Source organism: Schistocerca piceifrons, chromosome 1 (genome assembly GCF_021461385.2).
Source record: "Schistocerca piceifrons isolate TAMUIC-IGC-003096 chromosome 1, iqSchPice1.1, whole genome shotgun sequence".
Lineage (NCBI taxonomy): Eukaryota > Metazoa > Arthropoda > Insecta > Orthoptera > Acrididae > Schistocerca > Schistocerca piceifrons.
The window spans coordinates 182,898,031-183,042,209 of NC_060138.1; the positions used below are offsets into that span (position 1 = coordinate 182,898,031).

Sequence of the window (144,179 nt, forward strand, 5' to 3'; positions counted from 1 at the left end):
GACGCCGCAGGTCAAATGCAGTGCATGGTCATATCCCATGGTGAGCGTTGTTTCACCATGTATCAGCATTATCCTTAATTTATGAGCTTCAGTGTAGTAATCAGATCAGAGCGATCTATCCTTCCCAGTTAGGCAGCCTTCTAGCCCTCGCTGTTTTACAGCCTCTCGAATCCCAAGGCATTCTAATATGTCTTTGTCAAATCAATACAACCATTGCCTAACCATTTCGAGAAAAAATTGTTTGCTGTTGCACTTTTCCTCATTGTCCTGAGAATAATATTACATCTGTTAGACCTCTGAAATTTTATCTGCTTCATCTACCTACATTATTTCTCTGCCCACCCTGTCTATAGTGTGCTGGTAAACATACACAGTCCAATCACAATAACGTGATAGCCACCTATGTTCGATGTAAAAGTGAAATAACCACTCACAAACTGCAGGTGGCGGCAGTAGCAGTGGACGATAAGCATGTCGGGAGGTCATAAAAAAAAAGCAGTCACTGCCACAATGCAGCAACAAAGTGCGTTATATGATGTCTGAAAGGACAGTATCATCAGCTTTCAGGCCAAGGGTGAAAGCATTTAATAAACGGCTAAGTTTCTAAACTTTTTGGGTACCATCATGGTTAAAGTACACCTTGCATGGGAAAATGCTGGTATCTACACCTGGTGATGAGGTAACTGTGGTGAACCATGGGTCACAGATGACTGGGGTGAATAATAGATCCAGAGATGAGTACTGGCGAATAGAAGTGCAACTGTTGAGCAACTGACTGTCCAGATGAAGCAAGGTGCTACCAGCAGTGTCTCCTCAATGACTGCTAGTAGTAGGACAAAGCTGATTTTGGCACAATTGATATGCAAATTTGGATAGCTGTTTATTTATGACCTTACCCTGTTGTACTGTGAAGTGGTTTAAGACCCCTGAGGGTTAATTTATGACTGCCTGGGGATAAGCTGTCCTTCTCAGAAACCCTTCCCCTTCCCCCTCCCCCTCCACCACCCCTCTGCGGAATCTCCATCCCCACTCTCTGATACAAACTCACTTTTGATATCAAATTACTTGACTAATTAATTAAATCGATCAATTAATTAATTCCTCCCACTTGGGAAATATCTCAGCCATCCCCTCTCCCATCTGGAAATTGGAGGGGGAAAGGCTCAGTCTGTGCTGGAGAGGAAGGATCTCATGACGCAAAATTAAAATCAGTGTCAATTACACAGCAAAGAATTTACTGCTTTTTCATAAAGTTCAGTTTGCATGGGTTGCATCTCCATTTTATTTGCTGGGAAAAACTCATAATTCTCTGCTGTTTATTTAAATTTGTAAGATGGAGGTCTTGAAAAATACATCAAAAACAAATACTTAAATACATAACTTTTTTCCTATTGCACAAAAATACCATTATGAAATCAACATCAACTTGACTCACCCTAAATAATTACACTGTTAAAGATCTTCCAATCATATCTCCACACCAACCACTTGGCAGCTACTCCGCATATTCACACACACGCATGACAAGAGAGAGGCCTGCACCCAGGGTCAGGTCGATAGCTCGTGATCTAATGGCTAGTGTTGCTGCCTCTGGATCACAGGGTCCCGGGATAGATTCCCTCCCAGGTTGGGGATTTTCTCTGCCCGGGGAATGGGTGTTTGTGTTGTCCTCATCATTTCATCATCGTCATCGTCATTCGTAAGAGTGGCTAGATAGGACTGTGAAAAAAATTGGACTGTGTAAAAATTGGGGCTAGGTACGGGCACTGATGACCAGGCAGTTGAGTGACCTACAAACAAAACATCATCATCATCATCATCATCATCAAACACAGGGCATGCAGATAAGAAGCTGCACTAACCCCAAACAAAGCATCAGGTGATGGCAGCCTTTGTGACAAATAAGAAATTGTAGGAAGCACTAGCTTTCTGCTTTCACTAACATCAGATCTGATGTCCTGTTCTGGCTGCAGTGCTACAGACTGCTGGTGGGAGTAACATATAATAAAAAATACATCGCTAATTAAGACCTAAAGATTACAAAAAGATTACAAAAAGATCACAAAAACACCACTTAAGACATATACGATAAATAGATTCTATAAAACTCACACCCACTAACAGCTCTGAGCAAATGCACAGTGCTAGAAAAATAACTTCCTCACTGCACTTTACTGGGACTGTAGCAACAACTCTTCTCCTTCCCATGGTGTCTGGAAACCTTGTGCCCAGGCCCACAGCCATTTAGCACGTGCTCCCAGACCCTGTAAGCGACAATGGTGGGAACTACAGAGTGTGGTCACAAGAGTGATATGGTCCATCCCATATAGACAGATGAAAGCAAATCAAGTAATTAAATTTCAAGAACACTTGTATATACAGACACTTGTATATAGAGATACTTGAGAACACAAGCACACTCCTCCATGCATAGCCCATAACCCATGTGGTAGTGAAGGCAGACAAATGCATACTGAGCAGTAGTTCACTATTCATCCACTCAGATGGGCGTCGTTAGCGTCGCCACTTGCATGGTTCAGCGACCCCAAAGCAGAAGTTGGCGTCCTTTTGATATCTGATACCTGGGAAACCACATCTGCTCCCTCGCAAATGGCTAATTCCTGTTTGTGCAAGAACCAACATGCCCAAATAAGCAGACAGGTTTTCATCCGTCCTAAGAATACAGTGTTCCTATTGGCTAATGTTGAGTCAGTGAAGGTATACAAACCCTACCCCTCCAACCTTATCCTCACTCTGCTATTGTCTGCAGTGGGGTCAGCTTGGCTGTCTTATTCTTGCTCATGTGTGTGCTAATTGTTAACTTGCTTGCAAAGCAGAGTGATTTTCAAGCACTTGCTGCACCAGTGCCAGTGGTGGCAAATGCATAAGACCATTGGAGAAATTGGAATTACCAGGTAAGCACATGTTTAATTTCGCAGCATGCAGTCGCATTTTGTTGTGTATATTTTCGTAAAAAGGTTTCCCAGTATCAAATCACTGAATGCTCAGATTTTGAAGTACATTTTCGTAAGAAGAGTTCCCTGATATCAGGTCCTTGTGTCTTCAAATTTCGACATCAGAAAAGTATTGTAGCATGCATTCAGATTTTGGCGATAATTTATTCTCTTGTTGTTTCAGCACACATCCACTAAGTCGTGGATGTGTTGGAGACAGAAAGATTTCAGCAGCAGCTGCAGCAGGACGAGCATTGTAAGTAGTTTATATATTATTCTTCATATACGTAATATGCTGCAGTTATTTAGTGGTCAGTAAGTCTTTGCTATTGTACATGATTTTGAGGATCAAAACTGATAACTGTAACTTTTTCACTAAGAATTTCGTAGTATTGAATTGTTTCAGTATATCTCCAGCAGACAATTGATGAGTATTTCGAGGAGCAGGAGCAGGGGGGGGGGGGGGGGGGGTGAGGTTGTGATGCTATCTGCATCACAGCTATCATGTAAGTATACATTTGGTCAACAAATTTTTTCTTCATTTAGTGTATGTACAGTTTTTTACATTACATCAAGATACTCTGCTTACAAATAATAAGTGCTCTTTCTTTCCTTGCAGTAACACGTGATGTCTGGAGTAATGTGCTTATTTCTCATTGGAGTAATGTGCTCATTTCTCATAATTCTTTCTCTACAGCAGCACCATCCACACAGTATGCAGTAGTGAGGGTACTGGGGGCAGTGAAGAAACAACCATGTAGATGAGGTCTGGTGCGGCATGCTCTGCTGTGTAACATGGACTTTATCCCACATAGGAAGCTGCCACACTGCACAAGCAGCTGTTCCTGTGGCCACAGCACCTGCCCCTGTGCTACCTCAGCACTGCTCTAGTGACCATGGGCCACCCTCCCTCTGGCAACTGGTTCAAGGATGTGGCAACAACCATTTACACAGCTGCAGCTGCAGCCATGCTGCTCACATTGAGGTAGCAAACCGTCTCCTTCTCCCCCACATTCTTTCCCAAAACATGAGGTATGTGCACCTCCCTGCTCCTCCATGCAACTGTCATCAGCAGGAGCACTGATGTCAACTAGTTGTAGCTACAGTAATAGTAGCAGTAATCCTGAGGCTAGTGGCAATTCCGTCTTGCATCCTTTTAGTACAGGACATCGGTTCAGTAACACCACACTGCAGTTAGAATACTCAGTGATTGCAGATGCCTTTGAGGAACGAATCCCCTACACTAGGATAGAGAATCAGGCAATAGGATATCAAGACCCTTAAGGTTTCGGAAAGTGTGCCTTCTTGTTCTGGAAACGATCTCCTCAGTTTTGTTAATTTCCCTTGGTATCCCATCATTAAATGCAGTGCTGTGCTGTGTATTACACTCCCCCCCCCCTTAAATAGGTCTCTAGCATTGAAGAGACAAGTATTTCCTATCTTTGGGGGGAAAATAACATGATAGCTTGGAGCACATCTATCACTGAGTGGTTTCATGAGTCCACTTTGAGTGATGCAGTGGACCAGTTTTTCAAGAAGGAAGTCAGGGAGTCAGCTAAAGCACTCATCTGAATACTAAACCTTGGCATCCATATGCATGTCTATTAGCCAGTGAATGGAAGGTCCAGCTATATCAAGCTTCATAGAGATATAACCGATAAGAAGGCATGTATTAATGTCGAAAATAAAACCTACCATGCTGGTTTTGCATGGTAAATCATGGCTTGTGAGGGAAACTGCATGAAAAATTTGCAATGCACATCTCAATGTAGCATATGTACTGACGTTCATAAGTGTTATAGCTCTGATGATATTGAGTTCCCCATAAAAATCCGGGACACAACGGAATTTGAGGTGCAAAATACTGGATTAATGGCTCATGTTCATGATCCAGAGTCACCCAACTCAGATGAGCATAACGAGCAAATAGATGCTGTACCCCTCCATTTCCAAAAATTTGGTGGTAATCACAGGATGCATGTAAACATACTGTTATTCCCAGATGAGAAACATAAAGAAAAAGGCATTTATCGTTTTATTTGGATAAAAGACATGTCATGACTCCTTCCCTCCCAACTGAGTAACCACCGGCATAAACAGCTTATTTGCTTAAGGTGCATCAATGGCTTTTCGATAAGCAAGTTTTTAGCAACGCGTCTACAAGAGACCACTTTGAATGACCCGGTAGCTGTTGTTATGCCTACTGAGGAAAGCAAATTCATAAAGTTTAAGAATGCTCACCATCAGGAGCGATGCCCATTTGTGGTGTACGCCAACTTTAAATGCCTCCTCGCTCCTGTGGCCCACTGTGAAGGTGATCCCACAGCCTCACACACTACATTCACAAAAACCATATACTACATGCAGTTGTGTTCCAAATTGTATCATCTTATGATTCAGGTCTTAACTGTTACAGATGTTATGTCTAATGCCTTCTCAGTGAACTTGATAAACTTTCATGGGAGGTTGATAATCTCTACAGCAACAAGGATCCCATGACCAAATCGAAGGAGAATGAAGATTTCTACAATAACATGGTTAACTGTCATATTTGTGCCTGCCATTAGATAGAAAAGTGGAAACTCCTAGTTGAGTTCATTGTCATCTTATGGGAAAGTTCCATGCTACAGCTCACAATATATGTAATTTGAACTTCCAGTTACCATGGCACATTCCCGTTTTCTTTCGTAATTTAAGCGGGTATAACGCTCACTTTCTTCGTGAGCACTTGGCTGATTTCAGCTGGGAGAAAAATCTGGTCAGCATGTAACACTACGCTACTGTGTACGATACTTATTAAAGCCTGTACGATGGTAAGTTGACGGGCTTCACCTTATAAGAAAGGATTTTGGTATATATGTTGACCGCGTGTACCAGAATGGAGGCAAAATCAGACTTTCACCCACTCAGTAACAACAATGATACGTCAAGCAAGTCTGATGTGCAACTACACGTTAGGACGGACAAGAAACGACACAGCAGATGCTACCAAATTGTTAATAATACGGTCGCCAGCCTAATTAGGCATTAACTGAGTTTCTTCCCTGTACAAGTTGCTGTACTTTCATACAAAACAACACGTAATAACACTGCATAATATGGTAACTTTTAGAACCAGAAAATCTACTGAACTAATAATTTCACTTTTTGTACTAATATGGACAAGCCATAAATACACAGCAATACACTATAATGTTTACTACAAACTTCGTACTGTCCATTGATCTGATTAAAATCGGGCATAGGTTACCCTAGAAATAGCACTTTCGAAACACACATACAATGTCAATTTTGAAAAAGGTAAAACACTAATAACTTTTGGTTTTATCTTGACTTTAACTTTGCTGGTCAAATCAGTTCAGTACATTTCAGAATTTACGTGAATAGAAAAGAAAAGGGGGGGGGGGGGGGTATCCTGAAACTGTTATGATCACTGTACTGAAATTTTGGTTATTTAAATCATTAAGCACTCAAGATTTCCAATATATGAGTTACTACTCTTTTTGTCTTATTTCTTGCTCATTTAACTACCATTATTTTTGTCTCAAATTAATTAAACTTCATTACTAAACCACTTTCAAAATTATCTTCCAACTTTGTCAGACCTATATTGTTCGTTTATTATTTCATTAACAACAAAGTTCTTTAAACATCATTCTAACATAGATAGGTCTGCCGGTAATGATTATTAACATAAACTCTAAATCTTCATCTCGGGACACTCGGATTGTAAAACATGTGGAAAGGACCCTGTCTAGGTTAGTGATGAGGATAATTAAATGATAGGACAGTTCTGGTAAAAGTTGTTATTGAACAGTCAGAAACAAAAGTAACACTGGTCCACACGAATACAGTACTAAAAGTTTCAACCTGTTCGTGTCGATGCGGCGGTTGGCGGGTGGCGAGATGGCGAGGCGCAAAGCACATCGGCACTTTACTTCTTCATAGCGTCGCAATATTTTTCCATTTAGTGCCTATGGAATATAGCCATGCTGTATAGTCGTCGGAAATGGCACATCCGAGGCTCAATGAAATCACGTTTTTCAGGAGAGCGTCCTCGATCCAGAGCGTGTTCCTCAGACCGATGCCCAACTCCGACTACGAATGCTGAGCCCGTTATGCGGTGCCGCGCCCGTGTGCATTTTCCCGCGCTCGCCTGCCATCCACCTTTTACCGCTCCCCTACAGACAGGGTATTCACCAAAGGTTTTGCATTCTACATATTCTAATACATTGCCTACGTATGGAGCAGGCGCACAATTACAACTTTAACATCTTACAATAGTTTCAACATTTCTTACATTTCCATTTTGTTATAATATTGCTTGCAATTTGACATAAACATTAATATTCACATCGAAAATTGTTTACAGTTTCTTTAACATAATGACATGAAAAGAAAAAAGAAATGAAATCAGAACATCGCTTACACTAATTTATCGAAAATCAGAAGAAAAAAATTATTATATGTACAGTTGTTGTTGTTACAAACATCCTACCTGAGACTATTGAAAAGTACAGGGCTATTATAAATGATTGAAGCGGTTTCATAAATTCACTGTAGCTCCATTCATTGACATATGGTCACGACACACTACAGATACGTAGAAAAACTCAGTTTTGTTCGGCTGAAGCCGCACTTCAGGTTTCTGCCGCCAGAGCGCTCGAGAGCGCAGTGAGAGAAAATGGCGACAGGAGCCGAGAAAGCGTATGTCGTGCTTGAAATGCACTCACATCAGTCAGTCATAACAGTGCAACGACACTTCAGGACGAAGTTCAACAAAGATACACCAACTGCTAACTCCATTCGGCGATTGTATGCGCAGTTTAAAGCTTCTGGATGCCTCTGTAAGGGGAAATCAACGGGTCGGCCTGCAGTGAGCGAAGAAACGGTTGAACACGTGTATCTGGACATGCTGGAAAATTGGCTCATGCCACAACTGGAGACCGACAGCGCCGACTTCATCTTTGAACAGGATGGTGTTCCACCGCACTTCCATCATGATGTTCCGCATTTCTTAAACAAGAGATTGGAAAACCGATGGATCGGTCGTGGTGGAGATCATGATCAGCAATTCATGTCATGGCCTCCACGCTCTCCAGACTTAACCCCATGCGATTTCTTTCTGTGGGGTTATGTGAAAGATTCAGTGTTTAAACCTCCTCTGCCAAGAAACGTGCCAGAAATGCCAGCTCGCATCAACGATGCTTTCGAACTCATTGATGGGGACATGCTGCGCCGAGTGTGGGAGGAACTTGATTATCGGCTTGATGTCTCCCGAATCACTAAAGGGGCACATATCGAACATTTGTGAATGCCTAAAAAAACTTTTTGAGTTTTTGTATGTGTGTGCAAAGCATTGTGAAAATATGTCAAATAATAAAGTTATTGTAGAGCTGTGAAATCGCTTCAATCATTTGTAATAACCCTGTATATTTCATTCTTCAAACGAATTACGCCGAAAATTACGCTCTACTTCCTTCACTCGCTACGCTTCATGCAGGCACCACTCCAGAAACTTGTTGAAACTCTACCTAGGAAGGATATGCGTATCACTCAAGCTGCATTCACAGATGAGGAAAACTTTCAACTCATGACTAGGAAGGAGGTTTTTCCAGAGGATTATTTGGATAGTACGGCAAAACCCAACGAAACCAGGCTACCTGACATAACTGCATTCTCCAGCAGTCTTACAGTCGATGCCATAATGGAGAATGTCTGGCGGGAATTCAACATCTCTGCTTTAGGAGAGTATGCACAGCTTTACATGGGCATAGGCATGCACTTGCTTGCAGATGTTTTTGAGAAATTCCAGAGACTAAGTACGACCACATATTCTCTGGATTATACCTTTTATTAGACAGCACCTGAGTTGTCTTAGAACGTTGTGCTCAAGAAAATGAAAAGCACCATCGAATTGCTGAAGAATGCTGACATGCTTCTTTTCTTTGGGCGAGTGATTCATGTGGGACTTTGTCAATGTGTCCACCTGCATGCCATCCCCAATAACCCAGGTATGGATGAGAGGTTCAGTGCAGCCCTTGATTCGAATTACATCATGTACATGGATATCAATAACTTATAAAGGCACACCATGCAAATATCACTGGCGAATGGGGACTTTTGATAGGTGCCCAAAGAAGAAAGCAAGGGATTAGGTGGAAAAATTGGGAGCATGGTGGCTGATTCTGTATGTGGTGGAGGCAGAACTCACTCACCTATTAGTTTTGCATGATTTGTACACTGAGTCCTGAGCAACTACTTCCGCAAGGAGACTCCACCTCGAAACTGATGACAACACTGGGAACGCCTGGGATATCTCCTTCAAATAAACCCCCTCGGTTGAAGGAGTATATTGATTTGAATGCGACACTGACTGCTTCTGCGACATGTGACTTTGAGAAAGAATTTTTAAATTAATGAATAATTCAATTTTTGGTGAAACAATTGAGAATGTTGAGGGAATGCCATGAAATTTTTATTAGAACCGTATGAGATGGACTTTATGGCATAACAATGCATGGTCAGGCAGAATTTTAAACGAGTCACAATATTCAATAAGAACATTGTTGCTGTGGAGATGGCAAAGTTTGCACTAGAATTTATGAAATCTGTCTATGTGGTGATATGCATACTAGCTAGACCTATCGAAACTCCACATGTACTACTTTCATTATGAGTTTGTGAAACCTCATTTCACAGATCTTAAATTACTTTATACGGATATAGATAGCTTCATCTGCTGGGTGAAGAACAGTTATCCATATGAAGTAATGAGGTACCACAGTAATGAATTAGACATGTCCTCATACATAGCTGACAACCCTTACAGTATTTTTCCACAGAACAAGAAGTTTATCTGTCTTATGGAAGATGAGGTGACTGGATTGCCTATGGAACCATGATTGTACCCAGGCATGCACTTCTTCATCCAAAGCAAATCGACAGCCATCAAGATTGTAAGAGTTCCAAAAATATGGAAATCGGATGGGGAGAAATTGTGACTGTATGGACATTGTGTAGTATGGGCTACCCAGCCAGACTTCTGTAGCATAGTTGAAACAACCTCTGTAAAATGTAGGCCTGCCCTTATGCATCTTCCATACAGTCCCCAGTTCCTCCCATGTGATTTCCATATTTATGACGCCCTGAACAAAGACATCTTGTAGCTGTCAATTTGCTTTGGGTGAAGAGGTGCACGCCTGTATGCAACTGACAACGTTTTCCCCATGGGCGTATTAATTGTCTTGCCTCACAGTAAGACAAATGTATTAACGGTTGTGGCGATTGCTTTTGAAATAATAAAGTTTACTACTTTTTCTCATCTGTCTCCTTTTCATTTGGCTGCACCTTATACGCTTACTTTCCTTATGCAATCGGCAAAACTTTCTACTGACGCAATCTGTTTCTCTGACAACACACATAATATTCTGCTTCTTACAGCGTCTCAGGTGACCCTTCTTTAGTCGCTCAAATTTAATTGTACTCATCAAACCCTCATCATTATCTAACAAATGCTTTCACTTCCCCTATCAACCGTTAACTTGGCCACTTGCGACTGTTCGTCGTCCACATAAAACCCAAGCCTTGTCACTGCTACCACAGCGACCAGGAGAGAGAACACACCCTCAATTGACTTACCATAACAGGTGGTAACCAAACTAGTGGCAGTTGCATCAAACAATGGAGTGGCTAAACTAAACGACGCCCTATCCTCCCTCATGCCAACTATTTGCCTATGTATCACTACATTATCTGCCGATAATCGCTCTCCCTAATGAGTTACTGCCTGGAAACACTCTACCATTGCGGAACACTTATCCAATAACACACAACACACAAAACAGTACAATTAACAACAATACCAGGACAGCAATAATACCTCAATCATTTGCCAGCATAGAACACCAACTGAAATCTTATGCCTAGTCCTGAGTCAGTTCAGTGGGACTATGGAGCAGTTCCATTCAAAAGTAATCACCACACATTGTAATAAATTTATCCCACTGGGAGACAGTATGATCAATTCCTGTTTTGTGGAACGCGGTCAGCTGCTGACTGATCGACAACCATACACACTCTTCCGCTTCCTCAATCAGCTCAAACCGACGTCCACCCATCTTCATTAAGGTTGCCAAAGATGTGAAAATTGCACAGTGAAAGATCCAGGCTGTATGGAGGATTTTGCAACGTTTCTCAACCAAATGGCTGAAGCGTAACCTCCACCCGTTTGGCACTGTGGTGGCTGGCGTTATTGTGCAACTTTACCAGCTTTGTGGAACAGCTTTGGATTTCTCTGGCACGAGAGCTGTGGGATGTTTCCACTGCTGCCTTTGCTATTTGCCCTCGAGCTCTAAATGATGGCACCACGTAAGGTCACCTCTGATTCCGGGGCCCTCTTCTCGTTGCATTTCCCAAGTGTGGAACTATAATCAATACACAGTGTTATGAAGACACTTGCAGAAACTGTGATGCGCCCAGGAATGCTGTCGGAGCCATCCAGTTACATGATAATCCCCACTGCTGATCAGATTGAAACTATGCTTCAACCATCTGGTTGGAAACACTGCAGCATCCTCTGTACAGCCCAGATCTTTCACTGCGTCATTTTCACATCTTTGGCGACCTGAAGAAAGACAAGCACAGATTCAATCTGACGAGGAAGTGCAAGGGTGAGTCCAGTCAGGGGTCCATCAGACACTGATAGTGTTCTATGAAACAGGAATTAGCCGTTTCGTCTTCCAGTGGGATAAATGAAGAGCTGACATGGAAAAGGGTGTAAGTGCCAAATTGGTCAGTGTTCCAAATTTGCATGGAAAATGTCCTACGTACCATTTTCAATGGCCTGGACAGAGATCTAAGTGAAGAGAGACTGCTTGTAGATCCCACTGACGTTGCCAGATGGCATCTGATGTAACTCCACGGTTGTCTGCGTGGAAAAGGATGCATGTGCCATTCAGTGTTCAGTGAGAGTCGATGCTATGCTTAGTGAAGTCTGCGAGTTGATTTATATTCACTACGCATTTAAGTGTGTTGTGACGTTTTATGAAGAACTGTTTAGAGCTAAGATGTCAAGGAACATTCCAAAACTAAAGGAAGTGTATAAACCTCAAGACGAGGTATGTTTCAATCAGTTCTTTGTTAATTATAACAACATAACGAACTCATTGTTTGCACTAAATCCCTTCATTATTATTGTTGATTCCGCTTTGTTCATCCTATCCATGCGTCCTGCAAATGCCGATATGCATGCCAATCATCGAGCAAAAGTGACATCCAGAAGGTGTCTGAGGATTTCTCACGTTTATCGAAAGATGTTCCAAGGCACGTATTTAATGAGTCATATTCATTTGACGAACATTACAAGAAGACGCCATGGGAGCTATGAAGAACCAGCAGACAGCAGAAGACAAGTGTCAGCTGTGAACACTATTCCAACACGGCAAGGTACCGTACAGGTCTGTAATCGAAAAAGAAAAAACAAACTTCTCTTCCAATATTTAAAGAAGGGAGACATAGTGTTCAGGGATGCCCGAGTCACTTCTGCCGCATCACGCAAGTGAAAATATAATGTCACTGACATACATTACGTAAAAGATCATTCCCAAAAGAAGAAAGCTATTATTCGAGGCAGAAGTCAGCAAAGCAGAACCACAGTCCTGACTTATACATTAATCGGCTTTATCATGCATTCAAGGAAACCTTTCCTGAGGCACATATCGATGGTCGATTTTATCGCAGAGTCTTCAAGAGAGCATTTCCCAATCTGCATTTAAGACGGCCGAGAATAGATACCTACCTTACCTGCGATGAGGTGACTTGCGAAATAAACGCCAGTGGTGGAGCGTCCAGATTCGCTTCAATTGCTGCAAAAGAGCCTCAAGTCAAGAAAGCTGAGAAAGCTCTAAGAATTCTTTCTTATTCCATTGTATCTAGTCAATATCCTTCGAGCACTATAGCGACTGTAGCTATCGATATGCGACAGGCTATGTTCACGCCATCTTTGAAACATAGTAACATGTTTTATATGCGCCAGCTGTCAAATCACAACTTGTGTATTGATACGGGAAATTCTGAAGTCAAATGTATGTAGGGCGAAGGAATTGAAGGCCGTGGAGGTAACGCTATTGCATCATGTCTTTTAAAGGTTGTGTCAAATCGATAGACACCTAAGCGCCAGCTGGAAATATGATGTGTAAACTACGCTGGTCAGAATAAGAACAAGATGGTGCTGCACGTTCTAATGTATCTAGTAGTGAGAAGCTACTATTATTCTATTGAACTGAAGTCTCTGACCTCTGGGCAACCTAACACACCTTGTGATCCAGATGTTTGGTGTTATTGAGAAACTAAAACGCATTTGCAGAGCCTTGGAGCCAGAAGAACTTCACAGAGTAGTGAGATCTTCGCAGTTACATAACCCATTCCAGATGGTGACAACGGCAAAATCTGATTTCTTTTATGTCTCCCGTGCCTGTGATGAGTTTATGAACACATCATTACAGCTTACTAACAAATGGCGAATCAACGTGTGTGTGACAGATTTACCACAAATTAAAACAAAGAAAACCTTCAATGAAATGGAAGCATCATACTATTTTCAAGAAGGGAAAATATGAAGAATTCGACAACATACACGCCCTCAACAATGAGACACATGTAATATATATCAGTGATGCCAAGAAAAAACATTTATTGGCTATGTTTGATTACCTAAGATTCAAAATATCATCAGTTCTACAAGGACATCTGCTCTTCCTAACTTTTTATTGTTGTGTATAACAATGCTTTCAATAACTTTTGTTGATATCTTTAGTCATTATTATTCAAAACACATAACTAAACTGACTGTACCTAAAAATTAGAAGAAATAAAGCATTTCCGAAGTCCCAGTTACAGTTCCTTAACTCCCGAAAAATTTACTTTTTGGCACTTACATCATTTTCCATGTCAGCTCTTCAAATGTCTTACAGTTTGTGGTAATTAGTTTTGAATGGAATGAATCCCATGGTCCCCGCCTGGTGTGTGTTCCACTTTCATTTGACTGCCTCTCTTTCACTGCCCAGCAATATGGCCATTACAATGACATGTAAAATACTTCACTGGTATTGACTTAGTACGTGGTGCATTTTGACCTAATGGGTCGCACTGTGTGCACCTAACTAGCTACACAATAATTCTCTAGTAATGCTGGACAATTTTGACAAATCAGCCGGTTCATCTGACTTCGTTCCCGTGATAGTTCCACCCTGAACCCATCTCCATTGCACATGGAAGTAGGAGAACACAAACAAAAAATTTAGTAAACAAACCCCACTGTAACTCCCAATACTAATAAGTAAGGCTGTGAAACGATACTGGGTCCAGTTGATTCCACTACACCAAAATGTAGAGGTCCAGGGTGCATCACCTCTGCAGTGGCAGAACTGAGTTAAGGCAGTTGGTTGTAGTCTGGATGATGATCGGTAGATGCTCAAGTAAGATCATTAACAGTGACACATGCCATAGACCAGACTCGTCCAAACTGTGCCCCTGGTGCGCTAGCGCCTGCAATCGCCCATCGCCCGAGGCCAGCGCCCCAGGCGTTTTCGTGTATGTTGCTGCAGTGGCCGAGCCGTGTCATTTAGCTGACCGTGCGGTACGCCCGTCGCGACCCGCCATGTCTCTGTATGCGAGCTTCGTACGGAAGACAGACCGCCGCGCCAGCACCGGTCGAAATCATTGATCCGACAGAAAGCCGTTAGTCAACAGACGTAAGGCTACAGCGGATCGAGATGGATGGTCAACAGCAGCAGACAAAAAAGGAGGAGCGGCGCGTCCGCACTAGTTAAACCCGAGAGAAATTAACTTCTTTTGTACTGCTGTCGAAAATCATGCCAAATGTTTAGTACGTCGTCGGAACCTCACGTATTCAAAAAAAAGTACTCGACCGAACGGCACTTTAATACCTGTCACAAACATCAGTTTGAAAATTTGTCTCGAGAGGTACACCAGTCAAAGCATGAACTGAAAGAAAAGTTCAGGCAGCGTTACAGTGAAGTGTTTCCTATCGTTATGACTCTTTATTATTTATAAAGATAAGTAAAACTAATTTATAAGCGGATATGTCACTTAGCAATGTGCCAGTTATAGAATATCAGACTGTCAGCAACAAGGAACATTTCTTTTCGGTTAATGTTTATGTTTGGATTGCATTAAATCGCGTCGCACATACGTAAGGGGAAGTTTCAGGTGCGTTATTTTTTGCCACTTTCTGAAAAGCCGTCATAAACGTTCTCTCTGAGAGTAAAGAGTCATTAAGAGTCATTCTTTTTTTCGTGTATTTGTGTTTTGATGGATGGGAAAACATATACTGTAGTTTGATCTATGTTTTCAATTAATTAAAACGCAAATATTCCAATAGATAAAAATTTATTTTGCTACCACATTTCGCTGTCCTTGCTAGCGTCTATGACCGGTTTTCAGAGGAACTGGGACAAAACGCACTTAAAACCAATCGTTTTTTGTTAGTTCTTTATTCGTGTTTTAATGAATGAAACAATTGTTACAATGATAAAAGTGTTTCAAAACCAGGATTGTGCAAAATTAATTCTTAGGTTTTTTGGTGTGATGGGTGCAGGAAACAGTTGGGCAAAGTTTGCCCGCAAGCTACAAATGCTCGCTGAGAATTGCAAAAAGCAGGAAAACCCCTTGCGTCTGGGAATCTTATCAAGGACTGCCTGATCGACTCGGCGGCTTGTATTTGTCCAACAGACCTCACGGAGGTGAAAAAAAAAAAACTCTTTCGCCTTAAACTGTTGATCACCGAGTCGAAGACATGGCCTCAGATATGAAGCAGCAATTAATGGAGACAGCGGCAAACTTCGTTTCATTTTCTATCGCTCTTGAAGAGTCCACGGACGTTGCGGACATATCTCAGCTACTCACATTCATTCGAGGTGTCGACGACAATCTGCGTGTCACCGAAGAATTTTTCTAGGTATGAAAAACGTGTTCGAGTCAATGGGTTTAAAATGGGAACGCCTGACCAGTGTAACAACGGATGGAGCCCCTGTGCTACGAGGGCTACGCATAGCCTCCTGAGTTACGTCAGGTCAAAAATGGCTGAAGTCAGCTGTTCCCTATTCTCGGCAATCGATTATCTGATACACCAGGAAGCACTTTGTGCAAATTGTCAACATAAAAAATGTTATGGACGCAGTTGTTCGAACGGTTGTCTTCGTTCGCATGCACTCACACATCACCAATTCAAAGAATTTCTGGATGATATCGAAGCAGAATACCCAGACATCCCCTACCACACAGAAATAAGCTGGTTGAACAGAGGGAAGGTGCTTCATCGGTTTTTCTCCTGGAGTGACTAAAAACATTTTTGGAAATGAAAAGACGTCCACAACAATTACTTCGTGATCATAAGTGGACGGTGAATTTGGCTTTTTTTGAATCACCTAACTGGTTATTTAAATACTTTTAACGTTTCACTCCATGGCGAAAATCACTCTGTTGTTGATCCAGTGCAGACGATTGAAGCATTTCAAAAAACAACTTGTTTTGTGGAAAAACAGTTGCGCGAGGAGAATTGCGGCCACTTCCCTGCATTAGACAGCGTTAACGAAGATGTGGATTTTTCAGATTATGTTCAAATCATTTGGGAATTACAAGAAGAGTTTGAAAGCAGATTTTTTGCAGATAAGTGTGCTTCAACCGGTGTTAGATATATTTGTTCGCCGGTTTTCCCTTCGGGCAAAGGACGTCTCACGAGTGTTTTCAGCTAGAACTGATTGATCTGCAGTGCGATATCCGCCTGAAGGACCGCTTTACTATGTGTAAAACTTTGGATGACTTTTACTGCTGTTTTCCACGAGAGACGTATCCTCTTTTGCACAAGAACGTGACCACAGTTGTCTCAATGTTTGGTGTCACTAATATATGTGAGCGCTTTTTCTACCTTTTGAAGCTTGCTAAAACTAAGTACCCTTCACTGCTTAGCGATAAAAATTTGACTTATTCTTCCAGGTTAGCAGTCTCCTAGCATATTGTACCAAACCTAAACAAAATCATTTTCTCGAAAAAGAAAAAAGTGTAAAATGTTAATTGGCTTCTTTAACAATGTCGACTTTAAGGATTAAAGGTCTTTTTAACCTTAATTCTGTTTATTTAAGTTTTCAAACTTGTCCAATTAAAATTTTTGCTTACAAAACAGCAAATTAAGGATCCGATATCTAAACTCTGAAAAGGGATACAAAAAGCTGTAGCACAAAGTACAACAGAAAACATTTACTTGTAACTACTAACAGTAAGAATGAGACTCTATATGCCTTACATAAAATTATTTTTAAAATATATTTATGACACTAGTTCATTTTAGAAATTTATGTATCTTTCAGAAGACGCCTACTGTACATATGACGAGCGTGCGTGTGCATTACTAATCTTTGTCATGCGCTCCGCAGCTATTTCTCTCGCTCCTATGCAGACACTAGCGACATACGGTCGCGGACGGCGCGCTGTGCCGGCCGCCGTGGCCGTGCGGTTCTAGGCGCTTCAGTCCGGAACCGCGCGACCGCTACGGGCGCAGGTTCGAATCCTGCCTCGGGCATGGATGTATGTGATGTCCTTGGGTTAGTTAGGTTTAAGTAGTTCTAAGTTCTAGGCGACTCATGACCTCAGATGTTAAGTCCCATAGTGCTCAGCGCCATTTGAACCATTTTTGAACGGCGCGCTGGACTACACTGCCTTACGCCCGAGGAGCGCGGCCGAGCCCGCTGGGCTCATTTCTTGGATGATCCTGTCATAGACGAACAAACTACAACACTTTCCAAGACGCTCTGCCATGGAAGCATCCTCCTGGGCGTGTGCAAAAGGCTGTGGGTGGTAAAGTGCCGATGCAGCAAGTGGCCTGCAACCTGGTGTGATACTAGCAGCTCAGCAGGAACAGCCATGCAGTTAGTTCTCAGCAACGGAGTCCAACTTTGTGAGTAGAGGCATAGAACAACAATATGTGGTCACGCAGCGGGTTCGCCCTCATAACCAACAACTGCCCTCCAGAGCAGAAGCCTGGCAGCAAGTGGAATCAGACTCCTAGGTGGATAGCTCGCTTGAAGGCACTACATCACGAGCCAGCGGTAGGCCCGCAGTTGGTGAAAGCCAAGTCTTTTGTGGCCGCTTGTAGAATCAAGTGTCCACTTGGACTTGCGTAGAGCTCTCCTTGTAGGTGGTGGCTGCCAGACTGCTATTCCTTTGACTAAAAATGAACGTTATACAGGGTGTTAAAAAAAAGGTACGGCCAGACTTTCAGGAAACATTCCTCACACACAAAGAAACAAAATATGTTATGTGGACATTGTGTCTGGAAACGCTTTCTTTCCATGTTAGAGCTAATTTTTTACTTCTCTTCAAATCACATTAATCGTGGAATGGAAACATACAGCAACAGAACGAACCAGCGTGACTTCAAGCACTTCGTTACAGGAAATGTTCAAAATGTCCTCAGTTAGCGAGGATACATGCACCCACCCTCCGTCGCATGGAATCCCTGATGCGCTGATGCAGCCATGGAGAATGGCGTATTGTATCACAGCCGTCCACAATACGAGCACGAAGAGTCTCTACATTTGGTACTGGAGCTGCGTAGACAAGAGCTTTCAAATGCCCCCATAAATGAAAGTCAAGAGGGTTGAGGTCAGGAGAGCGTGGAGACCATGGAATTGGTCCGCCTCTACCAATCCATCGGTCACCGAATCTGTTGTTGAGAAGCGTACGAACACTTCGACTGATATGTGCAGGAGCTCCATCGTGCATGAACCACATGTTGTGTCGTTCTTCTAAAGGCACATGTTCTAGCAGCACAGGTAGAGTACCCCGTATGAAATCATGATAACGTGCTCCATTGAGCGTAGGTGGAAGAGCATGGGGCCCCATCAAGACATGCCTGCCCAAACGTTCACAGAAAATCTGTGTTGATGACGTGATTGCACAATTGCGTGCGGATTCTCGTCAGCCCACACATGTTGATTGTGAAAATTTACAATTTGATCACGCTGGAATGAAGGCTCATCCGTAAAGAGAACATTTGCACTGAAATGAGGATTGACACATTGTTGGATGAACCATTCGCAGAAGTGTACCCGTGGAGACCAATCAGCTGCTGATAGTGCCTGCACACTCTGTACATGGTACGGAAACAACTGGTTCTCCCGTAGCACTCTCCATACAATGACGTGGTCAACGTTATCTTGTACAGCAGCCACTTCTCTGACGTTGACATTAGGGTTATCGTCAATTGCACGAAGAACTGCCTCGTCCTTTGCAAGTGTCCTCGTCGTTCTAGGTCTTCCCCAGTCGCGAGTCATAGGCTGGAATGTTCCGTGCTCCGTAAGACGCCTATCAATTGCTTCGAACGTCTTCCTGTCGGGACACCTTCGTTCTGGAAATCTGTCTCGATACAAACGTACCGCGCCACGGCTATTGCCCCGTGCTAATCCATACATCAAATGGGGATCTGCCAACTCCGCATTTGTAAACATTGCACTGACTGCAAAACCACGTTCGTGATGAACACTAACCTGTTGATGCTACGTACTGATGTGCTTGATGTAGTACTGTAGAGCAATGAGTCGCATGTCAACACAAGCACCGAAGTCAACATTATCTTCCTTCAATTGGGCCATCTGGCGGTGAATTGAGGAAGTACAGTACATACTGACGAAACTAAAATGAGCTCTAACATGGAAATTAAGCGTTTCCAGACATGTCCACATAGCATCTTTTCTTTATTTGTGTGTGAGAAATGTTTCCTGAAAGTTTGGCCGTACCTTTTTGTAACACCCTGTATAATGGCTCAGTGCACATTGATTTTGCTACTGCACTGGGGTCTGCTCAAATAGGCCGCAAGTCTGCATGTGAAATAATCGAGCTGCCTAGACTGTGTTGTATTTGCATTTTTGCTGTGTCGATATTATTTACACTCCTCACCCCTCTACTTGGTGACAAACATGGCGTTACCATCCTAACACTTTGACAGCCATGCCCCTACATCAGTAGTTATCTCTGGTGTAACTTCTGTCCCTCTGTCTTGAACTGCTTCTTTGGCTTCTTGCATCAGCCAAGGATTATGTTTTAATTTTACACATCTGCACCAATAATTTATTTGCAACACGACATAGCTATGAGTACAATGTAGCAAGCATCTGAAAAAAAAAGTTACCAACTCCCAAAAGAAGCGAAATCAGACATTACGAAATAATCTCATATTAATACAAGCACGAAGTGCCAAACCCAAGATAGAATCCACTGAAAGAATTCATACATAAATCCTTGCAAAGGATATTGTTCACTACTTCCAGAGATGACAGGTACATACAAATCGATAAACATAGATTTGAAAACATGTACATTACTGTAACAGACCAAACAAGAAATATGAAGTGAATGAATGGTTGGAAGTTTACTGTGGCGCTCATTCCAAAGACTGGTTAGATAGAGCTCTCCAAATGTCTGTTTTCCAGCTTACTATATTAGCTTTATTGTTAATGGTTATTGGCACTGAAGCTGTAGTGTTCGGGTAGAGCAGGTAGTCTTTTATTAAGGCAATAATAAGATAATGGTAAACAATTTAATTTATTATCACACAAATATATTTAACATTTACAACAGTAAAAAACGACAGTCTTCAAACCTTTTACTGAAGGCACACATTGAAGCAATAATGTTCCGATCTTGATGGCATCGTCCACCTAATCTGTGCAACAGGGCAGTAGGAAAAAGAGCAAGATTCAACAATACTGGATGAGCAATTGAACAGGAGGTAAAGAGAGGGCCATTAAAAGGTTACCTGACATGTACAACCTGACAACTTAAGTGTTTGTACTAAATACAAACTATTTTATGTTCAAATTCTCAGCAAAACATTACATCATACAGCCAAAAACAGAATCTGATAAACTCTGCAGCTTTTCGATGAGAAAATGATCGACAAGAAGGTCATAACACTTAAAAAATAAGGCCACTGTGCTACTAGTATTTATAGTTGTGGCCTTGGAGGTGGTTTAGGTTTTGGAGGTGGTACAGGCTTCGGCGATTGGGTAGTTCCAGCGTCGACAGAAGCGAGTTTTTCTTGCAAATACCTTAATTCATCCAAGAAAGTGCCGCCACTTCTATTTCCCTGGCGATTTATCTGCTCGGTGGAACCATAGGCCTCACGCCTTTGTAAGTTTCTTGTTCCAGTATTTGGAACCGTATTCTGGGGCACATATCTTTCGTCACTTGGGTGTTTCTGTCTATCTTTGCTGAAAGGATGCTTCATTTTGGCGTCCTCACCTGCTGTGTAAATTATAGTATTTTGAACCATATTCTGGGGCACATGTCCCTCGCCACTTGGGTGTTTTTGTCTATCTTTGCTGACAGCATGCTTCATTTTGGTGTCCTCACCTACTGGGTAAGTGACGTGTTCCTTTCTCCTAGTATCACTGGAGCTACTTTGGTTATTATATTCCCTTTTGGCCTCCCCCTCCTTTGCATGGTGAGGACGATGGCGTTGACGGCGGTGATGTTCCCCCTGCTGTACATACCCAGCATTTTGTGCTCTATCTGAGGACGGCTTATATTCTCGAGTGTGCTCAGGTTTTCCTTCCTGTGACTGTACATGTCCACCACCCCTCGAACCTGATTTGTGACCTCTGAAATTGCCACGCCCTCTTCCACGATATTTTCCTCTCTGGTAACGTCCACGGTTTTGATTACCATACTGCCCAATGTTTGTTTCTACAGAAAGCAAAGGTGGTGGTTTATTATAAGCAGGGAATCCTACTGAAGCAGTTTCTGATGAATAATTTTCCTCCTCGAAGTCACTGCCATTATCAGAGTATATCTGCCCACTTATTTCCGATTCAGATTGGAAACTGTATTCACTGCCCTCCACTTCATCATAATATAACTGGGAATCATCTCCTTGTACATCTTCAGAGTGAGGCACATTAGAACGCAGCTCAGTGTTGGTTTCCTCAGCCGGTGGTGCGGCCAAATTCTGGCCAGTTTCCCTCTGACGTCTGTGTTGCTTAGTTTCTTCCACCTTTTTAGCTGCAGCAGCTTTAACGGATGCAGCAGCCGCAGCCTCCTCCTGCTGCTTCTGAACGTAGTCTGAGGCTCGTTTAGCTGGTGTCCTACCAGCGCTGTCCAAAGCTTCTACATCAGCTCCGTAATTCACCAGATGTGTCACCATATCTGAGTGCCCGCGCTCTGCTGCTAGATGGAGCGGAGTTTCATCCTGATGCGTTCTGACTCCTGGTTGGATACCAGCTTCGAGTAGCATCCTTAGAGAGCGGACGGTTCCTTTGTTGGCAGCCCAGTGCAGCGCTGTCCAGCCTGCATTTGTCGTCATGTGCAAGTCTGCGCCAGCATTCAGTAGCAGCTGGACACAGTGGTGGTTAGAGCTAGAGGCAGCCTCGTGCAGTGGCGAGCAACCGTTGGCGCTCTCAACGTCTGGAGTCAGGCCCTCCGCCAAGAGGATCCGGATACCGGAGGCTGAGCCGCCACTGGCTGCATAGTGAAGAGCGGTTCTGCCGTCAATATCCCTGGCCTGGGCGTTGGCCCCCGCCTTGAGCAGCAGCATCAGCACGTGGGCATCGCAGTGGGCAGCTGCTTCATGCAAGGGGGTCACACCCCGACCATCACTGGCATTCACATCGATCGGGTAGTCTAGGAGGCACCGCACAGCCACTGACGATCCAGACTGTGCTGCCACATGAAGAAGGGTGCGGCTCATCTCCAGCTTTGTGTGAACCAAATCTGGGTTCTCTGATAGCGCGAACCTGAAGCATAAAACAATAGTTCATCAGACCATGTTGAACAACTTGAGAACTGAAATTTAGGAGACACATTTCACACTCCTTTCAAATTAGGAAAGATATGTGACAAGGCGGGTGGGCTTTCATCTGCACTGTGTTTTTGAGAAAGCTATTTGTGAATGGCTTGAAACTGGAGTACTATTAGAAAGCAAAAGCAAGCATTTTTTCCCCTTCGTTCTTCATACACCGAACAAACAGGTAAAAGCAGCAGAGAGGCACCACCAACTCTTGTTTGAGAAAACTTAATCCCCAATGGACAACAAAGCAGTCCTGTCATATCACATACCTCCCCCAGCTACGACAAAGCAGACAGCTTAGTTCCGTCGTTGAAAGTGGCGCCATAGGTTTAGTTTCTTCGATTCGTATGTTTTTTAGTAGATCAGGCGTTCACTTGAGTAAAATAAATCTCTTGCTAAGGATTCATCTGTCATTCAAAAAATAATAAATAAGAAGTCAATATGCTCTCTCTTATTCTGCGGCTGTCTTGTAGAGCGTCCTCGTGTTTACAAATGATAGAAGCAGCAATTATGTGCAAGTTTCTATCACAGTTGTGCAGCCTACATCACTGAGAATCGAAATCATTTGCAATTACGAAGCAGAATCGGAAAGTAAGGCACAACAATTTTTTTCATCCCTGGCATTGCAGCAGGAATGTTGAATTTCACGACGATCTAGGTTGGATTTTGAGCTAAAGAGATTATTTTGTATTCATGTGCAGCTCTAGTGAGAAACGCCTGAACCACGAAACAACCATGAAGCGCATGTTACTGTCGTCAACTTCGAAAGAGCAGTGGGCTAAACGGCATAAACCAAGTGAAATGCATAGAGGCAGATGTGGCGTGTAAAGAGACGAGTGCATGGAGTGTAGCGATGTCTCTAGGTGGCGTGCATACTACCAAGAGTGTCGTGTCAACCTTAGTGATTCGCCGCGAACCGTGAGGCAGGAAACAGCTGTAACTCCAGAGGATGTCAGAGCCAATGAGGCAGAAATTTTGAACGCCCGGTCTGTGCAACTGTGAAAGTTATTGCAGCAGTTCAACATGTCTTATGGTGCGATGCACAATACTGTTCATGGCATGTTGATGTTTCGTTAAGTTAGTGCTCGATGGATGCCTAGGAACCTGACAGGCAAGTACATGGGCCAGCGAATGACGACAACCTTGGATCACTTAAGCGCGTTACGCCGCAGAAGGACATGACTTTCAGAAAGGAATCGTCACTGGTGGTGAGTGTGGAAGTACCACTACATGTCCGAAACCAAGCCGGCCTATATGGAGTAGAAACATGCTGGTTCCCTAGTATGAAAAAAAAAAAAAAAATCAAAGTGACTCAATCTGTTACGAAAATGCTTGCGACGGTGTTCTGGAATAAGCAAGGTGTGTTACTGGTGGACTTCTCTGAACACTGGACCACTATGAATGTTGCAACCTACATTAATACTTTGGTTAAGTTACGTCGTGCCCTTCATGACAAACACCACAACATTAATGCTGACGGCGTCAAAGATCTTCCTGAAAATGCTCCCCCCCTCCCCGTTGCTCCTCCTGTTCGTAGTAAAATCACTAAATTTGGGTGGGAGATGCTCCAACATCCACCACACAGTCCGGACCTTACACCGTCGGACTTTCATCTCTTTGGTCTCATGTAGAAATTCCTGGCTGGCCAATGCTTTGCGACGTCAGTGGTCCACTGATAGCTGTAGTCCAACCAAATGGTCTCCTGCGAACAGGACATATTGAAACTGGTGCCACGATGCGAGAAATGTGTTTACAACGTTGGTGGCTATGTAGAAAAATAGGAAGAAATGTTCATTGCGATTTTTTTTTGTTATGTTACCTATTAATCTTTTTGGTAATAAGATTACTGTGCGTTACTTTCCAATCTTCCTCTATCACAGCGGGACAGTATGGTAACTTGTGGTGTATCACCTTAACAAAGAAGATTATACCAAACTATCAAAACACAGTTCGGGACAGATTCGTGAAACCATTCGCCTGTTCTTTATACTGAAATGCAAAGCTTTACACAGCATAACCGGCAAAGAAACGGACTGACAAATAACATGTGCCCCTACTGTACTGTACAGGAAACGAAAGATGAGATACGAACTGTACTGACTTTTGCTTGACGTATACCAATCTCTGTCTTCCTCTACAGTTTTTGCCCTCTACAGCTCCCTCTAATACCATGGAAGTCATTCCCTCATGCCTTAGCAGATGTCCTATCATCCTGTCCCTTCTCCTTATCAGTGTTTTCCACATGCTCCTTTCCTCTCAGATTCTGCGTAGAACCTCCTCATTCCTTACCTTATCAGTCCACCTAATTTTCAACATTCGTCTATAGCACCACATCTTAAATGCTTCGATTCTCTTCTGTTCCGGTTTTCCCACAGTCCATGTTTCACTACCATACAATGCTGTACTCCAGACGTACATCCTCAGAAATTTCTTCCTCAAATTAAGGCCGGTATTTGATATTAGTAGACTTCTCTTGGCCAGAAACGCCTTTTTTGCATGGCGAGTCTGCTTTTGATGTCCTCCTTGCTCCGTCCGTCATTGGTTATTTTACTGCCTAGGTAGCAGAATTCCTTAACTTCATTGACTTCGTGACCATCAATCCTGATGTTAAGTTTCTCGCTGTTCTCATTTCTACTACTTCTCATTACCTTCGCCTTTCTCCGATTTACTCGGAAACCATACTGTGTACTCATTAGACTGTTCATTCCGTTCAGCAGATCATTTAATTCTTCTTCCCTTTCACTCAGGATAGCAATGTCATCAGCGAATCGTATCATTGATATCCTTTCACCTTGTATTTTAATTCCACTCCTGAACCTTTCTTTTATTTCCATCATTACTTCCTCGATGTACAGATTGAAGAGTAGGGACGAAAGGCTACAGCCTTGTCTTACACCCTTCTTAATACGAGCACTTCGTTCTTGACCGTCCACTCTTGGATTATTCCCTCTTGGTTGTTGTACATATTGTATATGACCCGTCTCTCCCTGCAGCTTACCCCTACTTTTTTCCGAATCTCGAACAGCTTGCACCATTTTATATTGTCGAACGCTTTTTTCAGGTCGACAAATCCTATGAAAGTGTCTTGATTTTTCTTTAGCCTTGCTTCCATTATTAGCCGTAACGTCAGAATTGCCTCTCTCGTCCCTTTACTTTTCGTAAAGCCAAACTGATAGTCATCTAGCGTATTCTCAATTTTCTTTTCCATTCTTCTGTATATTATTCTTGTAAGCAGCTTCGATGCATGAGCTGTTAAGCTGATTGTGCGATAATTCTCGCACTTGTCAGCTCTTGCCGTCTTTGGAATTGTGTGGATGATGCTTTTCCGAAAGTCAGATAGTATGTCGCCAGACTCATATATTCTACACACCAACGTGAATAGTCGTTTTGTTGCCACTTCCCCCAATGATTTTAGAAATTCTGATGGAATGTTATCTATCCCTTCTGTCTTATTTGACCGTAAGTCCTCCAAAGCTCTTTTAAATTCCGAGTCTAATACTGGATCCCTTATCTCTTCTAAATCGACTCCTGTTTCTTCTTCTATCACATCAGACAAATCTTCACCCTCATAGAGGCTTTCAATGTATTCTTTCCACCTATCTGCTCTCTCCTCTGCATTTAACAGTGGAATTCTCGTTGCACTCTTAATGTTACCACCGTTGCTTTTGATGTCACCAAAGGTCGTTCTGACTTTCCTGTATGCTGAGTCTGTCCTTCCGACAATCATATCTTTTTCGATGTCTTCACATTTTTCCTGCAGCCATTTCGTCTTAGCTTCCCTGCACTTCCTATTTATTTCATTCCTCAGCGACTTGTGTTTCTGTATTCCTGATTTTCCCGGAACATGTTTGTACTTCCTTCTTTCATCAATCAACTGAAGTATTTCTTCTGTTACCCATGGTTTCTTCGCAGCTACCTTATTTGTACCTACGTTTTCCTTCCCAACTTCTGTGGTGGCCGTTTTTAGAGATGTCCATTCCTCTTCAACTGTACTGCCTACAGCGCTATTCCTTATTGCTGTATCTATAGCGTTAGAGAACTTCAAACGTATCTCGTCATTCCTTAGTACTTCCGCATCCCACTTCTTTGCGTATTGATTCTTCCTGACTAATGTCTTGAACTTCAGCCTACTCTTCATCACTACTATATTGTGATCTGAGTCTATATCTGCTCCTGGGTACGCCTTACAATCCAGTATCTGATTTCGGAATCTCTGTCTGACCATGATGTAATCTAATTGAAATCTTCCCGTATCTCCCGGCCTTTTCCAAGTATACCTCTTCCTCTTGTGATTCTTATTAGGAGTCAACAAAAGACAAATGTTATACAAAAGCGGTTTAGCAAACACGTCCACTTTCTTCTACCATTGAACGCACTCATCTACGAGCTTCACAGACCATGATAATATGCTTCATGATATGCGCTTTTTTGTGTGACATGTTGTAGAACTTGTAAACAGAGGAGCTAATTAAACTCGGAGACGAGGCACTGGTGGAATTAAAGTTGTGAGGACGGGGCGTGAGTCGTGCTTGGGTAGCTCAGTTGGTAGAGCACTTGCCCGCGAAAGGCAAAGGTCCCGAGTTCGAGTCTCGGTCCGGAACACAGTTTTAATTTTTTTTTTTTTAAATCTTATGGGACTTTACTGCTAAGGTCATCAATCCCTAAGCTTACACACTACTTTACCTAAATTATCCTAAGGACAAACACACACACACACACACACACACACACACACACACACACACACACACACACACACACATGCCCGAGGGAGGACTCTAACCTCCGCCGGGATCAGCCGCACAGTCCATGACTGCAGCGCCATAGACCGCCCAGAGTTTTAATCTGCCAGGAAGTTTCATATCAGCGCACACTCCGCTGTAGAGCGAAAATTTCATTCTACAGGAACTAATTGTTTTGCATTTTCATTTTTCCCCACAGCCTTCTAAGTTCTTCACGACCGACACATGGTTTTCCTGCATTCCTAGCATCGTAGTTTGAGACAGGACACAGCAACAAGGCTAGTAATGCCGGAGTTTGGATATATTAGTCGAACATTCTGGCACATTAGAAATAATAGGTGCTTATATTATATGGAATTCGGTGAATTAGATAATGGGCATCTTCTGTCACTTTGATCACACCAGATCGAGGATGTGGGCTCCAGGTGGGCCGCTATAGGGCCAATAATAACGACGTCAGAGAATTGTTAATCAAAACTTTTAAGCATGTTTCTTTATCGATTTACGCTGATTGTATGGCTATATGTCATTCTTACTTGTACCAAGATCCAAAGCAATTTTTCGTGATTTTCTTGATCGTACATCGTTTAAGTAAAACAAATGCTTCCTCAGTGAACATATGTGGTTATCAGTCACATCACACGTAGCTCATAATCATCTCAAAATTTAACTAAGGTTTTAACTGGTATGTCTGCTGTAAATGAAAGCAACAGCGACATGCTGCGGTTGTTGCTTTCCTAGCACCTCGCGAAGCTCAGGTATAAACTGTCTCACGGCCAGTCCGAAAATGGGGCACTGTGGGCCCTAGCGACATGTAGCAAAGAGTAAAGTAGGCTCCCTCGTGTCAGTCCCGCCAACGAATAAGTGCTGTTAGTATTGATCCACCTGTATTAAAAGCTTTTGTTTTACTTAGATGTTTTAAGATCAACAAAATAATGGAAAATTTCTCTGAAAGGTGGTGTCTACTCAAATTTCTAGACACAGAAGCGTGGGACTAGTAGCGCCACTATGAGGATGCACACCTTGTTTGCTTTAAATACACACCGTAACGGGTGTGAGCGTTAGTTATGTAGGAGATGAACGTGGTGAGTTGGTGTTGGTCAAGAACACCTTTACAGCGTCAAACACGCCATTATCAACACCTCACTGAATTTGAACAAGGTCGTGTAATAGGGCAACGAGAAGCTGGATGATCCTTCTCCGATAGTGCGGAGAGACTTGGCAGGAATGTAACCACTGTACATGACTGCTGGCTGCGGAGTTCACAAGAATGTACGGTCACAAGACGACCGGGCTCCAGACAGCCATGGGGCATGAACTGTTAGAAATGGGTCACTTCCAAGGACAGCTTCGAGCCAGACGCTTTGTAGCGTACAGTACACTAACCGGAAACAACTGCCATTTGCGACTTGAATGCTGCACGCGAGAGCTCATTGCAGTCTATTGCGTTTTCCAATGAAAGCTGATTCTGCCTCAGTGGCAGTGATGGCTGTTAGTTAGGATGTGGCCAGCTGTCTACGTGCTACAGTGTAGTTAGACACTCTTGAGCTAAACCTGGAGTTATGGCCAAAGGTGCTACTTCGTAAGAAAGCACGAGCTTTCATCTACATCTACGTGATTACTCTGCTATTCACAATAAAGTGCCTGGCAGAGGGTTCAATGAACCACCTCCATGCTGTCTCTCTACCGTTCCATTCTCGGACGGCACGCGGTAAAAACGAGCACTCAAATTTTTCCGTACGAGCCCTGATTTCTCTTATTTTAACGTGATGATCATTTTTCCCTATGTAGGTGGGTGCCAACAGAATCGGAGGAGAAAACTGGTGATTGAAATTTCATGAGAAGATCCCGTGGCAACGAAAAACGCCTTTGTTTTAATGATTGCCACTCCAATTCACATGTCATGTCTGTAACACTATCTCCCCTATTTCGCGGCCGACCGGGGTAGCCGTGCGATTCTAGGCGCTACAGTCTGGAACCGCGTGACTGCTGCGGTCGCAGGTTCGAATCCTGCCTCGGGCATGGATGTGTGTGATGTCCTTAGGTTAGTTAGGTTTAAGTAGTTCGAAGTTCTAGGGGACTGATGACCTTAGAAGTTAAGTCCCATAGTGCTCAGAGCCATTTGAACCAGCCTATTTCGCGATAATACAAAACGAGCTGCCCTTCTTTATACTTCTTCGATGCCATCCGTCAGGCCCACCTGATGCGGATCCCACACCGTACAGCTGTACTCCAGAATAGAGCGGACAAGCGTAGTGTAAGCAGTCTCTTTGGTAGACCTGTTGCACCTTCAAGTGTCGTGCCAATGAGTCGCAGACTTTGGTTTGCTCTACCCACAATATCTATGTGATCGTTCCAATTTAGGTTATTTGTAATTGTAATCCCTAAACATTTAGTTGAATTTTCAGCCCTCAGATTTGTGACACCGCGTAATCGAAATTTAGCTGATTTCTTTTAGTACTCATGTGAATAACTTCGCACTTTTCTTTATTCAGGGTCAATTGCCACTTTTCGCACCATACAGATATCTTATCTAAATCATTTTGCAAATCGTTTTGATCATCTGATGACTTTACAAGACGGTAAATGACAGCATCATCTGCAAACAATCTAAGACGGCTACTCAGATTGTCTCCTATGTTGTTAATATAGATCAGGAACAATAGAGGGCCTATAGCACTTCCTTGGGGAACGCCGGATATTACTTCTGTTTTACTCGATGACTTTCCGTCTATTACTACGAACTGTGACCTTCCTGACAGGAAATCACGAACCCAGTCGCACAACTGAGGCGATACTCCGTAGGCACACAGTTTGGTTAGAAGACTGCTTGTGAGGAACGGTGTCGAAAGCCTTCTGGAAATCTAAAAATACGGAATCAATTTGACGTCCCCTATCGGTAGCACTTATTACTTCATGAGTATAAAGAGCTAGTTGTGTTTCACAAGAACGATATTTTCTGATTCCATGCTGACTATATGTCAATAAATCGTTTTCTTCGAGGTACTTCATAATGTTCGAATACAGTATATGTTCTAAAACTCTACTGCAAATCGACCTTAGTGATATAGACCTGTAATTCAGCGGATTACTCCTACTTCCCTTTTTGGGTATTGTTGTGATTTGAGCAATTTTCCCGTCTTTAGGTACGTATCTTTCTGTGAGCGAATGGTTGTATATAATTGCTAAATATTGAGCTATTTTATCAGCATACTTTATTAAGTCATTTAAGCTGCTTTCTTACACCGAGGATATCTACTTCTATGTTTCTCATCTTGGCAGTTGGTCTTGATTGGAATTCAGGAATATTTATTTCGCCTTCTTTGGTGAAGGAGTTTCGGAAAACCGTGTTTAATAACTCTGCTTTAGTGGCACTGTCATCAGTGACTTCACCATTGTTATCGCGCAGTGAGGGTATTGTGTCTTGCCACTGGTGTGCTTTAATGTATGACCAGAATCTCTTTGGGTTTTCTGCCAGATTTCGAGACAGAATTTCGTTGTGGAAATTATTACAAGCATCTCGCATTGCAGTACGCGCCATATTTCGAACTTCTGTAAAACTTTGCCAATCTTGGGGATTTTGCGTTCTTTTAAATTTGACATGTTTTTTTTCGTTGCTTCTGCAACAACGATCTGACCTGTTTTGTGTACCATGGGGGATCAGTACCATCACTTAATTTATGTGGTATGTATCTCTCAACTGCTGTTGATACTATCTCTTTGAAAAAATTCCACAACTTTTCTACACTTACATGATCAGATCGGAAGGAGTGAAGACTGTCTCTTAAAAAGGCGTTAAGAGCATTTTTATCAGCTTTTTTAAATAGCTATATTTTGCGTTCTTTTTTATGGTTGTAGGTGTTACGGTATTCAGCCTAGCAGCAACTGCCTTGTGGTCTCTAATCCCTGTACTCGTCACAACACTCACTCACTATTTGTCCAGGATTATTTATTGCTGAAAGGTCAAGTATGCTTTCGCGACCATTTACGCTTCGAGTGGTCTCATGAACTAATTGTTCAAAATAATTTTCTGAGAAAGCATTCAGTACAATTTCGGATGATGATTTATGCCTGCCGCCGGCCTTAAAACATATAATTTTTCCAGCATATCGAGGGTAGATTGAGGTCACCACCGACTATAATCGTATGAGCGGGGTACTTATTTGAAATGAGACTCAAGTTTTCTTTGAACTGTTCAGCAACTATGTCTTCTGAGTCGGGGGGGGGGGGGGGGGGGGGGTCGTAAAACGATCCAATTAATAGTTTAGTCCGATTGTCAGGTATAACCTCCACCCATACTATTTCACATGAACTATCTACTTTAATTTCGCTACAAAGCAAACTACCTCTGACAGCAATAAATACTCCACCACCAACTGTATTTAATCTATCCTTTCTGAACACTGTTAGATCGTTTGAAAAAATTTCGGCTGAACTTATTTCCGGCTTTAGCCAGCTCTCTATTTGAGCTTCAGTGCTTTCTATTAGGGCTTGGAGCTCTGGTTCTTTCCCAACACAGCTACGACAATTTACCACTACAATACCAATCGTTTCTACTACCACCCCACGGTCTTTTACCTGCCCACTTTCTGACGGACGCCCCTTCTGTGGTTCCTTGAGACCCTCTAACCTAAAAAACCGCCCAGTCCCTTCCACACAGCCCCCGCTACCCGTGTAGCAGCCTCCTGTGTGTAGTTGACTCCTGACCTATAAAGCGGAACCCGGAAACCCATCACCCGATGGCGCAAGTCAAGGAATCTGCAGCCTACACGGTCACAGAACCGCCTGAGCCTCTGATTCAGACCCTCCACTCGGCTCTGCACCAAAGGACCACAGTCGGTTCTATCGACAATGCTGCGGATGATGAGCTCCACCTTAATCTCGGAAGCAAGACTGGCAGTCTTTATCATTTCCGCTAGCCGCCCAAAATCAGACAGAATCTGCTCCGATCCAAAGCCACACACGTAATTGGTACCGACATGAGCCACTACCTGCAGTTGGCTGCACCCTGTACTCTTCACGGCATCCGGAAGCACCCTTTCCACATCCAGAATGACTCCCCCCGGAATGCACACAGAGTGCACACTGGCTTCCTTCCCCTCCTTGAGACCCTCTAACCTAAAAAACTGGCAGAAGTAAAGCTGTGAGGACGGGGCGTGAGTCGTGCGTTGGTAGCTCAGTTGGTAGAGCACCTGCCCGCGAAAGGCAAAGGTCCCGAGTTCGAGTCTCGGTCCGGCACACAGTTTTAATCTGCCAGGAAGTTTCATGCTATCGTATGATTGTCATTATTTTCATAAAATAACGATTTTTTATCAGTTAGCTGCGTTTGTAACGACTCATATTCGATTGTCAACATACTTAGTTGTGGGTCTAATCTATGCGAATGGCAGACGAGTAATGATCTAAGATTGCCACTCTCGTTTCAGAACGTGGAAAATTTGTTTCCCTATTACATGCACGGACTAGACGCGCTGTTAATACGTCTAATAAGCACAGTTACAGTGGTGCAAAATTGCAACACTACAAAATAATTAATGTAGATTAATGAAATTTCGGCAATCATTTTTATAGTTAACATATTGAAGTGATTAACATTGCAAAATCACGCGTTAATGTAAGCGTGAGATAACCCATTGCAAATGTGAAATGCTCCTAAGGGGTCCCATTACGCGCCTAACGTTGGAGTTCCCAACTACCAGCAAACCCACCCTCTGTGAATGCCCAGACCTTTCGGGCCAAGAAGCTTCCTCTGGAACGGGGTGGCCGACTGCATCCGGATCAGAGACACCGTCAGCCACAGATAACGCCCGAAACCTGTTCGTCAAACGAACCGGGGAGGCCCTACGATCGGCCCCACGAAAGTTTTTCGCTGCCTGTCAGACTCTGGAATGATCTCCCACTAGACCATGGGTGAGGGGTCAAACTCAGTGCAGGCAATATCCGGGGAGGCACAGCTTTCCTGGTTATCCCACGCATCCTAATTGAAAATCGGTCGTCAGTCTCGTGATTCGACCTGTTCTGCTGCCATTCATGAACAGCATTCCAGGGAATGTTTTCCAACAGGATAACGCTTGCCCACATACTGCTGTCGTAAGCCAAGATTCTCTTATACACGGTCCAAATGTTGCTGCTTTGGTCTGCTCGATCACCAGCTCTGTCTCCAATCAAGTATTTATGGGACATCCTCGGGCAACTACAGCCTCATCCACAAACAGCATTAACAGTCCCTGTGCTTACCGATATTAACAGTCCCTGTGCTTACCGACAATGTGCAACAGGCATGGAACGTCATCCCACAATCTGACATCCAGCACCTGTATAGCAAATTGTATTCACGTTTGTATGCTTGGATTCAACATTTTGTCGGTCTCACCGGTTATTAACATACCAGCATTTCACATTTGCAATGGGTTATCTCACGCTTACATTAACGCGTGATTTTGCAATGTTAATCACTTCAATATGTTAACTATGAAAATGATTGCCGAAATGTCATTAATCTACATTAATTATTTTTTTGTGTTGCAATTTTACACCACTGTAACTGTGCTTATTAGACGTATTAACAGCGCGTCTAGTCCGTGCGTGTAATAGGGAAACAAATTTTCTACGTTCTGAAATGAGAGTGGCAATCTTAGATCATTACTCGTCTGCCATTCGCATAGATTAGACCCACAACTAAGTATGTTGACAATCGAATTTGAGTCGTTACAAACGCAGCTAACTGATAAAAAATCGGCATTTTATGAAAATAATGACAATCATACGATAGCATGAAACTTCCTGGCAGATTAAAACTGTGTTCCGGACCGAGACTCGAACTCGGGACCTTTGCCTTTCGCGGGCAAGTGCTCTACCAACTGAGCTACCAACGCACGACTCACGCCCCGTCCTCACAGCTTTACTTCTGCCAGTAAGCTGTGAGGGTGGGGCGTGAATCGAACTTGGGTAGCTCAGTTGGTAGAGCACTTGCCCGCGAAAGGCAAAGGTCCCGAGTTCGAGTCTCGGTCCGGCACACAGTTTTAATCTGCCAGGAAGTTTCATATCAGCGCACACTCCGCTGCAGACTGAAAATCTCATTCTGGATACGATAGCATATTGGGACCTAATGTTTACTAACACACGCGATTATTTATACTGACATTTCTAAGGGCCGAGTTTTGCTAAAAAGTTATGCTTACTTATTACATCTGACCAGCTAACGTCACTAGTCAACAAATACAAGCTTCGGTGGCTGCTGAACTGCCCTTCGCATGCTTTTCTTGGATTTTTATATAATGCTAATTATGCTTTCGCAATCACAAAACAAAACGCGTGTATGATTCTAACAATGCAGAAGGAGCACCAACCCAACAAAGAAATCATTGTTGGCATTCACTGTCTTGTTTAGTAACCACGAAAAAATTTCGATAGTAAGGAAAAAACCGGGAACTGTGTAGAATGAAACGTAATTCTCGAAGCCGTCTGTTCGCTAACTGTTAATGAGTTCTTTTATTTCTTATTTTTCAACAATGACACCAAAACGCCATTTCGTGCGTATCTAAACTTCCGAGTTTTCATTTGCTGCCACATCCGTCTGGCCAAACTGACTTCACACCAATTCGTAGCGAGACGTAGGGAGACGCACCTGCCCCAGGATGACTGGGTGTTGTTGTGTCGTCTTCATCATCATCATCATCATCCATATCCATCCCCATTACGGTCGGACGGAGGCAACGACAAACCACCTCCATTAGGACCTTGTCTTGTGCGGCGGTGCGGGTCTCCCCTATCCGATGTCAAGAAGCATGGGACATCATCATCATCAATCATCTAAGGTCTTCACACAAATATGTCGACTGTAATGTTGATGCACTTTTGCAACCACGTTATGGAGACATGGAAACTGTACCTACAGAAAGCGATGTACACGTCCTTTAGTTTTAATGTAAAAATGTGAATTACATTGCGAATTAATCGGTTACGTTTGCATGTGCTCAGGAGCACTTTCAACTGGAACAGCGAACGGTCTCGATTGCAGATGTGCGATTGGCAGTGTCCTGAAAACGTTTATTGTCAGAATGTACCATTTCTGTGGCTCAATTTTCTTTCTAAATTCATCCCCATCAAGTCAGAAAGAAGTTGTATCTAACTTTGCACTGTCTTACTGTGAGCAGTGTGCATGAAGTCCACTTAAAATACGAGGCCCGCAATCTATTCCGGATGTTCTAATTTTTGTTAATGCACTCTTTCCTTCATAAATATCGAGTTTTAAAATGATAATCGTTCCAGGCATTCCCCTTGACCTAACCAATGTACTTAGCAGAAATATTTGTCCTCATGCTCTTCATTGAGTTACATTGACAACTGTTGTAAGTGACAGTGGGCTAATATGTGCGACTTCAAAACTTTTACTATACGTACCACCAGTTTCTTTATGGTCTCTTTGCCTGAAAATTTAGCGCAAAGTGCTTCTTGATGTACAGAACAACGAATCCCATCTGTCGATCAGTGTTAATATCGTCAACTGAGTCTTTAAATTCTTTCTGCATGCTAGAGTAATGTCAGTTAACTGCAAATTCATACACCACCCGTCGCTTATGCGACTGCTTAATATATAATGAGAATTCTCATCACGCGCTTCCATCGTTCTCATTCTTTTTAAAAGGCTGTTGATGATAGATCGCTACACGCCCTTTTTTTGTGTGAGCATCCACTGGCCCTGGAATGTCCATACCCGAACAAATAGCAAAGGGTAAACAGTGCTAACACCACGAATCTGTCAAAGAATATAGCCAATCGAAAGATGTCACACTGGAGTACTAAACGAAATGTCATGCTGTAACAGATACTTCTGACAAGGGCCGAAACAGGCAGAGCCTTGGCGAGCAGACTGAGCACACGTGAAGTTTGGCACACCGTGGCCGGCCCTGATTTACACATGCAATATTGAAAACATGAAAATTGCGATTAAACATACGACATATATGGGAAAAAGTGAAAATATGGATGATGAGTGAACAATGAAAGCTGACGATGATAATTACATTATAACTGCTTTCCCTTTAGGTCTCTACTGAACTGTTCCACTACAGTGCAACAATATGGGTTATACAGATGTGAAGAAGTTACAGCTCAGCTGGTAAGTTGGTAGATTACGGAGAAAAACATCGATTCTCTCAATTACAATGCTGCAACTGATGGTAAAACATTCAAATTAAGTAATAAGAAAAATTTAGCATTCCTCTAAAATGGCTAGAGAATAATAACTGCATACATTTTGCCTATGTTCATTTTCACAACTTCAATTGGCAAATAATACTATTTCTTGGTACAGAGAATACAAGTTTGTGTTTCGATATTTTACACAGTTTACAGTGCATCACAGATACTCACATACTGTAACGTCAGTTTCTCAGCAGTAGTCAAGAACATGAATCTTTACAGTGCCTACCTTATCACATTAGGTGTGCTACGAGTCAGGACTGCTGCCAGAGCCGCAGCAATCATGTGTCTCTCACCCATGTCAGCAATATCTAACAGCCAGCGAATCCCTGTCAGCATTAATTCCTGCAGTGAATTATCTACACAAAAACGCACACACTTGTTACAAAGTGGAACTGACCTGCTTTTAAAAGAAAAATCTTCTAATGGATCGATGGCCTGGACTACTGTAACAGCTTCGTTAAGAGGTCTACTGCCTCAGACTGCACAAGTATTCTACAGATCATGTTATTAAAGCCACAGAAAAACATTTTCTCGATCCAGAATGTTGTTCCCCGCAATACTGTCAAAAATATGATTATTATGAAGTCTGGATTGGCTGCTTTTGAGTATAAAACATACATGTAGAACTATCATCATTCTGCCATTTGTCCACTGTGGTTATAAGAAACCACTAAAGCCGGCAGGTAGAAGCACATCTTCAAAATAATCTGCAATAGCTTTAGCTATTTGCATGTAAACTGTGTGGAAATTTGTGTCCCTCATCTGACTTCATTGTTCTTATGGAGTATTGGCAATTATTCGTAAGATGGCAGTGGCAGCACATCCCCAGACTGCAGAAGATCCTTTCCCCTCGGTGTGGTGTCCAACACTCAACTATTCCTACTATACAGCACAATAGCTACAACCATACATTTTAATGTAAGATCCAAAAACAACCTGTTTGAACTGTGGTGTCAAAAAGGCAGTTGTTCAAACTAAGGGGAAAAGCGGGGTTCATGATGTTTGAATTTGAATAACATGTTGCTGTATGACAAGCGTTGGCGACAGCTTGAATAACAGCTGGAGGAAAAACATGTTAAGTTGATCAGCATACAGTTCACTTCTCTTTGTCCTAGCACCCTGGATTCTGACACCACTGAGCTGTATCAGTATTTCAGGTCAGCCATTTTGAATTCTATATTTATCAAAAGTGATCTTTTATCACCAGCATGACAATGCTCCATTTTGGATTTCTAAATTTCCTATTAATTGATGCTTAATACAACACCCCTACTGCCCCTACTGCCACAGCAACATCATAGTAGTGGACGAAAACAACTTTAAAAAAAAAAAAAAAAACTGTCTGCCATTTTACACACAGGGTAATTGCGCTGTCAGAGGCATGGAGAGGAGAGGGGTGGGAAAATCTGTCAATGACATCATTGATGATGTCCTAGGTGACCAACTCAATGCCAGAAAACCCCAGTCTCCCTCCTGCTGAAGTTCCATAGTACTGATGGTGGTGACATCATGTGATTCTTCAGAGAGGACCAAGGTTGTATGGTCTGATAGCTTATGACACAATTATTTTGGCTTGTCGTTTTTGGTCCATAACCTGTATTTTGGGGATATTTTTAAGGCTGTTTTAACAGAAACATTATGCTGATGCTCTTGTCCTGTCTTGGGGATCTGTTATTCTTCCCAAAATTAGGTTCTGCTGCCACCAATATTTTAGCGGTAGGAATGCTTCGTTGCGGGACTAGTGCTGCAGGCTTTCAGTTGCATTTACAGGTGTAGGTTCATGTGCTCTTTTTAGCTATCCGAGTCTGGGTGCCAAAATTAGTCTTCTGTACATGCTTCTTCAATGCTGAGGCGAACTACATAATGGTGGGTGGCTGTTTGAACTCAGATGTCATCTTTACATCGGAGTACAACATGTGTTCGACGATATTAGTCTCCAGAATTTTCCTCTCTTCTGTGAATACAGGACTTTTTTCCTATAAACTGGACTGGAGCAACTGACACTCATGACTGAAGCAGTAAATTGAATAGCAGGTTTGTGGGTAATAGGCTTGCTAACATACTCTTCTATTAGTCTGGCAGTTAATAACTTGCTTAACTTGCTAGTTTACAATTACTATCAAGACTGTACTACTGCACAGCCACTTGATAGATTTACATTGACCTGTAAGTATTCTAAAACTTTATAGATGTAGAAAGGGGTCAATTTCTCGAACGAACCTTCTACACCTTTATCCACAGTAATTCATTATACATCACAGAACAGTGTCCATCACTATTTCAGCTTTATGTGTCATTCACAAATGTCTCAGGTGAACAAATCACACAACGCTGTTTTGGAGCTTGGGTGTTAATAGCTGATTATGGAAAAAATAATGATCGATGGATTTTTGAGGCATCTAGCGTAGGTTAGAGACTTGAAGAAAACTCTATGAATGTTTCAGCTCCTGAAAACATTCCAGGACAGAATACACCTTATCCTCAGGTGCTGACTGATGGCGATGGTTTCACTCTTAAGACACACTTTATGTGCCTTTTCCACAGTGTCAACCTAAAAGTGACCCTCCAAAAGGAAAATTCAATGTAATGCTGGGTATTGCATTCTCGTGACCACTGCTGTCAGCGATCACGTACAGTGGCTACATTCCTGTCAAGTCTTTCTGCAATACTGTAGCAGAAACATCCAGCTTCTCGTAGTTCTACTGCACTAGCTCATTCGAACTCAGTGAAGTGTTGATGAAATCATGTCACCTTAAAGGCATTCTTGACCAACATCAACTCATGTTGTCCATTCTCAAAGGTAACTGGGGTTGTTTTGGGGGAGGAGACCAGACAGCGAGGTCATTGGTCTCATCGTATTAGGGAAGGACGGGGAAGGAAGTCGGCCGTGCCCTTTCAAAGGAACCATCCCGGCATTTACCTGGAGCGATTTAGGGAAATCGCGGAAAACCTAAATCAGGATGGCCGGACGCGGGATTGAACCATCGTCCTCCCACCGTCGTCCTCCCGAATGCGAGTCCCTCAAAGTTAACTAACGCTCACAGCTGTTACGGCACGTATTTAAAGAAAACCTGATTTGCATCCTCATATTGGCGCAAAATCTGAGTAGGCTTCATGTTCAAATGTAGGAACACACCTAGCAACTTCCATTTATGTCTCACAATTCCTCCTTGGTGTTGCGACTTTCTTTCCATCAATGTAGTTACTGTGTGACATATGAGCCAGAACAGGAAAATATCATGAGGCTGTCAGGACAAGCACTTTACCTAGTGTGATATTGAGGTGGTGCGGCAGTAAACGCAGATTGTAGCTAATGGGCGGCATCATCGCAGAGAATGGTGCAGTACAACAGCAAAACCACCTGGCGGACAAACGCGTCAGGCAGGGCAGAAATCTCGGGTATGCCGTGGTTACTGGGGCTCTTTCTCCGTAGTGTCGAAGTGGGGAACACATTATCACGGTGAGAAATGGTTTTACATTAGCTTCAGAACCACCTGCGATTATTTTATTTCAACTTGGAATTTTGTTAGAAAAATTGTAAATAGAACACGAATTAGTGTGAATCTATAGCCTCTAAAGACAGCCATTTACATTACATCATCTAAACTTTCTATTCAATCTCTTAGTCGAAATTTGAATTGATCCTTTGTAAATGTAATCAATAGAAGAAAAAATGACCCTACATATTCTTATCTTGTAACGTTACTTCACCCTTTAAAATAAGAGAGCACACATTCTGAATACTATTAAACTTTAAACTGCTAATAATACTTTGTTGCCAGTAAGCATTACCACACGCTGTTTTGTGAATAAAGCTTTCACATTGCAGACAATAAACTGAAATGCTTGTCATACAGACAAATATGCCACATGATGTGTGTGTCTACACCACGACTACAGTGCAGGGCATCATGCCTCTACTATTTATTTATTTATTTTTGTGGTTTTAGGGCGCACAACTACAATGGTCATTAGCGCCCAAAAATCTACTATTTAAAATGTATTTAGTTTAGACTGGAAATAGTAATGTCACTGATTTCTACTGCAAAAGTTATTTCTGTATGTTAGCTATGTATCCTACGCAACAACATATAACCTGAAGTGCACCAGAATAGGCTTTTTCAGATCAGGTTTGACGAATGGGTTAGTTAAATTTGAATCATTATAATAATTATGACCAATAATGAAAATGGTGCTAGTTGACAGTTGTGTAGTGAATCAGAGTAACATGTGATATTATCAATTTTTTTAATTGAAGTTTCTGCAAAATCGTTTCTAAAATATGTAGTTCTTTCGTGTGCATCAAGAACACAAGCACTGTTGTGAAACTGCAACGGCACTGTGAGGTATTCAGCTGCCTCAATGTGGGCAGCACCAGTATACGTCATATGTATGGATGGGGGGCACGCATGGTGCACCGGCTGCAGCACAATTCCTGATGCCATAAGCCTGTGGACTGCTTTAAAGAGGCCATTTCTCAGATCAGGAAATGCAGGATCGCAAGGGCTGTACAACCAAACAAACCATGAGATCCCTGAAATGCTTGCCATTTAGAACAAAACGGGGGTGGGAGAGAAGGGAGGCATGTGTGACTTTACAGAAAATACCACAGATGCCGGGTGCAGCATTACCCCATACTGACAAAGTTAAAAAACATGTTTTCCGTTGCTTAATATCTCAGACGCAATGTGATACTCAGTTTCGGATGATAGCTGCCCGGATTTTACTAATTAGTGAGGGGGGGGGGGGGGGGGGGGGGGGGGGGGGAGTTTCAGGGAAATCAACAGTTCTCGAAAATTTTGTTCGGGAAAATTTAATTTCTTTCAAAAACATCACCTAAAGCTATCCTCACTCTCAGGAAACTACGTAGTGCCATTTCATGGATCAAAACCAACACTTAACGATTACGCAGTGAACAGAAGTTAATGCTAGTTGTAAATACACCACTGATTTTCCCTTAACATTGATTTTAAATCACAGAGAACACAAACTGAATGAAAACTCTAACAGGCATGATATTTATTACAACAGTATTACACAGATGCAACCTGGAAATTATGAACACTGTACTGTATTCAACACAACTCTTCAACACTCCACCACTGCTGTTGTTCACATCAACACACTTCATTGCATTCATCTGCCATGGCTGCAAACTGCCAACTGAAAATTTACTAGTACAGAAATAATGGCTCTGTTCGGTCCTTTGTCAATTGCTGATCATCTAAAAAGCAATTTGTCCAATGTAAGAGAACCATTAGCAAGAAGTATGGTCCATCAATTTTTAGAGCTACAACGGATGTCAGAGGTTTGAAGCATTTTTACTGTTTTTATAGCTTGATGATAAAGCTACAATACGTGTTCAAAGAGAGCAAGATGAATTTGCTGCAATCAGGAACTTTTGGCAAACCATAAATCATAGTCTTGGGAAATATTACATACCAAACAAAAATTTTATGATACATGAAAAGTTAGTTCCATTCTGTGGATAGTGTGCATTTAGGTAGTATACGAGTTCAAAACTTCGTAAGTACAGAATAAAAATTTTGTATACAGGGTGTTACAAAAAGGTACGGCCAAACTTTCAGGAAACATTCCTCACACACAAAGAAAGAAAATATGTTATGTGGACATGTGTCCGGAAACGCTTACTTTCCATGTTAGAGCTCATTTTATTACTTCTCTTCAAATAACATTAATCATGGAATGGAAACACACAGAAACGGAATGTACCAGCGTGACTTCAAACACTTTGTTACAGGAAATGTTCAAAATGTCCTTCGTTAACGAGGATACATGCATCCACCCTCCGTTGCATGGAATCCCTGATGCTCTGATGCAGCCCTGCAGAATGGCGTACTGTATCACAGCCGTACACAATACGAGCACAAAGAGTCTCTACATTTGGTACTGGAGCTGCGTAGACAAGAGCTTTCAAATGCCCCCATAAATGAAAGTCATGAGGGTTGAGGTCAGGAGAGCGTGGATGCCATGGAATTGGTCCGCCTCAACCAATCCATCGGTCACCGAATCTGTTGTTGAAAAGCGTACGAACACTTAGACTGAAATGTGCAGGAGCTCCATCGTGCATGAACCACATGTTGTGTCGTACTTGTAAAGGCACATGTTCTAGCAGCACAGGTAGAGTATCCCGTATGAAATCATGACAACATGCTCCATTGAGCGTAGGGGGAAGAAACTAAAGTGAGCTCTAACATGGAAATTAAGCATTTCCGGACACATGTCCATATAACATCTTTTCTTTATTTGTGTGTGAGGAATGTTTCCTGAAAGTTTGGTCGTACCTTTTTGTAACACCCTGTATATGTGACTCTAAAAATTTCCACACACTCAAAGGGCATACCTTGGAAAAGAAGGAAATGAATGCGGTGAAAATGTTGGTTTCAATGTTGTCACCTATCTTACAAGAGACTGTTTCACTAGTTGCTGAAATACGACAACAGGTATTTCTTCACATACATGGGTCTCTCAGATTTCCTACTAGAACATGGGCTGACACTTGTAGGGGCTTCTCAACAAAATAAAGCATTTGTACCTAGAAAATGTTTGCCAAAGAAAAGCTGGGAGGAATGAACTACAGAATTTGTTTCTACACATGATCACACTCTACTGTCACACACTAAAAAAGTGGGGGGAAAGTGTAGGGCTACTTTTCACAATACATCACACATTCAATATATCGAGATGCTTCGAAGTATGATGGAAAAAAGTACCGTAGTGAGATGAAAAGTGGGGTGTATTCACTGGATCTGATGGCTCATTGTTCATAAATTCAGCTGTTTGTTAGGTTGCACTGTATGTGGTATTTTTGAATAAAAAATTGACACATGATGTAAAAGAAATTAAATCTAAGCTTCAAATCTTTCTTGATGAAATCACTGAAGATATGGTTCAAACACATATAAAAATAAGGCTAGAACTAGAGCTTCAGAAACCTGTATGGAAAGTGTTGTGCATGAATCTCAAGACACCAGTCAAACTGTAGAAGAAAAAAATTCCAGCAAAGTAGTAGTATTGATGTAAGTGCAATCTTTAAAACAAAGAATGCAGAAAATTGTTTGTATCAACAACAGAAGAAACATATGTGGTGAGTATTTAACCTCTGCAATGAAGTGCAATGATGGCTGTCTGTGAAAACAACACACAAAAACAAAACTTTTTCAAGAATACCATCAACATAATACAAAATACAACAGATATACAGTATTTTCCCAGGATTTATCAATCCGTGAATTTTAGAAAAATAAATAAATAAAAATTTGTTTGCTTATCTGTATTAAATATTTAAATTCATGTTAATAAAATCTTGCTAAAGTAGTGCTAACTCAAATTTTCATTTATATCTTAGTGAAAATATAACATTATGAAGAAAAAAATACAAGTCTACCGTGATAAAATAGGATGGGTGTTCTAGGGTTAATCTGAATCATCGCTGCATGTCAAGCTGCTCACTACAATCCGGATGTAGTACATGAAGTAGAATGAGTAGTTCTATTAATCACTCCTCTCTTCCGTTAATAGTATTGTAGCACAATACTTCACTTCTTGAAGTACTTCCAGCTCAATAATACTTACAACTGATTGGAAAATGTGGTGTGACGCTGGTAACGGAGGAAATGTTCTGGATAATTTCTGAGCTGTTGACAGAACTGGTGAAATTATCAGAGTATAGACAGTCCACATTCAAAGGCTGTATCCATATCTCTTTTTCTTTAACCACATTTGTGGCATGAACGAACTCCTATTACTGTCGATGCAGAGAATATCGTTTTTGCTTCACACAGCTGCAAATAATGCACTTAAATAGCTATCTAACAGCTGCATGGTGAAGGTTTCTGGCACAAAGCAAGATAATCAAGATATATCTGCAGAGTAAATAATATAACAGGCTTCCAACAAGCGGCAAGATGTTATGTGTCATCAGCAAGCAACGAGGTGCTAGCAGTGAGGCTGCAGTGTAAATACACCTTACGCAAAACAAGAAACAAATTTTCCATATGCCTATGAACTGCAGAGCTGTATATTATAGGGAAAAAGTAGGACATTAATTTTTAATTCACATAAATTACTTTCACGATCAGTAGATTAGTAAATTAAGGTTATTCAGGTGCCTCAACTATTCCGCAAGATGAAGCTATTCCAGTTTCAGCTTAAAATATACCACCTCTACCCAAAACAAAGAGAACGGTGCAAAATACCCATTTTTGCCCCATCTCTACAAAATTGGGTAAAATGGGGCACTCATTTAAATGAATGGAAAAAAACCTCAAAAATGAGATAGTAGTTTTATTCTAGTGCAATAGCTATATGAAAGCATTGAGAAATTATTGAGAGTACTACCAATGGATACCATTTTGACAAATCATTTTAAATTTTCAAAATACTACATTAATATACGCAAAGTTCTCAATAAATGGTTGTAACAAAAAACAAAAACATGTTATTAAGAATCGATATTGCAGGTAAAGTATTTGTCTTCTTCCTGAGCACTGGAATGTTCTTCATGCCACAGCCACAACAAGATAGACACTGGGTCTGAATGTAGCCTATTACACAACATGCATGCTTCATCCCCTTTGCCTGATGAAGTCTAAGACTCATGTTTTTCTCCATTTTCTTTAACTTTTTAAATGGGTCTAGATTTCCCAAATGTCATTTTCCCGATCTTTGCATTTTTTGTTTTCCGCATAAAAATTTTTCATTTTAATTCTTTCTTTTCCTCTTTCTATTTCCTGCTTTTTCTTCAGTTCTCAAATATTTTTTATGTGGAGAGGAAACTAGTATCAACGTTTTACCATTCTGGTAATTTTCTTTGCTTTTTCTACCAAGTTAATCTTTGGAGGTGGCATTAGAATCTTTGGTGACACAGAGAATGATGATCACATAACAGAAGTTATAGAAACTGTAAACAACTCATCATCAGCTACTGATATTTACTCTGGTGCTTATCCCAACCATCATATCATTGTTCCAATTTGGTGCACTCTTGAATTTGATAAAACCTTTGTATAAAGTACAGGATTACAGCAATCTATTATTTTGTGAATATGATTGTTTTGCCTGTACTTGATCCACATTCAACCAAATCATTACACAAATCATTCGGTCCATGCCCTGAAAATTAATTAATAGTTTCTATACTTCAATCCTATCCCCTTTCCTAATGTAGAGCTGGCCACAGAATGACGAAGTACACTTTTGCAGGATGTGCGGACCACAGGCAGACCAAAGACTCAGCTTTTAACTTGGCTTTGCTTCGTCCCACTCAGAAGTACTAGTACAAAGTGACATTTCATTGAATACAGCAGTGGGACATTTTCTTCTGTTTGGCAGAATACTTGTGTCAGTGCTTTTTACTCTTCATTATTTGTTCATGGTATGCAGGACATTTGCACAAAAAGAGGCAGTCTAATGATCTATCCTCACGAACACTTAAAAATAAATGGGAATGATAAAACAGAGGGATGAGAACTCTCACGTGAGTGGGAGGTACTGAAAATCTGCAATGAAGACCTTACAATGTAAACCAAAAAACATCTGTGTACTTCGATTGGGGGGGATCCATTGGAGCTTGGCTGGTTGTGTCCTAGTTTTCTCTGAAAATCATTTTGTCACCCTAGTTTACAGCAACACGTAGTGAAGTAACTCCTTCATCCGCCAGGCAAAACCAGGGGTAGTCGTTACCAATAGTAAGTTATCGGCTTCCAGAGGTGATTTTTATATAACCCTGTGTCAAAATAATTTTGATAGTACATTGTAAACGTCACTCTACAATTGTTAATGTCTTAATTCTGTTTACCTTTGCCAAGTTAATTACCACTTAAGTTAGCCAATCAGACCATTCCGAGTGTAAATTCAAGCAGCCCACAACAGACAGTGTCACCAAATGTGCTACTCACGCGGTTTCCTAAAACCAAAAACAGAGTGATACAAAAATTGGCCCTGGGGCAGTAGTCAGAATCAAACCCAAGCTACATGAGCAGTCTCATGTGCTATCATCTCTGCTATGAGAAAAACTGACATTAATTCTGACAGGGCACTTTAATTTGGGTGCACAATGGCCTGATTGACTAACTTCAATACTAATTAACTCTGAAATAGCACAACATGTCAATTTTTTCTTAACAATTATTTCTCAGCACAAGTTACCTTACAATGCCCTTACAAGCTTTTCGACTGTTTCTAACCATCCTGTAGAACTGGATAGGGAAATTGACAAGTGCGTGATTCTACTAGTGAATGTTGGTAACATGAATATCTATGAAAGAACACAGAGAATCCATGATGTGCTTGCAATCTACGAACAGACGAAAGATACACAGAGAAACAGATCATCATATGGATTTATCAGTTATCGTGAGAAGTAAATAAGTGGTTAAAAGATAAAGTCAATGTCTTAGTAAAAAGAAACAACAGACATAATTTAATATAAGAAGAATCACACCAATACTCCATGAAACAACCACTTGAAGATCACAGTAAATTTTGAAAATACAGTGGTGTGTTTGGTACATTAATTCATACAAACAAAATTAATTTATAGTGCACTAGGTTGCTAAACATGTTTTTCTTTTACTATGATTAACATGCCTATACATTTGTGATATCTCTCTTGTGTTAGTCAAACTCAGAAGTAGTAACTACTTGTCAAACAAGGACCAGAATCCAATAGTTTATCTGCAACAAAATAACTAGAAGCATCTTCAGCTTGTCTGTATATGTTACATGGCTACCATTTATGCCTTGAGGCAACTGACGAGATAAAAATAGACCATAATGTGCTTCACCACAAATACAGGTACTGTGACACTCATTTTGAATTACTGTATGAAGAATGTTAAGAGTAAATGAGGACGCAAACCTATCAGTATTCAAACACAAAGCTTCTCGCTAACTTGAACTTTACCGACTGTACTGCTGAATAATAGTTACACTACAAATTTTCGTTTTACAGATTGTAACACAGTTGTTTTGCTACATTAAGTGTGCTACAACATTTACATGTGCCGAGGATTAGGCAGAGTTGTGAACCATATTTTCAGCTTTAATGACTGACTGGAGCTTGTTAACCAGCAAAATGTAGATGACCTATGACAAGCCAGTATAAAAAAATGGGTACTTGCACGTTTGTTGATCATATTAATGCCTTGCAGATATTGTTCTGAAAGAAGCATTCTGTACTTGTTTTGTCAATGTTGACAATTAACACACAATTTCTATAAGTGTGTCAACTGGTCAGTATGCATCTCAGTAATGCAACCAAATCCAATACTTTTGAATATCCATTGGGTTGCATACATTCAATAACTCCACTGTTACTGGTAACGCTTACGTATTTCTAAATTAAGAATAACCTTACTCAAAATGCAAGAATCACAAGAAAGGCCAAAGTTCCAAAAGGAATAACACTCAGGTGATCACTAGGAGACAGTTATTATTTCTTGAACTTAAACTACTACTACGATTAGCCGAGCACTCTTTCCATTTAAAAAGGGGGAGAAATGCATTACAATTTGCACCAGTGAGGATTAGACTTTTAATGCAAAAACAATTTAGAACCTGTGGAGTGTTTTGCAGGCGGAAAGCATCTCTATGGGGCAGGCAGAGCTCAGAGCCTGGGAAAGGCAATCTGCCTAGGAAATGGTAATCCAAAATATTACTCAGCGAGCTTGGAAGCTGTAAGGTGGCAGCCCCATCACCAAGCTTAACTTGCACAGCACTCTCGACACGGCCAGAGGATTCTATACCTACTGGCTCACATCAACGATTTTCCTCGTATAATGGATTCAGAGGAAGTGGACATAGGCTATGGAACAGGAATTCGCAAGGTGGAAACAAGAAACACTGTTTCACATTTGGGACAGTGAACATTTGTAGTCTTAATAAACCAGCTGCGGCAGCAACTTTGATATCTGCATTAAAAACATACAAGACAGACATTGTAGCTCTACAGGAAATTTGGTGGCTTCGAGAAGGGATACACATTGAGGATAACTGTCATTTTTTATGGGGGAGATGAAAAACATCATGAATTTAGTACTGGTTTTGCTGTTACGAACTGGATTGTTAATCCGGTTAAGGAATTCCATCGTGTTAACAAAAAAAATGCCTTACATAACAATCAAACACAAGTGGTGCGATATAACATTCGTAAATGTCCATGCACCCACTGAAAATTCAACTGAGGATGAGAAAGATGAGAATACAAGAGAGTATTGGAAAGTATTCTAACAAGAAATATAAGAATTATCCTAAGAGACTTTAATGGGGAAAAAAAGGTACAATGTTCATCCCCACAATAGGAATTAAACATAGCTAACACTCGACCACAAACGAAAATGGATTAAAAATGATCAACTTTGCACTGTCAAAGAATATGAGAATTTGCTCGAAGATGTTCCCTCACAAAGAAATACACAAAGGTATATGGTACTCTACAGATGGCAAAACAGTGAATCAGATTGACCATGTTATGAGCGATCAACATTGCACTTCATTTAAAAGAGATATCAGAACACACAGACAAGCTGAAATTGGCTCAGATCATTTTCTAGTGGTAGGAAAGACGAAAATCAGGGTGATTTGGAATCAACAACCAAAAGCCACACCAAAACCTAATTTAGACATCGAACGACTGAAGGACCTGTCTGTTAACTAAACCTATGTGATTGAAATAAATAACCGATTGAGAGCATTGCAAGAAGCTGAGGAGAAAAATAGTGTCGAGAAGGCTTGGGAAAGAATAAAGACTGTAGTAACAGATGCAGCAGAAAAAACACTGGGCAGGAAAAAGAAAATGAAGAAACAGAAATTGAGGACAGGAGAGAAGCCTTCAAGGCAGTTAAAAGAGAAACTGCAACAGTTCTATGAACAGAGAAAAGGAAATATCTAACGGTAGTCCTAGAATCTGTAGAAGTGGAAAGCAGGAATGTAAACTCAAAGAAGTTGTTTCAGTATACAAAGAAAAGTAAGGGAAGTTGTCAAAGTGAAAACCTATTCATAAAAGATAAAAATCAAAATATGCTAACACAGCTGGACGATAACCTAGAAAGATGGAAATATTCCACAGAAATGTTAAATTGCCCTGATCCGCACATTATGCAAAGTCTGAGAGTGACAGCATTAATAATGACGAATGCAGAATCACAGAACAAGAACTAATCCACATGATTCAAAAGCTGAAAAACAACAAGTCAGCAGGCAAGGACCAGATAGCAGCAGAGATGTTAAAAGAGGGCGGAAGCAAACTACACAATGATATTTATAATCTTATCACAATGCTATGGAACACAAAAACACTGCCTGAAGATTGGAAAACTGCAATAATTTGTCCCATACACAAGAAAGGAAACAGAATTGAATGTGGAAATTACAGAGGAATCAGTTTGCTGAACATAACATACAAAATTCTGTCAATGATAATTCTGGAAAAACTTAAACCTTACACAGAAAACCTTATTCAAGATTACCAGGCTGGATTTCGAACAAACCGTTCCACAACTGATGATTTGTTACTATACGGCAGATCTTTGAGAAATACCGGGAATTTAACAAAAACATCCACTGTCTCTTCATTGACTTCCAGCGAGCGTATGACAGCATCCACAGAAGTACTCTCCACAACACATTACAATAATTTAGTATACCCAAAAAATCATTAGGATGACACAACCATGTGTGGATGGCTCCCAGGCAGAAGTGAAGTTCAGAGGATCCATACCCGCCACCTTTCCAATTGAAACAGACTTGCGACAAGGAGACACTCATGTGCCCCCTTCAACCTTGCATTAGAGGAAGTGGTTCAGGAGAGTAATGTACATCTATACAATGGTCTCAGATTCGAACACAGTGCAGTAAAAATCCTGGCATATGCAGATGATGTAGTGTTGCTGAGTGAAACTGAAAAACACCTAAAAGACATGTACAGATCTGTCATGCCCAGTGCCAGCAAAATGGGGCTTTTGACTAACCAAGAGAAAGAATATATGGAAACAGGTCAAGTCATAAACCCAAATCCTTATTTTGAAATTGACCAACATTCTAAATTCAAAGAACGTTCTTCAGTTTTAATACCTTGGATCATGTTTCAACAGTAAAAATATCATAACAGTGTATATAAACAAAAGAATAGCCTCTGGGTCAAGATGTCTGTACTCACTAAGCAACCCATTAAAAAATAAAGCTTTGTCAGTACCCACAAGGCTGAAGATATACAACACTATCTACCCTGCAGTACTGTACAGTTCAGAAAGCTGGACACTTACAAAAAAATGAAAGAGAAAAACTGAATGTTTTCGAAAGGAAAGTACGACAAAAATCTGAGGACCTGTGTTGGAGAATGGTGTATGGAGCATTCGAAGGAACAATGAAATTTATCAGTTAATGAAGCAACCCACTATCATCCAGAAATTAAAAAGCAGGAGACTGCAATGGGCTGGACCTGTGGCTAGAATGGAAAACAAAAGAATCACCAAGAAAGCATTTGAAGGAACTCTCCTGGCAACAAGACCACTGGGCCAACCTCATACAAGGTGGAAAGATGACAGAGACAGAAATCAATGCATTAGGAATGTTCGCAGGGTGGAGGGAGACTGCGAGAGATAGAAGGCGATGTAAGCAGACTGTTGATGGAGCGTGTCGTCTACAAGGGTTTGTGAGTGCTGAAAAGAAGAAGAAGAAGAAGAAGAAGAAGAAGAAGAAGAAGAAGAAGAAAAGATAATGTTCTGCATGTAGTTAAACAATACATACCAGGAACTGCCATGAGACATCGAAAACCGAACAAATTAGATGGGGAACAAAACTGGATTGAAGGACGTAGTTATGACTATAGCTAAAATAAAATTCAGATGTCTGGGACATACAAGCAGGAAAATGAATTACAGGGCGATTCCAAGAAACAACAGAGATATCAGAATGGCGACCTACTTGGGAGTGGTTAGATAACACAAATATGCAGCAGCAGTAAATTGGGTGCATGTGGCTGAAAATCATAATGCATGGTGAAGTCTCAAGGCAGCACTCTATGCTAAATGGCTGACAATGATATATACTTTACGTGACTGTCATGTGGCTTAAATCGTGTCAAGTAATTGGCTTACTGTAAGAAATAATTGAATAAAAATTGCACTGACCTGAGCAGTTGCAAACACCCGCGGCGACATATCTCTTTCACAACGGAAGGTGCCCGCAATGGATCTTTGAGCTTCCTTTTCGTTGTGAACAGGTCACGAGTTGAAGATCCCCCATTGAGCAATATCTCTACGCTTTCCCACGACTCTGTTTCCTCGGCAAAGTGTAGAGTCGTCCAGCTTAATATCACTTTTGCTTTATATCCTGCGTCCTTCGATGGTGCCATTTGTAAACGGTGAAACCTGTAACAATATAAATCGGAATTCGAATGAATTGAAGGGCAAGAAATTTGCAAGTCAAGTTCTGCAAATTACCGTCTAGTTTGTTTACACTATTAAAAGGCGAGGAATATTTTCAAGCTAAGTATTTTTATAGGGTTACAACCCTTTACAAGTATATCGAAACTATTTCGTGAGTGATTTATTGTGAACCACCTATAGTCTCCAAGGAGTCCTTAACTCATTAAATTATAAAGTTCGATACCTTCGTGAATACGCTGCACAGGAAATACACGCACACTACAATAAATGTGTCCAATAATCCATCCAGACAGTTACGAGACTGATTTTATTCCTGGCGTACAAGCGACGTCAGCGCATTAATTACGGTGGCAGCAGAAACTATCAATTGCGAACAGCGAAAGTGCTTCCTTAGCTGTGGCTCCGCTGGATACACCTATTTTGAAATTATAATGAAAATAAATGTACGTTTCAATTTTTTTGTTAAAACTTCAACTCTAACACTAACAAGCATTGTAATAAGCAAGACGAAAGACAGAACCTCTTGTTTTTTTTTTTACTTTTATTTGCACTTACTTAAAATGTAAAGCTTCTATATTGCGAGAGACGGCACTTTTGTTTTTAATATTTGGCACAGAAAGTTTATTTCCTGAATGCATGTACAGAAAGCGTGTCATTAGATTCCAAAGTTTATATCGTCTTTGAGTAACTGAAAGCACTGGCGCCCACTTCTTTCTTGAGCGTTGGTAGAATCGCATGCTTTGACTTTGGCCTTGGTGATGAGGAGGCTTGATTTCGGGATGCAGTTGCTGCAGCTTTGAATTTAAGCACTTCATAATTCGCACGAACACAGGGAAGGATCAAATCACTTTTTACCCTTTTCTTTTCAATGTACGGAGCAGGTAAGACGAAGTTACATCTACAGAGCTCATTTCAAGAGCTTTCTGTTCTATATGCGAAATTACAATAATTGTTAGCAACTACGACCAGCAATGTATACGAGGATCGCACAGAAAGCAATGCAACACTTTTTTCCTGGGCCGCGAGCAACGGTATGAGCGTAAAATGTTAGATACGCATTACTTGAATTTTCCCGAGTGTCAGCGCAAATTTTCCGTTTCCTTCGACAGATAGCGTACCTGCAGCAATGTTTCAACATGGCGTCTCTAAGTCACGCATCCTTATAAATCTCTCGAAACGTTTGTGGGCAGTTCATGGAGCATCTGTAGTCGACAGAATTAGTCGCAGGACAAAGTGGGTGAAGCAGTTATGTGGAGGAGGTTCGGGAGATATCTCCAAGATTTTCAGCGTTTTGGGAAGCAATCCACGGCTGTCTCACTTGACGAGATGGAGCTTGCTGGTATGTCATTCGCGGGGACCAATGTATAACGACTCTGGAGTTGGCGCTAAAGCAGTCAGTCAGCAAAGAAGTGTGGATGCAGTCAACCGTGATTCGTGACCAGGAGAACAAACACGCCCTTGCGTATCGTTGGCCATAGAATGGGAATGAGATTACGTGGAAAAATACGTGATGCAGAAGAAAAATCATTCTTTCTTACGTTTACGTTTCATTGTGTTCAATATGTAATTGTTGGCGAAAAAGAATGTGGTGCATATTCCGATAATTAATACAAAACTAAACCACAGTAGTTCCCAAGTTATTCGTTACTAAACCTTCAGATCCCACTTGACCATTCAAAAATTTTGTGAAATACGGTTACCTCCGACAAGTATTGCAGTTCGTTTGATCATGTGATTTCTGGCGCTTGGCTTCCTCGCACAGCATTTAACAAAATTTGTTTAAGTAATTTCAAATGCAACGTGATTTTTTCTAGCTAATCTTTTGCAGATCATTATATGTGCATTGCATAGTAAACCTACGTTTCAACAGGTAAGCCGTTAACATTACTAAGGCCAGGTTCACACATTGCCCTAAGGCATTTAAGGGATTGTCAGTGTGTATTGATTTTGCTCATTTTCTGAATACCTCTAGCTATTGTACTTGTTCATTCTGTAAGCGTATTAATTACTGTTGTTGAGCACTAACGTACTCAGAGCAACGTGTTAAGAAATACTGTGTTGTTCTATATTCATCGCAGTGGATGGTCACACTATTTTCAGTGATTTGTTCAGACATAATGTAAGAATCATAGGGTTACATATGTAAATGTTGGCTTGTTTAAAAACACACACACACACACACACACACACACACACACACACACACACACACACACACACACACACAGAGAGAGAGAGAGAGAGAGAGATATATGATGATGATGAACACTTAAAAGATTGCAGAAATGATTTGCATTAGAAGTCCTGGGAGAAAGAATACACGTAAGTTTACATACTTACACGAGTACAGCAATTCCATCTGAAAGGTCAGAACGGAAGACTTCACAGAGAGTTCATACAGCTTACACAAACACATACAGGGTATACATAAAGTCCGGGAACAATTTCAATTATTTATTGCACAAGAGCCAAATATTGTACAGATAATATACATTTATCATTTAGAAGAGAAACCCTGATTTTTTTTCCCCTCATGTATACCGCCACAGCGTGGTTTGGTAATTTGCCGATAATCAGTGCTAGTTGCAAACATGGCGAGTTCAGCTGCGGAGCGAGCTGTTTCATGAAATGGCCTCCCCGATTACCAGATCTCACGCCATGTGCCTCTTTTCTCTGGGGACACATTAAACATCTGGTGTATGAACCGCCTCTACAACGTGATGTAGCAGAGCTCCGGGAGAGAAAACGGTGACTGCCACAGTCCACGATGCTATGCTGGGTCAGGTATGGCAAGAATTCGATTACTGTATTGACGTCTACCGGATCACTCACGGTTCGCATATCGAATGTTTGGAAAAAAAAAAAAACACCCTTTCAGAGTTTGTCTTCAAAATGCAATATTTATGACATCTGTACAATTTTTAGTTCTTGTGCAATAAATAATTGAAAGTGTTCCCAAGCTTTATGTACACGCTGTACATAGGAACTCTAAATTCGAAAGTCTCAGACCGTTACAATTAATGGTAACAAATTATCACCAAGAAGCATGAAGTTACATCAGATAGGCACACAGCGAGAGAAATATGCGGAACGGCTTTGCTCGGAACTGTTCCTAAGTACTATGTATAGCGCGACTTTTCTAGACCTCTCTCGAAGAGGTTATGTAGTACAATTAGTAATCCAACACTGCTTTTCATGAAGCAGTTTAGTTTTAAATAATTACTATTAAAAACAGTCTTGATCACGATTTATTTAACAAGGTGACCGGTTTCGACCACTACTGTGGTCATCTTCAGACCATTGAGTAGGAACCTCTTTCTGTTGGAGTTTTAGTCAGGATTCTAATGCACCATGTAAGTCCCACTTTTTTGGTAACAAAAACCCTGTTTTTCAACATAATTTTCGTTCAGTGTGACTAACGGTAGATGAAGAACCATCTATTCAGATGAGATTGGTATGGTCAGTAGCCTCGCCAGAGGCCACGGAAAAAGTATTTATCGGGTCCATGGATTCTTGATAAGAAAAGCCATAACAGCGGAAACGAAAAATTACAAGTTTACTACGGAGCACCGAATTCGGGATTCACTGATGATATTGTGTCCGTATCTCCCTGATGCAGAAAAGAAACAGGCACGATTTTTTTTCGATCTGTAGACTGGGCCATACAGTGTAACAACGTGCGTTCTTCCGCTGGACTGAAACAAAGAAATTGCTACTGGCACTTGTAAGTCAGGAACATGAAGGAATCCTTTCCTCCATGATGGAAATGAAGTATAAATTATTTTAGCTTTAAGGGATTTACTCACATACGCCCCTGAAATTTCGTACTGATTGTTTCGTGTAATTTCATTTAGGACTGGATGGTTTACAGAGAATATGAAACATGATGTGGTCAGTGCTCTTGTATTCAGGCAAGAATTGTTTTGGACAGATGAAGGCATGGTCGTGGCACTAACGAACAGCATTCAATTGTTCACATACAACGATAGACGGAGTTTAAAAACAAGACAAGCACTTACTTTGTTGTGTACGTATGTTTCACGAGAGAAAGGGAATGACGAAAAGTTAGATTTGTGTGAACGAATTTCCCTTCTCAACATTTTCTGACAGGTTATGGAACCGTAATGGTGGCATTTATTAATAACTGAAAACGTAACACGTTTGAGTAGACGTGTTTTAGTGTTAGCTCTATATTTCTGACTACTGACACAAACTACGAGAATAAATTAATTGTTATCCGGAAAAGTAGTTATAAAATTTTATTGTAATCAAATAGGAAACATTTTTCGACAGTCTCCTTGCGTTTCAGCGCACTTGGTCCATCGTTGTAAACGCTTACTGATGGCCTCATAAAAGAGGGTTCTCGGTTGAGCTGCGAGCCAGGAATGAATCGCTTCTTTCACTGCTTCGTCCGAGGCAAATCTATGGCTCCTTAATGTCTGTTTGCGTGGACCAAACAAATGATAGTCAGAAAGGAAAGATCGGGCTACCCTCGTATATGGAGGATGATCCAGTACTTCAAATTTGAGTTCCTGGAGCGTTTCAGCATCTTCTGACAGCAATCCTCGGCATTTGCTCCGAGTTGCACGCTTTAGCCTGGCAGTAAGCATCTCACTGTAGCGTACACTGTTTATTGTTGTGCCCCTTTCCCCATAATGTTCCAGTTGAGTCTTGAACCACTACTTGCAACGCGAATTGAGATGTTTCCATTCCATACTCTGCCGTTTACTCTCCGGATCGTAATGATGGATCCACGTTTCGTCGCCAGTAATGATCCTGTCTAAGAAGTTGTCCCCTTCGTTACCAAATGTTCTTTGCAGATGTCCAAGCGTGTTTGTTTATGCAATTGTATGAGTTGTTTTGGGACCCATCTTGCATAAACTTTATGAAACCCAAGTCTGTTGTGGATGATTATGTAGGTAGAACCGTGACTAATTTGCAGACTATGTGCCACTACGTCAATATTTAATCGTCTATCTAAGAGAATCATTTCACGTGAACGCTCAATGGTTTCTACAGTTGTGGCGGTAAACGGTCGTCTGGCTCCTTCACTGTGGGTAACACTTCTGCGACCATTTCGGAATTTTTCAATCCATTCGTAGACACTCTGTTGTGGCAAAACACTGTTCCCGTACTGCAACGAAAGCCTTCGATGAATTTCGGCACGTGATACGCCTTCCGACCACAAAAAACGGATCACTGAATGTCGCTCTTCTTTGGTGCAAATAGACAGCGGGGCAGCCATGATTAACAGGACGACAGCGATAACGAAACTAACCTAGCAGCTTGAAAATTGCAAAGATGTAACAACAAATACACAAAGCATGTGCCATCAACGTAAAACGACAGCAGTACCAAAAATAAACAAAAATATAACTAAATTGAGGATAATAACTGACTTACCCTCGCATGTGCGTTACCTCATACACATGTGTGATATCTTGTATAACCTCCACACCTTGTAAATGAGTACGTACGCTTATATCTGCATTCTTTTTTCCATCTAACCTTTTAGCGTACTAATGATGTATCTTTCGATCCTCCCTGTAGCAGTAAACAGGAATAAATGAATAATATGACATTTACGCGAGTGCACACAATGGATTATGAATCTCGCACCAATATTCCAACTCCAGGTGCAAAGCTGTATATCTGACATATGCACACTGACTAAATGCGATATAAATAAAATTTTTGATTGAGTACCCTCCAAAATTGGACTCGAGTTTACACTGGCCTCCAAAACTTGCTTCCAGTTTATACTATACGTATTGATCATTTGACCACTGATGCATTACTCAAGCGGTAGAAAATGTCCCCTAAAAACAGCTACGTGTGTGTGTGTGGTTTGAGGTTTTCGGGCGCTAAACAGCATGGTCATCAGCGCCCAAACGCATAGAGAAATAGGAAGACATGCGGTGAAGGGACGAAGACGGACAGCGAACAAGGAGAACGGCTAAAAGACACAGACCTGACGCAGTTCCAAATCCTCACATACAGAGGCAAAACAAGAGGAGAAGAAACGCACTAAAAAGGGAAAGGAAACACAAGGAAAAAAGAACAGAAGTCGAAGTGAAACACAAGGAAAAGAGAACAGAAATCGAAGTGAAACAAGTAGGTAATCTTGACTGGCGGACCTCTTACCTAAAACCTGGTTGAGCCAGTCACCCAGCAGCACATTAAAATCCTCTCCCTAAAATCCGAGACAATAAATAGGACAGGACACAAAACCGTAAGACCTTAACCACAGTCGTTGCGTCGTCTTGCAAAATAGAGGGCAAATCCGGTGGCAAGGAAACCACCGCCCTCTGGTCAGAGAATAAAAGACAGTCAAGTAAAATGTGGCGGACAGTAATCTGGACGCCACAAGCACTGCAGATTGGGGGTCCTCCCGCCGGAGTAAAAAACCATGCGTTAAGGGACTGTGCCCGATGCGGAAGCGAGTGAGGAGAACCTCATCCCGCCTGCATGACTGGTAGGACGTACGTCATGGCCGCGTGGTGGCCTTGACCAGACGCAGCTTATTTTCACCGACTGCCAGCCACTCCTCTTCCTATTGACGCATAACACGAAAGCGCAAAAGGGAGGTAACAGCATGGAGGGGGACGGCACATTCAACAACGCGAGGGAGGGAACATACATCTTTGGCAGCCACATCCGCCAGTTGGTTTCCCGTAGTACCCACGTGCCCCGGCACGCAGTAAAAAGGAAGCTCCTTCCCCTGCCGTTGCAGGTGGAGTAGGGCATCATCATGGATTAGATTAGATTAATACAAGTTCCATGGATCATGAATACGATATTTCGTAATGATGTGGAACGAGTCAAATTTTCCAATACATGACATAATTAGGTTAATTTAACAACATACTTAAGTTAATATAACAACTTTTTTATTTTTTTTGTGTTTTTCTTTATTTTTTTATTTCTTACTTTTTTATAATTTTTTTGTTAGTTTGTTTTTTCTTAATTTATATCTATAAATTCCTCTATGGAGTAGAAGGAGTTGTCATTCAGAAATTCTTCTAATTTCTTATTAAATACTTGTTGGTTATCTGTCAGACTTTTGATACTATTTGGTAAGTGACCAAAGACTTTAGTGGCAGTATAATTCACCCCTTTCTGTGCCAAAGTTAGATTTAATCTTGAATAGTGAAGATCATCCTTTTCCTAGTATTGTAGTTATGCACACTGCTATTACTTTTGAATTGGGTTTGGTTGTTAATAACAAATTTCATAAGAGTATACATACTGAGAAGCTACTGTGAATATCCCTAGATCCTTAAATAAATGTCTGCAGGATGATCTTGGGTGGACTATTATTCTGATTACACGCTTTTGTGCAATAAGTACTTTATTCCTCAGTGATGAATTACCCCAAAATATGATGCCATATGAAAGCAATGAGTGAAAATAGGCGTAATAAGCTAATTTACTAAGATGTTTATCACCAAAATTTGCAATGGATGTTCTGGACGACCGTATCCGCTGGGTACAAGTGTTGCATGGTCTGAAGGGCACCCAGGGAGTCAGAACAGATGAGGAACTTACGACTGGGAACACATCTCATCTGCTCCAATGCCCGCAAGATCGCAAACAATTTGGCATCAAAGATGGTAAACGCCGCAGGAAGCCGTAACTTGACGACTCGATCAGGGAAAACAACAGCACAACCAACAGAGTCCCCCTGTTTAGAGCCATCCGTAAATACTGGTACATGGTCGGGATGCTGGTTTAAAATATCGTAAAATAAGGAGGTAAAAACAAACGCAGGAGTGCAGCTCCTCCGGTACTCTCACAAGTCTAAAAGGATGCTGGGCCTCTGAAGCAACCAGGGAGGCAGGCGGGTAAAACCCTGGCGTTGGGGTGCCACACGCTCCACACCAAGGGACTCAAGCAAGTGTTTGGCACGAATCCCAAATGGTCTCGTTGCCCTGGGACGACTGGAAAAGGACGTTCCATAGGCGGTCGGGCAACGGTAGGGTACGCAGGGGAGGTAGGATAGGCAAGGAATTGACACACCCGTCGCACCATGAGGAGTTTCCGCCGGATGGAGAGCGGCAGTTCCCCTGCCTCAGCACACAGGCTGGGGATGGGACTGGTACGGAAGGCATCAGTGGCCAGCCTGATACCCTCATGGTGTACTGCGTCAAGAATCTTCAGATACGAAGGCCTCGCTGACCCATACACGGTGCATCCATAGTCAAGACGCGACCCGACGAAAGCCCTACAAAACAGCAGCAGACGCGCCCGATCTGCTCCCCAGGACCGATGGTTTTTTTTTGTGGTTTTTAGGGCGCAAAACTGCTATGGTCATTAGCGCTCGGTCCGTGACTTAGGAAACAGTAAAAAACGAAAATGGAAACCAGCAGCAATGGGAACGAAACTCAAAAAATTGGAGAAACTAAAAGCAGAAGGAAAGCTTAAAAATCCACTACAGAAATGGGTTGGTTGTCCCAAAAAAAATAGCTTCAAATGACAGACGTCATATCACTGGCACTAATAAACTCGAGAACGCGATCGGCCGAGCGCGTGTCATCTGCTAAAATTGACGATATATCAGGCGACAGCTGTAGATGGGCGCGTAACGGAGTAAAATAGGGGCACTCAATTAAAAGGTGTCTTACCGTCCACAGCTGAGAGCAGTGGGGACAGAGTGGGGGAGGACCGCCGCTTAAAAGATGTCACTGGCTAAAAAGACGGTGCCCTATCCGAAGTCTAGTTAAAATTACCTCCTCCCGACGACGCGTTCGGGAGGAAGAGGTCCAAGCACAGGGAAGAGCTTTCACGTCCCGCAATTTATTATGGGGAAGTGTCGACCAATGTGCGTACCATAAAAGAACAACACGACAACATAAAACGCTCCGTAGATCGGCGAAGGGAATCGATCGAATAGCTGGCCGAAGAAGAGAGAGTGCAGCCTTGGCCGCTATATCGGCCGCCTCATTTCCACAGATACCAACGTGTCCTGGGAGCTAGAGTAACGCCACCGAGACGCCCCCCAGCAAGCGCAGACAGTCCTGAATCCGGTGGACCAGAGGGTGGACAGGGTAGAGAGCTTGGAGACTGAGTAGAGAGCTGATAGAATCTGAACAGATAACATACTGTATCCGCTGATGGCGGCGGATGTATTGGACAGCCTGGCGAACAGCGTAAAGCTCCGCAGTATACACCGAACACTGGTCGGGAAGCCGAAATCGATTTGGGGTGTCGCCAACAATATAGGCACTCCCTACACCTAACGATGTTTTCGAGCCATCAGTGTAAATAAATGTGGCTTCCTACATTTGTGCACATAGAGCAGCAAATGCTCGACGATAAACAAGTGAAGGGGTACCATCCTTGGCAAATTGACAAAGGTCACGGAGCACGCAGATCCGGGGACGGAGCCAAGGCGGTGCTGTACCCCAAGTTTTCAAGAAGGTTTTAGGAAAGCGGAAGGAAAGAGAATGGAGCAGTTGACGGAAGCGGACTCCCGGTGGTAGTAGGGAGGAAGGGCGGCCTGCATACCCTACATCCAAGGAGGCGTCGAAAATAATGTCATGGGCTGGATTAGCAGGCATGGAAGACAGATGGCTAGCATAACGACTCAGAAGGACAGCTCGCCGATTGGACAGCGGAGGTTCAGCAGTCTCAGCATAAAGGCTTTCCACAGGGCTGGTGTAAAAAGCTCCAGACACTAAACGTAATCCACGGTGGTGGATAGAGTCGAGACGCCGAAGAATAGACGGCCGAGCAGAGGAGTAGACTATGCTGCCATATTCCAATTTCGAGCGCACTAAGGCGCGATAGAGGCGGAGAAGGACCACTCGGTCCGCTCCCCAGGAGGTACCATTCAGTACACGGAGGGTGTTGAGGGATCGCAGACAGCGAGCCGAAAGATAGGAAACGTGGGAGGACCAGCACAGTTTTCTGTCAAACATAAGACCCAAGAATTTAGCGACGTCCGAAAACGGAAGGTTGACAGGTCCTAGATGTAAGGAGGGTGGAAGAAACTCCTTACGTCGCCAAAAATTAACACAAACGGTCCTACTGGGAGAAAAACCGAATCCGGTTTCGATGCTCCAAGAGTGGAGGCGATCGAGACATCCTTGAAGACGTCGTTCAAGAAGGCTGGTCCGTTGAGAGCTGTAGTAGACCGCAAAATCGTCCACAAATAGGGAGCCCGAGACATGAGGAAGGAGACAATCCATAATTGGATTTATGGCAATGGCAAACAGTACTACACTTAGCACGGAGCCCTGGGGTACCCCGTTTTCTTGTGAGAAAGTACGGGAGAGAGTAGTGTTCACCCGCACTCTAAATGTGCGCTCTGCCATAAATTCGCGAAGAAAAAGGGGCAGCCGACCTCGAAAGCCCCAAGAGAACAGTGTGCGGAGGATGCCTGTCCTCCAACAGGTATCGTATGCTCTCTCCAGATCAAAAAGTATTGCTACTGTTTGCCGTTTCCAGAGAAAATTGTTCATGATATAAGTGGAGAGAGCAACAAGATGGTCAACTGCAGAACGATGCTTTCGGAAACCGCATTGGGCAGGTGTTAAAAGACTGCGGGACTCCAGCCACCAAGCTAAACGGCAATTCACCATACGCTCCAAAACCTTACAGACACTACTCGTGAGAGAAATGGGGCGATAGCTAGAGGGGAGATGTTTGTCCTTTCCAGGTTTCGGAACAGGAACGACGATAGGTTCCCGCCATCGTCTGGGAAAAGTACTGTCGGTCCAAATTCGATTATAAAGGCGAAGGAGGTAACGCAGACTATGGGTTGATAAATGCAGCAACATTTGGATGTGGATACCATCCGGTCCTGGGGCGGAGGAGCGAGAAGAAGAGAGTGCATGTTGGAGTTCCCGCACGGAGAAAACAGTATTATAGCTTTCACGATTTTGAGAGGAGAAAGCAAGAGGTTGCACTTCCGCTGCACGTTTCTTCGGGAGAAACGCTGGCGGGTAATTTGAAGAGCTCGAAATCTCAGCAAAGTGTTGACACAATGAGTTAGAAATTGCGACGGGGTCCACTAACGTATCATGCGCGACAGTGAGCCCAGAGACCGGGGAGAAACTAGGCGCGCCTGATAACCGTCGAATCCGACTCCAAACTTCCGAGGAGGGAGTGAAGTTGTTAAATGAGCTAGTAAAGAATTTCCAGCTTGCCTTCTTGCTATCGTGGATGACGCGACGGCATCGCGCACGGAACTGCTTATAGCGGATACAGTTGGCCAAAGTAGGATGGTGGCGGAAAACGCGAAGAGCACGTCGACGATCACGTATTGCGTCACGGCATGCCTTGTTCCACCAAGGAACTGGGGGGCGCTGGGGCAATACGGAGGTGCGTGGTATTCAACGTTTCGCAGCTGTAAGAATAACGTCTGTAATATGTGTGACCTCATCGTCGACGCTAGGAAAGTGACGGTCATCGAATGTCGCTAGAGACGAAAACAGTGTCCAATCGGCTTGGGCAAACTTCCAGCGTCGCGGGCGCATATTTGGCGGTTGAGGCTGCAGTCTAAGAACACATGGAAAGTGGTCACTCCAGTGTGTATCATCAAGGGCGAACCATTCGAAGCGCCGAGCTAGAGGAACAGTACCGACCGAAAGGTCCAAATGAGATAAATTTGTCGTGGAGGCAGACAAAAATGTAGGGACCCCGGTGTTGAGGCAAACTAGATTCGCTTGGTGGAAGACGTCTAGCAATAGTCAGCCACGTGGACAAGGATATGGAGATCCCCAAAGCGGGTGGTGGGCATTGAAGTCCCTAACCAGCAAATAGGGGGGTGGAAACTGACCAAGAAGATGAAGGAGATCAGCTCGTGCCATTGGTGTGGACGATGGAATGTATACAGTACAAAGAGAAGTTATATACAGAAAGGGAAAAACGGACAGCGACAGCTTGGAAGGAAGTGTTTACGGGGATTGGGTGATAATGGAGAGTATCATGGAGAAGAATCATGAGTCCTCCATGTGCTGGAGTGCCTTCAACAGAGGGGAGATCAAATCGGACAGACTGAAAATGGGGGAGAACAAAGCGGTCATGGGGACGCAGCTTTGTTTCCTGAAGAAAGAAGATGACCAGCGAGTAGGATCGTAAGAGGATCGACAATTCATCCCGATTGGCTCGAAGGCCGCGGATATTCCAGTGGATAGTGGACATAGGGTGAACAGAAAATGGAGGAATGTGACCAAGGTTGCTGTCAACTCAGCGACTGCTCAGAGCTTGCGACCGACAGCATGGAATGGCAGTCAGCCGAAGGCAGAAGATCCTGATCCATAGATTGTTCAGGAGCAGCTCCTGCCACCAACGATCGGCCGGTTGATCAGCCACCAGCAGTGCGCCTCGGCGACACAGAAGACGGCCGAGGACGATTACCGCCAGGTGGTGCTGTAGATGAGACACGCCTTGGCGGAGAAGGAGATGAACTGGGTTTCTTACTAGCCTTCTTGGAAACATGATGTTTAGATGAAGGAGGAACCGATGGTTGTGAAGTTGGGGTACGTAAAAAATCTTCACGAGTATGCTCTTTTTTCGAAGTCTTGGTGTCTGACTTTTGGGCTCGAGATTTAGCAGAACCCGATGAAGGGTGAGCCATAGAGTGGGCAGGCGAAAGTGGGGAGGTTGAACGGGCGATCTTCGCGCTGGCCCATCTGACGACCGTGGCACTAAAGGTAAGGTCACAAGTCTGCGTGGCCGCCTCCTTTGTTGGCCGAGGAGACGCAAGGACAGTGCTGTTATTTTCCTGTCTTGAGGCACGGTGGGCTGTCGACCGGCGAAAAATTTTTTAGCAGCAAATGTCGACACCTTTTCCTTCTCTCTGATTTCCTGAATGAGCTTTTCGTCTTTAAAAATGGGGCAATCTCGAGAGGAAGCAGCATGGTCATCCGTACAGTTGATGCAACGAGGGGATGGAGGTGGACAAGCACCCTCATGGGCATCCTTGCCACACGTAACACATTTGGCCGGATTAGAACAGGACTGACTGGTGTGATTGAACCGCTGACACCGATAGCAACGCGTAGGGTTTGGGATGTAAGGGCGAACGGAAATTATCTCATAGCCTGCTTTGAATTTCGATGAGAGTTGAACTTTGTCAAATGTCAAGAAGACAGTACGGGTTGGAATGATGTTCGTGTCAACCCTTTTCATGACTATGAACTGCCGTTACGCCCTGGTCAGACAGGTAGTGTTGAATTTCCTCGTCGGACAATCCGTCGAGGGAGCGAGTATAAACGACCCCACGTGATGAATTTAAAGTACGGTGCGGTTTCACCCGGACAGGGAAGGTGTGTAGCAGTTAAGTACGCATCAATTTTTGTGCCTGGAGGGCACTGACTGTTTCTAACAACAAGGTGCCATTTCGTAATCTGGAACAAGACTTTACAGGACCTGCGATTGCGTCGACACCTTTTTGAATAATGAAAGGGTTGACCGTGGAGAATTCGTGACCTTTGTCAGACCGAGAAACAACAAGGAACTGTGGCAACGATGGAAGGACTGTCTGTGGCTGAGACTCGTTGAACTTACGTTTGTGAACTGACATAGTAGAAGATGAGGAAACCATTGCGAAAGTATCCGCCATGATTACCGGCGTCTCCGATGGCGCGCTCCTTCCTTGTGGGGGCCCTCTCTGAGGGCACTCACGCCTTAGGTGATTGTTCACACCTCAGGTCACACCTCCCGACAAACGGACGGAGGGACCAATCGGCACTTTCGGAAGGTGTCGGCTAGGGTAATCACCCCTCCCTGGGCCTGGCCGTTACCAGGGGGTACGTACGTGTCCTACCTGTCTACCCGGGGCGGGGAATTACGCGTTACCCCGTCACCGGCTATGCATGGAAATGCGTGGGTCGGCCTTCAGACACGCACAGGGAGGAAAAAAAAGAAAGGGAAAGGAAAGAAGAGAGGTCTCAAACGCCGCAGCGGAGAAAAGGGCAAAGAGAAGAGGTAAGGAAAAGAGAAGGACAGAGGAAGGATGAAGACTTGCAAGCGGACAAAGCAAAGAATTTGTTACAGTTTCGAGCGTCCGTCTCCGGACGTAGGCACAAACCATACTCCCAGAGGGTGAGAAAGGGAAGGAAAGAGCCAGAGGTGATGGGGGGGGGGGGGGGGCGAAGATTGGGGATGGGGAAGGATGCGGAAAGGGAAGGTATGCAGCCCGGAAAGGAAGGAAGGCCACATTAGCTCGGGGTCCTGTGCTCGCTACGTACGTATCCACAAAAGAGTTGTGGATCCCCTGGGGGGCAGGACCGATGGATCAGACACTTCAAAATATTCAGTGCCTTCAGGGCCCGCACCTTGAGGTCTTTAACGTGCGGCAACCCCGACAACTTGGAATCAAAAGTGAGGCCCAGGAACCTCACAGTGTCGCTAAAAGGAAGAATGGTATTCCTCACACGCAATTCCGGGGAGGTAAAAAGACGTCGAGAACGATTAAAATGAACACACACATATTTGTCTGCAGAAAAGGTAACACCCGTCTTCGCAGTCCATGCCTCTAATCGCTTTATCGTAAGCAGCAACTGCCGACTAGCAGTGAAAAGACCGGAGGAAGAACAGAAAACAGCAAAATCGTCCACAAACAAGGAGCACTGGGCAGGACTCCGTATAGTAGTGGACGTGATACTGTTGATGGCGACGACAAAGAGGGTGACGCTTAAAACGCTTCCCTGAGAAACACCATTCTCCTGCACGTACCAATCAGATAGCACATTACCAACCCGATATCGAAAGAGGCGGTGGGAAAGAAAGGACCGAATGAAGATGGGGAGACGGCCACGAAAGCCCCACCGATGGAGTTGATTGAAGATAAGGCGGCGCCAAGTAGTGTGCTACGCATTATTAATGTCAAAGAATATACCTAGACAATGCTGGTTACATAGGAAGGCCTGCTGGATGGCCGCCTCAAGCAGTTTTCAAGTTGTCTATAGTTGAACGACATCTCCGAAAGCCACACATAGTGGCTAAGGAGCTGCCTGGTCTCGAGCAGCCAAACCAGGTGACGGTTGACCATGCGTTCCAACGTCTTCCCGACACAGCTCGACAAAGCAATACTTCGATAACTACTGGGATGCGTTCGGTCCTTCCCCGGTTTGAGGAGGGGAATCAAAATCGCCTCCCTCCACGAGTCAGGGAACGTGCCGGATAACCATATCATGTTAAAACAATTCAGGAGAACTTCCTTGAATGGCAGCAACAAGTGCTGCAGCATGCTCTACCGGATTTGATCATGACCGGACGCAGTATCATGAGCCACAGACAGCGCCGAATCCAGTTCCCGCATTGTGAAGGGGCAGTTGTAGGGTTCAGAATTTGGAGACCGGAAGTACAAATGACCCCTCTCGATGGCAGTGTAGTAGCGGCAGAAATCTGGATCACAGTTAATAGTGGCGGTAGATTCCGCAAAAATGTCTGGGCAATGTCTCTCGGCGCCGTGAGAAGAAATCCCTGTTGCAGCAATGCCGTGACAGGTATTTGGGTGCGTTTCCCGGAAATCCTCCTGATGGCTTCCCATACTTTCGTAGAACTAGTGAAGCGGGAGATGGAGTTAAAGAACGATTATCATGACCATCGTTTGCTCTCTTTAATCACTCGCCGCGCGATGGCCCTTGCCACCCGAAAGGCCGCAAGATTGTCAGCTGAGGGACAGCACTTGAAGCGGCGTAGAGCTGCACGGCGGGCTCGGATGGCTGAGCGGCACTCAGTGGTCCACCAAGGGACGGGACGCCTCTTCGGATGACCTGAGGACCGTGGGATCGACAATTCAGCAGCATGGGAGATCGCGGCTGTAACATGGTCGACCCATTCGTGGACGCTGGCACGGTGTTCCAAAACAGCCAGATGGCTGAAAAGTGCCCAGTCAGCTCTGCAGAGGTGCCACCTGGGCGGCACTGGTAAGGCCACTGCCTCATCCAGGAGGCGAATCCAAAGGATTGAGCCTACAGAACAGATTGTGAGCCTCCGCCCCACAAGAAGGTCAACTGCAACTGCTTGCAAGTCCGTAACGAGAGGGAGCTCAGATGAGTGGTGCATGTCATGGACAAAAAGCGCTACACCACCCTTTGCCCTTTCCCCCATCAGATCATCTTTCCGATACACGGTATAGCCCTGTAAAGAAGGAGCATCAGTGGCCCGAAAATGTGTCTCTTGGAGACATAAGCACAAGGTCCGCTGTCGTACAAGGAGTTGTAATTCGGCCACATGTGTCCTGAACCCATTCAGGTTCCACTGTAATATGGGAGCCAATGATCAGGGTGGCTGAATTTTCGCCCTGCCTCTGTGCTTTGGAGGAGAGCCGGTACTGGCTGGAGATTTATTCTCGGGGCGAGAAGATCGCCCCTGGTCGACATCAATATCCATCAGCTCCAATGGCGACCCAAGAGAGATGTCAGACAGTACGATGGCCTCGTCATCGGACTGACGCTGACGAGTCTCCTCAGGTGGCAAAACCTTCACCTTCGACATCTTTGTCTTGGCGGGCTTAGAATGCAGAACCTTGTCAACAGTTGGAGCTTTACTCGCCTGGGCAGAAGGCGCCATATGGGGAGGGGCAGGAAGTACCCCAATGTCAGCAACCACGGCCTTGTCCGACGTTGTGGGGAGAGCTGCAGGTTGCAAAACAACCGCAGCAGCACAAGTGCACTGGCAAACGCAGGTATCAGTGCTAACACTAGCAACCTCCGTTTGTGTAGCAACAGTGGCCAACTGTACCAGTTTCTGTAGAGCGGAAGCGAAAGATGTTGTAAACACAGGAGGCTGCATGGTCTTAAAGAGCTTCTTGGCCTCACCATAGGGGATGCGCTTAGGTGTTTTGATCTCCTGTATCTTCCATTCCTTGAGATAGATGTTGCAGACCCAGCTCCAGACAGGGTGACTCCCAGGGCAATTCACGCACTTCACAGGCGATGAACAATCGGCTCCTTCATGGGCAGGCTGACCACATTTACCACAAGTGGCTATCCAATTGCATCCCAACGTAGTATGCCCAAAGCGCTGACATTTGAAACAGCGCATTGGGTTGGGGAAATATGGCCGTACTGGCAAACGTAAGAAACCCGCTTTAACATGCTCTGGGAGTCTCGGGCAACTGAATGTGAGAATAAAAGAGTCGGGTTTGACTACGTCCCCATCGACTCGTTTCATAATATGCTGCACGTCAACAATACCTTAGTCAGCCCACTCAGATTTCAACTCGTCTTTGGGGATATCCACCAAGTCCCTACATGTCACAACACCCTTACAATAGTTCAAAGTGGAGTGGAGCTCGGTCTCGATAGCGTACTCTCCCAGACAGGTTGCTTTCCGAAGAGAAGCGACTTGACGGGAACTAGAAGTCTCAAGTAACAGTCTCATTGCGCAGTCGCTTCACAGATTTCAGTGTTCCTGCAATTCCCTCAAGACCCTTGTGGATGTAAAAGGGAGAAACCCTCTCAAACCTACCCTCCTTCCGTTTGACAATCAAAAACACATTTTGGTTATCAGCATGTGCTCTGTTACGACAGTCTGATAAATCTCTAGTAACACCAGGCGCTGGAGGACTCGCAGCACGTCGTCTCTTTTTCGATGGGGTGTGTTTTCCTACCAGTGGCCCACCCAATCCACTGGTAGGGGGGAAACAGAGGTCGAAGGGTCCATTGCGGTCCCACGGGTAGCTAGGGAACTAAAGGTCCGCTCAGACAGAGGTCCGCGTGCCTGAGTAAGCCTTATACAACTGGGGTGCGGCAGGTGCCCCAGAGGTTGCCCGCTTGCGACTGTTCCACCCCAACAGCCATGCATCTTGTAGGCGCGCAGCACACCGTAAGATTGAGGGGTTTTTATAGAGGTTGACCTTCCTCGCAATCCAGGCGGCCAAGCCAAGATTACCATTCCCCTCAGCACACAACATTCCACCGCCGCGCCATACGGTGGTCGCTGAAGTATGTCCGGGGGTTACGGTGGCAGGAGACTGGCGGCGCTGACCAGTCCCCAACTCAGGACCCCGGGGTCGCCAAGCCCGTACCCAGCAAATGAATGCTGAGCCCCTGGGGGCAAATTGCTACGGCCTATAGTGTCGTCAGATTGTGGAAACTCTGACCTTCAACTATGAGACTTTAGAGAACACTAGCGACCGTATTCCCTCTTACATCTATTCAGTTATAATATATATAACAACATATTATACATGTAACAACATACTCAACTGTGGAGGATGCTACCAGCTCGAGATATCCGCCGGCCATTTTTTTTTTCTGTTACGTGTAACCCGAGAAGTGCGTCATGCTGTTATGTATCGGCATTACTTTAACATCGACATATATACTCCACAAGCAACTGTACAGTGGATGCTGGAGGGTACATCGTACCAAGATCGTCGATTTTCATTATCATTCCATTCACCTATTAAGCGAGGGAAAAATGGTTGTCCAAATGCCACAACTCATGTTTTGGTTTTGTTCATGTTCGTCTTATATCCTCCTATCAAGACAGTGTCCTTTCTGTTCAACTGCTCTTCCGAATCCTTCAATGTCTCTGACAGAGAAACTTATATTTTCTGCAAACCGCGAAGTTCTTATACTTTCTCCCTGAAATGTAATCCTTTTTTCAAATCCCTCGTTGGTTTCCTTTACTGGTCAATGTACAGACTGAATAGCATGGATTGGTAGGCTACAATCATGCCTCATTTCCTTTCACGTCCTTCGACTCTTGCCCTATACCTCCAGAATTCGGACAATGTATTCCAAGTAACTTTACTGAAAGCTTTGTCTGTATTTTCAAATGCTATAAAGCAGTTTTGCTTTTTTTGAATGTTTTTCTAAGTTATGTCGGAGTGTTCCTACATTTCTCTGGAAGCCTAACTGATCTTCCCGTGGTAGGCTTCTATAACACTCTCCATTCTTCTGTAAATAATTTGTGTCTGTATCTTGCCACCATGACTCATTAAACTGATGGTTCAGAAATATTCAGACCTGTCAGCACCTGTTTTCCTTGGAATACGATTTGTATTATCCCTAATGGGTTCTTAAGGGCATTGACTGACATGTATCGAAATTTATAGCGCGCAGTCATTCTTACCACCTTAGTGGAAATCTTGTCCAAATCTTTCGGCATTTCGTCCATCGATATTTTCCTATTCTCCTAGTGCTGCTGATTCTATCCGATAAACCGTTTCAGTATTTTGAGAACATTAGATGTACCATTACATTTCCTTGGCGCACACCCGATGTTAGTAGCATTTATATGGAACACTGTCCAATATACGGCACTGTGAAGTCCTAAAGTCCTTGTTAAGTTTCATGAACATACCTGTTTACCCACCACGAAGCGGATCGAGCCGCTCCTCACAATCCTGGCCACGTAGCTTAAGTGTAGCGCAACTACGGGATGGGCCAGGTGGTTTCCACATCGTTGAGCCACAGGGGTGCTGAGTCATACATGAATACATGCCCAGCATCGGTGTAACGAATCTGTCACTAATCAGTGTAAATACTGGTTGAGTTTAGCAGGATGTATGTGCAGCGTGAGAACGCGCAGCACGACGCGATGCCACGCCACCAGTCACCACCAGGTTAGGGCCCAACAAGCACTGGACGCCAGACGGCGCCGCCATCTCCGCCACTAGATTCGCATTCTGGAGGATGACGGTTCAAACCCGTGTCCGGCCATAATGATTTAGGTTTTTCGTTATTTCTCTAAATCGCTTCAGGCAGATGCCGGGATGGTCCCTTTGAAATGGTCCAACCGATTTCCTTCCCCATCCTTCCCTAACCCGATGTGACCGATGACCTCGCTGCTTGGTTCCTTTCCCCAAACCAACCCCCCTCCCCTTCCCAACTCCGCCAGACCCACTCCGTGTGCTAAGTCCGCCGCCACCTGTGGATTTATTGCAATGCAACGGATGCGCCGCTCCTAGGCTCTCCACAGCAGCAGCCTAACTTATGCCTTGGGGGGACAACGACTCATGTCCAGGGCGGTGCAGCCCTTCAATCTCCGCCATCTGGCCGAGCGTTCAGTACCGCCCATCGTCGCCTCTGCGGGCGATCTCTTCTTCCGCGTTCTGACTTCTCCATGAGAATTCTGGTAGACAGTGTAACTTGCCGCATGCCATACTGTGCAGACTGGGACAGACGTCGCCGAGCGGGCATAACTAGTGTCAGCGCCGCCCGTTGTGATCGAGCGGTTCTAGGCGCTTCAGTCCGGAACCACGCGGCTGCTACGGTCGCAGGTTCCAATCCTGCCTCGGGCATGGATGTGTGTGATGTCATTAGGTTAGTTAGGTTTAAGTAGTTCTAAGTCTAGGGCACTGATGACGTCAGATGTTAAGTCCCATAGTGCTCAGAGCCATTTGAACCATTGAACTAGTGTCAGCAAAAATGGGTGCAGACGTCACAGCCAGAAACGCGGACGGCAGCTGGCTTCCACAGCAGTCAACGGGGCCTCCACGCCGCACGGCCATAGGGGCATAACTGCGGCGTCACCGCACTACGAATGTTGTGGCACAAGTTGAATGGAAGTGTTTACCTTCCAAGCTATGTTTTCCTTGCAACTACCGTCTCCAACCCTAACCGCATCTCGGCCTGTGCATCTAAGTGACCTCTCACCCCGGGGCCGCTACACCATAACACTAGTAAGTCAAATATTAAAATACTATTAAGTCAAATTACTAGTGAAAATATTGAAAAATAATGGGAAAGCCGCGGCAGTCGCATCCACAACGCTACATTTGAAGCACTTGCTAAATAGAGTAAACTAGGAAAATACGGGGCCTTTGGATAAAAGTGTGGTAGCGACGTTACTGTTTACAGTATCTACAAATGATCTAGTAGAAAGCGTCGGAAGCTCCAAAGACTGTTCGCAGACGATTTGGTGTCTATAAGAAAGCACTGACGCAAGAAGACAAAATCGATTTGAAGAACGATCTGCAGAGGACTGATGAATGGTGCAGGGTCTGGTAGTCGACCCTAAACGTAAATGAATTTAATAGATGCCCATACACAGGAAAGGAAATCCACTACTATACAACTACCCTATTAATTACTAATTGCTGGAAACATTATCTACCGTAAAGCATCCCTAGGACTAACTACCCACAGCGCCCGTAAGTCGAATGACAACATAAAACAAACAGGTGACAGACAGATTCATAGGAAATCAAACTCATCCCCGAAGGAAGTGGCTTATAAGGTGCTTGTTCGACCTGTTCTTGAGTACTTCTCATTGATGATAATAATGATGATGATCGTAATCACCACCACCACCACCACCACCACCACCACCACCATGATTTTAGGTGAGAGGCGCTCAACATCATGGTCATCAGGGGCTGTGACGAAAAGTCAGCATGACATTCTATTGAGTGGGGCGAAAGGCTGTACCCCACATGTGAAGCAGTTTATAATGCATTAAAGTCTGCCTCCCTTCCCCATCGATTTAGGGATGAGGCCTGAAAGTTCAAAAAATTTCACCGCTTTTCTAACACTGCAATCAGTATCAGCGAGGATGGAGGGCAGATCTACAACGAGACGGAGAGCTGCCCTGATACCAATATACAAAACACGCGGTGGCAAAATATGCTGAACTGTAAGTGGCACACACAAACCTCACAGAGTGGTGGATCTTCCCACCACAGAAAGAAACCACATGTTTAACGGCTATTCGGATGCGCAACCTGTAAAGCAGAACCTCCTTCAAGCAGTCAGGCCAACATTAAGTCCGCCATGCCTGTGTAGTCAATTTCATTGACTGCAGTCTTTTTTCTCTGTCATTTTCAACCATTCTGTCAGAAAATGAAATGACGGCGTGGGTCACTGACAAAAACCACCATCCCGACATGCTTCCTTGGCCACTTTGTCATGTCGTTTCCCTCTATCCCGACGTGCCCAGGTACCCAGCAAAAGATCACCACCTTGCCATAATGTTGGAGCCGATATTAGGAGTCATGGATGAAATGAATCAATTAGTCTACTGAACACATTTGATAAAGTGTCTGTAGTGCACTAAACGTGTCGGGACAAGTAACCTTAATCCTCTCGAGCGCCATCATATTGACAGATAACACCGCATTATACTTGTAATTTGTAAATTGTTCCACAAGACGCAGAAAAAACCCTATTATATGAAACAGCGGAACAACTGAGGTCTTTCTCTTGCTGGCACCCATCCGTATAAATAGCGATAAAACTGTGGCACGTACTTAAAATGGAAGAAAACAAAGTTGTAAAATCGTAATCTGGAGTACAAGTTTTCTTGTGTGCCAAGCTTTAAAATCACCTCGGACCTCTGAAGACACGAAGGTACTAACGCGTTCCATCCCTGGCTGTGTATTCGAAGCTCTTATAGATCCAGATCCTTGAGACAGTCAGTAGCACGTATCCCGAATGGTTTGGTCACATGGGGCCGGATTCCTCAACAGTTGCTCAAAGTTAGGTTGCAATACTACACTAAATGTCAATGAGTGATGTGACGCTGAGATTTTTAGTGCCTGTCATGCCGAAAGGATGCATTGCAGAATCCAGAGTGATGGTTCGCCTGCTGCTGCAGACAGAGACTGAACTTGACTGGTCCGAACGGCTGCAGTCGATATCTGACCGCCCTCATGGTGGACAGCGTCTTTAAGTAGGAAATCCGGACAGACCCACAGGCCACGCACCTATAATCTAAACGTGATCGAACAAACGCTCTATAAAACAGCAGGAGGCAGGATCTGTCAGCACCCCATGCTTTTCCGCTAAGGGATTTCAAAATATTCAATGACTGGAAGTCCTTTGTTCATAGGTATTTAGGTATGGGATCCAAGTTAATTTCGAGTCAAATAAAGAATGCAAAAAGCGCACAGATTCTTTAAAACGTAAAATATTGTTCCCCACTGCGAGCACTGGTTGGTTAAAACTTCGAAGAGCGCGGTTAAAATGGACACATGTATTCTTCTCTGGTGAGAACCGAAAACCAGTCTTGGCCCAGGTTTCCAGCCTCCTGTTGGTCATAGACAAATGATACGTCTCATTTCCAAACACAAGATTTTATTCTGTCTGTCGTTAATAGAACAGTATGTACACATTAAATAAATACCGTCCCTGAAATCTAGGCATCGACTGTCTCTGTAGAGAACACATGCCAAGAACATATATATTTACAGTTGTAACGCTTCATAATTTTCACTTGTTTGCAAGACAAGAAAATTTACAGTTCTGTTGATCAGCAGTAGGTGCCGGCCGCTGGTGGCCGAGCGGTTCTAGGCGCTTCAGTCTGGAACTGCGCCACCGCTACGGTCGCAGGTTCAAATCCTGCCTCGGGCATGGATGTGTGTGATGTCGTTAGGTTAGTTAGATTTAAGGTGTTCTAAGTTCTAGGGGACTTATGACCTGAGATGTTAAGTCCCATAGTGCTCACAGCCATTTGAACCATTTGAGCATTAGATTACTGACGTGTTCTGGATTTAACTGGCTGCGGAGGTTTGTTAATAATATGCCAGGTTTACTAAAGCATAGTTCAATTTATGTTCTCTTTCTGGGATGCATGAAATGCGTCTTGCGACTGCACTCGTCAACTTCATCTGCTGCGGAGGATTTGTCCGTGCAGTCCTTGAAATAATCTCTGTTTCTAGGTGGCGATAAAAACAACACTTGCAGGCTCTCGGCTCTCTGTTAATGTGTGTGTGTGTGTGTGTGTGTGTGGTGAGAGAGAGAGAGAGAGAGAAGTGATGACTGATGTGGAATTCATGAAGACATACCTGAAAAATTCGTGTTTTACTTTGATGAAATATTATGCGAATTATAATACTTCCGCTTCGCTATAAGATACAGTACATCAACTATGCAAAAACGATTACATTAATCATTGCATGTTCTACCTCCGTAACTTGAACACATTTACCGCACACTGTTAAGAATTTTCTTCTTTTAATTTAGGTCTTTTATATTAAGCATATTCAGATCACATATACATGGCTAAGGGAACGTAGCAATTTTACGCTTGGAAGTAATTACAATATTCTCAAGCAGGAGAGTCAGAGCTCTATCTTTAATCCCTTGTAACTCATTTTAAAAACACACACGTTACTATACATATGTAACACTGTTTCATTACAAATCAATTCTTTGCTCGTATCATAAAGAAACAAAAAACTGCACTAAATGCGCCTCACAATCGTTTTCACTGAAACTACAGATATGTTCACGTTCCTGAAACCAATGAACTAACGAATTGGACTGTACGTTGGTTTTCGTCGTCTAATACACCTGTGGCCGCTTTTAAATGATTTCACGAAATCCACAATTCTTCCTGCAAGCTCATCACTCTTCACTAGTATCTGTAAAAGCACTTCTTTTCTTTCAGCAAAGCAGCAACTTCGTTATACTAAGTAGCTAAGGATTTAAGCATACTGTACAAGCTGTTCTAATGTATGCTCTCTTCTTATTTCAAAGACGATTTCAAAGATAAGCAGAGGCCAGTTTTCGTAATGTAACTTACAAGGCATTCTGCAGTATTTATTGTTGCTCTGATAATGGGGCATGATTGAACGAGGCGCTGTCTTCATCGAAAGTGTGTCGAAATGCTTTTCATGATTTTCCAAGGGTTTTAATATATTGACACTCTCGCCATAGACAGAAACAAAACTCATGCAACATGTCCTGCGAGATGTTGCTATCACTCATCCTTTCCTCTATATCCTTCATAATACGGAGTGTTCAAAAAGTCTCTCCGCAGTGGCGTATGATTGTTAGCCGCGCGTGCCGTATGCCGCAGTGAATATAGCAAAATGAATCTCAGTGAAACACAAATCATTAATTTATTGAATATTCATTTTTACTGAGATCAACAAAACAGTGGTATGTTGGGAGAGTCCACTAGAGGGGATAACGCAGGCAGGCGAACCAATTATACGGCTCCTGATGATCATGATAACTAACTCATATCGATGTCTGGGTCATGATAATGAAATTTACGTTGATGCCTAAGTCCTTAGGCAACGGCCTTGCCGCAGTGGCTACACCGGTTCCCGTGAGTTCACCGAATTTAAGCGCTGTCGGGCGTGGGCGGCACTTGGATGGGTTACCATCCAGGCCGCCATGCGCTGTTGCCATTTTTCGGGGTGCACTCAGTCTAGTGATGCCAACTGAGGAGTTACTCGACCGAATAGTAGCGGCTTCGGTCAAGAATACCGTCTTACTAGCGGGAGAGCGGTATACTGACCCCACGTCCTTCCTCTCTGCATCCTCCACCGAGGATGACACGGCGGTCGGATGGTCCCCGCAGGCCACTCGTGGCCAGAAGACGGAGTGTCTGTGTCACTAAATTCGTCTGGTGTGAACATTTCTAGGATGCTACCGGACACTGGCTCTGCACCCACAAATCTAATTTATGAAAGTTGCTTGGCTTGTGTGTAGACGTCTGGTGTCATATACACATCCATGGCACGCAAAATCGCTCTTGTACTGCGTTTAAAAGGCAGAGCAAATTACCATTAACGCATAATGTATAACCCGGTTACTCTCTGGACAGTCAAGAGTTATGATCATTCTGATGTCCTGTAAAGCTGCCGCCGGCCGTTGTGGCCGAGCGGTTCTAGGCGCTTCAGTCCGGACCGCGCTGCTGCTACGGCCGCAGTTTCGAATCCTGCCTCGGGCATGGATGCGGGTGCTGTCCTTAGGTTAGTTAGGTTTAAGTAGTTCTAAGTTCTAGGGGGCTGATGACCTCAGATGTTAAGTCCCATAGTACTCAGAGCCATTTGAACCATTTTGTAAAGCTGCCTGTGCAATGAATCATTAGCGGTCGAACTTCAAATTTCACCGTAAGTTCTGATCAATCGATGTATTGTTTTCTTGCTTTGGTTCACAAACATTTTTTGAGTCATCAGTCTTCTGACTGGTTTGATGCGGCCTGCCACGTATTCTTTTCCTGTGGCAACCTCTTCCTATCAGAGCAGCAATCGCAAAATACGTCCTGAATTATTTGCTGAATGTATTCCAATCTCTGTCTTCGTCTATCGTTCTTGCCATCTGCAGCACCCTCTAGTACCATTGAAGTTATTCCCATGTCTTAACAGATGTCCCACCATCCTGTCAGTGTTCTCGACATATTCCTTTCCTCTCCGATTCTCTGCAGAGTCACCTCATTCCTTACCTCATCAGTCCAACTAATTTTCAACATTCGTCTGCAGCACCACATCTCAAATGCTACAATTCTCTTCTGCTTTTCCAACAGACCATGTTTCATTACCATGCAATGCTGTACTCCAGACGTACATTCTCAGAAATTTCTTCCTCAAATCACGGCCTATGTTTGATACTAGTAGACTTCTCTTGGCCAGGAATGCCCTTTTTCCCAGTGAGAGTCTGGTTTTGATGTCCCCTTGCTCCGTCCGTCACTGGTTATTTTGCCGACTATGTAGCAGAATTCCTGAACATCTACTTCGTGATCACCAATCCTGTTGAGTTTATCGCTGTTGTCTTTTATGCTACTCTCATTACTTTTATCTTTCTTCGATGCACTCTCAATCCATATCCTGTACTCACTGGACTATTCATTCCATTCACCAGATCATGTACCGTAATTCTTCTTCACTTTCACTTAGGATAGCAATGTCATCAGCGAATCGTTATCACTGATATCCTTTCACATCGAATTTTGATTCCACTCCTGAACCTCTTTTATTTTCATCATTGCTTGAACAGTACGAAATCAAAGATTACATCGCTATCTTACACCCTTATTAATCCGAACACTTCGTTCTTGGCCGTCCTCTCTTATTATTCCCTCTTGGCACTTATACATATTGTTTATTACCCGTGTCTTCCTATAACTTACCCTGTTTATCTCAGAATTTCGACCATCTTGCACCACTTTACATTGTCAGAGGCTTTTCCAGGTCGAAAAATCTATTTCTTGATTTCTCTTTAGTCTTGCTTCCCTCATCAACCGCAATGTCAGAATTCTCTCGTGCCTTCACCTTTCCTAAAGCCCAACTGATCGTCATCTAACACATTCTCGTTTTTCTTTTCCATTCTTCTACATTATCCTTGTAAGCAACTTCAATGCACGAGCTGTTAAGCTGATTGTGCGGTAATTCTCGCACTTTTCAGCTCTTGCAATCTTCAGAATTGCGTGAGCATATTTTTCCGAAAGTCAGGTGGTACGTCGCCAGACACACACATTCTACACACTAACGCGAATAAGCGTTTCGCTGCCGCTTCCCCCAACGATTTTAGTAATTCTGATGGAATGTTACCTATCCCTTCTGCCCTATTTGATCTTAAGTCCTCCAAAGCTCTCTTAAATTCTGATTCTAATACAAGATCACTCATCTTTTCTAAATTAACTCCTGTTTCTTCTTCTATCACATCAGACAAATCTTCCCCTCATAGAGGCCTTCAATGTACTCTTTCCACCTATCCGCTTTTTCCTCTGCATTGAACAGTGGAATTCCCCTTGCTTTTAATTTCACCGGAGGTTGTTTTGACTTTCCCATATGCTGATTCAGTCTTCCCACAATCGTTTCTTTTCCGATTTCTTCACATTTTTCATACATCCATTTCGTCTTAGTTTCCCTGCACTTTCTATTTATTTCATTCTTCTGCGACTTGTAGCCTTAGAGAACTTCAAGCGTATCTCGTCATTCCTTGGTACTTCCGTATCCCACTTCTTTGCGTATTGATTCTTCCTGACTAATCTATCAAACTTCAGCCTACTCTTCATCACTACTAAATTGTGATCAGGGTCTATACCTGCTCCTGGGTAGGCCTCGCAGTCCGGTGTCTAATTTCGGAATCTCTACATGATCGCGATGCAGTCTAACTGAAATCTTCCCGTATTACCCGGCCTTTTTCCAGTATACCTCTTCCATCGGTGGTTTTTGATCGGATTATTCGCTATTACCAGCCGAAATTTATTACAGAACTCGATTAGTCTTTCTCCTCTATCATTCATTGTCCCAAACCGATATACTCCTGCAACCCCTTCTTCTGCTCCCTCCCCTATCATCTCCCTTTACGTACTGCATTACCCTTCCAACATCACACGTATTTTCTCTATCTCTTTACCTTCGTCTTGCCACGTCGGCATGTGTACCTGAAATACTGTTGTCGGTATTGGTTTGTCGTCCATTCTGGTAAGAACAATCTTGTCATTCAACTGTTCACCGCCACCGTGCGCCTGCCTTCCTATTCGTAACGAATCCCACTCCCGTTATACCATTATTATCTGCTGCCGCTGATGATATTACCCTATACTCATCTAACCCGAAATCCTTGTCTTCTTTTCATTTAATTTCACTGAACCCTACTATGTCTAGATTGAGAATTTGCATTTCCATTTTCAGATTTTCTCGCTTTTCTACCACGTTGCAGCTTCAGACATTCCAGCCTCGACTCTTGGAACATTGTCCTTGCTTTGGTTATTAAATCTTTTTCTCATCGTCACCTCCCCATTGACAGTCTCCTTACGGAGATCCGAATGGGGGGGGGGGGGGGTCATCCCGGAATCTTTTACCAATTGAGAGATCATCATGACACTTTTTTCAGTTACAGGCCACATGCCCTGCGGATCCACGTTACGTCTCTTTAATGCAGAGGTTTCCATTGCTTTCTCAATCCTCATTCCATTGGTCACTCCTGTTTATTCCGCCTTCAGGAGCGGTTTTCCACAAGGACAAGAGAGTGCCCTGAACCTGTGCCCGCTCCTCCGCCCTTTTTGACAAAGCCGTTGGCAGAATGAGGGTGACAACTTATGCCGGCAATTTTCGGCTGCCAATACTGACTCTTACTCAAAATTTAAGAGATGGCGGATTTCGAACCTGAGACTGAGGGTGTGGTTATTACTAAGCAAATACGCTACCCCTAAGCCGCGGGGTGCAGGATTCTACAAACATCTACTGATCTAATAAATGCCAAGCTGGGACACAACACAGAAGGTAAGAATTTTTCAGAAAATGGTAGCGATCAATACCATTTTATAGTACGTTAAAACGCGGGAAGTATAAGTTTCAAAGAAACATGAATAGGACCTTTCTGTAGGAAATTTAATGTAGTTTAATTTTATACCAGGAAACGTTTTCGTCAAAAGGCATAGTTTACCAGTTATTCAGGAAAAACATTAATTGTTGGGATTTTTTTGTGTGGTGTTCATGACAGTCCCTGCCACCACTGTACAGAAATTAGCGGCTATATGATTTTCCCCCTTAATTTTCCTTTGTTCACTTGGCTAATAAGAAAGAGCAGGTCTAAAGTTTATGGCCATTCAACATAATGGATAACAAGAGGCGGACAAAAACATTCTGCTTCTCACGAAAAACAAATTTCAGAGTTTGAAGAAATTAAGGAAGATCTACAGGAACTGGGATAACAGACAAAGACGCAGAAAACAGACGCGAATTATTCAAGGCAAAGTGCACAAAAAAAAAACATTTTCCAGAAGGAAACAAGAGAGAAGGGGAAACCGACAACACAAAGAAAAGGAAAACAGAACAAGAATGAATGAGCATTGGGAAGCCTAGAAAAAGGAATATATAATGTAATAAAGCAGTTACTTTATTGATTGGCTACTCCATAGAGTGCTGTGTGCACAACGACCATATACGTGAAATTAGAAGGAAGGTCAGCGTTGGCCGTAATATTGATGGTTTATTGACAGCAAAATCGATTTTCCATCGCATAGTGATAATCTTGAGTGCTGTAGTGTACAAATGAAACTTATAGGCACTGGTGCCAAGTTATTATCAGTAACCAAAGCTATGAAACGATCACAATAACTGAAGCTGGGCTTCAGTTATTGTGATCGTTTCATAGCTTCGATTACTGATAACAACTTGGCACCAGTGCCTATGAGTTTAATTCGTGCACTACAAAAAAATGTGTGTGAAATCTTATGGGACTGAACTGCTAACGTCATCAGTCCCTAAGCTTACACACTACTTAACCTAAATTATCCTAACGATAAACACACACACCCATGCCCGAGGGAGGACTCGAACTTCCGCCGGGACCATTGTAACCTCCGCTGGGACCATTGTACACTACAGCACTGAAGATTATCACTATGTGATGGGAAATCGATTTTGCTGTCAATAAACCATCAATATTAGGGCCAACGCTGACCTTCCTTCTAATTGCAGCAATTTTACTTTGTCACGAGTTCGTCAAACTATAATAATAATCGTTGTAACTCATATGTGGCAAAGTATAACAAAGAATCGCGAAGTAATGATCATTTATCTATCGACACTCGGGCAAAAGCAGCGTACGTTGTTCAATGTGAAACGCACACCAGCGCACTGATGAGAAATAGTGATTTCTACAATAGAAGTTTTTGGCGTAAGATAAGGAAAAAAGTAATGTGGCTCGTACGCAGTACGACCTGTCAGCATGGCCGGTTACGCCGACGACACTGCTCGGCAGTCGGCGCTCGGGGTGTGTGGTATTCAACTCTTCAGACTGCATCAGCTTAATTCGACGGCTGTTCCTTCAACTTGTGCATTTCATCCTTGCTCGCCGTCCCCAAAAGTTTGTGTTTATTAAGAATGTATGCCACGAGGAGTAGGCCAAAAGAAGAAAATATTTTTACTAAAATTTGCAACTCGAGTTCTTGCAAACGCTATAGTAACGTACTGTACTAGTGTAGCATTCGTTACGTCTAAATATTTGCTACAACCACGTGAAAGGGGTGAAAAATTCGTTACCCGTTGCCTGTACGTTTCCTTTTTTAAGGTCGGGACACACATGTCCGGACCGTGTCCGTGCCGAGACACGTCCGAGTATCGGCCGTCACCCGGACAACGAAATACATCATTAAAACAAATGTAGCGGGCCCCACTTGACCGGGCCGTGCACGGGGAACGTCAACAGGCCGGCGCCGGGCCGGGCGGGATTCGCCGTGTTTAATTTTTCACGTGACGGACACGGCCTGACGGTAGAATTGTCTTGTGAGCTGTGCAACTGCGCAAGACTGTTCTGTGCACAGAACATGGATGTGGAACGACTAATAGAAGAAGTTCGTAAGTTTCCTGTTCTTTACGATCAGGGAAGTGAAAACTACAGGAATATCGAGTACAAAGACAGAGTTTGGAAGACAATTGCAACAGATCTACAAGCCAAAGGTAAGATGAAAACTATACAAGTTTTAATACCCGAAAGATATTTATTTACTTTTTATTTTACAAACAGATGTTTGGTTTATGTCATCGTTATATCGCCAAGGCGACATGTTCTTGCCATTCCACAGTCCCTTGTGGAGAATTCAGGAATTTTTTGAGTTGTTCTCGTACAGCAAATGCAGTATCTGTTGATCTCCCACGAACTCGAGGTAGGTTTCGAAGATTTGATGATCTTCCAGATCCCTCAGCAGCTTCCTTTTGATCCATCCTCTGTTCGGGCACCCTATAACCTTCAATTTTTCGAATAAAGTTGTACAGTACACACGCAGCCGCCACAATCATTGTAAGGTTATTTGGATCTCCCTGAAGGATTCTTCTAAATATTCGAAATTTCTGTTGCAGTATACCGAATGCATTTTCGGATATTCTTCTTGCCCGACTCAAACGATAATTAAATATAGCCTTGTCATTTGTTAAGTTCCTGCCAGGATATGGTCGCATCAAGTATGTTTTGAGAGGAAAAGCTTCATCGCCTACAATTACCATTGGGAGTTCAACATCAGTTCCGGGTAAAGTTTTACTCTTTGGGACGCAAAGCATATTGTTTTCCAATGACTTTCCAAGGTTTGAATTTACTAGAATGCCTTCACAGAGTTTTTTCCGTACGCTCCCACGTCTATTGCAATAAAATTATAACATGGGTCAACTTAGTCTCATCATCTATGAGATGAGAAAATAATGTTCGAAACTCTCCCTGTACTGGTCTTGTTTTCCAGGCACTGTGGAACCATAATTTTCTTCTTCTTGTTTGCCTTCGTTCTTTTTCCTCTTCGTCTAAAGCAAGTGCTATAAGTCCTGATTCACTATTACGAAAATTAGTGAACATGTTTTACAGCTTTCACAAACAGAAACACAGATCACCGCGTCCGAGTCACTACAAGGAACAACAAAGACACGGACGTGCCCTGGTCATGTGTGGCCCCTGCAGGAACGGACCGGAGCACGGCCGTCACTCGTCCGACGCACGACCCTGACACGGCCCGGACGTGTGTGTGTCGATCTTTAGCCTGAGTGCCCCTACGCGTGAGCGGGAAAAACATACAGTAAGTGGCTCGTGCCAAGTGGTTCAGAAGAGATCGTGAGCCGCTCTTGCAGATTTTCGACGCTGAGCGAGCACAACTTTGCCAACGGCCGCACACTACACCCATTGCATCGGGCACATAAAGCGCGCACGTTAACTGGCCACTACCTACCCGGCGACGTCAGAGGACCTCCTGCAGGGCATTCCACAAACTTAAACTGATCCTTTAGCAGCACGCCTTTTGAATCCGTCTGGACATAGTGTGCAGACGCGACGTTGAGAGTGGATTTTCCATTAAATACGTTACCACTGTACGGAAAACATAAATCAGTAGCTAATGTACTTAACTGATAAAAAAAAACTAAAAATATCGCGTGCTGTTGTGCAATGAAGGAAATTCATTTTTAGCCATCCAGTGCGGCTTTAGTACCGTTCTTCCGGGAAAGACCACTTCCTGCATGCCCCACCACAAAAGCAGCTCGCTCTTCGGTTTATAATACATTCATACTTACCATCATAATAAGCTGCTGGTTGTATTTTTGGACGAACACTTGCATTTTTAGACGAACACTTGCATTTTTAGACCAACTCGCCGCCACGATCAGCGTTGCGTCACGGTCGACGAGGACTAGAAACTAAAATATGGATTCGCGCGCACGCGCGCGCGCACACACACACACACACACACACACACACACACACACACACACACACACACACATACACACACGCGCGCGCCCCAACAGTGTTACAACGAAAATCTTCCACAGATATCTCGAAAAATAATGAGGTTCTTCCAGGTCAGCATCCGTGTATTTTCAACTCACGTTGCAAACGAAAAATGGTTCAAATGGCCCTAAGCGCTATGGCACTTCTAAGGTCATTAGTCCCCTAGACTTACAACTACGTAAACCTAACTAACCTAAGGATATCACACACTTCCATGCCCGAGGCAGGATTCGAACCTGCGGCCATAACAATCGCGCGGTTCCGGACTGAAGCGCCTAGAACCGCTCGGCCACCGCGGCCGGCCTAAAACTTATTGTGTGAAGTGTAATCTTAGCTATCACATGTAAAACTGAAAGTGTATTACTCGACAAAAAATGCATCGTGAGGTGCCTTTAACTTAATACGCGGCGAACGTCCACACTTACTTTTTGACATTTCTGTACTTCACTTTCCAATAGTGTATCACATTTGCGCGACACTTGTGTACAGGACCGTAGTCGGGTAGGCACAACATTCCTGCAGCTGCAAACGAATCGCGGCCAGAGAACGACTCGGCAATCCGAGTCCATCACGCCGCGTTTCCTGCCTTCGGCAAGTGACGCGTGTCGATGAGGCGCTGACAAACACCGCAACATGAGAGTGCGCTGACACGCACGCAGACTGGCAACATCGCAACCGTTCACGTCTTACCTTTTTTGGCTGCCAAGAATAATACTGTAAGTGGCCCGTGTATTCCTCGTTAGCAATTAATTAACGCTCACCGTTGCTGCGGATCTGTCAAAAGACTTCAGTCACTTTGCAACAAGGACGCCTCATCTACATTTAGTGAATTCACGTAAGATATCTGAACAAGTGCATCTTCTGAGAATTTTTATCTCTTCTGCGATATTGATGGTGTTCGAAAGCACAGTAACTTTACCGGGTTACTTACTGTGAAAGGTTTGCTTCAATTTCATGCGAACAGCCAATTATACCATCCCCCTCCATCTCTCCTTCGAACTACCGCTGCTGCCGCCGTAATTTAGATTTACAATTCACATCTTTTCATAAAAAATATAAATGAAAAGAATACAACAGCACGAAATAATCGACCTCATTAACACAGGCGTGACCCAGCAGTGCCAATGTACACTGAAGCGCCAAAGAAACTACACAGGCATGCGTATTGAAATATCTAAACACGCAGAATACGGCGCTGCGCTCTGCAACACATGACAGAAACGGTCTGGCACTGTTGTTAAATCGGTTACTGCTGCTACAATGGCAGGTTAACAAGATTTAAGTGAGTTTGATCCTGGTGTTTTAGCCGGGGCACGAACGATGACAAACAGCATATCCGAAGTAGCGATGAAGTGGGGATTTTCCCGTACGACCATTTCATGTGTGTGCCATGGATACCAGGAATCCAGTAAAACATCAAATCACCGACATCGCTGCTGCCGGAGAAAGATCCTGTAAGAACGGAACCAACGACGAGTGAAGAGAATCGTTCAACGTGACAGAAGTGCAACCCTTCCGCAAATTACTGCAGATTTCAATACTGGCCGGCAACAATTTTCAGCGTGCGACCATTCAACGATACATCATCGATATGGGCTTTCGGTGCCGAAGGCCCACTCATGTACCCTTGATGTTCAAATGTGTGTAAAATCTTATGGGACTTAACTGGTAAGGTCATCAGTCCCTAAGCTTACACACTACTTAACCTAAATTATCCTAAGGACAAAACACACACCCATGCCCAAGGGAGGACTCGAACCTCCGCCAGGACCAGCCACACAGTACATGACTGCAGCGCCTTAGACCGCTCGGGTGTACCCTTGATGACTGCACGACATATAACTATACGCCTCGCCAGGGCCCGTCAACACCGACATTGGACTGTTGATCACTGAAAACATGTTGCCTGGTCGGACGAGTCTCGCTTCAAATTGTATCGAGTTGATGGACGTGAACTGGTATGGAGACAACCTCATGAATCCATGGACGCTGCATGTCAGCAGGTGACTGTTCAAGTTGGTGGAGGCTCTGTAATGGTGTACGGTGTGTGCAGCTGGAGTGATATGGGACCCCTGATACTTCTAGGTAAGACTGACAGGTGCGATGTATGTAAGCATCCTGTATGATCACCTGCATCCATTCATGGGACAATGCGACACCCCAGACGTCCATAATCGCTACTGAGTGGCTCCAGGAACACACTTTTGAGTTTAAACACTTCCGCTGACCACGTAACTCCCCAGACATGAGCATTAATGCCTTGCAACGTTCTGTTCAGAAGAGATCTCCACCCTCTCGTACTCTTACGGATTTATGGCCAGCTCTGCAGGATTCATGGTGTCAATTCCCTCAGCAGGATTCATGCTGTTAATTCCCTCCAGCACTTCTTCAGATATTAGTCGAGTTCATGCCACATCGTGTTGTGGCACTTCTGCGTGCTTGCGGGGGCGCTACACGATATTAGACAGGTATACCCGCTGATGACCACGCAGTTGAGCGCCCAACAAACCAAAACAAAAAAAGCATGTGTACCAGTTTCTTTGGCTCTTCAGTGTAAGAGACGGATGTGGGACCAACATTGGAAATTATCGCTAGTGTTTTACTTGGAAGAGAGTTGTATTAAGTCTAAAATATTAAACATTATTCATGCTGGTTTAGTGAATGTTCTAATGTTCAAACTACTATCTCCTCTGTGGAACAGCTGATTCCAAATATCCGTTCCTATATTGCAGAATTGTATCAATACTGACCCAAGATCAGGCATTTCAAACTGAAAGATGCATTTTACAAAAAGAAGGATGGATTGGCAATGTGAAGCCCGGAAAACCTCGTGGTTGCCAACTACTTTACAGAAAAATTTGAGGAAACGCTCGTAACAGCCACTACAACATCACGTATCTAATTCCGTTACCTAGACTATTCATTCGCACTGCACACACGCGACGAGAAAAGGTAAATTACAGGTGTTTCGCAAACATCTGCGTGAGAAAATTCTGAATTTTCGGAAAAAAGGCAGCGCGAAAACGGTGTAATATAGCAACAAATTATACAACATTACAAACTATGTTCGACACCGGACACATTTCAGTTACCACTTTGACGACTGGCCTGTTGATAACATAAAACAATTCCGTCTACTCGCTTTAAACTCGTCAGCGAGTCCTGTGTTGTATCTCCGATGCAGCCGTTTCCTTGAGACCCTTTTGAGTCTTCGCCGCAACCTACTCGTCACCAGAGTCTGGTAACTCATTCCGAAAGGTGTGCGAGTACACGAGTTCGCAAATATAACCGCTGACTCGCAACAGTTTTAAGGGAAATTTCCGTCATTAAACCGGAAATTACTGTTAATTTATTACATACAATCATGATTTCGGCTTTATAGCCATTCTCAAGTGCAAGTTGAAATGTCACAAAACGTCCGACCTGCCTAAATGACAAACGCCATTAGGTATGACTATTATTATACACGAATATAATGACTGACTGGTTAGCAGTGAATATCATTCTGTTTATGCATACATTTATATACATGAAACTTTTTCGGAGACTGCTGTAAATTTATTTTAATCTTTAATAACTACTCAGAGATTGTCCAAAAATATTACGCTGACATATATACACTTTGGAGATGTTGCCTCGTCTGTAAGGACAATACCAAAAAATTACACAAGGATGAAGAGTGATCTCTAAATGGTGGTTACTTATTCAAATAAATTACAGAACTGAATCATAAGCTATACAACTCGCTGTTAGTCCACAAACGCAAGTTGTCGTCACCAAATTAATACAGAAACCCCGACTTTTTAGTTATAATGCTATAGGTCGTCACCAAATTAATACAGAAACCCCGACTTTTTAGTTATAATGCTATAGATGTGACGTTTGTCTGTGCCCAGGTTTCGTTTGACGCAGATGTTTTGATGTGGTGGAGGTAAACAGGATTACAACCATTTTGTTTGCACAGGACGAAATTGGTGTGTTTTGGGTCTAAAGTGTGGACAATGGCATTCTCCCTCTAAAGGAATACATTTGAAATTCTATACTTTACATCGAAGTAATTTTCTTCTTTCACGTTCCACAGTAAGAAAAAAAACACCAAGACCATGTACTCATCTTCCGTACATAATAAGTCACGACTAGTCTCTCACTCCCTCATGCTTCAGTACGAGGGTACACGTCGACGAGTATGAAGCGACCGCAGTGCCAAGGTTCTCAGACCCGTCATACTCCTACAGGAAGCCCGTTAGCACTGATGTAAAAGCGGCGCCTCGATGTGTGTAGTATACAATCCGAACACATGACTCACGCTTACTCCGTTTCTGATACATGCTGGCGCACATGGACATTCATAGGCTGGTTTCACCTGCAGCCGTCCACACATCGGACGCAATCCAAGAATACAGGGTGGAACTGGCGAAGCACAAGAAGCTGAGTACGGCAGGACAGACAATGAAACGCTCACCACAAAGGAAAATGTATAAAGAACACTGATTTTCCTAACCAGAATAGTTGGGAGTGACTGAAAGAAACAGAATCCTCCTTATTTATACGTTAGCACAGAGCGTGGTAGATGTGTGTTCACAATCGTACTGGTAATTGATATATTGATAGTGAGCAATGAGACAAGCGTTCAATGATTTTGAAAGCAAGAAGTTGTCAACCCACCTGAGTAAAAACCTTAAGAGATTTTGATCATATGCAGAATCAGTAAGTGGCTCAAAATCATCTATTCATTCTCTCAGCCACCACACCGGAACCGAAACGGAAGATAACAGAAGAGGTCAAATTACTGAATTCATGAATTCGGTCTTCCGAAGTTGTTTCACCGCGAAAGATCGTAAGACTGTCCGTTCTTTCAATCGTCGTACGTAAGTCGAAATGGTAGATGTTGATATAACCGAACGCGGAATTGAAAGACAGCTACAATCGCTTAGTAGTGGAAAGGCGTCAGGGCCAGATGAAATAAGATTCTATAAAGATTATGCGTATGAACTTGTTTCCCTTGTAGCAGTAATTTATCGTAGACCGCTTCAGCAACGAAAGGTACCTAAAACTGGAAAAAAGCACAGGTCATTCCCGTTTTTAAGAAAGTCCGTAAGGAAGATCCACATAATTATAGACCTATATTGTTGACGTCAATCTGTTGTAGAATTCTGGAACATGTTTTATGCTCAAGCATTATCACGTTTTTGGAAAATGAACATCTCCTCTATAAAAATCAACATGGATTCCGCAAACAGAGATCCAGCGAAACTCAGCTCGATCCGTTCCTCCATGAGATCCACAGCGCAGTGGACAACGGCGCGTTCAGTTTGATGCCGTGTTCCTTGATTTCAGTAAGGTATTTGACACTGTCCCGCAATGCCATTTAATGAAAAAGATACGAGCTTAAGAGTATCGGAGAAGACTTGCGATTGGATTTAAGAGTTTCTTGCACATAGAACTAAACAGGCGCTCTTAACGAAACTAAATCGACAGATGTAACATCCGGAATAACACAGGGAAGTGTGATAGGACCGTTGCTGTTTACAGTACATAAAAATGTCTAGTAGAATGCACCGGATGCTCTTTAAGGCTATCCGCAGATGATGCATTTGTCTACATCCAAGTATCAACGCCAGAAGATAGTGAGAATTTGCAGAACGACCTGCAGAGACTTGATGAATGGTGCAGACTCTGGCAGGTGACAATGAACGTAAATAAATGTAATATACTGCGCCTACATAGGAAAAGAAATCCACTACTGTACTGCTGCACTATTGACGACAAACAGCTCGAGACAGAGTCTGCTGCAAAATATCTAGGCGTAACTGTCCAGAGCGACCTTAAATGGAATGACCACATAAAACAGATAGTGGGAAAAGCAGACACCAGATTCATATTAATAGGAAGAATCTTAAGGAAATGTAAATCATCCACGAAGGAAGTGGCTTATAAGGCGCTTGTTCGCCCGATTCTTGAGTATTGTTCATCTATCTGGGATCCCTACCAGGTGGGGCTGATAGGAGATAGAGAAGACCCAACGAAGAGCGGCGCGTTTCGTCACGGGATCGTTTAGCTGGCGAGAGAGCGTAACGGAGATGCTAAACAAACTCCACTGGCAGACGTTACAAGGGAGCCGTTGTGCATCACGGAGAGTTTTAATACTGGAATTTCGGGGCAGAACTTTTCAGGCGGAGTCAGACAACATATTACTTTCCCCTGCATACATCTCGCGTCTTGACTAAGAGGAGAAAGTTCGAGAAATTAAAGCCAATACAGACGCTTACCCACAATCATTCTTCCCGCGCACTATTCGCGAGTGGAATAGAGTTAAAGGGATCAATTAGTGGTACCGGAAGTACTGTCCGCCACACACCGTTAGCTGGCTTGCTAAGTGAGATTCTCAGGAGAGTTACTAATCATTAACATAAGCCGTTGTTATCATATTAAAACATTTTATCACCGTTGTTTTTATTATTATTATTAAAACCTGGGCAACTGGGGTACGTTAAAGGTGGAAGTGTCAACAAATTATACTTGGGGGAGGGAGGTGTGAGGGAAGAGAGCATACGTGCGACACCCTCCCATCTCTCGCACCACGAACGAACACTGATCTCTGGCTAGCTATGTCAGTTATAAAGAAAGAAGATGGTAGCTTACACAACAAACTGCATCTGAAATTCCGTCATGCAGATCGCCACTAACCATGCCACAAGCGTGAGGTTACAAAACTTCAGTGACAGAGAACGAAAAAAATCTGTACTGGAGCCGGTCGGAGAAGATCAAATACCATGTTTGGATAAAGAATGTATTAGTCCTATGGCTTCCGAAGGACATTAAGACGACTATAATGGTGGCACAGAGACATATCACTGTTCTTTTATTTTGGTAATCACTGGTCGCACAATAAAAATCTTTGGAAAAAACGCTAAGTATCATTGAAGTACACACTATAAACATATTATCGACACTTCCGATTTTCTGGTATTTTCTGTACATGACCAGTCCAACTTTTTCTTTTTTGCTTTATTTTCACTACAATATTCATCTATACAAAAAGTATCTGTAGTTCTGCGTTTGTCCTTGTTCTCCAGCCTTCTTCCCCTCCCATTGCCCCAAAAATCTTTCTCAAAATCTTCCTTTCCCATCTCAATAAGAAACCATCTACCTCTGTAATCCTCACCTGGCCTTCCGGTCAATGTATTACTATAGGTCTTAATATAGACAAACACCTGCAAGGAATAATAGCTTCGGTTTCCACTAGCCATCCTTTCCTGAATTTCTGCTGCTGTCCTGTTGCCTTATGTTATTATCGAACGTAGATAGTTAAAGCTTTTCCACTATTTGGTACTCTTTCTCATTTATTTTTGAGATCTCCCCTCTATCCTCACGAGAAGTGCAGATACCATACTATCCTGCCTAACAACTCTTGCTCTATTCTGACCTGACAAAAAGGCGCTTTCATTGTCATTTCGGTCAACGGCTCTAATTTTAGCGGAAATCTAAAATCTTTCATAGTTTGGACAATCTTAGTCTTCTCTCGACATTCGTATGCTTGTACAAAATCAACTTACAACCGATACAATTGCTTGTCGTATTCGTAAAATTTCTCTAGCACTTATCACAATAAAACTATCTGGTCCACTGTGGATCTATTTTTCCTAAACCTAGTCTGTTAATACAACAGTATCGTTTACAGCCGCTATTCTATCTGAGAGCCTAAGACTTAATAAACCCCTTACACGTATGTTTCCTCTAAGAGAGCGATCGCGCAGTAATTACTGCACTCTGCCCTATCACCTTTCTTATGGAATGGACAGATTATTCCATGTTCCAATGCTTTGGCGTTTGTTCTTTATCCATATTTCCTCTGTTAATTCATTAACAGTGATATGCATCTTCTTCTCCCAAATTTTAGTAATTCAATAATTTCATGAATTCGGGCCTCTATGCCATCCTCTCCTACTGCTTTATCATTCTCTATGTTTTTAATTGAGCTCTTCAATTCCTCTAAGTCCGATGGTTCGAATTCCAGCTCGTTAACTTCTTTATCCAATTCCAGTTCCAAATTCAGTTCCTTCTCTTCCTCACTGAAGGTTTTCTCTCTATTCCCTCCCCAATTTCCACCAAGTAACTCGCCAAAATACTCTTACTATCTTCCTAAAACTTTTGCTTTTATCGCCATTTAGGTTTCCGTATTTATCCGTATGAATCCTCTCTTAACTTCTCTAGATCTGTCATTATCATCATTCATTTCGTCCAACTGCTTTATCTTCGTCCTTTGATACTATCTTTTCTACATCCCACGTAACTTACCTGCTCGTTTTCTTTATATGATCTTCCGCCGCTAGTCTCGTTTTCCTTTGCAGCATTCTTTGTTTTGCTTTATTTCTCTCCTGGACTACCAGTGAAAACAATATTACCTAGCAAAAGCTGTAGCCATGTTCAGTATGTTTTATTTCAAATAACATTTCGAAATTGGTGCATTCATTATTACAATTGGGGGGCAGTTGGAAAGGTATGTCATGATAATTGATTTGGATCCCTGTAAACACCGAAATCGACAACAAACGTATCTACATAGATTTCAAATCACGGGCACTTGGAATGAAATGCGAAATAGTTTCATTGCATCGAAGTATTCTATTATCCTAAATTTTCTCGTTAATTAATTGAAAGCATCTCGCAGAAGCAACAACTACGTAAGTAGTTCTGAATCTTGCGAAGTATGATTTTCCATAAAACATTAACTACTAAACTATGTTAAAGACACACAAAAATGTGTCAAGAAGAAACAATTTAATCATGGTAATACGAAAACTATATAAACATAATAGTTTTAATACTAATCAGCTTTGATTTCAATACTACGGTTCTTCACAATGATTGGCTCTATCGTTCAAATCTGATTTCGACAGACTCCTGCTGCAGTAACGTTTGACGAATTGTTCGCTGCGAGTCTCACACGTGACAACTGTTTTTTACCACTGTGTAAAAATAACGTCACTTCTGTATAGCACCGAACAACGGCGAAGAGACTGCAGTTCAAATCCGGTCACGTCGCACTGCAGACGCTTGTCACAACTTAGGTCAATACTAATCCTGCAATTATACAGGTCTTGTAGTATCGGCACATTAAAGTTTCCTTCCAGCACCATTCGGAATTGGCAGATTTTAAGTGTGTATCATGCAATCTAATCTTACCTTCGAGATATCCAAGCGAGTGATACGTAGATAGCTACACGATATTCCCTTTCAGCCGATGAGAACGCGCCGACAAAATGTATAAGATACGGCCAGCGCTTGTCTGTTATTTTGCTCAACGTTGGCGTAGCGTTATCACAAAAGGAAGGAGAGAAGAGACCGCAGCCATACCCTAACGGTAGCCAGCACGGTATCTCAGAGCGTACTGCCAGGGGAGTGACCGCCCCTTGTAAGGATAACAAACAAAAACTGACTGATGTTCTCATGGATGGGATTTGAAGCATGGAGCCACTGACGAAAAAGGACGAAGAAACACATTAAACGAAACATGACAAAAAAATCAGGACAAGTGCGAGTACGACTCGCACACCGTGGGTTCGGAACAAATTTAATTATATATACAGAGAGTTCATCTATACCGGAAATCAAGAAGTCCTAGAAGTTTGGAACGGGAATGTCCGAGCAGTCTGTGTCAGACTTAAATGTCCGTTATGTTTGCATTTGCTTGAAAGCTTATATTTATTACACCGCCATGGGACTTTAGACCTTAGCACATAAAAAACGTCAACTTTATACGTCCATCCGATCCTGAGAAAAAGAATTTTTAATCGTCGGATAGCAGGCAGGGAGACAAACGAACAACGAAGTGGTCCCTGAGGTACGGGACACTAAAAAGAAATGGTTAGCGTCTCTGCCTTCGGTGTGGAATCACCCGGGTTGTATTCCCCGTATGTCCTCGGACTTTTTGTGAGACAGAGAGGTTTGGTGCGGGGTCCACTCAGATTCTGTGAGGCTAAATGAGGAGCTTGAATAAAACAGCAACGGCATCAAGGGGATTCATCGAGTGGCAATAAAGACTGGAGGAACTGGCGACATGTTGATCGAATGTCCCATTATAACAGTTCGCTCGTCGTACTGCCTTTCGGGCAGCAGTCGGTCAGTCAAATGGCTTGGTTCAAATGGCTCTGAGCACTATGCGATTAAACTTCTGAGGTCATCCGTCTCCTAGAACTTAGAACTAAATAAACCTAACTAACCTAAGGGCATCACACACATCCACTCCCGAGGCACGATTCGAACCTGCGACCGTAGCGGTCGCTCGGCTCCAGACTGTAGAGCCTAGAACCGCACGGCCACTCCGGTCGGCAGTCGGTCAGTCGGTACAGTCTTATGGCGTAGTCCGTGACTGGTGTTTACATTTACGAAAGAGAGAAGAGGAGACTTTAACGTCCCGGAGAAGACGTGGTCATTGGAGATTCAGCTCAGCATCAGATGGATTGAGGAGAGGAAGGAAAGCAGGTATATCCTTTCCAAATGAACTATCCCAGCATCTGCCTTAATCGTTTTAAGGATACGATGGACATCCTCAATCTGGATGACCACATGAACCACCGTCCTCCCTGATATGAGTCCAGTATCTCAGCACCGCTCTCCAGGTAGCACGATCACTAGCTAAAAAGAAACTTGCCAAGCTGCTATTTCAACAGCACAGACAGGATATCCTGCATTTAAAATGATTTATGGCGCCATTATCTCCAGATGTGATTGCGATGATAATTTAAAAGACCGAAAGATATCCTTTACACATCTTATATACCTATGGGCGCCCGCAAGAGGGCTACTCGCTGCTGCAACCCTCCCCCCCTCTCCACCCCCCACATTTCCATGAGTCACGAGAACAGGCGCCTTAATCACTGCAAAAAACTAGAAGTGAAGAAGTTACTGCCGATTATGCCGCTAAGCCGCATCTTAGTTAATTTTAGTGTAGTGTGGACGACCACGATTTTCGAACTATGTCTTCAGCAATCGCTTCATGAACGATTTTTCTTTGAGCGTCACACTTAACCGTTTCCTTCGGCGCAACTGCCTTTTGCCCTCAGCTTAACTCGTGGCAGACGTAAAGGTATGTTACCCGAAAAATCCGGTCATGTTCCACAGGGTGAGTCAAAGAGGACTTTACAACTTTGGAATCATACAGAAATTTAATGAAGAAACACGGAATCGGTAGCTGTATCATTTTGTAGCAAACAACCTAAAATTACACATGTGTCAAGCGTCATTTTGGTTCGGTGCGAAATACCATACGTGAAGCGACAAACATCCCAAAGGTTATCAATTTCTTCCCACACTCATTACAGCAAATTCGACATAACTTTTGCAAAAACAGAGTAGATTCGATTTTTCAGGTCGGTTAAATTGTTTTGTAGGGGAGGTATATACACACGGTCTTTAATAAAACCCCAGAGAAAGAGGTTCAGATGCGTCAAGTCCGGAGAACGAGGTGGCCATGGCTCTTCACGGCTAGTCCACCGACCTCGGAAGCGATTATCGAGGAAACCTCGAACTTTCGTGAAAAAATGAGGTAGTGCAAGGTCTTGCTGGTGGCCGAACACCGTTGCAATGTTCATGGCGAAATGCGGTACTGATGCACTACGTGAATCAAATTTTTTTTGAGGTTGTCGCAACAAAATGGCACAACAACCGATTGTGTAAGTTATCTTCATAAATTTCAGTATCATTCAAAAGTTGTATAAAGTCATGTTTAACATACTCTTTACAACAGGTGTTCTTGTTTCACTCTCGGCAAAGCCTCCGTGCAAAATCGTCACCGCCTGAAAAGTAAGACATATCTTATCTACACACATCAACACAAGTTTTGTACCACCTCGGTTCCGAGAGTTCCGGAACCTGTACAGAAAATTGGAATAGAGATCAACATAAACATCATTTCCGACCTTTTTATTGCTCATGGAAACACACATTGCATATTGTACCACCACAAAGCTAGAATTTCAGAGGTGGTGGTCCAGATTGCTGTACTCGCCATGGACGTCGGGAGTGAAGTTGCGCACAGTTTGAGTCGAAACACCGTCCTGTGACTGCACGAAAAGCATTATTCAACATGGTGGCTGCTGTCAGATTTCCTCGAAGCCATAATCCGTTGGTAGCGGTCATCCACTGCAGTAGTAGCCCTTGGGCGGCCTGAGCGAGGAATGTCATCTCCTCCATGTCCGAACAACATCGCTTTCGTTCACTTCCGACACGCCTGGACACTTCCCTTGTTGAGAGCCCTTTCCCTCACAAAGTAACAATGCGGACGCGATCGAACCGCGGTATTGACCGTCTAGGCATGGTGAACTACAGACACGAGCCGTGTACCTCCTTCCTGGTGCAATGACGAACTGATCAGCTGTCGGACCCCCTCCGTCTAATAGGCTCTGCTCATGCATGGTTGTTTACATCTTTGTGCGGGTTTAGTGATATCTCTGAACAGAAAGGGAACACAGTATCCACAGTCAACGTCTATCGTCAGGAGTTCTGGGAACTGGGGCGATGCAAAACTTTTTTTGATGTGTGTATTTCTTAGTCCACAGTATGCGGGTCATTTGGCTCTTTTTAAAGAAAGCTTTAATTTTTACAGACTGTCAGAAAAACTCGATGTCTAAAACTTGCTATAAATAGTGTACTACAATATTACCTCGATTTTTTCGCGTGTAGCGTAATCAGTTTTTTGTGCTTTATTCCGTCACTTGTTAAGTTTCAGTGGTAGCCAGGACAGGCTCTAGGTACGCACCTTCGTTAATCTTTACAGGTAGCCTGTTAGTGGGCTTCGAATAATAATTCCGACAAAAGAAGCTCTGTTTCGTTACATGGTATTTGAATATAACAATACTATATGCCCAGACAGTGACGAGGGGGGGGGGGGGGGGGACCTATAATGCAGGTCTGGCCAAATAGCACTCCTCGAGTGCAAGCGCTCCGGCCTTGCTCTCGCCTAGAGCAGCGACTAGTAGAGCTAAGGGGCTGGGAAGGAAAGAAAAACACTGCAGCCGGACGCATAAAGCAAGGCAGTCGACTTGTCACAGATTGCTAACAGTTTTAATTGTATTAAATCAGATTTACGTTCTGCATTTGGAATACCAATCAGTGTACGCACTTGACCCAAAATAAATAGAAGTGGAGAACCCAAATCATCCAATGCTCAATTAAAATTGCTTTCCTTTTCATATAGTTTGAATGTCATACATGACTGCACTATTACTACCTCGAAAAATGTTCACTGGAACACAATTACAGCAATGGTCACGATTGTCTTCTAACGAGAGTGAATGGTGGCTGAAATAATGATGGCATTAGGGAACAAACTGAGGTAAGGATAAATGTAGCAAAGACAAAACTGCAGACTATTTCATTTCACCAAGTTTTTCAGTGCACGGGGAGAATCATTTGCTAACAGATGTGGCGGACAACATTGATGCTATCACACAAAAATTAATCCTATGGAGAAAACGGGCTGGATGCTTAAGATACAGAACGTTTCCCGGGAATCAAGGAAGTCATTTGTGGACCAGACATGTCGGAATATGTTTGAATAATTGAAACACTTCTCAAATATATTTAAGACTTTGCACGGTGAAGGATGATTTCGATTCATTTGTCACACCGTTCTCGATTTTTGCTGCTGATGTACCTCCTCATTACCTCGAGCTTGACCTGACAGACGTACTGCGTTGCTCCTGGCTCAATTAATCTTTTGTCCAATTCAGGAATTTTCAAGACACTTATGAAATGTTACCCCAAGAGGAATATACTCGAATAGAAAGAAAAGTCGGAGCAGTTATTTCAGTACGTCTACAATGATCGATACTCTCGGATATTCAAAGAGATGCTGACGATGGGTTCCAAGAATGCTCACAATGGATCACAAGATTCAAAAAAAGGCCATTTCACCTGAATTGTTGGAGCGTTGTGAGACCGACGGGTAGGCGTATCTCTCACGGATCGTTACGGGGGACGAAAGCTGGGTGCACCGCTTTGCGCCAGAAACAAAACGGCTGTCCATGGAGTGACGTCATCCTCATCCACCATCAAAGAAGAAATTCAAGACAACCCCTTCTGCCGAAATAGTCATGGCAACTGTGGTGTCACCGCCAGACACCACACTTGCTAGGTGGTAGCCTTTAAATCGGCCGCGGTACGTTAGCATACGTCGGACCCGCGTGTCGCCACTATCAGTGATTGCAGACCGAGCGCCGCCACGCGGCAGGTCTTGTCTAGATAGACTCCCTAGCAGTCGCCCCAGTTGTACAGTCGACTTCGCTAGCGATGGTTCACTGTCTACATACACTCTCATTTGCAGAGACGACAGTTTAGCATAGCCTTCAGCTACGTCATTTGCTACGACCTAGCAAGGCGCCATATTCAGTTACTATAAGCAATATCTTCAAGAATGTATTCTGAACAGATAATATTGTGACTCATGTACCGTCAAGAGCGACGTTCATCATTAATGGATTAAAGTTAAATATCAAACTAATTACGTCCGCTTTCTGAATTCTCATTCCTTGTCATGTTCCAGACCTCACGTCAGTATAGTTCTTCCCTCCTCACGCCAGCCTGCGTGAGCTAAAACGCGTGCATTTCGGTCCCCACTCGTAACACGATGTTGGCTCTTCTGCTAACACAAAAGCAACAGTCTTCTAGGATTGTGATTGTGTCATTCTCATGGATGTGATGCCAACGGAGTCAACCATCAACTCAGAGGCATACGTGACGACTCTGAATGAACTCGAGAACCGTTTCCGACGTGTTCCATCGGACAAGAACCCAGCGGAAAACTTGCTCCAACACGATAAAACACGCCCACACCCAAGTCTGAGAACCCGGGAATGCATCGCCAAATTGGGTTGGGTATCTTTTCCTCATCCGCCCTACAGTCCAGATCTGGCACCCACGGACTTTCGTCTCTTTAGGCCGCTTATAGATTCTTTTACTATCAGGGAATACATGCTCTTCCACAACGTTGGCGTACGGCTATAGAACGTAATGGAGACTACATAGAAAAATAGGACATGGACAAGACATGTTGATCTGTATTGTCACCAAATTCTGACTCCTAAGAATAAATATGTTTTGAGAAAAAAAATATGGGACATTACTAATCGAACGACCCTCAGATTCACACCACGAGAAGCAGAGGGGAAAGTGTGTGGTGGGAGTCTCCGTGATTGCACGATGTTTATTAGAAAGGAGTGTAGCCTCCCCATGGAGTCGGCCCACGAATAAGCAGAAAGGCATCGGATGTAAAGCTGCAAATCTGCTCCCAGGGGGGGTCACTGAGAAGGGGGGGGGCGCTCCCCCCCCCTCCCATCCAAACGATCGGCAAAAAAAAAATCTATCTCATAAGCAGCGGCGCCAAGATCAGCTAGAAAGTCGTGGATGGCAGAGATCAAGCGTGGCGGGTAAACACCGAGTGGTAGCCTGAAGGCCACTCACTGAGTCCGTACGTACATAACTAAATTTGGGCGAGGGAAGACCGTTTAATACAGCAGAGAGTCCGATAGATGGCCATCAATTCCGCAGTAAACACCCCACAGTTGTCAATATTGCTACCAACTTGAGATAGCGGACACTACAAGTGATTCCAAAAAAAGTTTCTCATAATATTTCAGTAATCGTTAACTCCCCACTTCTGCTCTATTTGATGGTGCCTACTAGTTCATGTTAGCAGCAAGCAGAAATCGGCAAATATCGGTCGATGCCACAGATTCGAGCAGTTCTGCCAACCACCTTGTCCTGAGTTTCCATTTTGGGTGCCTATAAAACTTGCACACGAAACAACACTTCAGGAAAGCATTTAGACAATGGAGCATACATTATATTCCATAACATGAATTGGTGATGTACAGTATGAGGAATTTGATTACTAAAACAGTCGGGCTACGACTCGTAAACAATTTGAGAAGAGTATGTCAAAGGAGCAATAATGTACGACGGCATAGTACAATAACAGTTTTCCGCTGTTTGTTGGGCGCTACTGCAGCGCGGTCACCGAAGAACGAAACGTGTAACCCCACAAGGTTGAGTTTTTTTGCCTCTCTCACTAGTTTCCGTGTCCCCTACACATTAAAACTCACGAACATATTTAAAACAGAAAATGGCAATTTTAGAGTCTTGCCCTTCTGGGATATATTTCTCCAGACACCAATGCTAATATTCAAAGAAATAATGTGACACTTTGAGGTGGGGGATGTTTTGAACCACGCTTGCCTAGATAACGGTAGAGGTCGAGTCTCACCCATCACGTTTACTACATTGCCAACCTCAGGAAACAACTGCGCTGCAGATGTCATCTAATTCTTTGTATACTGTGCTTTGCTTTGTTCGTGCGTTGCTCGTTGTTTTTTTATTTGCAAGTGAGTTAAGAGACTAAACTTGGTTCATGACAGGGTTCCAGTACGATCTTCAGAACACCAGATGCAATTTGCGATCCGTAAGAGCTGCTTCCACAGGAGCACAGACACAGACGTTGGCTCCCAGCCCTGCGAGAGGAAGGCAGTGTTTGTTCCAGCCTTTCACCACACGTCGCGGGCGTGGCTCTGTGAGCAGTCCACACAGAAATGGCGTGGTGGGGACATGTCACTTTGTTGTCTGCGTCACGTCTCTTTGTTGCCACGAGTGGTGCACTAGAGGGATGCGTGGCGAAGAAGTCCAAGTGGCGCGCTGCCGCTTTCATTAATTTGAAGTCATCCGATGTGCCTGAAAAAACTTATGTAGATGAAGCAAAGCTACTTACGTCTCAGTAGGCAGTTTCTCAGCGAAACTTTTATTTACAATGAAATGAATACCTCACGCCTCCCGTGAGACCCAAATTACAATGAAATGAATACCTCACGCCTCCCGTGAGACCCAAATTCCCAACTTATTGTCCCGCACTACATTCATAGTGCCCCTGCCCATCACACTCATTACTCTCGGCTTTACTGGCGATTCCCAAGAGTTCGGGCACTGTTTGTGCATCCGCACAGAAGAATATGGTCAAATGGCCAGTGACCCTTAATATATATGAAGATGGTATCTGTTCTTTCGGACATGTCTGAAAGGACAGATACTATCTTCATATATAAACTTATTTTTCTCGTAAAGAATTAATTAAAAATCACTGTTTTGGGATTTGCGCTTTATGATAAACTGGTTTTATTTTCGTTGTTCCCCACAGTTATTGTGATGCTTCCCAAATAAGTAATCCATCAGGCACATTCTGAAAAACTTGCAGTGAAGTATATAATCGTTGACCAGTTTACATTTGATAGGTTTTAAGAAATAGTTTGCTGTGTACAAAGTATAGCTGACACACCAAACTTATTTCTAACAGTGGAAGGAGACCAATACCTCTTCCAGTCCCCAGTTAGTAAGTGAGTACTTTGGTGTTTGCCTGCGACGAGGTATGGCGCGTTAACACTATATGTTATAGCTGCGCACTCTGCAGGACTGTAGCTGGTGTTTCTATTTAGTATGTGGTTTATGAAGTCGGTTACAATCACACCCAAGTTAATATTGCATTAAAGGTAATTTTCATTTTCAGATTAGAGAAATCAGTGTGAATGGCTCATGTCCCATGAATAGTATGACAAATAGTGTTCTTTGCCACTTGGTTTGTGCAGGTTTCATAGATTAATGGGCAAACACGATTTATTTACGACCCCCCCTGGAGATAATCCACTACTCTGAGAAACCCATCACCACTCCCCCACCCCTCTGTGAAATTACCAACCTCTCCCTGACTCCCACACCAATACAAGAAAATATTTAATATCGACGAATTGAGTAATTAATTAAATCAATAAATTAACTAACCCCTCCCCTTCTGGGAAATCCTCTAGGCCCCTCCTCTCCCCCACTTGGAAATTGGAAGGAAAAAGACTCAGTCTGTGCTGAGAGGAAGGATCTCACAACATGAAATTGAAATCAATGCCAATGACATAGCAAAAGATATACGGTTTATTTCTAAAATTCAAGTTGCAGGGCTTTGATCTGATGGGAAAAGCTTATCATTCTCTGCAGTTTCTTTAATTTTCAAAAATGCAGATATTGTGAAATACATCGATCATGAAAGAAATACCATCATGAAGTCGTCGTCAACATAACTCACGGTACACAATTACATTGCTAAAACGTTTCCGATCGCATCTCCGCACCGACCGCAGAGTATACGTGACGGGGGCCACAAGGGCCATGAGGATCACGTCTTTGTGCGTCCATGCAACAGTTGCTTCACTGTTACAGTACTATGTGCTATCACCTCTAGCTGGGACAGGACTGGAAGTCTGCACATGCATGAACCCCTCTCAAGTGGCTACTTCCTGTCGAACAAAACAGCAGGTGGTGGCAACCATTTGATCTTTGAGACCTAAGAAACCACTACCGCTCTCTCTCAAGTGGCTACTTCCTGTCTGTGATTGAATTAATGTGTGCAATCACACAGACCACAATGTTCCTCCCACACTCACAACTCATCATGCAGACCAGGTGCTGGTAGTAGGTATATCCCTCTGTTCTCACACTTCCGTTGCTTTGGAAACCAATAGCGGATGGAAGGAAAGCATTCCAGAAACCACCTTGAAAACTCCCTTGTTGTGAATACAATAGCAAATACCTGGGAAACCTCCAGCCCCTATTGGAAATACGTCCCCCACTCTATCAAACTGGGTAATTAACTCAATACCCTCTGTTTGAGACAGTTTTTCCTAGCATACTATTGGTGGATACTAGGACCGGTATATGCTGTGGCGGGGAATTCCGAGATTCGATCCCGCGACTGCCTAGTTTCCAAACCCTATTCTTTCCCAAGGTGACATTAGAAAAGTTTTTATAGGTCATAGTTTTACTCCATTGGATGTTACAAAAATAATGAGGGGGGGGGGGGAGAGAAAGAGAAAGAGAGAGAGAGAGAGAGAGAGAGAGAGAGAGAGAGAGAGAGAGAGAGAGAGATTGCTGTCAACGAAGCCTCTTACCACATTACACTATCTTATTTCTAGCCTGCTAATTACAGAAATACGATAAAGGAGATACTTATAAACTGTCATTCGGTATCAATGCATTGTAGGTGTTGTGCTTCTGAATTTCGTTGTGCAATGTAAGTTCCTGTACTGTTTTTCCTTGTTTTAGATCTCTTGCTGGTAAGTGACAGATGGACAACTAGATAGTCTTCTAACTATGGAACAATGCTGTTGCAATGTGAAGGTATTTCTTGGTAATTAGCAGGTGTCTGTGACTTGGAACTTAGCTAGCATCTTCTTACTCTAGCAAACGTTGCCAAACATGCAAGATCGCACGTAACATAAATAATAGATGCAAGGGCTTTTTAATTATAATTACGCCCTTTATTTTTTGACACACATGTGATAACGACAAAATGGTGGGAGGATTTTGCTGGTGGGAAGCTATGATCAGTCGTGTCAAACAACACCCAGCTGGTGTGAGTGTAGGCATACCATAATTTTTCAGATACTATACTTCTATAAATGATGATCACACTACTTGTCGGGAATGTTACATTGTTGGAATGTAAAGTTACAGTGGTTAGAGTCTTGGAGGGATGCAGCTTCTGGAAGTGCTTGAAAATACCTGCAGCCTATTCTGAAATCTGATTAGCTGGAAGAATTAAATGTCAATTCGGACACTATACACATATAAACGATAATCGGAAATGTGTATGTGTTGGAGTGTAAAGTGACAGAGTTCCGACATGTGCAAAGAAAATGACTATGTCCAGTCGTAAGGGAGGTATGGATCTGACGTGGGAAACTGTAACTTCAACATATCGATAGCTGGTAAGGAGAATGAAAGATTTTATCTGGAAAATTATATGCAGTCATAAGAATTATACAGATCTACATAGAAAACTGATGTTTCCAGAGCCACAGTCATCATCAGAAAAAGGTATTTCAGATACTTCACTCACTGGCGAAGGTCACCAGATTGGCATTACGATCATAAAATTTAATTGAAATTACACTGATAAGTATGTGGCTGGTTTCCTAGAATGATTCTGCCTGCCTTGCAGGTGCGTGGCGGGGGTAGCTGAAACGAATGGACATTTCTGGCTGAAGGGGTGAGCTGCTGCTAAGCCTCCAGAACCCATCAGGTGGGGTACGGGAATGCATATAATTTCACCATGTCAATTCGTGGGTTTAATCGCTTCGAAAAACCCAGAAATAGCACACATCTGGCTAGTTATATCTGAGAAGTTAAACCAATGAGCAATGGTAGCAGCAGTTTCATTGCAATCTGAAGATAGTGACTTTAAAGCTTCACAGACTTGGCGTGACACCTCCAAGGGAAAGCATAGGACTCTGTTTGACATTTTACCAAATATGTCGAAGAATTATGGCAAACAGCAGAGACGTTTCAGTATCAAACATCTGCTATAATTCTGCACTTCAATCCGGATTTTGTGGTCAGCACACACCAAATCAGATCATAACATTACATCAGCAATAAATAAACACTGACGCATCGAGATGAAAAATTCACGGAACTTCTTGTCAAACAATTAAATTTCCTGGCACATTTATACATCATGCAATACCCCATGTATGTAACCTGAAGTTGTATAACAGCAAACTGCACTCTTGACTGAACATGTCTGCGATTTTGTTTTTAATGTTTGATTACAGTGGAATCTAACTTCTTGAGTAATTTCTTAATTTCAAATTTTATGCTATTTTTCAGTATCTTTTAGACTGCGATTTTTTTAAAAGGTAAAAAGGGGATAAAATAAATAAATGAAAAACTCTTTTCATAGAGGACACTTATCCTTGATGGCCACAATTTACATTTATTTGAAGCTCTACACTGACATCATCTTTTAACAACTGACACCTCCTTGAGGCGCCAGCTTAACAATTGCGTGTCAGGAATAATAAGAGGCTTTCTACATACTTTATGCTTCACTATATACCACAGGTTTGCTGTCTGAGTATAACATTTTTGTAAATCGGTCTTACACTACTGTTTAGAGTACGTATCTGAATTTTTTGATAGTAGGATGGCCTGAAGATGGTACTGGGTACCGAAGCAAGTCGGAAAAATAAATTGAGACTACAGACTAAAACATATACTTTTTCAGATGACTGTACCATCATCTGGCGACACAGCAGAGATCGCTACATCCGTCTGGTAAGGAATATGAGCATTATGTCTCAAGAGAGCAGCAGAGGCTAACCGGGACGGCCTGTGAAAGCAGTCATCTGAAAATAGCATAATGAGTTAGATTCCATTGTAATGAAACATTAAAAACAAAATCGCAAACATGTTCAGCCAAGTTTGCCATTTGCCGTCATACAACTGCACGTTACCTACAAGGGGTATTATGCGATAGGTCAGCGATGGTAAACGTGACAGAATAGCGAATGAGAGTAATTGTCTGTTTCCTTGCTATCAATGCCATTTCAATATGAAAAACAGTCATCAGTGTCAGACACCAGCCCACAGCACACCATGTATTTAACACCAACCAGAAGTCAGGAACATGACCTTTGTGTACCAACAAATACTTCACAACTAAATCAAAGAGCAGTTAAGATATGTTCACCAAAGGTAGTCTCTGCTGTGATGCATATTACAGAGCACAGATCGCACAGGTTCACAAAACTCGAACACTTAAAGTTACTTCTCTGATATGCATATTCTTTCTCCCATTGCTCCATCTGAATGTGGAATAGCAATATAGATATACTAGCAGTTACGTAAGTTAACCTCCACAATGTTTTGCATGCAGCCTTACTGCCTATCTAGAATATACTGGAGCAAGGCAGCATCAAAGTATTTAGCACCACACACAACACACATCTCTCACTTCTGATGTGAGTGAGTTTGTGCAGGAAAATGCACTACAGTAATCCCTACACACATTTGGTCACTTTGGTTCAGTTGGTATAGTACCACTCTAGCATTTGTAGCAGAAGCAGTAGATGAAGATGATGATGATTCAGTAGATTTAAACTGTAGGCCCCATGGCAAACTCAGATTACAATAGGTTCCCAGCTACCTGTAGGATTCTCAGTCAGCTGTACCATAGCAATGCACACATTCTCTTGATGGGTGGCAGTATTACTTTTCATATAATGTCGTAGTGGTGCTTGAGAAGGAGGTGGTTGGTGTTGAACATCCCATTGCCGTACAAGTACTAACCATGACATCTTCGATGATCGTCATAATCTGACATCCAAAATATTTGTTCCAATATTGTGGCACTGCGATTATCCCCCCCCCCCCCAACTCATCCTCAATGCAGGCCAACTACCCATGAAGTGAACCCAGCAGTTGTACTCCATACTCCGTAGTGAGAGACTGACCGCAACCGCCGCCGCCGCCGCCACCACCACCACCACAAGAAACCTACAGGCTCCAGACACAAGAAATTGACTAGCACATTTGATCAAATTCTGTTTGTAGGAAGGACGGTTGGAGTTTAATGTTTTGTCTACATCGACATCAATTTTCCATCATACCAAGGTGTGCCTATAGTCTGTTAAAATGTTATACTGACACCCATCAAAAGAATGTCTGGGTCGCTGTGGTACAACTGGTTAAGAAACCTTCAGTTAGCTAGGAACCTATTGCAATCTGAATTTGCCATGAACCCTAGTCTTTAAAGCTATTGAATCATCATCATCTACTACTACTACTTCTACTGCTGCCGCTGCAGCTTCAAAGGCTAGTGTGGTAATATACCAACTGAGCCAAAGTGACTCACAGGTTTGTATGAACCATTACAGCCCATTATCCTGTACAATCTCCCTTACAATTCATCAGAAATGAGAGGTTGGAGGTTATCAAGATATTACTGCTATTTCAGTATTCCACCTACAGGTAGAGTAATGGGAGAAAGTAAATGTGTGTCTGAGAATTAAATAAGCATTCGAATGTGGTGAATCTGTGCAATCCTTACTATGCAATATGAACCACTATGAAGAGACTACTTACATTGGACATACCTCAACTGCTCTCTGATTAAGTTGTCAAGTATTTGCTGAAACATGAAGACAGTATTCCTGACTTCTAGTCAGTGTTAAATACAAGATCTGTAAATGACGAATGAGTGTTTGTTATTTTTCTTTGTGATATGAAGGAAATTTATTTGGCTTCCTTGTTCTATCTCTATTCCGAACTTTATGTTGTTGTGTAATGTGTTTATCTCTGCATGCAGTAGTTGAATTTTCTGGTTCATCTACCAAGCAGTGTATGCCAGCCATGTATCTCCACCAATACAATATACTGTATTTTCCTGGAACTATATTCTGAAAAATTCTTTTATTTTGTCCAGGAAGATATTTGCAAACTTTCCTGAAATTAAGGACCCCATTGGCAACCCTGCTCCTTTTAGGTAGAATTCTTTGTTGAATTCAAAGTAATTTTGGTCAGTAATGACGTGCAGGCCTGTGTTTATCTCTGTTACATGTTCTTGTGGTAACTGATTGTAAATGAGATCAACATAGCTGTGTCTGGAGTTTGTGTCTTATTTGATTTGTTATTTCTTTCTTGATTTTTACTTTTCTGTAATTTTGAATTTTATGCTGTTGCGCAAGTATATTTAGCATATCCCTGGCGAGGGTGGTGGTGGTGGTGGTGCTGCTTTCCTGCTGTTTACTATGGGCCTCACATGGGAATTTTCCTTATGAAGCTTTCGTTTGCTCTGGGGTTTTGGGGCATAGCCCTATGTTCATGGTGCTTATGTAATTCCTCTGTTCCTGAGTTACAATTATTAAGATTGCAAAAAATTATAGATACCAAGAATCCCTAGTAACAAAACTGAACAAGAAATCCAGGAAAACATTAAAATAAGATACAAACCACCACACAAATCCAGAGACCCACATCACCCAACACACACACACACACACCACCACCACCACCACCACCACCACCACCACCACCACCACCACCACACAACAAGAGAACACCATAGAAACTCAACAGGCGAACTGGTACACACACTCATATCGACAAACATACAGATGTGTGATCATCATCAAGAACCAAGAAATAAAAATAGCATTGCAAAGCAACAACTCTACATAGAAATGACTAAAAAAGCAAGATCACATGGACATGTACCAAAAATCTGTCATTTACCATAACAGCTGTGATGCTCTGTACCTAGGGCAGACAGGTATAAGGAATACAAAAGAGCATGGAAATCTGGCATCAGCCATTCAACATTTACGGAATGCTTGTGTCGAGAAAACTACCACCCTATCAAAACAGAAAAGAACATGAAAATAGCTTCATCAACAAGAAGTATCTCTTACACCTACAAGAAAACTTCAAAATTCAAAAAGCAATAATAGCGAAGAAACACACTTTAAATGAGCATACACACACAGCAATTAGACGCTATTTAAACTAATAAAACATATTGTTGAAAAAGAAAACACCAATAGATAACACTAAATAATATCAAACTAGCCAATATCCCCAATTCGGGATCTCACACACACACACACACACACACACACACACACACACACACAGAGAGAGAGAGAGAGAGAGAGAGAGAGAGAGAGAGAGAGAGAGAGAGAGAGAGAGAGAGACTAGAATTATAACAAAAAAGGAAATAAAACATGAAGTAAAGAAAATAAAAAGAAGTATTTTACAGAAGGAAAAATATATGTATAAAAATGAAATAAAAAATTCAAAATATTTACATAAACGAAAATGCTTTGTAGGAAAAACATTCTCACTCTCTCTTCCTCGTCGGAAAATATAAACACTTACATAGCGATAGCAGACGCGTTCGCCACTATAAAAACAAACAAAAGACGAACAAAACACACAAACCAGTGAGGAAAGGTCAGTGCACAGAAGTTTAAATGTGTTACGTGAAACAGCAGTGTGCAAATGCAAATACTCAACACAAACACGTGGAAGGTGAAGAAGAAAGGTTGACAAAAAGTCTAGACAACGACGCAATATAGTACTAACTGCTGCCAACAGAATTACAAATACAAAATGTCCGTTGCAAAGACAAATCACCAAAATGGGTATCACTGCAGTAGATTGGTTACTCGACAGTGGATACTGTTTATATTGCAAAAAAAAAAAACCGCGTAGGAAATTGAAACAGCAGGACTGCATAAACGAAGTTTCCAACGAATCTATCTAGTGGCCACCGAATGATAAAACTAAATTAATAACCGCTCGCACCGCTTACAATCAATTTTACTACCACCACGTCATAAGTTCGTTGAACCAAACAGAAAGAAACTTCCATATAAAGTCACAAAACTTTTCCTTTCCCATGTACTTTAAATGGAGAATAGATGTACATCATGACGCTGTGACTGTCACGTCGCAAATGAGTCAACGGAACACACACCGTGGAGAACTTCCTTGTGAGAACTACCCTGCAGCGGTAGTGAAGTGCCTGCACCGCCTTCAGAGGTCGTAGTTGCCATGGTTTCAGATACTCGACGGAACACGTGGTGGAGATGTCCAACATGTGCGCATTATAACCACTATAAAATAGAAGGCTGGCAGATCTTGCTGAAGATATAATTATGTAGTCTCATCCACGTGCGCAAAAACGGTAATTGCTTCTAAGGTGAAGTTGAGGTACAATCGAGGGGAAATCTGAGAAAGACTGCATCTTTAACATTCATTTACTGCCCGAAATATGCACAGGACGAAATTTTGTAAAAGATTTTTATGTTGATTTTTGTATTACTAGTACGTATGTGAGGAATCGACCTGCGAAGTCAAGAGTGCGCGAATTTTTCTTCAACCTGTGTACTTCAAACACACTACTGGAGGTCCGCAATTCCTTTAATAACTTTTGTGATCATTATTTTCACCGTCAATTAATCATCAAACCAAACATTTTCCAATGAATAATTTTAAGGTTATATGTGAGCAGGTGAAGTAACTGATTCTTATAAAGTTTCTTGTCCGAGATACAGGTCCATCCTTTAGATATTCGGGGATAAAAACAATTTTGAGTCATATGGCGCAATTGTTCTCAATTGTACCTCTTCGATGTCAAGAAGCTGAAAAGACAAGAGTGTTATTTTCACATGGAAAGCAGACCTTGTCAACTTCAACATGTCAGTTAAGAGACCTATGACGAACAATACTAGACAAAGGTAACTGCGAAATGCTTGTGTGTGTACCCTCTACAGTGAGTCCGCTGAGCGGCACATTACTCCTCGAAACTCAAGTGCTTATTAAAAGATCCACAACGAATCTAATAAACACGATTAATGAGGAAAGGGTTGCACTAGCATTGGATACCAGGTACCAGTATTGTCATAATTTACTGTTACGTAACTTCAAAGGGACTTACGAATTACAAATCAAAAGCTTGACCCAAGTAAACCCTCAATATTTATTACAAATTCTTATTGCGCGATTTTGATAAAAGACTGTACTAGATTTTTAAAGCAGCACACAACAAAACATTGAAGTGAGATATGAAACTATGTTTAATAGGCAATGGTGAAATTGGCGAAGATAATTTAACAGGGTTTCATGCAAATCAATTTCCTGACATACTACTAAAGCACAGCAAGCCCTCGAAATGAAACCAGTGGTTGTGCCGGAAAGAGAACATGACATTACATGTCCACCTAGTCACGAAAAACCAAAGTGAATTTTACTAAATTAGTAACAAAACACTTAACTGTTCCGCCCCAGCCAGTCGATGCCACTAGTGTTATTCTCATTATGTGCATTTGGACAAGTAGACTGACAAGTGAGTGATGTGCCACCCCACTCTGCCTTGCACGTGAACGCCGTCTGTCCACGTCCTAATCTACAACTAGAGGTGTCTACAGAAAGCCGTCTGCAACTAGAGTGCCTTCAAGAATTCTCCTGCCTTGCTGAAATCTACTAGTGCTACCACCAGTGTCAAATTCTCCCACTATGGAATGCGTGAAAATTATCCTCTGATCATTCATTCTCCCGCTCGCGCTATTCCGAGAAAGCGGGCCTACGTCAGAGGCTTATGTCTTACCTGCCAATCCGCTGTCTTATCTATATAAAAAATTTTGACAGCAGTCACTGGTCATTTCTTAGCTGTCTTTGCAGAACAACAAACACGTACCTTTGACGACCGTGGGATAGAAAAGTTATCCCCTCGTTTCTTCCGCGAAATTTCCGGTCAACGCACAACGCCTTTTGCAGAAAGTGCAGCGCCGGACTGGACACATTGTAAAACCTCCATTATAGCGGAAGGCGCGTCCCCACTGCTATCTTTTTAGCGTATTCACTTCGGTCCACGCGTTGCTCTTGGTTTTCCAAATTTCTCCGAAGAAGACTGTTGCATCCGCCAATGCAGCGCCACAGGGACAATGCTCGTCCGAATACCTGCTTTGGGCGCCCAGCAGCATCCGGTCGGCGTCCTGGCTTTTAAGCTGCCACAAGGGGACTGAGGGTGCAGTACGTTAAAGTGCCGATCACTGTTATCGGCATCAGTTTGTAACCGAGAATACAACATTCGTGCATCGATTCGCAGTTACCATAAAAAATAGAAAATAGAATGAATAACTAGGACTTGACCTATACAATTACTATCGTAATCTACGTCACTTGAATAAAAAATAATACGTTGATCGACGTACATTGGACTTAAATTGGTATCAGACGTGATTTCCAAATCGGAGAAATGGTAAGTGCCACAGTCCGAAAACTTTGACGCTTTTCAAAATGTTTGAGCCCCGACCGGTTCAGATTTTCTGGTGCAAATTCGGGTGGCTGGTAAAAAATATGTTGATGTCTCTAAACAACCTGGAATTTTTCATATTACCTGGCATGACATTAGTGACAAGTACTTGAATAAAATGTCGAAGACACTAAAAGAGTAATCTAGCCTAGCCAACGATACTTCTTAAACATATGCATTGATATTCATAACTATGCTGAAAGCCGTACTACATTCAGTAATGAAATAAAAGCCTAATTATGCACCTGTAGTCCTCTGCATTATTGCGGGAATCACTCATTAATTCACATTACTTATAGTGATAGGACTGTTGAGATCTGAATCTTCCTCAGTGACAGTCGATCTTTAGGAATTCTGCTCAAACTATGAATCGCCAATACCGCCGTGAAAACTTTTGTTGTAGACTACAAAAACGACCCAACATTCCAGGTATGACAGACAAAGATATAAGCGGCTTTACCTGACTACAAATTGAACTGGGAGATGCTGTCACTCTTAAAACTTTCGTGTAATATAAATTACAGCGTCAGTTGACAAAGAACGTCTTACTGAGAAGCGACACGACGGTACACTTCCATCAAATCAACAATTACAGTTTTCACTGTCTGAAATGAGCTCATTGTATTATTGATTTGTGGAAGTAGTTTCGGCTTGAATACGTCAATCACAGTCTACAGTCAGTGATGTCTATTAATCGCCACATATGTATTAGACAGTTCATAGAAATATGCACTAAGGCCACAACTTTACTATCAGATCCATTTTGTAGACATAATCATGCTGTTACGCAATCTTTGTCATCGGTCTGTATCAAGAGCAAAATCAGAGAAATTAATCTGCACAAATGATACATTTTTATTTGTCTTTAGAAAGAAATTTTCATCCAAAATGTCCATGTAGATACATTCGTATCGCATTATTCATGTTACGTGTACAAGTGCTCCTAGTATCCTTACCAACAACCGTATCTGTACACATCAAAGGCATCTGTAAGCAAATGACACCTCACGAATATCCAACACCTTACGACAACATGCAGGAAACTAATCCAAAGCATAAGCTACACGTAACACTGTGTTCTGCTGCTGTATTTAAAATGTTATTCAGTCAGTCAAAACTGGCATGAATTCCAGATGATTACATTCGTCAAATAACATCCTTTACAGAATGTAACTCCTCTGTAGAAAACAGCTTCAGCTTCAAAAGTTTGATTACTCTGCACGTGAGTTCGTGTGTTAAGTATTTGACGTTAAGCGTGTGCGCTTAAAACTTTACAAAAGGTTGGCAATTGCCTTTACAGCTTACTGGAAGTTCCTAAGTGCTCTCGTTTCTCAAATACTGGATGGGGATAGTCAGAGTCATTCGCGCTCGGTTTTAAGCAAAAGCTTGTTTTTCACTCATCTCAATGACAATGGCGTCGTATCTCCTGAATTATTTGACGTACAATGATATAATTTTTCAGATACAGTGTGTGTGGATACTGCCTGCAAAATACGATGCGAATTGAGTTAGTAGTAAAGATGTAATAAATTAAAACGTCATGCGTGATAAGTTTTACTGCAAGAACTGCGAAAATTTATTACGCGATGAACTTTAATATGTGTATGTGTGTGTGTGTGTGTGTGTGGGGGGGGGGGGGGGGGGGGGGGGGTGGCGGGGGGATAGCGAGCGAAATAGAGCTTCGTAAAGTTTAACTACTGGATGACTGTAATCTGGGTATTTGCGCACAGTGAATTACGCTAACTCAAATATGCAGGGTGTTTTACAACACACACACAAAAATCCATGTCCGGAAACGTCCAGCGATGCTACAGAGCGTTATGGCTCCAGGCGCCGGCGTATGTAAATGCCTGTATGTACACGTTGACTTCGTGATGCTACAGACTTTCTAAGATGAAGGAGAAGAATAAATGTATCAATTTGTGTAAACAGACGTTCTGATACCGTTCACAGTGGAATTCCATGTACTGGTACTGGTGTTCCTAAGACTGTTAGGTAGGTCACTTTCAGAAGTGACAACACAGGCCAAAACAAAAAAGTCTAGTAAATAGTGGCACTAAAATGCAGAGCTGTGAGCACTCAAGGGAGGAAATGTGTTTCACAGTAGCAAGAATGTACACGTGCTCACAGCTCCTCAGGGACGCATTTTAGAGCCCATGTTTACCAGACATTTCTTCCTTGTTTCGGTCCATATTATCACCCCTGAAAGCTGTCTACTCTACAATCTTAGCAACAACAGTATCAGTGCATTTATTCTTCTGCCAAAGGTGTCAGAACGGTTTTCGCTTTTAACTTTCGACTCGTCTGTTTCCTTTACAGGGATTCTTCCCTGAAATTTATACATTTAACCTTCTCCGTCATCCTAGAAAGTTTTTATCATCACCACGAAATCAAACCGTATAGTCATTTACAGGCGCCGGCGCCTGTAACTTTGGCGCTCTGTAGCGTCTTTTAATGATATTTTTGGACATCGGTTCCCTCGTAAAATTTTATCTATTAAGTCTCCTCTACAACCTCGAGAAGTGTGTTAACATGAACTGTGAAACGCTCCGTATACAAAATTTCTAACGGTAATATTGCTCTTGCTGTTACACCTTAACCATAAGATTTATAATTTCAGTCAAAAATTATACCAAGTACTGAAAATCAAATGACTGTTACCCCTGGTAGCCATTAAATAGGCAGCCTGCAATTGGGACCTGGAGACCGTCTCGGGTTAGCCGTTTAGTAATAGCTTCTGCAGTTCTAGAGACGAGGGTTCTTCATACTGTAATACTGCTCTGCCACGGTATTATTGCACTTGGCCGGTAGAGAAAACACACGGTGATGTTACAGTCAACAAGTATAGCGGAGACCAAGGAAAACGCATTGTACTGTCAATGCTTTAAAGTCAGCTATGCACATACTATCGACATCGATTACGCGCTGACTCAAAATGAGCGCATTCTCTCCCAGGTGCAATGATATTGTGGTTGACTAAATACTGTTGCCAGCTGTGGTGGACACCAGCTCTTACAGCGACACAGTACCAGCGAGTATCAATACACGAAGAAGAGACGGGAAGCTGTGGTGCAGACCTTCAACGTAAGCAGCTGCATTGAAGGTCACGCGTCCTACTTCGTCTGCGGGCGACAACGTCATCAGTGCAGACTTCCCCTCTCCCCCTCCCAACCACACCGCAAACAAAAGACAGTTTGGCTTCGCAAGCAGTGCCCCTCCCAGCTTTTCTCTTGTCTGAGGCGTCACTGCCTCAGCCCAAAACAGCGCCAGCCAGAAACGGAATGCTCCAGGAAATCTCTCCTAGTTTTGTGTAACATCTGTTATCCTACTTCAAGGACAAAAACGCTGATTTGCAAGTTATTTCGTCTAAGCAATCACTGCAACTATGATTAATTGCGATTGATTACATGGCATTTCATTCGGTTGCCCTTGTGCGCCGATAGTATCACAAAATACCAAAAACTTATCAAGACGACCAATAAATAAGTGTTAAATAACACACAGTAGATTCTAAAATTAGAAAGTAGTAAGTTCTGATAGTTGGGTCAAACCTAGCTGCAACACTATTACAAGCATCCTGTTGTTGCTAAAGTATCTATATTTTGGTCCATTTCTGTATCACTTTCCATACGAATTACCTCTTAAAGCTCCTCTTCAGTACTGTTGTCGAGAACTAATTTTATTTCATTCGAACTTATTAACTCCTATTATCGCGGTTAACAAATTCTGCAGATAACAACTACTTCTCATCCGAGGATTTCTGTGACTTGACACACGGTCTATGGCCTATGCAACTAACATGGAAAACTACAGGAAGAAGCATAACGCGGTTTTTTAAATTACAGGAAACGTTCACTCTATCACTGTAACTGTTCGGTTGCACTGTATTTCGTGCAAAATCAAACCACCTTAAAAAAATACTGATTTACACAAAATATTTATTTGAAAATATTAAAATGTAACAACAATTGCGTAAAATATGTTACTCAGCTGCTTTGCAATAATGGCGTGCCCTTTCTTTTCCAAACAATAGTTCACTCGTTATTACTATCTGAAGTTGTTAAAATTTAGCTGTAGCATTGGAACTGGTAAACAACATTATAAATCTATCTTAGGTTTGCGAAACATGAAAATTTGTAATTGTAGACAACTGTCCTAATAGGATGAGTAGCACAGTTCTTTAAATTTCAGCCTCAAAACAACGTAAGCGTACCAGACGTTAGTTAATGATTAAAAGGAAAACTTAACTTAATCGAGGTAGAAATATATCGCCAGTTATATCGCAGTTTTTTGTTTCTACTGCTGCATGCTTCAATAGAATACATAACGTAGCCTTCACAATACTCCCTTCATTGAAGACTGTTTTGTTAATATCGTTGGGGAGTTTCAGAAGGGAAACTACCATTCTGCTAATGACAGTCTACTGCAAGGTTATTTAAAAGGTCTACTGCAAGTCACATTGCTTTTAACACGCCCCACCATCACTGTATCGTCAACAGTCTTTAAAAAGAAATTCTACAGAAATAAAGTAAAATCGCCCTGTTTTGAGTGCTATACACGTTGCACTATATCAACAGCATCCTGATCTAACATTTAAAACGAATCAGAAGTAACTAATTACTACTTTATTTTAAGTGTACTTTCCTAGCAGTTAGATACAGAGTTCACCAGTTAATAAATATGCCTCTCCGACCCCATCCGACATTTCAATAACTACACGAAACCTGCAGACAAAGATCCGAAAGGCTGTTTGCACATTAAATATGACATTCCCTACAGTGTTATGTATGCCTGTATAGTTTTATTTGTGCTAAGACCAGTACGGACATCCAAAGCTAGAAAGTGACTAAACAACTGCCCATTTACCTAAATATTACTAGGCCTACATACATCTTAATGAAGCACAAATCAAGTACTGAAGTAATATACTGAATACGTTTTCAGTCGTGCTTTGATCTGCACAGTCGTAACACAACAAAAAGTGTGAAAAACTGGTGATACCACGTCGTAAATAATACTTCAAACTCGATAAATTCCGCATATCAAGGCGGTTTAGTTAAGCATGTCCTTCCATCATAAATAAAGTTACCAAAGTAAAATCTTCTTCAAATATCATCTTGGAAACAATTCAGTAGATATAAAAACATCACATCAGCATATCTTCGTTCCCGGGCACATTTTCTTAACCAAATACAAACAGCTACGATGTTTACCTCATTTGCTCCGATGTACAAAACATAGCTACAGAAATCAGATTCCACAGCTTACCTTCCTTAGGTCTCAATTCTTGGCAGCACGGCGTAATCTCAAAGCAAAGCAGACAGCGGAACGAAGTTAAGTCATGAATCACAAAATATACAACAGATGTACTAACTAATGTCCGAACATTAAACGTAAACACAACTCTGCACACTTCTTCTTGGACACGTCATTAACACAAGTGAAACCATCGCAATAAACTCGTCCAAACGTGAAACAGAGATACGAAATAATCACACAGCAACGTAAACTAATTTCAGGCTACTGCTCACTTCACTCCGCGCAGATAAGGCAGTTCCTCGTGCAGCAGTCAACTCGCTAGCAGGGCTACCAACTACGTCGCGCTGAAACGCACGCAGGCAAGTACCGTGCCACGCGAAGGCACAGCCACTGATTCTTCAATCCTAAAGGTGGTAGCCATGAAAAGCACACGCATTATTACGTAAGAAAAATATTTCAGTCCTTTTGTTTGACGAAGAAATAACTCAAAAACGGATGTTTTATTCGTACTGTAAATACTGATGAATATTTTAATATCTTTTGCCCGTTTACTGCCTAATTCTTATTAGGAATTATCACCATTACGACGCAACAGCTTCTACGAAGTCGCCTGTACGATGTGAGTATAACACGTTTTTGTAATTCAGTCAAAATAAATAAAGAAAAATGATTTATTAATTTCTAGTTCACAGTTAAGCTTCACACTCCGCGTGAGCGTGAGACTGTTTAGTCCACCTATAATTATTGTATTCATCACATACAAACGTTGTACTAAAAAATCTTACATTTTCTGCCGCCAATTATGCTCACTTGGAGCTTTAATTATCGTATTCGGATTGTTTTTATCGCATACTGGGGTGAATGAGATGAAACGTCAATCCAGAAAATTCATATTTTCAATGTACCACTTGAGGTTTTTCTATGCGTTGCAGATGTTGAACATCTGAAGACCACAGTACGAAAATTAAATTACAACATTATACTGGAAGCATGAATAAAAATGTGATGCAGTTTTTAATGATAGTATCTAATAACTTTAAATCTATTCTGATGATGCGGGTTATTTAATCATGTAGATGTTCATAACAGTTACTTTAGCAGAGATGGGCTTCTTTCCGAATGTGATATCAGTTTAATAACCTTGTTGATACGTCTGTATGAAATGAATGGATGATAATATCTTAAAGAGGTTTTCTTATAAGATCATATTGTTTTTGGCACGAAGGAAGGTGCACAATATTGGTATTGACAAAGAAAGCTCCTTTCTCTGCCACAACTTGTTACTTCGCAAAAACTGTTTTACCTTTAAAAGTGAAGGTACAGAACTACAGCCACGCCCCTACCATGCCCTGAAACTAGATGCTGATTTTAATTTTCTGTATAGAAAGTGCTTAAACTCTGCTGTGATTCATGCTTAATCACACTGCATTCGACCTGCTTACTCTGTCCTATTATTCAATATGGATGATGATTATCTTTCTTAATATCATTTCACAAACGATTTTCGCAATTTGTGAAATACTGCTAAGACCCTAACACAGTTAATCAAAAGCAAACACATGCAGAGTGTGTGTTTTAACTTGAGAGAACTAAATGTCTCTAAAACGACTAATCGTACGAAAAAGATGTTCTAGATGTAAAGTTAATAAAGGGACATCCACCTGTGCTACAGCTGGCCACTTCTTACCAATCCCTCACGCGTGTGTGGTGTCAACTTTGAATTTTCAAACGGGATTTTTTTTTTTTTGCATATTCGGATTTTATGCTAAAAAATACGTAGGGTTTACGCAAACCATTGTTTCCTATTCGTGGTTTATGGCGCTCAAGTCGACAAATATCAAGTGCGCCCGTTTTTGCAGTTGAGAACCGACACATTTGATACGTAAATATAAGTCTTTGTGTTCTCATGGTTGACACTGATGTTGTTGACATGATACTTGAGTGTCGGAAATGTGATTGCAAAGTACAAATAATATGGCTAGACACTGACATTAATATGGTAACGCAGTTTTCTGTTCATTACTGGGTGGATTGTGATGAGTCCTCAAACAATCAGCATGTCTGATTTTGGTGGCTGCCATGGAACCCCGCCACGAGGGTGACTGATTTCGGTGTGTGTTTTCATTCATCCGCTGCGACTCTCCGCTGGCCGCTACGTGGCTACAGGTGGACCACGAATCGCAACTATTGTAACAAGGTAAAATATCTATGAAATGATAATCACAGGTGCAGCTGCTATACTCACCGAAATCAAGTACTACCCCAATAGTGAGAGTCAAGGAACTCACCGATACCACGCATCCCGATGGGAACAGGAAACTAATTTCACCGCGTCGTTGTCATAGATCACGCTTAACGTAATTTCTATTCAGACACTGAAATGGCTAACGTATTGTATTGTACAATCAAATGTGAAACACTAAAGTAAATTTTGAACATCAATATCAGTCATTAGAACACAAAGGTTTACATTTACATCGTAAATGAAATGCATCGCTTCTTAATTGCAAAAACAGACTCGCTTGGTGAAACTTCCTCGCAGATTAAGACTGTGTGTCGGACCGATACTCGAACTCGGGACCTTCGTCTTTCGCGGGCAAGTGCTCTACTATCTTTTTTATTTTTCGATATAGTTCGTTGCGTTTGGTCTGGGCGGACGTCACAAGACATCCGTTCAAGTTGATCGATGATTCCTGACTCAGTTTTATTTATTACAGAGAGCACGCAGCCCTCTGACCGAACACGCTGAGCTACCGTGCCGGCAAATTTTTGTCAACACCGGTATGAAAATTTCATTGTGACCCTGCCATTTGAGCTACCCAAGTACGACTCACGCCCCGTAATCAAAGCTTTACTTCTGCCAGTACCTCGTCTCCTACTTCCCAATCTTTACAGAACCTCTCCTGCGAACCTTGCAGAACTAGCACTCTTGAAAGAAAGGATATTGCAGAGACATGGCTTAGCCACAGCCTGGGGGATGTTTCCAGAATGAGATTTCCACTCTGCAGCGGAGTGAGTGAGTCGTACTTGGGTAGCTCAGATGGTAGAGCTCTTGCCCGCGAAACGCAAAGGTCCTGAGTTCGAGTCTCGGTCCGGCACACAGTTTTAATCTGCCAGGAAGTTTCATATCAGCGCACACTCCGCTGCAGAGTGGAAATCTCATTCTGGTAACATCCCCCAGGCCGTGGCTAAGCCATGTCTCCGTAATATCCTTTCTTTCAGGAGTACTAGTTCTGCAAGGTTCGCAGGAGAGCTTCCGTAAAGTTTGGAAGGTAGGATACGAGGTACTGGCAGAAGTAAAGCTGTGAGGACGGGGCGTGAGTCGAACTTCGGTAGCTCAGATAGTAGAGCACTTGCCCGCGAAAGGCAAAGGCTCCGAGTTCGACACTCGGTCCGGCACACAGTTTTAATCTGCCAGGAAGTTTCATATCAGCGCACACTCCGCTGCAGAGTTAAAATCTCATTCTAGACACACTTGGTATTTGTCGATTACTGCGTCGTCTGCCACGAATGGTAAACAATGGTTCGAGTAAACAGAACATTTTTTTGGCTTCGAATCCGAATATGCAATGAAATGGAGGATTCCCATTCGGAAATGTATAGTTGAAACCGCTTACGTAGAAGGGGTTATTAGGAGATTGCCATCTGTAGCACTGACAGATGGATGTCACCGTTAGTAACATTAACTTTTCAGCCACAATATATATATATTCGTACAGTGCTTCTTTTCGAAATATTTAGTTGTCTCCAGATGAAACAAGCACCCTGTATATAGAAATCGGGCTGATCAAAACAAAAGTCATTGCGCTAAATAGGATGGCCCAACTGAAAATACGTGAACGACATTACAGATACATGAAGGAAACATTATTTACCAAAACGCCCTCTGAAGGAAACAGAAAAAGAGGTTTCAGTCAACTGCCAGGAAGTTATACAGTCGTTCACAACCCTCTAACATTAACATAAGCCTCATAAAGACGTTTAGATGGGGAGATGCGAGCTTTGGGTGGCATCACTCCACGCAAGGTGTTTCAATCGTTTTAATTTATTTATTTTTTTAACTTGTTGCGTTCGGGGCGGTTTATTTCAATATATTACAGAAAGGTAAAATACGTTTGCTAGTTAGCTGAAGGACTGTCTCCAGCGAGTCACGAGTTCGATGCGACAACTATTTCTCCAAGAATTACTTCCATGATTATCAATGATATTTATGATTTAACGACACAAATCGTCTGTTATCTTACAGGAGATAAAAACGATTAGCGTTGACTGTTCCATAATTGCACGTGGTTTTGTAGGGGAAGCATTTTCATTCAGAAATACCGAAATAAAAACAAATTCACGAAGGCCTCAACACAGGACTGCATATCCTTAAAGCTATTCAAGGAATCGGTTATAATGTATTTGAAACCGTTTTCCTGAGGATTTTATGGATGGACATATCTTAATGTATATTATGCATTAGGCGTTTCATGTCAAAATTTATAAACATCACCAGAAGTATCCAGTCTGACACGGTTTTATACAAATTACTCATTTTAAAACCTCATCCATTTAACAAGAACCATGGACATTAATTAGTACCAAAAATTTTCTGGAGCTCACTCGCTGTTTTCTGCCTGTTCAAAGAGAGTTAACTCTACAATTCCACTATTTATGAAAGCATTGAGTCATCGCTAAATCCAGCCCGGAATGCGAAGAAACAAAGGCACCTTCAGACCAAAATGAAGAAAAAGAAAACAAGAAAAAAACCGGAAACTGCTTGCTGCACGTGCCTAGTCTGAAAATAACCTCTGGCTGGTCTAAACCGATTACGGCACTGTGAAATGCTTGTGTGATGGTGTCATAAAGATACAAGAAACAAAAGGAAACAAGGAAAGCTTTTGAATAAAACAGATGGATGGTTTGCAAGACAGGAACGAAATAAAAATAGCTTCAAAGTGGGCCGAGGTGGGAGAAAAGAAAAGCAGTGAATTGATGGATATTGGGGAAAAGGAAAACCAGAGGACAAGAAGAATTTAAATTGACACGTGGTCCTCAGAGGGTCGAAAAACGAAGACAGCAAATGAGACGACATAGCTTCATATAGCTCCAAAAAAGTACTACCACACATTAGCGATTACCTCGCAAATGGCTCATTTGGCGACTCGAGCTTACTAGAAAGTTGTTTCTACTACAGGTCACTGTAGCTCATGTCTGTTTTAGCTGTTATTTTCGTACAACGAGTACATTTAGTGCAGCTAACTTAATCAAATATTATTATTGTTTATGATGTGTTATATATTTGTAATAACTATTCTCTTGCTATCACAAAGCTTGGACTTAAATGCTCATTGCTATTACGTGACCTTTTAAGTTCCTTAATAAACCTTTTTAGTCTCAATGTATATTTTCTGTGTAATGTGTACGCGGAAAATGGCTCTAGAGGCCGAAAAGCAATAACGATCAAGTTAACTCCAATCATTAGGTTGTGAATGCAGTGTTGCGCTGTAGGGCTTTTTTATTTCAAAATGTTCGATGAAGCCGGCCGTGGTGACCGAGCGGTTCTAGGCGCTACAGTCTGGAACCGCGCGACCGCTACGGTCGCAGATTCGAATCCTGCCTCGGGCATGGATGTTTGTGATGTCCTTAGGTTAGTTAGGTTTAAGTAGTTCTAAGTTCTAGGGGACTTATGACCTCAGCAGTTGAGTCCCATAGTGCTCAGAGCCAATTGAACCATTTTTTTGTTCGATGAAGCAATTCCAAGCGAGCCCATTGCGGATGTTACCCACGAAGTTTACATTTTATATGGCTACAAATGCAAGTCTCTGTTTAATAAAAATGCACCTCACAAATGGTCTGGAAATCCTTAGATCTGTTGCTGCTGTTTGACAGAGTATTACGCACTGTCAGTTGCGACGAAAGGCTTGGAGTGTAGAACGGATATTGAGGGTGAAACGCACCGGTCCCGCTATGCTGACGGTCTACGTTATCTTTCCTGCTAACGGCCGTTCAAATATTCCAATGCTGGTAGGGAATGCGCGTTAGGAGCTTGACAGGGAAACACTTCCCCCAACTACGCAGTCCGTTTCTCCAAGACTCTTGCATTAATGTCTCCATACGTTGATGCAGGAGACAGAGAATGTCAACATAACGTTTTAGTAAGGAGCGGGGCCAACCGAATGAAAAGAATCGATTCAGCCAGTTGTTGGAAAACAGTCGATCACTGATTGTAGTTTTGCGTATCGTTTCAGTTACTCATTCGTTGTTTTGAGTGAAACTTGTCTGTGGGAGCGACCCAGTGAAAACAGTCGATTCTGTCGGTTGTAGTTTTTCATATCTCCAGGAATATCATTCATTCATATCTTTCGAATGAAATCAGTCTGTGGGAGCAGGGGCGCCCGAAAGTCTTCGTGTCAGTAAGGGCAATCATTTTCCCACACATATGATTCACAAATTTTGAGGTAATTGTCGTTTACTTATCATTTTCTCTTATTAGTTACTACAGTGTGCTTTTAGTACCTATTGAACGTTAAAAACCTGTTATTAGCCGAACTCGGCCATAAAATAAAACTATTTTTCCTTGTCGTTACCTACAACGGGCGCCTCTTGTTTGGGAGCGACCGAATGTAACAGTCGACGCTGTACAGTTACTTCTGAGCGGAAACATTCGATCCTATTGCCGCTCTTAATTCATTATTGTTGACTGTAGACTGTTATCCCATACAGTCACTGTTAATGGCGTCCCAATATTTGCTTTTTATTGGATGCCAATAAGTAGCGTTTAGCCTACTTTTTGGTCCATGTTTATGTATAAGCGTTTCTTAATCTTCCGTCAGACACGCCTTATGTTGTCACATGAGCAAGCGTGTTGTAAAATATACAGTGTTACATTTTTAATGACGAGCAACCCTGTGTTCAATAAACTATTAAATCTACTGTAGAAAACAGTTCACATTCACTATCATCAGCTATTATAACAAAACATTAGGTAATTATTTCTATAGGTAAAAAAAGTTTAGCCAGTTATTCTGACATAGTTCACTTTCCTTACATCTTTCACAGAAAGTTTGTTTCTTAGTGTGCTGTTTACAAGCGAAGTTACTTCATCTATTACGTTTATTTGAAGTGAATGCATTTTTTTGACGTCCACGAAAGACACACGGCCGCATTTTTTCGCCAGAGGTTCAAGGTTCTGATCTTTAGAAGTCGGTGCTTCAGTACAAAAGTGTATAAGAAATACGGTAAGATAGGCTGGCAACGATTGGAGCTGAGCTCTTGATACGAGTTGGTCCTTCATAAGAGCTTCTTTTAGCCCGTAGAGATAAATACGTCTTCGTGAAGTTATCTCTGGGTTTCTAAAGGAAAACAATATTTTTGAATCAGTTCCAACAGTGTTCAAAAAAAGTGAAACTTTGATGTAATTCTTGAAAAGGAGTAACAGGCACAGATTTTATCTATAACGTCAACTCCAGGCTGAAGTCTATCATTATTTCAGGTTTGTGTGTTTCATCGACTATTGCCTCGTCATGCATAACAGACAAAAGTATGGAAGCACAGTTTTTACAAGGAAGTAAGATATTATCCTTCTGAAATTAAAACACAGGTCTTACAGTTTCTTTTGTTTTGTTTGGGACAAATTCTGTGGACAGTTTACGTCTGTCCTTCCTCATTGTACCAATGCCGATGATTTTCTTCTGCAGCAAATATTCAGAATGAAAGTAGCTTGTGTACAATTGCTGGTCGTTAGATCCTATTAGAATTTTCTAAAGTCACCACAACAATGTCCTCGGAAGCATTAGACACTCAATATTGCATGCCGCAAACTGTCAGATTACTGCAGTAATACGTTTTTTCATCACATAGTGCAAACATTCTATTCCCATATTTAGTTGGTTCACTGGACATGTACTGAATCCATCCAAAGCGGCGTATGAAAGGGTGCAGCATTTCATCTATCGTGGTGAATTCACTCAGGATGTAAGAATTTTGACAGCTACCAACAAAAGTTTCTGATGTTGTACGAATATATACGTATTTGTACAGTTCGCGATTTCATAATATTGCCCGAGTCAATTATTTTCAGAAATGCATTAACTTCATCAGTTACATCGAGGGTTACCATACGTCCCGGAAAACCGGGATTGTCCCGTATTTGTTTGGTGTAATGTCCCGTCCGACTGAGTAAAAGTTCTGGATTTTTAAAAGATAATCCATCTACATATATATCAAAGCCCAATCTCTTCAAACTGATTAATATGAATGGTCGAGACTGAAACATGTTTTCGTCGGTCACTGTCTACGGCTGTTAGATAACTTATTAATTTATTCATATAAACATACAATTGTACAACTGATGGTACGAATATGTTTTTTTGAAATCAGACATTATCGACTGCATTTTACCTCATCGATGAAGTAAGTAAACTATCGAATTCTCGCCACTTTCTGTGCACTTCCGGTGTTACCGCTTCCTTTTCAACTGGAATACTGGAAAGAATCTTGTTTTAACAAGAAAAATCAGCTGGAATCCATTAAGATCAACCCGATGTTCTGACAAGTGATCAGTGTTATCGAGTGTGAGGTATTTAACATGAAACGAGGTCGAAGTAATCATGAAGCGGGCTGTAAACGCTGCAAGTAAGGTTCTTTTTATTTTTTTAAAATAAGAAATATAACAAATAATTGGTGAAATAATAGGGAGGGTTTCCTTTCCCCGAAGTCACAGTAATTTTAGATACATTTTTCTTAACAGTTGCTATCTTTTGATTGCTCGTGGGGGGGGGGGGGGGGGGGGTGAGCATTCCTGACATCAAATGTAATATGATAAATGTTATCTGAAGTCTGTACATTACTCTCCAGTGACAAAATGTTGAGCTATCTTGAGTTTGTATAGTCATCATAAAAGTAGAATCGGCTTAATAAAAGATAAACTCTAATATATTCTAAAGCATTTCACATTAAAACTTTCCCCACGTATCTCTATAACTTATTTCATCGACACTGTGCTATATTCAGTTTCTAATATGGATTTAAGGCAACCCTGTTCTACGTCTCTGTGCGAATCTAATTCTATCTGCATGATTTCTACGGGACTATTATGTAGGAGGCTGAACATTCGTGGTTTCTGTTGTGGAAATGGGTCTTGCAGTTTTTTGAACACGTCCTTGAGAGATATACGGCTTCCTGCTTCGAGTTCTGCCTCAATATTTTTCACTGTATATATTTCACTCTCTCACGACTCAAACAAGCGTGTGACCTTTAGCGGAAACCGTCTCCTACGGATAGCACTGCCAAACCGAAAAATCATGCCTAACTCACTGTAAAACGTAAATATTTTTAAAAAAATATTTTTAGCTTGGAAAAAGACCGCTCAGTTTTTGCAACAGGCTTAGCTTTTGTTTCATACATCAGGTTGGCTGTGAATACGTCGGGGTAACTCGACATCAGTTCAGGTCACGTCTACATTAGCTGTGTTGGAAACAGAAAAGTAATACCATGAGAAAATGTCACTGAAGAATTTCAGTGCCTTATCTTTAATGCCTACATCACGAGCGATAGATACGAAAAAGGGTTGTATTCATACGTGTCGGTCTTCAACGTATGTAATTCCTTAAATCCAAATATTTAAATGCCAATAAATGTCGTCAGTCATTACATTAAAAATGTTACTTTAAGTTAGGGGTTCTGTCAGCCCCTCTCCTCGCCAAGCTCCTCAAAGTGATTCTGTGCTGCTTTATTTTTTTTTTGTTAGGCCATTTGCAGTAATGACCCATCGTTTGTAGATGTTTATAAAGTTTCGCCAACTAGTTTGTCATATGATGCTTTGACGATGACGGCTGTTTTTGAGAGCAATCGATTGATATGTCGCAACAGTAAGACACAGGACTTGCTTTCGGAAAGACAGCGGTTTCATATCCTCGTCCGCCCATCCAGATTGACATTTTCCGTTATTCAGCTCCGCCCCCCTTCCTCTTCCTTCCCGAGATCGGCTGAGGAAAATGTCGGGATAGTTACCTCGAAAAGGATACCGCCGATTCCTCTAGTCATCATTCCTTCACCCAAGTTTGTTCACCGCCTCTAATGACCTCATCGTCAACGGTGCATTGAACCCTCTGGCATTTCACCTTTGTTTCTGACAAGTCATATGCTCTGCGACCTTTGCACTCACAAGCCTCAGGGGATTGTATTAATCATTTTGCGCGGTTTATACTGAGGCTGAAAAGAGGAAGGTTATGGTTTTAAGACATATTGCTACACTTCGTTCGTCTATTTCTTACTTCTACGAATTATGGTTTTCTGAGCCTTGAAAAGTGTCCACGAATAAGTTTTTAAACGTCACCACCGTAACATTCTGTGACCGAACAACGTGTAGATGATATCAACTTTTTCGAAGTACAGAGTCCTTTCTGGGTTAGTCTCTTAACCTCCACACCAGCTTGAAAGAGTAAATTCAAATTATTACTCGACTTTTTTAAGGCCACTGTATGCGCCACTCCTCACGGACGCTCCATCAATGCCTTAGCCGGAACACTAACTCATAGCCAATCTCTTTTGATCTAGTCATTCCATTAAATGATGTTCATATCTAACGAGAACTTGTCCTTGATCTGGATAAAGGGCGTAGATATTTCGCACATTTGTACGTCAGAATGGTTCATAATTTTGACATAGCGAAAGACTTTTCTAGACTTACCAATTTTATTATTTTTTTCCACTTTACCTTACCATTTTAAAGTTTCCTTTCCAGAGCACCTTATCTTTAGGAGCTTCGCCCCAGTTACCCCAGCTATTATCGTTGTATGACTTCCTTAATAGCGCAGTTATTACTTTCCTTATACTCTTTTAGAGTAAACGTGAGTGACGCAGTTCTCAACAATAAAGGGATCTCTGCAGAGGCCCGCGCCGTTACTTAGCAACAGTCTGAGACGAGACGGCTGCCGAGCGGCATGAATGCGTCCATCCCGAGCGAGCAAAATCTTACGAAGACCTTGAACGCAGGAAGAACATGGAGCAAAGATAGCAGACAGAAGGTAAGCCACCAAAAAGCATCTAAGTTCCGCCAGTCTGTGGTACATAAACCACAGGCGTCAAATCGGTAGCACCTTTCTGCGGACGCATAACACAAATTCTCAGAGGCTTGCATGTTTAACGATTATGGAGATTTTGGGTCAACTTAAGAACGGGATACAACCCGTCGGCTTTGACCAATGACGTCATGGTTTACGCATAGATATTGATATCTTTATTTTCGAGCCATACATAATAAATCAGTTATCTTCTGTGGCGAAGCGTCATCGTTGTAAAATGAAATAAATGAATGCGTTTTTAAAAGATAAGGCTGGACATTGTGCACGATTTTTGTCGCTTATATTAAATTAAATCATTTGCTCGTTCCAATTCATTCGGTACTTATTTTCATTCTTAGAAGGTTTGAGATATTTTGATGAATTGTTTTTCATTCTGGACAGTTTCTACTTTTTGATTTTCGTTTGTAGGTATGGATTTATCTATCTTATCTACAGTACGGGATACAAATTTTACAGTTGCGCTTTTCTTGTCTTCGCTTGCACTTTCAGTCGGTATGAACACTATTGAAGGCAAAAAATAGCGACGTACATAACACTTGTATCCCGTACTTCAGCTGACCTACGAGGGTTGAATGAAAAATATTGCCTCCACCTTCGTTTATTGGGTTTGGATGGGAAAATTTTAGTACATCAAACGCAGAAATAATCCTTAGAATGTGATCTTTAATTACCAATATTCTCTTTTCCACCTAATCACCAGCCAATTGGATACATTTCTGCCAACGATGAACACGTTTCTGAAGCCATCACGGAAGAAGGCGACACACTGTTTCCGCAAGCACAGCCTCACAGTTCCCTCAACGTCTTCATCAGAAGCGTAATGATGTCCCCGCAGGTCGTCTTTCTTTATCGGGAACAGATGAAAGTCAGACAGTGCTAAATCTGGACTGTATGGAGGATGCTGTACGGTGGTGAGATTCAGTCTCTGAAGTTCCGGGGTACCCATCGTGCACAGACCTTCCGATAGCCAAGCAAAGCAATAATGTAACCCACACATTCTTGTGAAATGCCGATTGTGCTTGCAATTTCTCTCTAAGTAATACGACTAACGTCCTGAAGCAGTCTGCCAACATTTTGCTCGTGAAACTCGGCGGTTGCTGTCACAGGACGTCCAACTTTTTGTTTGTCACGCAGGTCAGATGTTCCCGCCTCAACATCTTTAAACTTAAGGTGAACACAGACTACTCTGACGTGACGTGTTCCCACGTCACGTCAGGCAGCGTGGGACCACGCCAGACATGAAGCTGTGTTCACATTGGCCAGACGTATAGCAGCATGAAACAACTACTTTGTCTGCATTGTATTTTCCGACAGTTTGTTTTGAACTTGCAACCATGAATGTACTGTGTGTTTTTGACATGCTGGAAGAAGAAGAAGAAATGACTGCTCTGTGTATTGCATCCATTTGCTCGTCTAGAGAATGGGTGTATCCTATCAATATGGGGCGAGACGAATTCGGGGAGTTCCAAAATTTAGTGCCTCAACTAATAGAAGATGAAGAGCGGTTTAAGTGGTATTACAGAATGACAAAAACTGAATTATACCATCTCCTGAGCTTGGTTGATCCGATAATAGAAAAACGCTCCACTCAACTCAGGGAAAGCATTCCGGCGGAGATACGACTTGCAGTTTGCTTGAGGTAAGTGCTAATACTTTATTGTATTATATATCTGGGAGGGGAAAAATTATCACAGAGACATTTTGGAATTTTTATTGATTTTCTTTTCACAAAGTGCGTTTTATTATACATCAGAAAGGTAATTACAAATTAGAAAAGTTTTCTTGCTGTTTCTCTTGCCAAGTGTAGGACAACGCTGAGTCCGTTGAGCAGTCCAAGCTGTGTTCAGATCGTTGACGAGATGTTGTTGAGGAGGATTGATAGAATGATGATGGATTTGTATTAAGAGTATTGTGGTAACCAGGGTTCACCTGAAATTAGCTCCCACGTGCTGCTTGCAACGCTGCCCCCAAAACAATGTTGCTCACTTCCATCTTCACTCTACTTTGCTCATCAGGACGCAATTTTTTCACATTTTTCGCCATGCTGAGGAAAAAAAGTTCGCATTCATCGTCCACGTTGTCACTTGATGTAGCATGTGCTCTTTGAAGAAGTACTTGGGAGCGCAAACGTTGGTTGTCTTTCATTATTTTAACCATTTCTTGTACGGATGACGGATGTTCGAGTATAATGACTTTTCTGGAGACTAGAAATCTACTCTGTAGGAATCAGCATGGGTTTCGAAAAAGACGGTCGTGTGAAAGAAACCCAGCTCGCGCTATTCGTCCACGAGACTCAAAGGGCCATAGACACGGGTTCACAGGTAGATGCCGTGTTTCTTTACTTCCGCAAGGCGTTCGGTACAGTTCCCCACAGTCGTTTAATGAACAAAGTTAGAGCATAGGACTATCAGACCAATTGTGTGATTGGATTGAAGAGTTCCTAGATAACAGAACGCAGCATGTCATTCTCTCAACGGAGAGAAGTCTTCCGAAGTAAGAGTGATCTCAGGTGTGCCGCAGGGGAGTGTCATAGGACCGTTGCTATTCACAATATACATAAATGACCTTGTGGATGACATGGGAAGTTCACTGAGGCTTTTTGCAGATGATGCTGTGGTGTATCGAGAGGTTGTAACAATGGAAAATTGTACTGAAATGCAGGAGGATCTGCAGCGAATTGACGCATGGTGCAGGGAATAGCTATTGAATCTCAATGTAGACAAGTGTAATGTGCTTCGAATACATAGAAAGATAGATCCCTTATCATTTAGCTACAAAATAGCTGGTCAGCAACTCGAAGCAGTTAATTCCATAAATTATCTGGGAGTACGCATTAGGAGTGATTTAAAATGGAATGATCATATAAAGTTGATCGTTGGTAAAGCAGATGCCAGATTGAAATTCATTGGAAGAATCCTAAGGAAATGTAATCCGAAAACAAAGGAAGTAGGTTACAGTGCGCTTGTTCGCCCACTGCTTGAATACTGCTCAGCAGTGTGGGATCCGTACCAGGTAGGGTTGATAGAAGAGATAGAGAAGATCCAACGGAGAGCAGCGCGCTTCGTTACAGGAACATTTAGTAATCGCGAAAGTGTTACGGAGATGATAGATAAACTCCAGCGGAAGACTCTGCAGGAGAGACGCTCAGTAGCTCGATACGGGCTTTTGTTAAAGTTTCGAGAACATACCTTCACCGAAGAGTCAAGCAGTATATTACTCCCTCCTACGTATATCTCGCGAAGAGACCATGAGGATAAAATCAGAGAGATTAGAGCCCACACAGAAGCATACCGACAATCCTTCTTTCCACGAACAATACGAGACTGGAATAGAAGGGAGAACCGATAGAGGTACTCAAGGTACCCTCCGCCACACACCGTCAGGTGGCTTGCGGAGTATGGATGTAGATGTAGATGTAGAAACGTTTTTTTTTTTCAACATAAGACCTTACGGGCTTCGCTGAAGGTTGAGTAAAAGTTGTTGCAGAATCTGATACATTAGCAGTGGGATTGTCGATGGCCTCCGCCATTGTAGGGACTGCACTTTTCAGTAGATCGTTTCTTGGTGGATTGGATTGGGAACTTTCTGACGAGGCCACTTGTGAGTCTGTTTCATCAATCGGACATAAGCCAGTTTCTTCTCGCGTTCCATCATAATCTTCATTATTGGGGCTGTCCTCTGCATTTCTTCGAGTTTTCCTTGTTACGAGAGTTGGATTCAAAATAGCCATTTCATCTTCAAATTTCCATTTGCTCAAACTCTTTGCTGCCTGACCTGATTTTGTGGCTCTACGGCGTTTAGCCTGGATGTACGCATTCCGCAGTTTATTCCAGTTGTCTTTACATTCATTACCTGTAACAGAGAAATTAGTTTAGAATTCTAGGCTAGTCTTTATAGTGCGTTTAAAATTAGTTGCGAATTTTGACGTTTGGCTTGCCGGAGGTGACGTGACTCCGTTACCCAGGCAACACCAATGGCGAGCCAGGCGTTCCCCCCGAGCCGCCACCGGTGTCGGCCTGTAAGGCATTCCTGTCGCCAGGCCGTAGGTAAACACTACCACAATTGTTTCTTTGCCGCCAAAGTTCTCTGTTCATTATTGTCGTTCCTCTACCGCTAAAGGATGTTTACCTGGCGGCCGGCTCCTTTTAGGCGTGACATCGCCGCTTGCTGGCACGCGTTGTCAACAACACTCCCCTCCACTCGCTCCGTACCGAACTGTCAAAAGTCGCAAGGAATTTTAAACGCACCATAGTTGTCTATTAGTTATTCATTTATTCTCCTTTGGCGCTCAAAGACAAAGGTCGCTTAGTTGCCAAAGGACAACGTGAGGATTAATAATTCAATAACTGGCCTTTTTTTCACTGTTCACAGGTACTTGGCAACTGGCAATTCTTACAGTACATTGGGTTTCTGTTTTCGGATTGGATTTTCAACTATTGGAGAAATAGTTAAAAGAGTGTTGTGAGGTAGTTTGGAAAACTCTACGACCGATTTACATGCCAAAACCAAACAAAGATGAATGGGAACAGATAGCCAAGGATTATGAAGAGAAGTGGAATTATCCACACTGCATAGAAGCTTTGGACGGCAAGCAGTTCAAATCCGATGTCGAGCTGGTGTTGGTTCATTGTACTATAACTACAAAGGAATATATTCCATTGTTTTATTGGCTTTGGTAGATGCAAATTACAAATTCACGCTTGTTGACGTTGGAGCTTACGGCAAAAGTAGCGATGGAGGAACTTTTGAGCGATCTGAGATGGGGAAAAAGATTTAAAAGCAACAAATACGCCGTTCCAAAAGACAAAGAGCTACTACCAGCAATGGAGATTCATTATGTAATTACTGCGGATGAAGCCTTCCCTCTTAAAACCTATTTGATGCGTCCATACAGCAAAGCAGCCATTACAAGTGACGAAGAGAAGGTATACAACTACAGTCATTCAAGAGCTCGACGGACTGTAGAAAATGCGTTCGGAATTCTAGCCGGGCGCTGAAGAATATTTCTAAAGCCTATTGAAACTAAACCAGAAACTGCCGATCTAATAGTTTTAGCTTCCACCTGTCTACACAACATTCTTCGGAATACATCAACAAATATTTGCCCTTTCGAGGAACAAATCAGAATCGAAAGTACAACATTCATGGTGTAGCCAACCTCGAACCCATTCGTAGAAATTTCGTGAGAGAAGCGGCCATCACCAGAGATAAGTTCAAAAAGTACTTCGTTTCTGATTATGGTTCAGCAAGTTGTCCTTGGCAATGGCACTCCATTAGAAAGAGTAGAGTTGCTCCATGAGACGTCCAGTATTATTTACTGAATGCGCGCATTCGTTATAACCGACCGTTTTCAGTTCAATTGGGTGTTATTTTTAATTACAATTCATATAATCCAAATTATATAATAGCCATCTGTTATATTCATATCTGGTTTTACTATTTATGGATTGATACTTTTTTCCTATCAATATAAAATAGTACGCCTATTGAATTATTATAAATTGTAAAAAAGAAAAACTAATAAAAATATGGAAAACGTAACTGTTTTCACTAACCTGTAATGCCGAGTTTTTCTCCTATTTCGTCCCAAGCCTCTTTCCTTGAATGCTGGTTACGATATTCCCGGTTTGTAGGGTCATACAGCACCGGATTTGACCGAACGTATTCAATCAACATCTCCTCCATCTTCAAATAATAACTGCAAACGGTAGAGGAGAAACCACTTCACACTTCTGACGCCTTCCCACGACTGGCGAAAATCTACAACTTTAGATATTCTTCCCACGCATCATAAGGCGAGTAGCGTCAGATTGCATCATCCAACGCATTCCCACGTCACGTCAGCTCAATATAAACATAAGCGCAGAAAACCCTATGTTGGAATTTTATATCACGCGCGTTATGACGTAAGCCCACGTGTTTCCACGTCACGTCATAGTAGTCTGTATTCGCTCTTAAAGGCTTACCGCCAAATGGAGCTGTAGAGAAGAGTCTACGGGACAAGCATACCAATGCTGCCAGCTATTGAAGAGTTACGAGGGTGGAGGCATTACTTTTCAGTCAACCCTCGTATAATGGTCAACTGAAGAATAGGATACAAATTTTTCGTATGTCGATCTTTTTAGACTTCGTTAGCACCAGCATCCTGTTCTTCAGTTTACTTTCATAGCTCAACTGATAACAGGCTCAAAAATGGGACTTAACTGCTGAGGCCATCAGTCTGAAAACAGGAACCTTCGCAGTTCAACTGTGGTACGGGATGCCAATGTTGCGTATTTTCGTTTTTTCGTCTTCGCTAGCAGTCTACGGGATACAAATTTTACTGTTGTCGGCTTTTTCGCCGTCTACTATGACACTTTTCAGTCAATACTATCGGAGGTGAAAAAAATTGTATCCCATTCTTCAGTCGACCTATATAGGTAAACTGAAGTATAGGATAAAAATTTTATGCGTAGTCGCTTTTTTTTCGGCCTTTGCGTAGTTCAGTGAAGTACAGGATGCCATTGTTATGTACGTCGATTTTTTTCGTCTTCTAACCTAATGGCTCTGAGCATTATGGGACTTACCATCTGAGGTCATCAGTCCCCTAGAACTCAGAACTACTTGAACCTAACCAACCTAAGGACGTCACACACATCCATGCCCGAGGCAAGATTCGAACCTGCGATCATAGCGGTCGCGCGGTTCCAGACTGACCGCTCGGTCACACCGGCCAGCTTTTCTTCTTCGGAACATTATTATCTTATTATACGTCAACTTAAGTATGGGATACAAGTTTTACGTATGTCAGTCTTTTCACCTTCGATAGTACTAGTATCAATTGAAGATTAGGATGCTAGTAGTAGCGGAGGCGAAAAAAGCAGCAACTGCAAAATTTGCATCCCTACTTCGGTTGACCTGCATAAGTCCACGATAATGTTACTTCTGTCCTTTTTTTCTTTTTTTTTCGCACTAGTATCCCATTCTTCAATTGAGTTATATATGTCAACTGAAGAACAGGATACTAGGACTGAAATAAGCAATATACATAATATTACTTTCGAAATAAGAATGCATGTGATACATGTCTACCAACTGTTTTCTCCGTTCTGCATTCCCTTGTTTCTTTACATTCATCTTTGCTATTACAACTGTGTAATACATCATCTCTGGTAACATTTGACATCCCCGACTGGTTGTATCCCATTCTTCAGTAATCCCGAGATGTTCGCCAATACAGCTATATTCAGAGTATTTTGATTTTGCAAACCAGTCATCCAGGCTACTTGTCAAGGATTTCTCTTTTGGTAAAACACGAATTGTAGAAATCTTATAATTGTAAGAAAATAGGAATACTACAAATTGTGTACCCCCCTTCGAAGTTCCCGTGCCAAGTGATCTCTGTATACGCTCGGATTGGTCGACATGTCGCGTGTGTCACCGTACTGTTTTAAAACACAAGCTTTCCATTCGTATGTCAAAGGCAATAAGACATTTTACAGGAATTTCCAACGACTGTAGACGCTTTACAAATATTAAACTGTATTTCCGTCTGAAAGCTAAATTACGTTTTAAGTCATAGATCGGAACGAAATGCGAATTGAAATTGCTATTGCCGGCCGAAGTGGCCGTGCGGTTAAAGGCGCTGCAGTCTGGAACCGCAAGACCGCTACGGTCGCAGGTTCGAATGCTGCCTCGGGCATGGATGTTTGTGATGTCCTTAGGTTAGTTAGGTTTAACTAGTTCTAAGTTCTAGGGGACTAATGACCTCAGCAGTTGAGTCCCATAGTGCTCAGAGCCATTTGAAATTGCTATTTCTGCTTACGTCTTTGTGCCAGTGTATTTCGTATCACGAATGCGAGAACGCCGCTATCACATTTCCTTGGCTTTTTGGCTCCATAGTGCTGAACCGATAGAGGTCGCTGGAATTAGAGCTGCTAATTTGTTGATTCGTCTCGTTGCCAACTTTGGCGATCGACTGGCAACGGTTGCTGTATGTCTGACACTATAGTTGTCACTGTTTAATGCTGTGTTTTATTTCGGTGATAACTAATGTGTAACAGTAAGTATTATTTGTACATTACTTACAGCACGTCTAAAGCCTGATTTGACACAAGAGTGAGTAACGGAATAAGCTGTTTCGATGGAACCCCAGAGAACGTCATGACGTGGTACTTATTTTTGGTCGCTATTATACTCAGTTTTCAATATTATGTTCAAAGACTATCTTCAATGAACGCTCGACAATGTTCCTGGGTGCCATATGACGATATGTCGTGCCTTGTCAAGCGTGATCGTTTTGGTGGTCCAGGTGTGGAGAGGCGTAATGTTGCGTATGTCTACTAACCTCCAAGTCTTCCAACTCGGTAGACTCAACGGGCAATGTTATTGTAATACTGTACTTCTTCCCAATGTACATCTTTTCAGGGATGTATTCGTCCCTGAATTCATATTGATGTGTGACAGTGCGTGACCGCATCGAATTGCCCAGATGGAGCAACTCTTGGAATCCGAGGACATTCAGCGAATGGTTGAAATGGCTCTGAGCACTATGGGACTTAACATCTTAGGTCATCAGTCCCCTAGAACTTAGAACTAGTTAAACCTAACTAACCTAAGGACATCACACACATCCATGCCGAGGCAGGATTCGAACCTGCGACCGTAGCAGTGCCGCGGTTCCGGACTGCAGCGCCTAGAACCGCACGGCCACCGCGGCCGGCATTCAGCGAATGACTGGCCTGTCTTTTCCCTCGACTTAAATCCCACGCAGCTCGTGTGAGATGAATTAGGATACCTGCTGCACCCCGGCCACATGTACCAACTGACCCCCGGAGTTTCACTATAGCCGACGTATTCATCTTCTGAGAATCAGCAACTGTATTGATACACTACTGGCCATTAAAATGCTACACCACGAAGATGACGTGCTACAGACGCGAAATTTAACCGACAGGAAGAAGATGCTGTGATATGCAAATGATTAGCTTTTCAGAGCATTCACACAAGGTTGGCGCCGGTGGCGACACCTACAACGCGCTGACGTCAGGAAAGTTTCCAACCGATTTCTCATACACAAACAGCAATTGACAGGCGTTGCCTCGTGAAACGTTGTTGTGATGACTCGTGTAAGGAGAAGAAATGCGTACTATCACATTTCCGACTTTGATAAAGGTCGGATTGTAGACTATCGCGATTGCGGTTTATCGTATAGCGACATTGCTGCTCGCCTTGGTCGAGATCCAATGGAATCGGTGGGTTCAGGTGGGTAATACGGAACGCCGTGCTGGATCCCAACGGCCTCGTATCACTAGCAGTCGAGATGACAGGCATCTTATCCACATGGCTGTAACGGATCGTGCAGTCACGTCTCGATCCCCGAGTCAAGAGATGTGGACGTTTGCAAGACAACAACCATCTGCACGAACAGTTCGACGACGTTTGCAGCAGCATGGACTATCAGCTCGGAGACCATGGCTGCGGTTACCCTTGACGCTGCATCACAGACAGGAGCGCCTGCGATGGTGTACTCAGCGACGAACCTGGGTGCACGAATGGCAAAACGTCATTTTTTCGGATGAATCCAGGTTCTGTTTACAGCATCATGATGGTCGCATCCGTGTTTGGCGACATCGCGGTGAACGCACATTGGAAGCGTGTATTCGTCATCGCCATACTGGCGTATCACCCGGCGTGATGGTGTGGGGTGCCATTGGTTACACGTCTCGGTCGCCTCTTGTTCGAACTGACGGCACTTTGAACAGCGGACGACCGGTGGCTCTACCCTTCATTCGATCCCAGCGAAACCCTGCGTTTCATTAGGATAATGCACGACCGCATGTTGCAGGTCCTGTACGGGCCTTTCTGGTTACAGTAAATGTTCGACTGCTGCCCTGGCCAGCACATTCTCCAGATCTCTCACCAACTGAAAACGTCTGGGCGATGGTGGCTGAGCAACTGGCTTGACACAATACGCCAGTCACTAATCTTGACGAACTGTGGTATCGCGTTGAAGCTGCATGGGCAGCTGTACCTGTACACGCCATCCAAGCTCTGTTTGACTCAATGCCCAGGCGTAGAGGTGGTTGTTCTGGGTACTGATTTCTCAGGATCTATGCACCCAAATTTCGTGAAAATGTAATCACATGTCAGTTCTAGTATAATATATTTGCCCAATGAATACCCGTTTATCATCTGTATTTCTTCTTGGTGTAGCAATTTTAATGGCCAGTAGTGTATTTAATATAAATGGAATTATCTTAAAAATGTGGCAGGTTTCAACGGCGATGTTAGAGAAGTAGAACACCCTACCACGGGAACTGCTTACCAACGCTGTAGCCAGCGTGAGAGCGCGTTACAGGGCATGTACTGCTGTCTGTGGTTATCACACATCCTGTTACGTAACATGCATGTCATACCTTTCGTAACCTCCAGGGTATCATCATAAATCGCGATGACTTCAGTGTAATGATTGTTTTTGAATAAAAGTGTAGTTTCTGTTCGCCTCACTGCGTGTTTCTCGCAGACTGTCCTGCGGCAGATCTTTTAACGTGTAGTCTAATCTTCACTGAACTGTGTTGCTTGCCAGTGTCAAAAATCATGTGAAAGTTACTTTCGTCTTAAGTTTTGCAAACATGTGTACTGTATATTTATTGGGACTACTTTGCCCAACATGCAATCTTGTGTAGACTTATAGACAGATGCGCCAAAAACTTTTAAAAATCGATCAAGCTTTTAGTTACAGACTCTCTAGCTTGCAAGCAGGCAATAGTTTAACTACAGGGAGGGGTGTCAGATGTCGAGCTCTGCGTTGACGCTCCAAGTACAATCAGGGCTTCACAACATCGTGCTCGCGGAGCAACCTGTGAGCGACAAGGCGCGAGCACGGAGCAGTGCGAGCACGCTACCCCCACTACCGGACCAGAGCGGAGAGTGGGGAGAGTCACTAGTGGCACACAACAGCTGCCGCCAGTCAATGTAAATCCGCGGCCACTATCTTGTACCTTTTGCCCTTTACAATTGCGTCTATGTTCGGAGTAATTGTTCTTGTGCATTGTAGGCGCAGCGTGCAGCTTAAATTTCGTCAGACAATGCGTTTCTCAGGCGCGTCTTGGTACATTTCATTGCAGAGAACAGTTGTTCACAAACATACGTGGAACCGAACATTGGTATTATTGTAGCCGCCAATTTGTGCAAACGAGGAAATCTATCCTGAGGGAAGTGTCTGTAGAATTCCAAAATATTTTTCTTGTTCTGAAATTTGTCTCTGTATTCTCTGTCACACTGCAGGTCAATAATTTCTAGTTGCAGCTCAGGACGAATCTCTTCAATATGCTGATCTAATGGTTCGGTTGTTCTCACCATAGTACCGTATAACGATACCTAGCATTTTGGATATTGATACATCTCTTCAATATTCGCTGAATATGGAGAGGAGAACAGATCAAAATCACTGTCTAGTGCTGTCAGATCTTGAAAGCGTTGATCAAATTCTTTCTTAAGAGCAACTAAACTATGTGAATAACGTTCACAGTCTTTGTGAACATCTTGCTTGGATGATAATTTAGGAAAATGAGCCAGATTTCCTGTTTCCGGCTGACTCACCCAAAGTGTCAATTTCATTTTAAAAGCTCGTATTCGATCTATGAAATGAGTAATTAGCAGATTTTTACCTTGTAGTGAAATGTTCAAAGCATTCAGAGGGCTAGTTAAATCTGCTAATAACGCGAGATCACATTTCCATGAAGGCTCTTTCGATTCAGGAACACACATGTTATTTATTTCGGTGAACATATTTATCTCGAATTAAGTCGGGTGATGCTGAGGGAATTATATTAGGAAATGAGCCACTTAACGTAGTAAAGGAGTTTTGCTATTTGGGGAGCAAAATAACTGATGATGGTCGAAATAGAGAGGATATAAAATGTAGACTGGCAATGGGAAGGAAAGCGTTTCTGAAGAAGAGAAATTTGTTAACATCGAGTATAGATTTAAGTGTCAGGAAGTCGTTTCTGAAAATATTTGTATGGAGTGTAGCCATGTATGGAAGTGAAACATGGACGATAAATAGTTTGGACAAGAAGAGAATAGAAGCTTTCGAAATTTGGTGCTACAGGAGAATGTTGAAGATTAGATGGATAGATCACATAACTAATGAGGAGGTATTGAATAGAATTGGGGAGAAGAGGAGTTTGTGGCACAACTTGACAAGAAGAAGGGACCGGTTGGTAGGACATGTTCTGAGGCATCAAGGGATCACAAATTTAGCATTGGAGGGCAGTGTGGAGGGTAAAAATCGTAGAGGGAGACCAAGAGATAAATACACTAACCAGATTCAGAAGGATGTAGGTTGCAGTAAGTACTGGGAGATGAAGAAGGTTGCACAGGATAGAGTAGCATGGAGAGCTGCATCAAACCAGTCTCAGGACTGAAGACAACAAGAACAACAACATTTATCTCATCTAATAGGCAAAAAAATCGATTTACTAATTCGTCACGACTAAGCCAGCGGACCTCCCTGTAATTAGGCAGGCTACCATACTGGCTTTCTAAATCCTCAAGAAAGCTTTTAAATTGCCTGTGTTGTAGCCCATGCTTCGTTATATAATTGGTTGTACGAACAACAACACTCATCACATTTTTTAGAGTGATACGTTTTGCACATAAGTTTTCCTGGTGGATCACACAGTGAACGCCCCTTGTTTCAATCGGCACGGTCAGTTTTTGCATTTTCTCCTTCAACAGCGCAACGAAACTTGATTTTTTCCCTGTCATCGGTGGTGCACCGTCTAAACATTCTTTTATTAAATCGCCATCAATGAAGTGGCGCAGGGATTTTGCTAAAAGCAAAGCAATTTTGCAACTCACTCTGAGAGCTGCCTCAGTTGATTTTTCTTCGTCGTCCAGATCTTCTTCGGATAGCTTCCTTTCAAGTTTAATAACTTCCTGTGCACGATCTGGTCCATCACATTTTCCACTTCCGTAGTCTTTCGCGTGGTACGACATATAATGTCGCTGCAAATTAAATTTCCTAAAAGAATTCAGCGTTCTGTGACATACTAAACATTTTGCAACACCATCTTTTTCTGTAAACAGTTACAATGCCTCCCAATGGAGGTTGAACTGCGAAAGCATGGTCGGGGTTACACAACGGCGACTTGACATGGTTCTTAACCAGCGAAGTGACTGTTAGAGCTGATCGCATGTTATCATAATTGACGCAACACATAGATTGTTGTTTCAATCACAGTAGTCAAATATACTAAAAATATACAACTATATTTGTAACAAAAGAAAGCAAGAACTCAAATTAGGTTATAAAATATATACATACCGGAATGTGAGCTATTCGTCGTAGTCACTCAGAAGATCGAATAACTCTTCTGTTTCATGCTTTGACAGAACTGTAGTTGGTATTCACTGAGGCGTGCGAAACTGCAAGCTGATGAGAGTGACAAATGCAACGGATCGCTACCAAATGCTTCAAACCATATTCTCTCTTGAGTTGTTCGAAAAGCCCAATGTTTATTCCAACTATTGCAGAAGCATCATCTGTGCCAATTCCTACCATATTAGCGATTGGAAGTTTGAGATCTTTCAAAGAATTCACAAGAACAGCAGTCAGGTTTCTTGCATCTGCAGTTTCTACTACAGCGAGTTTGAGAAATGCTGATCTAATGGTTCGGTTGTTCTCACCATAGTACCATATAACGATACCTAGCATTTTGGATATTGATACATCTGTGGATTCATCTATTAGTACACTGTATTTTTGGTTACCTATATCTTCAACCAACTATTGTGTAAAATATTGAGCCAAAACTTCAGTTATAATGTTAGTGCACTTTGTACGATGTAATTGCATGTTTTTGGCGCCCTCATCACCGGAAAATAAAGAAAGGGCGCCTTCCTCTCTGCTTGCTATTCTAACTGTAGTTTTCGGAACAATTTTCACAGGTAAGGTGGTTTGTGTTTTTTTTTAATCAATTTTTTGTTTATGCTTAATAGTTTTCGAATGCTTTCTAATATCACACAATTTAGCATAAAACTCTGTTGCACATACTTGACATCTTGCCTTGGATAAGTCTCCAACGACTGGTTTCAACCACCCATTGAATTCAGGTTCTGCTTCCCACGCATCCTGATATTTTTTTAGCGTACTGCTTCTTCTTCTGCGGTAGATCCATTATGTAAGCCACCACAACATAAGTTTCACCAGTTTATAATCACTGAAAATACATTAAAACTCAGGCGAACTAGAGGTCATGAAACAATCTACTCACTCGGTAACTCGATATCAGTCCTATCGTTCATTGTTTAAAACGTAATATTGTCTGAGATACCGCCACCGAATTGTTCTTGCGTTACCACTGTGCATGTGTTAATCATTTGACTGCGAGGTAACATTTCGAAAAATTAGGGGTTGCTGGAGAGAAATGTATTTTATTATACTTTTACATATGTTTGTTGTCAATTCGAAAAATAAAAGGAGTTCAAAAGTTGAAGAATTATAGATCGATACGCTATCGACGATAACAGGCTAGTGAGTAATGAATAATGAATTGTTATATAGTCAAGGTTTTCTTACTCTGTAGGCAATTCCCAGATTCAGGTTTACTAAATGCTGGACAATGCTACGTGATCTGCTAAAAACTTAATTTAACTTAGTAAATCTAAAAGAAAGTCAGTGTAGTACCCATTCTATAGTTAAAATCTTAGTTTTGTTAATGAAAATACTGGCCCAAAATAGTTTTGATTTGTACTTCAAAAGTCGTCAGTACTCCAAAAGTCGCCAGATAAGTCGCTAAATAATTTTTGTCGCTAAAAAATTTTTTTTTGTCGCTAAGACGAAGGCAAAAGTCGCCATTTCTAGCGACAAAGTCGCTAAATTGGCAACACTGGCTGATCGTAGTACTTTAAACGTTACACAGTCGGCGCGAATTCAATAGGCACGCTGCGGCCCTATTCAAACGTGCGCGCGAATTTCCCCTCTCTCCCCTCCCTCCCTACTCCGCGACCTTGCACCTGCTCGCGAGCACGTGCCTGAGCAGACGCGAGTACTCGCGCTCAAAACCGGCCAGTTGTTAAGCCCTTAGTACATGATAACGGAAAAAGAGTCTTTATGACATTCCATACAGCAAAAACGTGGACAA

The 144,179-nt window shown here is 42.5% G+C and overlaps 1 protein-coding gene and 1 non-coding gene across 4 annotated transcripts; one reads left to right on the forward strand and one right to left on the reverse strand.

Moving 5' to 3' along the window:
* Positions 1-20,554: 20,554 nt before the first annotated feature.
* LOC124784099 (inversin-like) lies at positions 20,555-118,288 on the reverse strand. 3 transcript variants are annotated; one of them, XM_047254074.1, is made up of 4 exons: positions 117,989-118,288; positions 106,140-106,250; positions 51,917-52,156; positions 20,555-22,762 (listed from the first exon to the last, which is right to left on the reverse strand). In XM_047254074.1, the coding sequence occupies exons 3-4, from the start codon at positions 52,138-52,140 to the stop codon at positions 20,977-20,979; spliced, it is 2,010 nt and encodes a 669-aa protein (XP_047110030.1). In that variant the 5' UTR covers positions 52,141-52,156; positions 106,140-106,250; positions 117,989-118,288; the 3' UTR covers positions 20,555-20,976. The 3 variants fall into 3 exon arrangements, with proteins under 3 accessions (XP_047110030.1, XP_047110031.1, XP_047110029.1); XM_047254075.1 differs by lacking the exon at positions 117,989-118,288 and adding an exon at positions 109,138-109,252; XM_047254073.1 differs by lacking the exon at positions 106,140-106,250.
* Positions 27,343-27,417, forward strand: Trnas-cga. Its single transcript has one exon. It is a non-coding gene; the product is annotated as a tRNA-Ser (tRNA).
* Positions 118,289-144,179: the final 25,891 nt, after the last annotated feature.

Excerpts from the sequence above, each read along its gene's own strand:
- LOC124784099 (XM_047254073.1), bottom strand. The coding sequence starts at position 52,140 with ATGGCACCATCGAAGGACGCAGGATATAAAGCAAAAGTGATATTAAGC. Across the intron at positions 22,763-51,916 it reads GGGTGTTTGCAACTGCTCAG|GTTCGCGCTATCAGAGAACC; the intron begins GTCAGTGCAATT and ends TTTATGCTTCAG.